At 59.8% G+C, this 122,775-nt stretch overlaps 8 protein-coding genes and 1 long non-coding RNA gene across 20 annotated transcripts; 4 read left to right on the forward strand and 5 right to left on the reverse strand.

The window, feature by feature from the left end:
• The first annotated feature begins 789 nt into the window (after nt 1-789).
• PBK (PDZ binding kinase) lies at nt 790-11,676 on the forward strand. 4 transcript variants are annotated; one of them, XM_087775414.1, is made up of 8 exons: nt 790-861; nt 2,039-2,108; nt 3,922-4,012; nt 4,612-4,754; nt 6,005-6,174; nt 7,037-7,166; nt 8,566-8,733; nt 11,122-11,676. In XM_087775414.1, the coding sequence occupies exons 2-8, from the start codon at nt 2,060-2,062 to the stop codon at nt 11,334-11,336; spliced, it is 966 nt and encodes a 321-aa protein (XP_087631540.1). In that variant the 5' UTR covers nt 790-861; nt 2,039-2,059; the 3' UTR covers nt 11,337-11,676. The 4 variants fall into 4 exon arrangements, with proteins under 4 accessions (XP_087631540.1, XP_087631542.1, XP_087631541.1 ...); XM_087775416.1 differs by lacking the exon at nt 790-861 and adding an exon at nt 911-968; XM_087775415.1 differs by lacking the exon at nt 790-861 and adding an exon at nt 980-1,169.
• Nucleotides 11,677-13,145: 1,469 nt separating this feature from the next.
• Nucleotides 13,146-34,127, reverse strand: ESCO2 (establishment of sister chromatid cohesion N-acetyltransferase 2). 4 transcript variants are annotated; one of them, XM_087776741.1, is made up of 11 exons: nt 34,077-34,127; nt 32,268-32,336; nt 29,710-30,691; nt 27,183-27,270; nt 24,242-24,302; nt 19,117-19,246; nt 17,474-17,605; nt 17,068-17,157; nt 16,468-16,611; nt 15,033-15,214; nt 13,146-13,801 (listed from the first exon to the last, which is right to left on the reverse strand). In XM_087776741.1, the coding sequence occupies exons 2-11, from the start codon at nt 32,318-32,320 to the stop codon at nt 13,663-13,665; spliced, it is 2,001 nt and encodes a 666-aa protein (XP_087632867.1). In that variant the 5' UTR covers nt 32,321-32,336; nt 34,077-34,127; the 3' UTR covers nt 13,146-13,662. The 4 variants fall into 4 exon arrangements, with proteins under 4 accessions (XP_087632867.1, XP_087632868.1, XP_087632869.1 ...); XM_087776742.1 differs by lacking the exon at nt 34,077-34,127 and adding an exon at nt 33,083-33,103; XM_087776743.1 differs by lacking the exon at nt 34,077-34,127 and adding an exon at nt 27,776-27,856 and having other exon boundaries at nt 32,268-32,350.
• On the forward strand, nt 25,448-28,789 carry LOC148053540 (uncharacterized). Of its 2 annotated transcripts, XR_015708799.1 has the most exons (3): nt 25,448-25,717; nt 27,307-27,623; nt 27,816-28,789. It is a non-coding gene; the product is annotated as an uncharacterized LOC148053540 (long non-coding RNA). The 2 variants fall into 2 exon arrangements; XR_015708798.1 differs by having other exon boundaries at nt 27,307-28,789.
• Nucleotides 34,128-34,855: 728 nt separating the features above from the next.
• Nucleotides 34,856-46,384, forward strand: CCDC25 (coiled-coil domain containing 25). Of its 3 annotated transcripts, XM_087776126.1 has the most exons (9): nt 34,856-35,006; nt 38,107-38,154; nt 38,941-38,980; nt 41,274-41,325; nt 41,811-41,886; nt 42,447-42,550; nt 43,663-43,865; nt 44,921-44,966; nt 46,329-46,384. In XM_087776126.1, the coding sequence occupies exons 1-9, from the start codon at nt 34,982-34,984 to the stop codon at nt 46,356-46,358; spliced, it is 624 nt and encodes a 207-aa protein (XP_087632252.1). In that variant the 5' UTR covers nt 34,856-34,981; the 3' UTR covers nt 46,359-46,384. The 3 variants fall into 3 exon arrangements, with proteins under 3 accessions (XP_087632252.1, XP_087632253.1, XP_087632254.1); XM_087776127.1 differs by lacking the exon at nt 38,107-38,154 and having other exon boundaries at nt 34,890-35,006; XM_087776128.1 differs by lacking the exons at nt 34,856-35,006; nt 38,107-38,154; nt 38,941-38,980 and adding an exon at nt 40,677-40,901.
• Nucleotides 46,385-51,045: 4,661 nt separating this feature from the next.
• Nucleotides 51,046-56,548, reverse strand: SCARA3 (scavenger receptor class A member 3). The gene is made up of 6 exons (XM_009467448.2): nt 56,194-56,548; nt 54,974-55,033; nt 54,788-54,907; nt 54,165-54,263; nt 52,719-53,762; nt 51,046-51,785 (listed from the first exon to the last, which is right to left on the reverse strand). Exons 1-6 carry the CDS (start codon nt 56,198-56,200, stop codon nt 51,346-51,348), a joined length of 1,770 nt encoding a protein of 589 aa, XP_009465723.2. The 5' UTR covers nt 56,201-56,548; the 3' UTR covers nt 51,046-51,345.
• Nucleotides 56,549-59,108: 2,560 nt separating this feature from the next.
• Nucleotides 59,109-62,576, reverse strand: LOC148053541 (protein NYNRIN-like). Its single transcript, XM_087776427.1, is given in 2 exon segments — nt 59,109-60,938; nt 60,941-62,576. Coding segments are annotated over 2 exon segments (3,363 nt in total). The 3' UTR covers nt 59,109-59,211.
• A 2,359-nt stretch (nt 62,577-64,935) lies between these two features.
• CLU (clusterin) lies at nt 64,936-70,553 on the forward strand. Of its 2 annotated transcripts, none has more exons than XM_087776435.1 (9): nt 64,936-64,984; nt 66,636-66,747; nt 67,828-67,976; nt 68,120-68,290; nt 68,375-68,792; nt 69,415-69,528; nt 69,650-69,876; nt 70,103-70,284; nt 70,371-70,553. In XM_087776435.1, exons 2-9 carry the CDS (start codon nt 66,663-66,665, stop codon nt 70,375-70,377), a joined length of 1,353 nt encoding a protein of 450 aa, XP_087632561.1. In that variant the 5' UTR covers nt 64,936-64,984; nt 66,636-66,662; the 3' UTR covers nt 70,378-70,553. The 2 variants fall into 2 exon arrangements, with proteins under 2 accessions (XP_087632561.1, XP_087632560.1); XM_087776434.1 differs by lacking the exon at nt 64,936-64,984 and adding an exon at nt 66,305-66,528.
• Nucleotides 70,554-70,953: 400 nt separating this feature from the next.
• Nucleotides 70,954-75,595, reverse strand: SLC35F6 (solute carrier family 35 member F6). Its single transcript, XM_087776436.1, has 6 exons — nt 75,438-75,595; nt 73,594-73,666; nt 73,352-73,523; nt 72,718-72,930; nt 71,880-71,990; nt 70,954-71,733 (listed from the first exon to the last, which is right to left on the reverse strand). Exons 1-6 carry the CDS (start codon nt 75,512-75,514, stop codon nt 71,261-71,263), a joined length of 1,119 nt encoding a protein of 372 aa, XP_087632562.1. The 5' UTR covers nt 75,515-75,595; the 3' UTR covers nt 70,954-71,260.
• A 6,041-nt stretch (nt 75,596-81,636) lies between these two features.
• Nucleotides 81,637-96,944, reverse strand: KCNK3 (potassium two pore domain channel subfamily K member 3). Of its 2 annotated transcripts, XM_087775191.1 has the most exons (3): nt 96,565-96,944; nt 84,152-84,278; nt 81,637-84,055 (listed from the first exon to the last, which is right to left on the reverse strand). In XM_087775191.1, the coding sequence occupies exons 1-3, from the start codon at nt 96,845-96,847 to the stop codon at nt 83,398-83,400; spliced, it is 1,068 nt and encodes a 355-aa protein (XP_087631317.1). In that variant the 5' UTR covers nt 96,848-96,944; the 3' UTR covers nt 81,637-83,397. The 2 variants fall into 2 exon arrangements, with proteins under 2 accessions (XP_087631317.1, XP_087631315.1); XM_087775189.1 differs by having other exon boundaries at nt 81,637-84,278.
• Nucleotides 96,945-122,775: the final 25,831 nt, after the last annotated feature.

The following is a 122,775-nucleotide window of genomic DNA, read 5'->3' on the forward strand; positions in this document are numbered from 1 at the left end:
AGGACCTCCCAAGGACTTGGGGACCCCATGGAGACACCCCAAGGGCTTGGGGACCCCGCTGAACCCCAGAGACCCCCCACCATGGCCTGGGGGCCCCACAGAGCTCCCCCCCCAAGGGGTTGGCAATGCCTCGGAGACCCCCCAAGGGCTTGAGACCCCTCACCCCCAAGACCTCCCAAGGACTTGGGGACCCCATGAAGGCCCCCCCAAGGGCTTGGAAACCCCTTCTGAGACCTCCCAAGGGTTTGGGGACCCTGCTGAACCCCAGAGACCCTCCCCCATGGCCTGGGGGCCCCACAGAGACCCCTCCAAGGGGTTGGCAATGCCATGGAGACACCCCCAAGGGCTTGGGACCCCCCCGATACACCCCCACAAGGGCTTGAGGACCCCATGGAGACCCCCCAAGGGTGTGGGAACCCCACTGACCCCCAGAGGTCCCTCCAAAGGGCATGGGGACCCCACAGAGACCCTTCCCCACAGGCTTGGGCACCCCCCCAGAGACCCCCCCAAGGGTTTGGGGACCCTGCTGCACCCTAGAGACCCCCCGAAGGACTTGGGGACCCCGTGCAGACTCCCCCTAAAAGCCTTGGGGACCCCATGGAGACCCCCCCAAAGGCTTGGGGACCCCGCTGCCCCCTCCAAACCCTCCAGGACCCCTCACAGAGACCCCCAAAAGCCTTGGGGACCCCCTGACGTCCCCCCCAAAGCACTTGCGGGGACCCCAATAGGCCCCGCCCCCCCGCTTGGCCCCGCCCCCCGGCCTGACCCCGCCCTCCGCGTTCCGCGCTCTTTGTCCGCCCGCGGCTGCCGTAGTGGCGGGAGGCGTCGTTCCCGCGCGCAGGATTCAAAGGGCGGCGGCGGGTAACGGTTGCGGGATGGTGTCGGTGTCGGTGTCGGTGTCGGTGTCGGTGTCGGTGTCGGTGTCGGTGTCGGTGTCGGTGTCGGTGTCGGTGTCGGTGTCGGTGTCGGTGTGTGAGGGGGGGAACGGGGTCGTGCTCCTCCTCCGGGCTCGGTTTGTGGTGCTGGGGAGCGGGGGGACCGAGGGGGGCTCCGGCAGCGCCGGCTTCGCCTTCTGCCCTCAGCCCCCCGGCCTGGGGCCTCCCTCCGTCACCCCCTGAGGAGGGGCCCGGGGGGCCTCGGCCCCCCCACTGCGCTCCTCGCCCCCTGAGGTGGGACCTCGCCCTCCTCTCCTGCCCCCCTCCCCATCCTGGGATCCCCGATCGCCCCCAGAGATGGCACCCACCCTCCTCTCCTGCTCCTGCCCCAACCTGGGACCCCCAATAGCCCCCAGAGGCGGCACCCACCCTGCTCTCCTGCCCCTGCCCCAACCTGGGACATCCCTGACCCCCTGAGGTGGGACCTCACCCTCCTCTCCTGCCCCCCTCCCCAGCCTGGGACCCCCCTTGCCCTCAGAGATGGCACCCACCCTCCTCTCCTGCCTCCCCTCAACTTGGGACCCCCTCTCCCCCTCTTCGCCCAGAGCTGGGACCCGCAGTTCCACCCGCGCCGTGGTGCTGAGGGCTGGGAGGATCCCTGTCCTGTTGGGAGCAGCCTGGGGATGCTTCCCCCTGCCACCAGCTCCTTCACTTGGTGCCACATCGCCTGCCAGTTCCCCTAGGGACCGGTCCCGGGCTCTGGCCTGGCTTCAGAGCCACCCCCAGACCTGTTACGGAGTTTGTCCCCCCTCTGCGAGGCGGCCCCGGGGTGATCAGCCCTGCGGGGGACGCAGCGGTGACAAACTGCAGGGTGACCCTGGGGAAGGAGGGAGCCCCGGGAGCTGGGTGTGCGGGAAAGCACACCCCCGCTTCAGCTGTCAGCCTGCTGAGCAGAGCTGGGAGAAGCCAAATTAGCAGTCGGGAACTCCCAACGGGTGTAATTTATGTCATTTATGTCCTTTAACGTACTGTCGTGGTGTCCGTGATGCCCCTGCGTGGGTTAGGGCTCGAGCCCTGCGCAGCTCGTGCTCCCGGGTCCTTCTGAGCGGTTCCCTCTGGATTTTGGGCGGCAGATGGGTAATAAAGTCTCTCCTCTGCTCTAGGGATCAGGACGGTTTGCAGCGATGGAAGCCTTCAAGTCTGAAAACAACCTGGCCCACAAGGAGAAACCTGGTGAGTCGTGTTCGGGCGTGAGCCCTAAATATTTCCAGAGGGAACGGCAGGGAACCCGGACGCTTTGCCCTGGGCCCGGTGCTTTGCTGCGGGGAGGCGATGGGTGTTCAACTGGCCTGTCAGGGTGGGTGAGGCAGCTCAGCCGCTGCCAACTCGCTGGTGGAGCAGCGTAAGAAGCGGAAAAGGCCTTGGTGTTGTGCGGGCAGGGCTCAGCCGTAACAAACATTTGTCTGCCTGGGCTTTAGTGAGGCCTTTGAGACAGTTTCCCACAGCATTCTCCTGGAGAAGCTGGCTGCTCACGGCTTGGATGGGTGCACTCTGCGCTGGGTAAAAACCTGGCTGGCGGCCGGGCCCCGAGAGCGGTGGTGAATGGAGTCAAATCCAGTTGGCGGCCGGTCACCAGTGCTGTTCCCCAGGGCTCAGTGCTGGGGCCGGTCCTGTTCAATATCTTTATCGATGATCTGGAGGAGGGGACCGAGGGCACCCTCAGTCAGTTTGCAGGGGACACCAAGCTGGGCGGGAGCGTTGATCTGCTGGGGGGCAGGGAGGCTCTGCAGAGGGCCCTGGCCAGGCTGGGTCGATGGGCCCAGGCCACTGGGTGAGGGTCAGCAAGGCTCAGGGCCGGGTCCTGCACTGGGGGCACAGCAACCCCAGGCACCGCTGCAGGCGTGGGGAGGAGCGGCTGGGAGCTGCCCGGCGGGAAAGGGCCTGGGGGTGCTGGTCGACAGCCGCTGAACATGAGCCAGCAGTGTGCCCAGGTGGCCAAGGGGGCCAGTGGCATCCTGGCTTGTGTCAGGAATGGTGTGGCCAGCAGGAGCAGGGCAGGGATCGTCCCCCTGTGCTGGGCACTGGGGAGGCCGCCCCTCGAATGCTGTGCTCAGCGCTGGGCCCCTCACCCCAAGGCGGCCATGGAGGGGCTGGAGCGTGGCCAGAGCAGGGCAGCGAGGCTGGGGCAGGGGCTGGAGCCCAAGGCTGGGGAGGAGCGGCTGGGGGAGCTGGGGGGGCTCAGCCTGGAGAAGAGGAGGCTGAGGGGAGCCCTCATCGCTCTCTGCAACTGCCTGAAAGGAGGCTGGAGCCGGGGGGGGGGAGGGTTGGTCTCTTCTCCCCAGGAACAAGCGATGGGACGAGAGGGAACGGCCTCAAGCTGCGCCAGGGCAGGGTTAGGTTGGATATTGGGAAAACTCCTTCCCCCAAAGGGCTGTCAGGCCCTGGCCCAGGCTGCCCGGGGCAGGGACTGAGTCCCCATCCCTGGGGGGATTGAAAAGCCGGGGAGATGTGGTGCTGAGGGACATGGTTTAGTGGTGGGCTTGGCAGTGCTGGGTTAACGGCTGGACTCAATGGTCTCAGAGGTCCTTTCCAACCTTAATGGTTCTATGAAAAACATCTGTGTGTTATCAAGGCCACTTTAATCACAAACCCAAAACCCAGCCCCGTACAAGATGTTTAGAAAATTAACTCTGTCCCAGCCAACCCCAGTACAGTTACTTAGCCTGGAGAGTAGCTAGGATCAAAAAGCTGAGCCTAAGATCCGGCTTGAACATAAAACATTGCACAGGGCTTCATAGGGAGTTGTCCTGGGTGAGAAACCCAACGAGGGTGGTCGTGACAGCTCAGCGGCAGCAGTGTTTTGGTAAGATATCGGGGGGCAGGGGGGTTGGAAAGGAGCTTTTTTCAAATCTGAACTCATTCTGCGCCTGCGGTAGAGTCAGAAATGAGCTTTGTAAGCAGAGCATCAAAGCTCCCTAGTGAGAAGCTGCTGCTTGATCTGCTGCGTGGGGTCATCCACCGGGCTGGGTTTCTCTTTTCTTTTTAGACGAGGGGCCGGTTTCTGTCACCATCCCGGCCTCTCCCTTCATGCAGAAGCTTGGATCCGGCACCGGGGTCAACGTCTACTTGATGAAAAGGTATGTGTGAGAGCGCAGGCGCGACGCCGCGCTCGGGAACGGGGCTTGGCATCTTTTATTTCCTCTAAAATAATATAAGGGATGGGAAGTGATTGAGCTCTGAGCAAGAAAGCGCTGCCGCCACCGACCTTCCGTCGCTGCCCGCACGGAGTCGAGGCAGGGGCGTGGGATTTCCAGCTGTCCCGTGTGTGCGGGAGGTGTTGGTGCTGGGAAGGACCTCAGCGTTTTGGGATAACGTTCCCTGGCCTGGAATTCAGGCATTTGGGGTCCGCCCCTGGCTCTGCTTTGGCCTGCTGGGCGAGGTGCTTCCCTCCCCGAGCCTCAGCTCCTCCGCCTGAAAACGAGAATCGATGCAATCTCCTTTTTTAAACTGCTTGAAAATTCGATGGAGGAGCGCTCTGTATGGGCGAAGCGTTGCTACGCGCCTCTGCGGTGTGCACGTTAGCAAGCTGCAGTTTGGTTTAGCGTTGTTCTTTATTAATTCTACCAAATAAAGGCAGACGCTCTGCGGAACAGCTCCTCGGCGACCTGTGTGAGCTTTAACCGTGGCGCCGCTTACAAACAGAGCGGTTCTGAGACGTGTGACTCTTCCCATGCAGATCTCCCAGAGGTTTGTCTCGCTCCCCTTGGGCTGTGAAGAAAATTGTTTCCAAACAGAAGAGCAGCCAGCAAAGCATCTATCAGGAGAGACTGAACGAAGAAGCCAAAATCTTGAAAAACCTCCAGCACCCAAACATCGTGGGTGAGTTTCCAGCACAGCCTGCGTTGCTTCAATTGCAAATCGAGCTGTTGAAGCCGATTTTGGAGCCAGCTGATGGGACCAGAGGCTGCTGCTGGGCTTTTTTGTGTTCCTCTCGCCCCGATGGCTGTGGGTTCCCGATGTCCCCATCTGGCTCTGGAAGTCTGGAGCCCCTGGAGTGTGATGGGACACACGGCGGGGGGAGGATCGCTGCATGCTTGACCTTCGGAGGCAGGTTGCTGGGCTGCCCGCGCCTTTGGTCAGGCCCACCGTGGGCTTGATTAAATTAATTTAGTCTTGCCCTGCATGATGGGGACTTGGAAGCGCTCCTGGACCGCTGGGGCGGCTGGTTCTGGAGAAACGGCCGCCCGCCCCAGCGCTGCGCCAGCACGCAGCTCTAGCTTAGGGCCTGAGGGAAGGGAGGGACCCCCGTGAGGTTGCAGGGGACGGGCGATACCTTAGCAATAGCTGGGGTGGCTTCTGCCTATGGAATAAGGCTCCGGCTCCCGCCCTGGTGACGCACCTTTGTGAGTGACGATCCAGGCTCTTGGCTCTCTGCTAGGAATATTTTGAGAAGCCGCTTTAGTCTGCGTTTCATTTCTGCTCTTATCTTGTCAAAAATCTCTCCCGCCGGGCAGAACAGCAGCTTTGTTTGACTTTATCCTTTCATTTGTGCCTGAAACTACCTCAGGGCGGTCGCTTGTATTAGAAACGCTGTGTGCGAAGAACTTTGTATCCCTAAAACGGCACATCTTGCTTCTGGCAGGAATTTAAGAGCAAAGACAGCCTCAACATCTCACATTGCAAACATTTCACTGCTTTTTTTTGGAAAAGGTGCTTTAAATCATTAACAGGATAAGTCTTTGGCTATGCTGTTACGCAAGACTTTGCCATTTCTAACCCCACCTGAAGAGCAGTGTTTACAGCTGGGAGTAAAACGTGGAGGAAGAAGGATTACGTGAGCGTTAGTCTTAGCCTTGTGGAATGGCCCTTGTGAGACGAGGGCTTGGCTTTCCCAAAGCTCCTTCTGCTCGGGGCCGCGCAGGTCTCCGCGGGCATTCCCGTGCCTTCACCTCGCCCCGGAAAGCGCGAGCCAGGTCCCCCCCGGGATGTGAATTTGCTTGGGGTTGGTTGCAGCCTCCGGGAGAGCACCTGGGTAGCAGCCCCAAACGCTCGGGTTGCATCGGGCCGGCAAGCACGCGGAAACGCCGGCGCCTGCTTCGGCTCTCGAACAAATCAATCTTTGTTGGCAGGTTACCGTGCGTTCACCGAAGCCAGCGATGGAAGCATGTGTCTGGCCATGGAGTACGGAGGAGAAAAATCTCTCAATAACTTAATTGATCTGAGAAGTGAAAACCGGTTGGGCCCTTTCCCTGCTGCCACGATTTTCAAAGTTGCCTTGCACATGGCGAGGGGGCTGAAGGTATGTTTAACGTTAACCGTAGCTGTTCTGCGTGGAATCGGACACGCTGGTGACGCTGGAAAAATAAAGGAATTTGGGGTGTGAGAAGGCCGTGCTGGCAGCTGGAGAGCAGATGCTGGGACGCTCCGGGGAAGGCCTTGGTGGTATTTTTTTTTACCGGGGTGCTGTACAGACTCGGGTAAAAACTGAGCCCTGAAGCTTGAAGTAATATGAAAAGAGACGCAACAGGGGTTTTGTCACAAATATCCTGCTGCCCTCCCCTGTGGCTACCTGCTGTCCCTCCTTGCTAGCCAGCCAGGAGGCTGGCTGCTGGATCCTTCTCGCTGGTCTTGGCAGCGCAGACGGTTAGCCGATGCCCGCGGCTGCCAGCTGGTGCCGCTTGCGTTCCTCCTCTCGCCGAGCCACGGCAGCCGCCGTGCTAAGGTTGTGTTTAGGGGGGAAAAGCAGGGAAAAGGAGACTCAGCAGGGCTCTGTCTAAACCACAGCACGGCTTCTGAGCCTCCCCCCGCAATGCCGGCTGTCCCGGCCGTGAGTCCTGTGCGATTGCTGCCGAGGAGACGTGACTCTGAGCTCCCGGGATGCCTGCTTGGCCATCAGCTTCGCACCCGCTCGTTGCTGGAGGCGCTTCTCACTGTCTTTCACTTAAAAGGCAACCGTAAGCCTCCAAAACTGGGCTGGGTGGAACACCCTGCCCTGCATTTCGTACGCGGTACAGGTAGGTGGTGACCCATCCTCGAGGTTTTAAGGCTAAATACGTTAAAAGTTGAGAAATTGGTGCTTTTTGTCCGACTCCGATGGCTCCTCCTGCCTCTCCATCACTGTATCTGTAAGCGGGTGTTAACGGCTCCTCTCTGCCTCTTAGTATCTTCACAACGACAAGAAGCTGCTCCACGGAGATATCAAATCTTCAAATGTGGTCATTAAAGGCGATTTTGAAGCCATCAAGATCTGTGACGTGGGAATGTCCCTGCCCCTGGATGAGAACATGACCGGTAAGTCGGGCGGCGGGAAGGGGACCCAAACGCTTGGCGGCTGCCGGGATTTGGCACATTTACCCTCCCGCGGCCTCGGAGGGAAGGACCGGCGAGCGGTTTGCTCCGTGCGGGGGTGAAGGGGATCTCCGGAAGGTCCGGCTTTAATTCCCCAAACCTGTGACATCTCGTACGTTCGCTCCCGCGGGCAGGAGCGCCGCTGTGCGCGGGGCACTGGATCAGGCCCCGCCGGACCACGCCGAGGAGAGATGCTCTCGCCAGAGCGCGAAGTAAACGCATCCTTCTCGTAGGGCGAGAAAGAAGCGCGAGCCAAAGGCAAGCGTTATAAAGCCTGCGTGTAAACGAGAAGCAGATGTCTAATGGCGTCGCGGCTTGGCTGTGAACAGCAGGAATGTGTTTGGGTTAATTACAAGAATGCTTTTCTCCGCCGCTTTACGCAGCGCTCGGGCCTGCGACCGCCTCATAATTTATAAAGCTGCTCTATTACATTTTTATTAGTAGCTGTTCTCTTTTATAAGGAGCGAGAGAGCCGGAGGCAGCGCCCCGGTGTAATCTCCCGGAGAGGAGTGTGGTTAAAGTATCGGTTTCTGGGCCGTTTTAAGAGTCAGAAGTCCTCTCCACCCAGCCCCGATTTTTGGCTTTGCCTCCTCCTGGTCTCGAGACAAGGAGCACCCACCGATGACGAGTGGGTCCCCATCCGCGTGGCAGCCAAGGATTAAAGCGCAACAGCCCGTGAAGCGTTGAGGGATTTTGGCATTCGCTTCTCGTTACGGGCTGGGCTTTGAAGATCAGCCCTGCAAGAGAAAAGTTTCTTGACTTGGGATTCTCGGGAATTTGCTAGGGAGAGCGGGGCGGGAAATGTGGCACCCTCCTCTTGGGAGAGGGATATAACGGACGGAGTCCAAGCTGATCCCTTCAAGTCCCCCGAGGCTAATTAAGATCAAGGAGGCGTTAAATTGAACAAAGTGGCGAGAGCTTGGTTTGGGCTGGAGTAAAGAAACCAGAAGGACAGCGTGGCTGGCAGGAGGCACTGCGTGGCGGAGGCTGACGCAGCCCGGCGAGCAGCGGGGTTGGGTTGGCTTTGTCCCCCGGGAAGGGGAAGGTGCCCTCTGAGCGCTGTCACCCCGGGGGGGCCAAGCTGAGGAAAACGCAGGTAATTCCTCACTTCTTCCTTGCGGGATGTCTTACAGCGGGGTTACAGCTCTGACCTTCGGTTCTTCTCTCTGCTTACACAGTTGTGAAAGAAAAATGGCTTCAGGCCCCCAAAAGATCCTCCCTGCGGCTTTAGCACTCTTGAGCTAGCCACCAGGCGAAATCCTTGCTGTGTGGTGAGCCGTGACGGTGTCTTGCTGTGTCTGCAAGCCGCAGCAGACACCCGAGCTGCGTTGTTTCCTTCCAGTGAGCGAGCCGGACATGTACTACGTGGGCACCGAGCCCTGGAAGCCCAAGGAGGCTCTGCAGGATGACGGCGTGATCACCGACAAGGCCGACATCTTCGCTTTTGGGCTGACTCTCTGGGAGATGATGACCCTCGCCGTGCCCCACATCTACCTGAGCGATACCTTGGGTGACTAAAGTTTCTTTTTATACCTTGCTAGTGAACAACTTCTGCTCCTAGAGATGCTTTCCTCTCTTAGTAGCATTGGTTTTTACAGCCCTGTCGTGCTGGGGAGTTGGCTGCAGCACGGAGGTGCTCAGCACCGCCCTAAGGCCACTCTGCAGCGGGTGCCTGCCAGCGTTTGTGCAGGAGGCTGGGCTGTTTGCAACTTCCTTCGGCTTTTTAACTCTAAATGAGAAGTTGATAAATGATGGTAACTAATCATTGCAAAGCAGAGCTCTTTGTAAGTGCTCCAGCTGTTGGTCTAACAGCTGGAGAGAGCTCGAAATTCGGCTGCTCACCAGATTCCCGTCAGCGCGGTTTAGTAGGGTTGAAAGATGTCCTTGAGGCCGACTGCCGCTCCCCCGAGTGCCCCGCAGCCTGCTCAGCTGTGCCCCTGCTCCATCCCACGCCCGTGCAGCGTAGGAGGAATCTGCCAGGCCGCCAAACACCCGCTCACCTCCGACAAAGCCCAGGGGGAGCAGTTTGAGTTACTTTGCGCACCTCCTGCGTGCCCAAGTGAGGACTTGTCATAGAGTCATAGAATCGTTTAGGTTGGAAAAGACCCTTAAGATCAAGTCCAACCGTTAACCTAGCGCTGCCAAGGCCACCACTAAACCATGTCCCCAAGCACCACATCTCCCCGGCTTTTAAATCCCCCCAGGGATGGGGACTCAGCCCCTGCCCCGGGCAGCCTGGGCCAGGGCCTGACAGCCCTTTGGGGGAAGGAGTTTTCCCTAATACCCAACCCAACCCTGCCCTGGCGCAGCTTGAGGCCGTTCCCTCTCGTCCCATCGCTTGTTCCTGGGGAGAAGAGACCGACCCCCCCGGCTCCAGCCTCCTTTCAGGCCGTTGCAGAGAGCGATGAGGGCTCCCCTCAGCCTCCTCTTCTCCAGGCTGAGCCCCCCCAGCTCCCCCAGCCGCTCCTCCCCAGCCTTGGGCTCCAGCCCCTGCCCCAGCCTCGCTGCCCTGCTCTGGCCACGCTCCAGCCCCTCCATGGCCGCCTTGGGGTGAGGGGCCCAGCGCTGAGCACAGCATTCGAGGGGCGGCCTCACCAGTGCCCAGCGCAGGGGGACGATCCCTGCCCTGCTCCTGCTGGCCACACCATTCCTGACACAAGCCAGGATGCCACTGGCCCTCTTGGCCACCCCCTTGTTGCAGCTACACTGAGCAGACAAGGCAGGGGGGAGAGAATGGGATGGGCAGGGGCTGCTGCAGCTGCTTGTGGGCAGATCCGCACCCTGGAGCGATACAAAGCTAAAAATCCTAGAGGCTCTGCTGGGAAAACTCTTGCTCCAGCCTTCGTACTGGCACAGACCCGCAGGCTGGTTTCTGTTTTCTAACTCGGTTTCCAGGCAGCTGGGGGATTTTTCCTCACTCTCCTGCTCTCAGCATCTCCTGGCTGCAGAGCTTTTTCCCAGCCAGCTCTGCAGGGGTGACTCAGAGTTATTCTGCTGGGAAAAAGGGGTTAGATACAGCTTCACAATAAGCGATTTAAGTCAAAGTAATGATGTATCCCAGGCAGTAATTAGTCCTAACAAAGGAATAGCAAAGCTGACACCAAGGTCACATCCCACCACACCCCCTGCAAGGCTGGACTTGGGGGTGCTGGGGGATGGAAAGCTGGCCACGAGCCGGCAATGTGCGCCGGCGGCCCAGAAAGCCAAGCGTCTCCTGGGCTGCATCCCCCGCAGCGTGGGCAGCGGGGCGAGGGAGGGGATTCTGCCCCTCTGCTCCGCTCTGGGGAGACCCCCTGGAGCCCTGCCTCCAGCTCGGGGGTCCTCAGCACGGGAAGGAGATGGAGCTGTTGGAGCGGGGCCGGAGGAGGCCACCAAAATGGTCAGAGGCTGGAGCAGCCCTGCTGGGGAGAAAGGCTGAGAGAGCTGGGGGGGTTCAGCCTGGAGAGGAGGAGGCTGCGGGCAGAGCTGATTGCGGCCTCTCCGTGCTTAACGGTGGCCTACAAGAAAGGTGGGGACAGGCTTTTTAGCGGGGCCTGCGGCGACAGGACAAGGGGGAATGGTTTTAAACTGAAAGAGGGGAGATTCAGACTGGACAGAAGGAAGAAATTGTTTGTGCTGAGGGTGGTGAGGCACTGGCCCAGGTTGCCCAGAGCGGTGGGAGATGGCCCATCCCTGGACACACTCAAGGCCAGGTTGGATGGGGCTCTGAGCACCCTGGTCTGGGTGAAGATGTCCCTGCCCATGGCAGGGGTGGGACATGGTGGCCTTTGGAGGTCCCTTCCATCCCAAACCATTCCACAATGGATGAGGAGCAGCCGGACAGTAAATTCCCCACAATCCCAGGGAACAGAGCAGTTTCCAGCACCCTTCCCAATGCCTTTTCCACCTTCTTGCCCAGATGACTGCTCAGATGAAGATTCCTTTGAAGACTTTGACGAGGAAGCATATTACGCAGCCCTGGGAACCCGCCCGGCCCTCAACATGGATGAACTGGATTCATCCTACCAGTATGTGATCGATCTCTTCTCTGTCTGCACCAGCGAGGACCCCAAGAAGCGTCCCTCAGCCGCGTGCATCGTGGAAGCCTTGGAGGCGACGATGTCCCAGGAGTAAAAGCATCCGAGCTCCTGCGCTGTCCCCGAGGGGACATCGGACTGGCCCCGAGCTCCACGGCAAGGGTGCAGGAGCTCAGGGATTGAATTTAAAAGAGTTAGAAGCCTTCTGGTTTGTGAAACCTGTTCTGTCTGCTTAAAACCAGAGCCTAAACTTGTTCAGCACTAACCCCTGGTTTGAGGAGGTTGCTCTAGATGGCTTCTAGATCTCTCTCCAAGCCGCATTTAGATCCTAAATAAGCTACAGGCTCTGTGCTGTGCTTTCAGTCGTCATGTTACAGCTGCTTTAAAACCCTTCCTTCCTTATTTGTGTGGAAATAAAAATATTTTTTTGTTCTTTATTTTCAGTGTAAAAGCAGTGCTTTTCCTTTTCCTAAGCACGTGTGTCCCTGCCAGGTATGTACGAGCTTTGGTGAGAGCTCTTGTGGAAAGTATTTGAGTTCCTGAGGTGGCTGGGTAACAGGCGGAGGGAGAGCGGCTGCAAACTCAGGGAGGAGGGCTCCTGCCCCCACAGGGTGTTACACAGACTCCTACCATGGTGACAAAGGCCGCAGGGTTCAGAAAAGGCTGGGGGCTGGGCGCAGAGAGCGGTGGTGAATGGAGTCAAATCCAGTTGGCGGCCGGTCACCAGTGCTGTTCCCCAGGGCTCAGTGCTGGGGCCGGTCCTGTTCAATATCTTTATCGATGATCCGGAGGAGGGGACCGAGGGCACCCTCAGTCAGTTTGCAGGGGACACCAAGCTGGGCGGGAGCGTTGATCTGCTGGGGGGCAGGGAGGCTCTGCAGAGGGCCCTGGCCAGGCTGGGTCGATGGGCCCAGGCACTGGGTGAGGGTCAGCAAGGCTCAGGGCCGGGTCCTGCACTGGGGGCACAGCAACCCCAGGCACCGCTGCAGGCGTGGGGAGGAGCGGCTGGGAGCTGCCCGGCGGGAAAGGGCCTGGGGGTGCTGGTCGACAGCCGCTGAACATGAGCCAGCAGTGTGCCCAGGTGGCCAAGAGGGCCAGTGGCATCCTGGCTTGTGTCAGGAATGGTGTGGCCAGCAGGAGCAGGGCAGGGATGGTCCCCCTGTGCTGGGCACTGGGGAGGCCGCCCCTCGAATGCTGTGCTCAGCGCTGGGCCCCTCACCCCAAGGCGGCCATGGAGGGGCTGGAGCGTGGCCAGAGCAGGGCAGCGAGGCTGGGGCAGGGGCTGGAGCCCAAGGCTGGGGAGGAGCGGCTGGGGGAGCTGGGGGGGCTCAGCCTGGAGAAGAGGAGGCTGAGGGGAGCCCTCATCGCTCTCTGCAACGGCCTGAAAGGAGGCTGGAGCCGGGGGGGTCGGTCTCTTCTCCCCAGGAACAAGCGATGGGACGAGAGGGAACGGCCTCAAGCTGCGCCAGGGCAGGGTTAGGTTGGATATTAGGGAAAACTCCTTCCCCCAAAGGGCTGTCAGGCCCTGGCCCAGGCTGCCCAGGGCAGGGGCTGAGTCCCCATCCCTGGGGGGATTTAAAAGCCGGGGAGATGTGGTGCTGAGGGGACAGGGTTTAGTGGTGGCCTTGGCAGCGCTGGGTTAACGGTTGGACTCGATGATCTTAAGGGTCTTTTCCAACCTTAACGATTCTGTGATTGTGTGAAAAAAGCCAGTCCTTTGGGGATTTATTAAAGAAAACCCTGCTGGGTGGGGAAATTCCTGCCCTCCGCTGGGTGGAGGCAAAGATGTTACAACAAATCCTTGTCCTGCTCCCCCTCGCAACCCCTGCTCCCTTCTCCAAACTCCTCAGAGGAGGAGAGGGTTGGAAGCATTCCCGCATCTCTTCCGCGCACAGGAACAAGCTGGTGCAGCAGCATTTCACGTGTTTTATTGAGCGGGCAGCTCCCGCCAGAGCTTCCCCTGCAGCACAGCACCCCGAGGCACCCAGGCGCTGTGCGAGTCGGTTGTTTTAAGACACCGCATGCTCCATGCAGAAATTTAGCGACTGCTTGTGCTAAAGGCTCCTACCCTGCCTTTTATAGCACACACGCTGCGGAGAACTCAGTTACACACCCACGCACCCGGCAGAGAACAGCCATCTTTATATTAATTAAACCTTTGAAAGAAATTAAGTTACTCGCAATAAAATTCACTTTCAGACGAAACAAACCTACCTGCAGCCCACGCGAGGTTCCGCGGCGCGCACGAAAACACAACGCAACCCTGCGCACAAAGTGACGCCTTCTCCCCGCCACTCGCTCGCAAGGGGAGGAAGAACAAGCGTTCGGCAGGAAAACAGCGTTTAGCCAGCTAACGACGTGTTCGTTTAAACATCGCGGTATTTCAGACGATTTAAACAAACCTCCGCTCGTCGCAAGCCGAATCAGTTGTTATAAATGAAGTTGTAAACGAGGAAGTTGGGGGTCTGGCAGTATCGCGTTGCGAACAGCTTGCCGTCCGGCGTCGGGTCGGAGAAGGCGATTTCGTCGGTGCCGAGGTGGGCGCCGTACATGAAGGTGCTCCTGAAAGAGAGAGGGGAGCTATCGGCGCACTGCGCCCAGCCGGCCGCTTTATCCCACCCCGAAAACACGCCGCGGGGGTGTCCCCCCACCAGCCCGCCTCGGCGAGGAGCCGTCGTTTCTTCTGTCGCTTTGCTTTCAAACCAGAGAAGACGCGAGATGCGTTCGCCCGTTCGGGATTCCGGCGTAATCAGGAACCAGGAGGCATTTTAAAATCAGCAAGAAGGAGAATGTAAGACCAAACAGAGGCAGAACCCCCCCCCGAATACAATTTTAAGTGGAAACCTAGAGGTTTTGGTTAAATATCTTGGAGTGGTTGCTGCCACAGCAGTGCCAGGACTCTGGGTCACCTGGGTCCGGCTGGGTCGCCTGTCTGCTGGATCAGCGCTTGGATTTGGGAATCTTAAAGGTCTTTTCCAACCTAAACGATTCTATGATGATGATTTTATATAGCATAATTACATTATGATTATGGCCTGTGGGGTTGGAAGGCGTCACGGAGGTGGCACATCAAGCACTGAACCACGGGAGGAAGCGGAGATGAACCCTGGTGGATGAATTTTCGGAATACTGAGCTCCAGGTACGACCATGTCTGATTATATAAAAATATATACGTAGGTACTCATAGGCTTTATATGTCTGTATTTGATATAGTCGATATATATAGTTGATACAGTTGATATATATAGTTGATATATATATATATTTGATATATAGCAAGCAGCTACGACACAAAGACACGTGCTACCACGGGCTCATGGACCACCAAGCTCAAGGCAGTCCGTATTAAAGGACAAGGGGAAGTTTTTAAGTCTTCCAGTTTGGTCCGAGCTTAAAAAAAGCTCGGTGTTTCCTGCCTGGAAAAACTGAAGTGCTTGGGCCCATCAACTTGTCCAGTAAAAAAAAATAATATTTTTTCCCAGCAAGCAGTTTCTCATGAAAAATCCCGTCTGTGTAGCTCCGTGTTCCAGTTATACCCAGCAATTAACAGCTCAGCCCACGCTTCTCTCAGATTTTAGTAAAAGTATTATTTAAATATTAGCTATACGTAGAATATCTGTCCACTTGATATCGCTCCGCTATGAAGTGGGGATTTCAGACTTGCTTAATGATACAAATTTATCCCTTAAATTCTTTCTAAACACTTTTTGCTGCGATCGTGGGTTTCCCCCCCGCCAAGGAGAAACCCCAGCTGGGATCCCAGCTCCCCGCTGCCCTCTGGTCGCTCCCTACCTGACCACGTCCACCATCCGACGGGCGATGCCCTTCCTGCGCCTCAGGCCGAACACCCAGATCCTGCTGACACCGCAGACGGCGGGTTCCGGCTCGGTGGAGCAGCGCCAAGCCCGGTGGTGCTGCAGGGCGTCCTGGTCGGGGGATGGAGTGGGTCCCGGCTCAGACAGCACCCGGAAAGCCTGCGGGGATGAGGAGAGGCAGCAGACTGCTCCTTCCCGACAGGACACAGAGCCACGGAGCTTCCCGTGCGCCCAGCCTCGCCGGCTCTCACAGGGCAGACCACCACATAAACCATAGAATCACAGAACTGTTAAAGTTGGAAAAGACCTTTAAGATCATAGAGTCCAACCATTAACCCAGCGCTGCCAAGCCCACCACTAAACCATGTCCCTCAGCACCACATCTCCCCGGCTTTTAAATCTCCCCAGGGATGGGGACTCAGCCCCTGCCCTGGGCAGCCTGGGCCAGGGCCTGACAGCCCTTTGGGGGAAGGAGTTTTCCCTAATATCCAACCTAACCCTGCCCTGGCGCAGCTTGAGGCCGTTCCCTCTCGTCCCATCGCTTGTTCCTGGGGAGAAGAGACCGACCCCCCCGGCTCCAGCCTCCTTTCAGGCCGTTGCAGAGAGCGATGAGGGCTCCCCTCAGCCTCCTCTTCTCCAGGCTGAGCCCCCCCAGCTCCCCCAGCCGCTCCTCCCCAGCCTTGGGCTCCAGCCCCTGCCCCAGCCTCGCTGCCCTGCTCTGGCCACGCTCCAGCCCCTCCATGGCCGCCTTGGGGTGAGGGGCCCAGCGCTGAGCACAGCATTCGAGGGGCGGCCTCCCCAGTGCCCAGCACAGGGGGACCATCCCTGCCCTGCTCCTGCTGGCCACACCGTTCCTGACACAAGCCAGGGTGCCACTGGCCCTCTTGGCCACCTGGGCACACTGCTGGCTCATGTTCAGCGGCTGTCGACCAGCACCCCCAGGCCCTTTCCCGCCGGGCAGCTCCCAGCCGCTCCTCCCCACGCCTGCAGCGGTGCCTGGGGTTGCTGTGCCCCCAGTGCAGGACCCGGCCCTGAGCCTTGCTGACCCTCACCCAGTGCCTGGGCCCATCGACCCAGCCTGGCCAGGGCCCTCTGCAGAGCCTCCCTGCCCCCCAGCAGATCAACGCTCCCACACCAGCTCAGACAGAAGCTCGCTGCAGCCCCAGCCGTGCAAACTCAGCTACCTCCTGCCAGGGACATCTCACCCTGACATAAGCAGAAGCTTACCCTTAATTTCTTTTCTTCTGTTGTTTTTTTTTGGGTGGGTTGGTTGGTTGGTTGTTTTTTATTTCCTTAGTTTTATTTTCCCCCCTCCTGTGCTAAGCCGGGATTTCCAATACACAGGCCTACTCAAACAGCCCAATTCTTAGCCTGCAATTTCACCCCTTCCCCACGCAATTAATAACACATACCTGCTTGATTGATTCAGCCACCAAGCACCCAACAACCATCTTCTCGTTGGACACAAACAAGTATATTTTAGTCTTGGCTGGGCAGCTCAAAGAAACTTGTTTAAATCCCAGTTCATTATCTACAATTTCTCGCACATCTTCTGCCTAAGAAAACAAAATCAGAGAGAGGTGGGGTTAGGAACGAACAGACGCGTTCTCTGGCACGAAAGCTGTCAGGAAGGGGACTCGTTCCCCCAAATTAGCCAGTGCTTCCACACGATCAGGCTCTGACTGTGGAGAGAACATTAAAGAACGGGCTCTCGCTCCTGTCTTCATCCCTCTGCGCCTCTCGCAGAGCGCACCTGCCTCTCAGCCCAGTCCTTGGGAGGGAAAGGGTCGGGTTATGTTGGTCGTTTAAGAGCTCCAGCGCAGGGAGCGGGGTTAGGATGTGTCAGGGCGGGTGCCCACAGCGACCCCGACTGCGGCCGCAGCCCCGCGCAGCTCTCCTGTTCGCCCCGCGCACTGGCAAGCGGCGTACGGTCCCACACTGAGGTCGTTCCGGGAGCTGAGCCAGCGGAAAGCTAATCCACAACATAAACCCCAAAATAAACAAACACGTACCTTCTTGACGGCATATTTCGGGTCATTTGGAAGAATCAGGACAATTTTCCCATCCCAGAACTCTGCCACAACCCGTTCTTTCTTCCAACCCTGCCGCAGAGGGGGGGAAAAAAAACCCAAACAAACAAGTTAGCGGAATAGCAAGAGCGAGGAAGTGATTCAGTGCAGACTCTGGCAGACAAAGCTGTAACCCGAACTGCTTCGGCTTTCAGGAATAAAGTCAAGTCTCATTCATCAAACTGATGAAAGCAGACATTTGCTGGAACGGCCTAACTTAGACTTTAACCTCCCCTCTGGAGGACCAAACATCTGCCTGCGGCCGTCTCGATTTGGTACCTGGATATCGCGCGCCGCTTCCCCCCCACCGTCGTCTTCAGCTGAGCTGTGAGCGCAGCCGTCGCCTTACCACGTATCTGAGGCCCTCGAGGAATCTCTCGTGGTGCTGGATGTGCTGGGCTTCATCCTCCGGGCTAGCGGCCGTGTAGATCATGCCGCAGGACTTGCAAACTATGGCACCAAAATGCTTCTGACCGGCATCCTAGTGAGAAACAGAGCCAGCTAAGCACTCTGAAGCGGTTCAAAACCACGTTCGGTTTAAGGAATGAGGTTGAGAATTACTTCTAGTAATAATCATCAGAGATTCAAGTATGTGTTTTCATTTGAATTTGTGAAGAGGAGGACAAGGTTTTGCTTATTTGTAGAATATTCGGAACTACACAGCATAAATTATCCGGGGAAGGCAATGAACGCGTTATTTGGAACGAGGCTTGAAATGGATCGGCAACATCCTCACCGAGGCAACAGTGTAAAAGAGCACCACAAAAAAACAAAGGAAAACTCCATATCGTCTTTTCATCAGTCACCTAAAAATAACCTAATTTTTATCTCCGTCGGTACACAGGGAGGGGAAGAGAAGGAACCGAACGCCAGTTGTCCAAGCACACAGCAGATCGCTCTCTATGCGGTGAGGGGGAGTGAAGCCTGGCTTCTAAGGGCTCATCTTAATTCCCTGCGCTGGCTGCTCCTGCAGCAGCCCCTTTCCCTTCCCCGCGTCCCAGTCTGGGCTTCCCCTCGTGCCGCAGCACCCACAGCCTGTCCCTCGTGGGCCCGGCTGCGAGAGACGCGGCCGCGCTGGGCCAGGCAGGGCTGGAGCTGCTGGCTCGCCAGCCAGCCGTCTTCAGGGCAGCGATGGTTTTATCCCTTCCACAGGGACCAGCTTCCAAAACACTTAAAAATTTATATCGGTGAGGTCTCAAAGCTGACAGAAATCATCCAAACGACTCAAAAAGGGTGCTAGAAAGGGCAGGTCAGCAGACAAGAACGATCACATAAGCGCTGCTCTCTCAGGAAACAGGCTTGAAAAAGTCTGCATGTCACCAAGCGAGAATAAATGGTTTACTAAAAAATTACTCATCGCTAAGGGCGTATTTTCTGGAACCACGTACGCGTGATGGCTACACAACACGCGAGCCTCAGAAACACCACTTGGCCTCCTCCTGCTCCAAAATTGGTACTCCACGCTGAAGGGCAACGGCAGGAAGGCAGGCGTGGAGCGCCCGGAGAGGCACCCCCTCGTTAGCGGAGCGAGCTCCATGCGGGCTCGGCTCTCGGTCGCACGTTCCTGCTCCCTGGCTGACGTTTGCCGCTGCGGTTGCAGTGCTGTGCTGACTCTGCTCGCGCAGCGGGCCAGGACGCCGTGGGAAAGGAAAATTATCCAGCCAAATTCACTCCTATAGCATCCATACAGGCTCGGCTGAGTTTCCTTTTGGGTTTTTTTTTAACATTACGTTCCATAAATCTCTTTTGAATTCTAAAACATAATAAAGCGCTAGTCCCAGGGAGACCATAACAACCTATTTCCTAGCTACTACCCTGTCCTCATCTAGCGCTAAGCGTGTTAATCTCTGCCTCGTTACGCTCGTTGCAGCGTGGCTGGTTTGAGGTTTACACGTAAGGAAACCTACTTATCGGTTAGCCTCAAGACATATTTCTCGTTTCCTCAGCACCAGGCCACCCCGAGGACCCAGCACGCCCCGAGGGGAACCTTACAATGATCATCTGATCCCGGGAACGCTTGCACAGCTCTTTCGCCTTCTTGCTTTTCTGCGAGGCGTGAGATGTTTTTGCAGGTGGGCTGGACCCAAACGGAGAAGTCAGTTCATCCAGCGTAGCCTGCGTCCTGAAAATCATTTCAGAGAGGTGAAAATTAGGCACCGCAGACAAAAGTGAACATGACGCGTCGCGTAGTGACTCTTATTACAGACCGCCCCAAGCTAGGCCAGGTACAGCAAAGCTTGTGACAGCTGTGGTGGCAGCTCCTCTGGTGGAGGGAGGGAAGGAAGAGCCGCAATTGCATCAGAAGTTAAATAACGCTTGATTAAACACCTCTCCCACTTCCACAGCCATCCCCTTTCCAGGATACTGGAAATTCAGCAGCTCCTTGAACAGTCAAAGGGATACACAACAAACTGAGAAGCAGAGGGCCAGGTCCGTGACGTATGGAAACCGCAGGGGAAGAAATAGGTGCCCAAATCCAGCAGCTCCCTCCCCAAACCGCTGCTCACGTGCATCGAGACATCCAAAACGCTCCCCCGCAGGCTCCGAGTTGCATGGCAGCAAGCTGCTCGGCTCCGGCAATCTCGTACCCGAGGCTAACTGGGATCCACAAAACCCAAAGTCTCCCATAAACAGTGCCCCAGACACGCTCCTAACTCGTTTAATTTGGGCATAAAATCACAGCTATGATCACACGCCTACGCCTGCCCTCCGACGGGCTGAGGAGCCCTGCAGGTTTGTGAAGTCCCCAGCGGATCGGAGGGCGCAGGGAGATGAATGCGGGGAGATGCGGCTACGGATTTGGTTGACAGCCGCCTCAACATGAGCCAGCAGTGTGCCCAGGTGGCCAAGGGGGCCAGTGGCATCCTGGCTTGTGCCAGGACTAGTGTGGCCAGCAGGAGCAGGGAGGTGATAGTGCCCCTGTACTCGGCACTGGTGAGGCCGCACCTCAAGTACCGTGTTTAGTTTTGGGCCCCTCACTACAAGGACATCAAGGTGCTGGAGCATGGCCAGAGAAGGGCAATGGAGTTGGTGAAGGGTCTGGAGCACAAGTCTTATGAGGAGCAGCTGGGGGAGCTGGGGGTGCTCAGCCTGAAGAAGAGAAGGCTGAGGGGAGCCCTCATGGCTCTCTGCAACTGCCTGAAAGGAGGCTGGAGCCGGGGGGGTCGGTCTCTTCTCCCCAGGAACAAGCGATGGGACGAGAGGGAACGGCCTCAAGCTGCGCCAGGGCAGGGTTAGGTTGGATATTAGGGAAAACTCCTTCCCCCAAAGGGCTGTCAGGCCCTGGCCCAGGCTGCCCGGGGCAGGGGCTGAGTCTCCGTCCCTGGAGGTATTTAAAGAACGGATAGATGTGGTGCTCGAGGACATGGTATAGATGGACTTGGCAGTGCTGGGTTAACGGTTGGACTCGATGATCTTCAGGGTCCTTTCCAACCTTGACGATTCTATGATTCTGTGGACGTCTGGGAACAGCAGCGCAGCTGGCAGAGGGAGCACGCACCTCGCCGTGGCACTGTCCTGGTTTCAGCTGGGATAGAGTTAGTTTTCTTCTTAGCAGCTGGTAGAGTGCTGTGTTTTGGATTCAGGATGAGAATAATGTGATAACACACTGACGGTTTGGTTGTTGCTGAGGAGAGCTTACACCAGTCACGGACTTTTCAGCTTCCCCTGCTCTGCCCGGTGCACAAGGAGCTGGGAGGGGGCACAGCCGGGGGGGCCGACCCAGGCTGGCCCAAGGGCTATGCCATACCATAGGGCGTCATGCCCAGTATAGGAACTGGGGGAAGAAGAAGGAAGGGGGGGATGTTCGGAGCGATGGCGTTTGTCTTCCCAAGTCACCGTTACGCGTGATGGAGCCCTGCATTCCTGGGGATGGCTGAGCACCCGCCTGCCCATGGGAAGGAGGGAATGAATTCCTTGCTTTGCTTTGCTTGTGCATGCGGCTTTTGCTTTACCTATTAAACTGTTTTTATCTCAACACATGAGTTTTCTCACTTTTACTCTTCCGATTCTCTCCCCCATCCCACCGGGGGGGAGCGAGCGAGCGGCTGGGTGGTGCATAGTGGCTGGCTGGGGTTAAACCACGACAGGCACCACGCTGCAACCCACCGTACCACAGCTTGGTCCGAGCAGCTGGGGGATCCGTGCCGGACTGCTGGACAGCGCGATACACGGCGAGGACAAGGGTCTGACCCTGCCAGACCCAGCAGCGTCATCCGAAATCATCTTACAAAGCTTCAAGCGTTCCCATTTTGTGAGGAAAGCCGACTAGAGAGCGCACACCACGTCAGCACTGCTCTCCCCTCAAGGGGGAAAAAAAGGAAGAAAGGGAAAAAATCAAACTCCGAGAACCTACAACGCATTTCATCTAGGTTTTGATCAAGGCGTACGAGAACTCGGGACGAGGTTTTGGCCGAGCCCCACCACAGCTTGGTCTCAAGCCCACGCTCCCTCTGCCCCTGGGGTCCCCAGGCCGCTGCCCCACGCAGGGGCTGCTCCACGCAGCGGCTGCTCCGCCACCCCAGGTCCCAGCCCCTCAGGCCAACACCACCCTGAGACCAGGGGATCGGCAGCATCTCGGGGAAAAAAAACCCCGGGTGCTGGGGCTGAGCTCTCCTCTGCCATCTAGCAGGGACAGCTTCCCAAAGAGGGAATATTCGGATCCAGACAGGAGGAATTTTTAAGTTTACAGCATGGGCTTCAGCTCTGGGGAGGCATAGTGTTAGGGGCGTTAAAAATCGCACAGGTTTCCTGACCTACCTTTAGACTTCTGTACGTAAAGTGGCCTTTCTTAAGCAACCTTGGAGCGGGAAATTGTAACCGTTGTGCAGTGAACCTTAACATGGAACTAATTTAGAGAGACACTAAACCATTTTATAGATTTGGATACTACGGAGAATTTCCAAAGCAGAGACTTCATGTAGGAAAAGCTTGTGCTCATCAGCTTCCCAAGAGACGACTGCAAATCCAAGACTGATTTTCAGTTAATCACAAACACCAGGATTTCCACATATTCCAGGGTTCCACTTGCACCACGGAAGGCATTTGAAAAGCCACATGAGGAAGCAAAGCAAATATTGCAATCAGATCTCGCTTTCAACACTTCCGTGGCAGAGGACTACAGTAGCGCAACAAGGCTCGGAAGGTTTATTTTGGCTCTTTTCGGAGCAACTTTAAGTGTTTTTGGGGTTGTTTTTTTTAATGGTCACAACAAACTCAGCTCAGAAGGCTTTTATTGTCAACAAAACGTATCAAGAAGTTGATTCAACATGGGAGAGGGAGTAGTAGCTGTGGTTCTTGCATGGGAAAACAAGTCTTTTCCCACTAGAGGTCTATGAGTACGACAGCAAATTAATTGCAGAAATAAGCTAATCAGAAGCACAGACACCAGGGAGGACAACGACACCTTACGAGTAAAGAGTCCTAGCGCTTGATAAAGTAATTTATCAAGATCGTGCTTTTTACAGAATCAAAAAGCAAGCTTCACATGCTTGCGCCTCATTTCCATCACACCGAATGATCCTTTTCACCCATTTTTATTCCAACTTCTGTCTTGTCTTCGGCACCTCGATCAGCGTGCTGAGCACGCTGCTGCCTGATGCTGCTTATCAAAATTTCTCAGGTTAAAAAAAAAAAAAAAAAAAAGCACGATACAAAACACACCTGACCAGTGCAGTTCCCGATCTTTGCACTTCAGGTGATTTCTGGAGAGGAGACAGATGCTTCTCGGGGCGCTAAGGGTGAAGATGTTGGGCAACGTTAGCCACGGCGCTGTAATATTTACAAAAGCAGATCGCAGGAAGAGTTACTATGGAAAAACAAGGAACCTGATGGGAGAAATGAGTTGGATGCTAAATTTAAAGAGCGCGGGTATCCTGCAACACCAGCCCGAGGTAAAGGAGCCTCCTGAAATCTTGAGCTCCGTACGGCTTTAAGAAGCCAGCGCCTTCCCAAAAAGTGAGTCATTTCAACGGTTTAAAAATTAATACTGTCGGTTTAACTGGTAAAGGAGATGGAGTGTGACAGAGACAGAGAAGCTGGCAGCTCCTGCAAGAGCCACAGACTGGCCTGCGCAGCGCCGCTGACCTGCCCCGTCAGCCTTTCCAGCGTTACTCAACGAGGGGCCCCCAGTTTAACTGGCCCGGCCGAGGCGGATTTTCACACACCGTAGCCGATGTACACAAACATAGCTCAAAAATGTTACTTGCAACACAGAATCGGTTCGAGCACGGCGAGAACGCCCACGCCAGAGGCATCGCCGCCCTATGGGGTGGCAATGGAGGTGTAGTAAACTCATCAACACCTACGTTTGCTGCCTACAGCACAGACTTAAACGTATATACAGACACCCACGCCATTTATTGGGCTCTAGGGAGGGGCAGCAGTGCCTCCCTGCTCGTTGTGTGGCCAGCGGGCAGCGTTACACCGTGCCGCTGCGCTTGCCAAACGGTCCGAGGAAAGACGATTTGTTTTGACAGCTCTGGTATCTCAAAATTACCTCTGGTAACTCCAAATTCACAGTCAGCGCTGTCGAGGGTCGGCGCAGGTCCCTGCCGAGCCCCAGTATGTAAAGACCGAAAGTTACTGCTCCTTAGGGACACTCCAGGTAGACAGAGGACGCACAAAAGCAGTATAAATAAATACAAACCCCTCTACGTGGCTCCACCACCACCAAGGCTGTGCCATTCTTGGCGATGAATATCTCCTGCAACAGCCCGCCTTCTTCTAATGATTTTATCACTTGCAACAGCCAAGAGAAAAACCAGTATTTCCTTTTGAGTTCAAAAAGTAAAGCCCATCAGCTCAATAATATGTCCAAATTCACAAGTAAAACGTACTACAGGCAGTAAGCAAACGTGCATTTCCTTATTCACAGGCTAGAATCCCCCTAAACCAATGCGAATTAAATCGTTCACCTTCTCTTTAAAAAAAAAAACACCGAAACCCACACACAAGCAAACTCAAAACACCCTCAGACTCCCAAACTGCACAAGGATTGGGAGAAAGCCAAGCTGTTGTTTTTAGCACTAGTATAATTTAAAAAAAAAAAGAAAAAAAAAATATTCTGCAGATATGATGCTTCTGATCATTCTGGGCGACTTCGCAAAGATTAACTTACCTTTTCTTGCTGGCAGGGGGTGCACTGAATATGGGGTAGACAACGGCATTTGAAGGAGATGCTGGAAAAGACGAGCAAAGTTACTGTGGTTTAGAATCCTTTTCAGTTGCCGAACACATCGATAGAGAGAAACAGAAATTCAAACACTGATGAGAACTCAAAAATGACATGCAAGGGTGAAACTGAACTCTATAGACAAGTGCTTCTAAGAGTACGGGGTTGACGCTGCAGGATATAAAGGTTACGTCCAGGCGTGGTACCCAGCATTAATCACCTTCAATCCACGTCAGGACACTGATCAGGCTGTCGGGTGCTTTCCCTTCTCACATTGGAATGATGAAGAACTATATAAAGCAGAAATTTCTGCTGCAGTAGGTTAGCGTTTCCTTGGCTATTAATTAAGAGTGTTAATCAAGCAGAGGTCTCTCCGTTTTCCAGTATTTTGGCTAAGGCAGCCCGAACCCACAGCTTCTTCATCCCAGAGAAGCTGGGAAATGACGGGCTCAGCACTGGGTTACAGCACACAAGCTGCAAGTTTTAGGATAACTTCACAAAGGCTTTGGTAAGTAAAACCAAGCAAATTGTTAGTTAGGAATATGTTTTCCCTCTAGTGTAAAAAGTTTAGGTACTAGACTGCTTTATGCTCTCCTATTTTGGCTGCATTCACAAATAGACAGAGACTTTGTAGGAATTCCAGAAACATCGTCAAGCACAGAAGCATAAAAATGGCCCTAACAGCCTCCAAAAACCATAGCGTGAAGATGAACCCGTTGTTTCTAGGGAACAGGACACAATAAAAAAAAGTCTCTTGTTAAAATCAATAGTGGAAAAAGATCGTGAGGAGTCATGAAGACGACACTAATAACCAATAAAAAGCCTACGGCTTCCTAGAAATGCAGGATCTTGGAGGGCCAAGACACTTCTCGGGAGAGGGGCCCCAGCAGGCAAATAACGTTAGGCAATTTTTGGGAACGCGATGGCAACAGCTTTATAAACAGGTGGAAAACACAGTAAGAGGAGTCTTTTATCCAGAGCTGGAGGCGGCAGGAGAAGCGGCTGGCAGCGGGGAGCACGGCACTGCTCGGAACAGGGGAGGCAGAGCGGAGAAAGGGTGACCTTCAAGAAAACAGACTTCCCAAAGTTCCAAAAGCGGATAAATAAGCTCCCACGGGAAGCAAGAGTAAAGGGGAGGGGTGGGGAGAAAGCTCAGGAGTGCTGGTGATTTCTTCGAGAAACAGATTAAGACCAGATGTGCCAGAAAGAAGGGGAGTAGGAGACAAACACGGCTGAAGCATGACTTCTTCTCTCACTGGAAACTCGAGGAATCCCACTGGGAATAGAAATCAGGGGGAAGCAGAGCAGCAACACAAAGGCCTGAAAGCAGAAACGCCAAAGTGCAAAACGAGCTCTACCTGGGAAGGTCCCCGTGCCGGGAAAGCAGCCTGTGACAGCAGGGGGAAAACCCAGGAGCTGCAGGTACCGAAAGAGGGGGAAACGCTAGAACCAGATGACAAAACCTTTACTGCCTTTTTATTTCAGCCATCGATAAAAGAATTAGTTGTGACGAGATCGTTAGCACAATTAAGACACAAAGGAGAGAGGAACTTCCACAGCTGGGGAAAGATGTAAAGAGAACTCTCGGCTAAATTAGGCCTTTTCAGACCAGCAAGGACTGAATTAACCCAGGGCAGCGCAGGCTGAATAGCAAATGCTGCCTATTTTTAAAAGGGAAAAATGGAGAAACCAGGAAATTCAGATAAAATAACATGACCTCAACTTCTGCAAACATACTGGCACATCTTAGTGCATACTTGGAAGATGAGACAGCAGGTAGAGGCCAAGACATTATTTTGCCTTAATAAAATAATATTTAAGCAATATATTTTCTTTTTATTATCACTTGTTATTCCCAAGAAGAAAAATAATAAGTGTCTTAAAATGAATATATAACTTCTGAAAATTCCCTTGCGTTAGTAGGGAAATATCGTCTCTGTAAACCAACCATAAGAAAGGGGGCAAAGTTGACTCAGGGTCAAAAAAAATATCATATTCAAATAATTCTTGTTAAGAATTCACTGCCGAAACAAAAACTATAAAGTGGAGTTTCCTCGGTGACCATCAGGAGCAAACAATAATATATGCTTATAGCTTTGTAGATAACAGCTAGCGCATAGGGGCATTAAGAGTTTAATTTTAAAAGCATTCTTACATTGAAAATGGGCAGAAACAAGTTGAAATAAGGAGCAGGGGAACGGCTACACTTAAACGGGGGCAAAAGAAGAGCTGGCGGTCGAGCCTCTGGGCAGCAGCTGTGTGTAAAACACTCGGGGCAAGGGCTGCCTCCAGCCAAAGGCGTCTCGCAGACACACAGTTTCCTGTGGAAACGTAGGCGATCGCCGCGTGTGAAAGGTATTCATTAATCCCTTCCTGCTAATGAGTGCTGGCAAGGCTCTGGTGCGGTTCGGTTTGGGAGCACCGCACCAGGAAAGACATGGCTCAGTCTGGAGACAAGAAAGAAATGAAAAAGTCAGAGGCCTGAACATCAAGATTGAAAAAGGAAAGCTGAAAGGATCAGGGTAACCGTCCAGGGAGAAGAGAATGGGGAAAAAACACCTAATAATAGGATTCAAATACAGGAATTTCCCAAATCTTACTGGGAACGGGCTATGCAGTAAAGCAAAGAGGAAAGATAGGTTGGCCATCAGGATAAAACCGATTTACACACTGCTTAACGCTAAAACACATTTGTCGGGGGGACAGCAGAATCTCCATCGTTAGCGTCCAGCTTATTAAAACACGGAACGATAGGACAAGATGGGAATTCAGCAGAGTCGATCCTGCTGGGGAAAAGCAGGCAACTAAGGGGTTTTCAAAGTCTCTTCCGCCTCCTTTTCCTACAGCAACAAAAGTCACGGACCAAGCTATGTATAATCCAACTTACCGCGCTTATCCACCATACGCGGAGACTGGCTTGAAGGAATAACGCAATCGTCGGACTCACAGGCTGTCGAACCGATTTCATCAATGTCCTATAAATCAAGACAATTTTTTTTTTTTTTTTTTAGGGCAAAAAGAAAACGCTCCCGGTGATTAAGTTCTCAGACAGCAGCTACGGAATCGCATATAGCTAAGCGACCTTCCCAACGAGCACGAACCGCCGCGATGAAGTGCTACCAGCGGCGGTATTTGCCCATAACAAAACGCAGTTTTAGCAGACGGCCCGTCTCGCCGTTATTGAAGTTACACCTGAATGCCGAATTTGAAAACGTGGCTGAAAACCTTGCACCCCAGCACCAAGGAAAAAAAAAAATCACGTCCTGCGGGTTACTCGCAGCCTCAAGCAGCGTCATCGACATTTCTCCTCTGCCTGCCTTTGACTACGGTAAGACCAAGTTGTTGACAAACAATTATCATATTTTTTGATTCTCAACACCCACTTACGCCCCTGCTTTTGTTTTAGTGCGGGATGTGGGTTTGGGTTTTTTTTTTCTTTTAAGTAAATCTTAACTGTAGAGGTTTGTATCATTTCTTCACCTCCGCATTTCTGGGACTCTGCTCCGTTCTCTGCCTACAGCCGTGCATCTTCACAGCTTTTGGAAGCCTCTCGCAAACATTCTGTCAAAATGAAAGTTTGCCAACCTGATTTTTGCCTTGAGCTCTGCTCTTTTTGCATATGACGGTGTATTATTTGCCATCTCATCAGGAACGCTAGACAGTCACGAGGTAAAGCAACCGGCTGTAGCAGAACCCGAGAGGAGATCAAGGCCAAACTTGGTCTGCGTTCAGTTTGCAGTGACAAAATCACTAAGTTCCCTTTTCAAACGCTACGTGCTTCTGGTTAACCTCTCAGAAACAGTTTGCCAGCATAAAAAGCTGCCATTGCAGCAGGATCCCATGCTTTCAAGTTATTTTTTGGTTTTTGGGTTTTTTTACTGCACGTGCAAGATGAGATCGCACAAGCCAACATTTGTGTTTTATTAACGCTGCGTTGTAAAAACATATTGACAATCAAGTCGGGAATGTGAGCGAGATACTAAACCAGTGCAGGTGAACAAAGGAGGCAATAAACTGTCCTTTATTGAACCGCCACAGGAATATAAAACACATTAGCCCTATAAAAACAGCTTCCCATCTTGTTCACTGCTTCCTTTCAATGCCTAGTATAAAATACTACGGTAGTATGCCACTGGCTTTTCCTAGTTTCCTACATTTTTAGATGCCAGAATGCAACAGCAAAATATGACGTTAAGCCTAACAAAATAGCTCGCGAACCTGTTCCGAATTTGTATTTCACTGCTGCGCTCGTTCCGGTGCCGCCCTTGCCCTTCACACCTAAGCCCCGTGTTAAAAAGCAAAATCCACATCCCAAGCGAAACAATTCTCTGGCAAATCGTAAAATTAAAAGCCAGGGCTGGCAAGCATTAACTGGGTGGCAATAAGCGAGACTCATTGCAAAGTTTAACCATTCCAGCACTGCTAAACATATTTGCACAAGAATTAAATGTATGTTTAAAAAAAAAAACAAATAAAAAACCCAACAAGACAGCACTTTTCTGTCACCAGGAGTATTCACTGCTAAGGCAGCAACAGATAAAAATGGCTTATACGTCTTCAGCGATATACAAAAAGGTTACAGTTCTTCAAACGCAGACCGGCTCAAAAAAACTCATTGTTGGCTTGTTAAAGCATGAGAAGCGGGGGCTTCGTCTCGCTTCCCTGGAGAAGGGAGCCGCAGAACTAGCACACGTAGTCCCTGCTGAGAAAGTAATCGCTAAAAAGCTAACCCCGGACCAGCCCAGCGCCTGCTAGCGCCGCTTGAATTACACCAGCCGGCAACGTCTTGTGACCCAGGTGAAATCTCTAAATAAAGACACTCTAGAAACAATTTTGCTTTCTTTGTCCAATTACTTCACCGGCTGGGGAAAAACAAGAAACTCTTGAGAGGCCCCTCCTTCCCCCAGCTTTGAGCAGTAACGTTTTGAAGACAGAGGCGTTATCTAGGGAGAACGCCCACGGTGCAGGCTCACCGCCTCCCACAAAACTCAGCAAGGTCAGACTCGGCATTTGTTACATTTATTAAAACAGAAGGGGGAAGAAAAAAAAAAAAAAAGGACATTTAAAAACTTCTTTTTCAGCTTTGCCCTTTATCATAAAAAAAGAAAAAAGATAGATGTTGTCTTTTGCAAACGCATCATGCAGAAAGCTTCCCTTTCAGCTGCCGTAAATGGAATATTTCACTGCAACCACGAGGGATGCTGACAAGAATTTCCTGAAAGTTTACCATGGTTTTATGCCTTCATAAGGCAGGAATAAACCTGTGAAAGTCTTCCTCGGCAAAATCCACTAATATATCTAAATAAACACCCTATGTCCGAATAACCGGAGCGTGTGTTACTTGCAGCTTGCTCGGCAAGCTCTGCACGTGTCACCCGAACGCCGGCGCGGGTCCCGGTGACACCTCTACATACCACGTTCTCTGCGTCGCCGTCTCCCGCCGCTGCAGACCTGGAAGCGCAACCACTTTGCTGCGGAGACGTTTTTCCTTCACGTGCCGAATCGCTCTCTCGATTCGCACAGTTTGTAAAGTCCTCCCCGTTTTCGTTTTCCTTCTTCCGAGGCACAGAAATACTCCTCAGTGCACCACCCGCCTCGAGAGCTTTGTTTCTGTCGGCCGAATCGGACTTCGTAGTTGGCGGTGGTCCGGGCTGATCATTTTCTTGCAGAGATTTGGGGAGACCCTGGAGAGACTTAGCATCTACAACTGGTTTTTTAGAGTGCGATTTCTTCCTGGCAGAAAAGAACGCTGCTCCCATCTGGAGTTTCAGGGCCGGTTTAACTGTCATGCTTAGGACTCTGAAGGGTGAATCCATCTTCTTTTTAATCAGGCAGTTCACATTCTCTTTCTCCACACTGGGTTTTCCCGCTGGTAGCTCTCCCTTTGCCTTCTTAAGCGTTTTGGGGACAGTTTTGCCATGCTTGGAGTTGGTTGCGTGCTTGGTTGGCTTCGAGCTTGTATTCCTGCTCACGTTTGTCTTCTCAGTCCCGCTGGCAGCTGGGAGACTTTCATCCCTGTTCCTCTCACCCAAAGAGTGGTTCTCATTCAGTTGCTTCCTCTCAAGAGGAGTAAGGTATCGCTTTTCCTTGCTATAAAAAGACACCGCAGGCACGAGGGGCTTGTACGAGGCAGCGGTCTTCGGGGATAATTTCCCTGAGGACTCGGTCTGCACAGCTGCGGGAACGCTGGCTGCCTGAGGGGGTGAAATATCCAGCCTCCTCGACAGCACCGGCTTCACCGGGCCAGCCTCATTTTCTTTCATCTCATCACTGGAGCTCGAGGACCATTTTATTTGGGAAGCAAACCGATGATTTCTCAATTTCTGGAGCGGAGACAGACCTTCAGCAAAGCCTATCATCGCTTTTTTCACAGGAGTCTCAAAGGCTAAGGATGATCTGTAAAAATAATTACGGAGAAAAACATCACGTATACCATTGAAGCTTTTCAATTACCGTTTTACTTAAATAACACTTAATTTTCACTCAACTTAGTTGCCTGTACTGGTGCATGCCCTGGACCAAATACAAATACCAAAACATAATATACAAAGGGCCTAAGACTCTCGCCATTCTCCACATAATGATGTTTTGAAATAGCAAATCTCTTTTCCTGCCTGAACTTGTTAAAGCACCTGGGAACAAGAGTCATTCTGCTTTCTGGAACGCTGCTGACAGGATCAGCGCTATTCATGATTAAGGAGAAAAAAAAACAAACAAAACAAAACCATGTTTGATTTGTTTCAGGCCAACGCTGTCAACTCAATTTGTGCCTCTGAAAAAGCTTGTGCACCCCCCAGCCCCGAGCGTAAGACTGATAAAGCCAGGGGGGAATCGCACGCTATTTTACAGCGGTTTCTGAAAGGCACGCACTGAAATCTCACTCCGACAGCTATTTCAGAATCTGAAACCTCATCAGTAAATCACTCATAGCTTCTCAGCCTACCACCTGAAAAGAGAGAATACATTTACATGAAGGCCGCGTTCAGCCGGTCCTGGTTGTAACATATTTGGCACCTGACGCGGCGAGGCGTTTCCTCAGCGAGCATTTACACCCTATCTCAGGAATTTGTCCTTCCGAGTCAGAAAGCAAACTTCACTCTTGGTCTCCCCTCACTCCAGAAATATTTTTGTGGGGGAAGGACAGGACAAGCATGAGAAAAATCTGTTTGGCGGGTAGAGTTATGAAAGAACAAGAAACAAGCTATTCTTTTGGATTTAAAGCTCAGCTTTTTTTTTCATGGCCAGTGGCTTATCCTCCACTTTTTTTGGAAGGATTTGGGGGGGAATCTATAATTTTTTTAAGTATACATAACAAAGGAACTATTTTTCTATTAACACTAGAAGACTATTCAGATAATTTGTGCAGACCCCAGTATTTCTATACTGTGTATCAAAGTCTTTCCAAATGGGAGAGACTGAGGCTTTACCACAAAGAAATGCAAACATCGGGGGGGTTATTTCTTCAGTTTCTAAACAATCAGTTTTCCGGTTTCTCCTGGTTTTCCGACTTCCTCGGGGCTAGGTCTGTGCCTGAATGTCATGTACAGGGATATGCACTTGACAGAGGTAACTGCCAAAACAAGATACTTTAATAAAAGAAAAAAAAAAAATAATAATGCCCTAACACAAACTAACGCAACCTACTAACGTGGGCCTGCAAAGTATCTGCTCAGCGTAAGGGCTTTTTCTCATGTCTAATTCTGTGCTACGCTACAGACTGAAGATCGTTCTTAGCTTCGGTTTCCCTGTACGTTAGCTGAAATCTCTCAAGCTGCTCAGTACAACACAAAAATGAGACAAGTCACTGAATAATAAACATGGGCTGATGGTACTGAGTCTCAGAACCACCCTAATTTTTTTTCCACTTTACGTTAAAAGCGCTCAAGGATTTTAAATGTCTATTTTATTCCATGCACAGCAATTAAGGGGGTTTTATTAGGGGAAAAATAAAATCTGTGAAAAGTTAACATACCCATCGGTATGAGTAGAACTACGGCTCCTTTTCCGTGTGGTAACAGCTGCCATGTCTTCACCAGAGCACCTACAAGAATGCATTTTTAATAGCTTGAAATAGATTTCCAGTAAAAAAAACCCACAAAACTAAACAAAAACAACTTAGTAAGGAAAGAAGAGAAGGTGGGGGACTGGAAAGAACACACGGAATGGAAGCAGTTCAGGCATGACAGAGACTAGAGCAACACAGGGCTGTGTTTGAGTTGAGCGTAATCCGTAAAACAAGTGCCCACAGAGGAGATCTTCCAGGTCAAGGCCAATTCTGTCATCACGGACAAACGCATCCTAAAGTCCCTTTTCTAAAACGGAGACAGATGATTCAGAAACGAGTTTTACTTTCCATCTCTCACATTCCTCTGGCAAAGCTTGTTCCAGACCTCACCGACACGGTTCCTAGAAACCTGCCTGCTCCTGCCTATATTCACGGTCAGTTTATTCCCGGGAGGATTTCATATTGGCATTTACCTTCCAGCCAAGGCAGCTCTTTACCCAACAGAATTCTAGTTTCTCTCCCAGCTCCCTTCTTCCCAAATACCATAAACCACGCTTTTTTAGCCTTCATTAACACAGTGGCCATTTAAACCAGTTTAACACTCGACACTGTTTGTTCCATCTCTTCCCATTTGAGATAATTCTGGTACAGTATCTGCTTTTGTGTTATGTGGCGTTTCACAACTGAAACTCCAGAGTAAAGAAATATCCTGTATCCAGGAGACCGAATAATAAATATTCGTAAACTGCTAGGACACCACAAAGAATAGTTTATTCAATAACCTGCCAGCAGGGGGAAGTTCCTCCTAACCTGCCCGCGTTAACTCGTTGCTGGTTTTGGGGAGGCGGTGACTGGTGACAGCCCAGACGTGACAAGCTGTCCTCAAGCCCAGGAACACGAAGGGCGCAAGCGGTGGCAGAGGAGCGAGCCAGGAGCTGCGTAGCTGCAGCAGCAGGCGTTGTACAGCCTCAGCGCAGAGCGGCGCTGGTAGAGGGGAACTTCAAGAGGCAATGCCTTAGAGGCACAGGGCAACAAGAAACAAGCCTGGTACCTGGGGAATAAGATATCAGGTGCAGGTGGAAGGGAGAAGATAAGACAAGGAGAGGCTGTTGGTAGGAGAGCTGAGGTGCAGGTGTGGGGGGAGCAATCCTTACAACTTGCCCCAGGAACCTGAGGGTCCCATAGACAGCTCCCTGCCGGCCCCAGCCACCTGCACTCCTTCCCAAAATGTCCGTAGCCCAGCTCCCAGCCAGCCCCTCACTCCAGAAGCCCCGCACCTCAGTATCACATCAGACCTTAATCCCCCAGGCACCCTGCACCCTGCTGGGGCACCGGCCCTTACCCCAGCACCCTACACCTCCCCCACCCCCCACGACCTAACCAAAGCGCCCCACACCCCCAGAAGCCCCCTCCCCACACCTGACCCGGCACCAGGGCCTGGCCTCACGCTCCCTCCCCCCCCCCCCGCCATCACCCCGGTCCCCCCACCACCACCTGTATCGGTTCGTGGGGCCTGGTGCACCTCAGCACCGCACCAAACGCCCAGTTCGGAGCCCCACAGCCCTCACACCCCATCCCAGCACCAGGCCAGGCCCTGGGCCCAGCGACTCCCCCCTCAGCCCCACACAGGCGCCTCGGAACCGCACCAGGCCGTGACACCCGCACCCCTCCTTCCCCCTAACACAAGCCCTACGCCTCGACACGGCACCAGACCCTCACCCCCTGCCCTCCACAAGCACCTGAGCCCACTCCGAGCCCCCGGTACCGGTCCCTCACCTCAGCGCCGTCTCCACTATCAACACTCCCGCGCCTTCAAACCCGCGCGCCTTCTCCCGCCCGCTCACCCTCCTCCTTTCCATTGGCCGAACGCCGCGTCACTCACACGTCTTTCATCGCCATTGGCCAAACTACGGCGCGCCGCTTTGCACCCGCCCTACCCGTTTTCCAGCCAATCAGATGGCAGAGCTCGCCACGCCCCCAGAGAGACTCCGACTCCCAGCGTGCCTTGCGAGCGCAGAGCCGCCTCCGCGCTGGGGCGGGCGCGCGGGGGCTGATGGGAGTTGTAGTCCTGGACGCGGGGTGTTTCAGCGTAGGGAGAGGCGTTCGCAAGGGTTGAGGGGGCGGGTACGGGGCTGCCCGGCAGCGCTCCTGCTTCTAAACGGGCCGTCAGGGCCCTGCTGTGAAGAGCGTCCTCCATAAACGAGGGTCGCTCGCAACTGAAAAGCAAAACCCCCGCAGCCCGGGAGGCACGAAAATGAGCCGGATGTGGCAGAGAGGATGGCTGCGAAGTATTACCATCGCCCTAAGCCATTTACGCGTATCCAGAAAAAATAAAATTAAAGAAAATTTAGTGTGCCCGGGCCCCCCAGCACCCTGGGCTGGCGGAACTTCGCGCATGCGCACAGGGCGACGCAGCCTCGCCGCAGAACTGCGCATGCGAAAAGCTCCCGGGGGTGGGCGGAGGCGCATGCGCAAAGCTTGTATTGGCGTCACTGCCCGGGCAGTGCGCGCATGCGTACGGGGAGGGGAAGGACGCTGGCGCCGCACTGCGCGTGCGGGGGGGGTGCTGCGTGCGCGTGCGCTCCGCCCCCTTCCGCCGCCGTTGTCGCCGGGCGCCGCTGGAGCGGGAGGGCGGCGGCCGTGTGGAGCCCCGGGCCTGGGCGGGCTGAGCTGCCGCCGCCATGGTGTTTTACTTCACCTCCAACGGTGAGCGGGTGAGGGGAGAGCGGCTGGAGGCCGTAGGGGGCGGGGGGGGGGCCGGGCCGGGCCCCGCCGCTGTGAGGGGAGCGCTGAGCCGCGCCCCTGCCCGGTTCCTCAGTGAGCGGGGCTGGCCGGTAAGGACACGTCCTCCTGCCCCTCCGTGCACCCCCCTTAGCCCTATCCGTGCCTTTCTGCCAGCCCCTGGGCTGGGCTGAGCGTAAAGGACCCGGTTTGGGCAGGAACCGGCTACAGCTTGAAGGCGTTTCAGGGGTTGAGGGGCTCCCCGGGCTGAGGAGCCTCCCCGTAGCGGCTGCCAACGGCCCGCAGTGAACAGCAGTACCGGGGAGCGACTTCTGAAAAACTTTCTGAACCGTGCTGCGGTCAGAAGTTTGAGGGAAGGCGTAGCGCCTAAATTGTCTCATTATTTTTCCTTCAACATAGATAGACGTCTTCTGCTTGCCCACGTGAAAAGGTTAACTGCTTCTGAAGCATCAGAAATCTGTGGTTTGATGCGTCCGAGGTTGATGATAAGGAGGACAGTACAGGAATATTCCTTAGAATCACAGAGTCGTTTAGGTTGGAAAAGACCTTGAAGACCATCAGGTCCAACCGTTAACCCAGCGCTGCCAAGGCCACCACTAAACCATGTCCCTCAGCACCACATCTCCCCAGCTTTTAAATCCCCCCAGGGATGGGGACTCAGCCCCTGCCCCGGGCAGCCTGGGCCAGGGCCTGACAGCCCTTTGGGGGAAGGAGTTTTCCCTAATACCCAACCTAACCCTGCCCTGGCGCAGCTTGAGGCCGTTCCCTCTCGTCCCATTGCTTGTTCCTGGGGAGAAGAGACCGACCCCCCCCCGGCTCCAGCCCCCTTTTTGGTTTGCCCGTGGTCATTTCATCTCCCTGTCGCTTGCTTGTGAAAGTTTCAGTGTGGTTTTTACCCCTTGTCCACTGTATCCACAAGCCAGAGTTTTATAGCATTGTTTTCCTCAGTTCTAGAGATGAAGTTCCTTAACGTGAAGGATTCGAGTGTCTGGCTGCTTGATTTTCCTTGCACTTAACAGTCTTGCGAATGTTTCTTAAGTACATTTGTTCCTGGGATGTGTTTAAAACCTTTTTTTCCTGTGCTGTGGAAAGCCAGGGCCTTTATACACCCACTGAACAGATACTCTGGCTGTGTTGATCGCTTACCCTGACGCTCGGATGAAAACGTTTTCTGCCGATAAGCTGCTAGTGAGAAGTTAGGAGACTTTCCTGGACGTGGGCCTTTTTGGGGAGAAAAGTGCCTGATCGGTGCCTGGCAGACATATGTAGGGTGACTTGGGGGGTGCTAGGAGCAGAGAAGCTGCAGTTAACTCTGCTAACGATGTGAACAATCCCCTTTGGTTTTAAATGATCGTTCTGCAGAGGGTTTTTGACACGGTATAATCAATTTTGCTGCCAGGGAGAGGACTACAGCATTGAGGCTGTTGCAGTTTGCCTACAATGTGTTGTGCTGTTACTGGTATGTCTTAAATCGTATGGGTTGGAAGTCATCTGCTTGGTTATGTTAGCGTGCCCGTGCTCTTTTGGCAGGGTGGGCTTCATTTTCACAGAACCATCACTAATACGGCTTTACTTTTGAGCCTTTAATTTTACGCTTACGGGTCTTTAATTCTACGCTTACGCGGTCACAATGGTCTCACATTCTCTGCGCTCTCCTTCCTATGTGTCCAGGGTGGACTTTTTTTCCAATCTTTAACTCCCGCAGGCGAGTTTTCATATTGTTTCATATTTTTGAATTTCCATTTCTTATTACCTCATTACTAAATTGGAAAGCGTCATCTGGGCTTTGTGCTAGTGATGTTGGATTTCTAATAAAAATACCCTGAGAAAGGACTGGGTCAGTAAGCAGTTTGGGATCCGAGTCATTTCACTGCCAGGGTTGTAGCACGTAAGCGAAGCGCATCTACTATTTTAGCGGCTTTGAAAATATGAGATTAGACACCGCATTTTCCAAGGATGCTTTTGGGAGGCAGATTTGGTCACCTCACATTTGTTTGCTCTCAGTCTTTAATTTGCGCGCTATCGGTGAGCGACTTCAGAAATCCCGCTCTGAATTCTGTTTGTTCTGCAGCGGTGCATGAGAAATCCAAAGCTGTGTCGCTGCAGCGTGCGGGTGCTGTAGGTCCTCGTGAAGAACAGCTGAATTTCAGCGCAGCGCTGAGGCTCGCAGCTATGGCTGCAGCATTTGCTCACTCACATCATCGTTGTTAAAAGCTGTAGAAGCTAGAAACGCGACGAACTGGTAGATAGCGTCGCTGTGAAATTGGGATTTCCCTCTTGCTGCGTACTAGAATGGAGCGTTTGGGGGTTTTTAAGCAGGTTGCTCAGTGGTTTCTCCAACAGGACTTCCCCGACTGTGGCACCCTCTTCCTGCTCTGTGCCCGGCTCCCAGCTGCGCCGGCTTTTGGTCCAGACGCCGAAGGGACGCTCGTTTGGTTCCCCAGAACTGGCAGCGTCTTTACTGCATGACGGAACGAGCCCTAAAGAAGAGAAGGACGTTGTTTTGAGTGCCCCAAAAAGGCACAGATGAGACAAACAAGTCACCAACTGCTGTTTATGCCACCTCAGCCTTTCTGTTGAATTTTCACCCTCCCAGGCTACCTGGGGAAGCTTCACATTGAGCTTCGGGTACTTTGGGGAAGAACGGGCCAGGCAGACGAGCTGCTTTACTCCAGGCCACACAGAGAGTTAATCCCAGACCGTAAATACGATTTCAGCTTTTCTGGCTCGCAGACGTATGCTTAATTGGACAGATTATACAATTACACAGACACAATCGGAACCACCTGGATGTTGAGGGTGTTTTGCCCAGAAGGCTGTTCCTTGCTGGATAATCTTCCGTGGAAAGCAGCGGAAACGTCACTTTCCAAAGTCCTTTGAAGCATTCGGGACAAAATCTGGAAGAAATGCAAAACAATCTTCCTTTGGCCCCCAGGAGGGAAGTGGGATGGGTGGAATGAGCCGTTTTCCTTCTAATTTCTGTGACCGAGACTGCTGTGTTTGTCATTCCTTGCACCGTTTGTCCAAACCCCTTTTAATTTGTTTTCCTCTTTCTATCCCTCAGTTGTTCCTTCCGTTTACACCATTTACATGGGAAAAGATAAGTACGAAAGTAAGTACGTTAATGTAATGATGCCTAACGGATTGGATTTAGATTTGTGGGGATTTAAGGTCATTTTGAAAGGATGCCTTTGTATGTGTTAACTTGAAATACTCTTTGAAAACTTGTCTACCCTCGCAAGTGATTCTGACTTACCCCTCTGAAATCCACTGTGTTACTTTTAGTTAGGATAAATAAATTTTGTAAATCTTCTAGGCAGAGTAACTGCCGTCAAATACAAGTGAAAAGCAAATTAACTGGAAAAAAAAAAAAATCTGTCTAGAGAAAAATACTGGTTTTCGGGTTGTGTCTGATAACTTTTTGCAAATCAGCTTTTCTTTTCCCTTCTCTGTCTGTATTTTTCCCCTCTCCGGTGAGCTTTCGTGCTCCGTAGGTTTCCCGTGCCCATCCTTTCCCTCACAGTGAAGGTTACGGTCCTGCTGCGCCTCCTCTTTCCACGGCAGGAGCTGATGTGAACCCGTGTGTCTCACTCCAAGGGAAAAGCGTTAGCATGGCTGTTTGGAAGACTTGCCCTGAAAGTCTTCCCCCCAGTAGACTGATATTTGAAGAAACATATTTTCACCTAAAAATTTCAAAATTAGGTGGTGGAGGCATTCCTGCCGTACTTGTTTCTGCCCTAGCTGCGAGCAGGCAGCTGCGGCGTTAAAGCCCTTTTCTGTTTTCTGCTCGGTCGCCCTGCAGCGCCTGACCGACGGCGGCGGGTTCCTGCTCTCGTCAGGTAGTTTGATTTGTTGATGAAGTCCTGGGCTTTGCTCACTGATACTTTTATTCCTACAGATGAAGACCTAATAAAGCACGGCTGGCCTGAAGATATCTGGTAGGTACTGAAACTCGCCGTGTTCGTTGTAGGAGCTGGCCCCTTTGGGAAGCTTTTTGGGGTTTATCTGTGCATGGAGCTGCTGGAGTAGCAATAATTCCATACACGGATATTTGTGTTTCTGAATAGAGGTGCTAGCTTGCTGTTGCTCTTGGCCTGCTTGGGAAACGGGCAGAGTTAACCGAGAAGGGCAGCTTGGTGTTTGTAAGAGAGCATCTCCTGAGTCAAGCAAAGAGCGGCAGCTCCTGGGTATCCCCGCGCACGGAGAAGCGAAACCGGCAAAACTAAAAGACCGACAGACAAGGGGAGTGGGGCACAGACGTGTGAAATCACGGAGCACAGTCGGGGCCTGGGGATGGAGCCAGAAGTTTTTTGAGCAACAGTAAATGCTGTGCCTAGAAAATCCTGTCTGTTGTCTCCCGGTGCCTTTTGCTCTGCCTGCGGTTTCTGTCCCGTAAACCGGCCGTCGCTGTCTCAGGAGCTGGAGTTGGTGAGCAGGAGCAGAGGAGTTTGGCATTTTGATTCCCGCCGGGTGAAAGCTGTGTCTGCCCTAAGCAGACCCGCTAGAGCTGCGGCCAGGCGGGCAAAAGGAAGCGCTCTGACTTTCCTGGGTTGGTTTTAGCTCGTAAGATCTCATCAGCAGAGAAATCCAAGAGAAGGGACGTGCCCAATCCTGTCAGCAGCAGTCGGTGGCATCTTTGCCGGCTGGGTTAGTCCATAAATTTTCCAGACCGATAAGGTTTGTGAGACGCGTATGAAGGAGTTCGTTCGCTTTCAGGCGCTATCGCAGCAGACCAGACGTATTGCAGTTGCTGCCCTCTCCTTCGCTCACAGTTTCTGACAAGAATCACTGCGTGGATTGTGCTCCTTCTCCCTCTTCAAGGTGGCCTTTCCCAGGACGAGCTGAGGTGTTGAATAGGCGGTAGCTAACGCGCTCCGGGGAGGACGTTTTGTCAGCAGTCAGCTAACTGGCAAGGGAATATTTTTTTCTTTTCTAGCAGAAGAGATTGTACTTCAGCTGAGTAACACTTTGTTGTAGCAGTATCACATTCATTTTCTGTCTCGTGTTTGTCCTATCGCTACGTAATTTAAGGTATGTCTATACTGTTATTTAGGGGTGACCTCGAGATCTGTCCTCAAATTGCCTGAACCATGAAAGTCGCCTTTCCCCAGCCCTTTTCCTATCTTGTAGCTCACACCGGCATCTTCCACGTTGTTTTTTTCGTATCCTGGTGCCATCCCAACAAAATATCGTAGGTCCCCTTGCAGAGGCCTCCTAGGAACTGTTGTCCTAACAGCGTCTGACACCTTTGAGGCTTAGTTCTGCTTACGAGGGGTCCGGTGGAATTGGGGTCGGGGGCTCAGGAGGTACAAGTGGGAGTTCCTATATTGGTGCTTGAGGGTTTTCTGCCTTGCAGCAGGAAGGACAAAGTCCCGTTATGTTAAAAAGAAAACGGTGTAAAGAAAGGTTGGGAGGTGACACGAGATCAGTTCCTCCCTTCCATCCTTGGAAGTTTGCAGGGTTGGAGTGAGTGTCGATCGGGACAGAGGCTTAAAAAATAGGTGATCATGGTAAAAACGCAGTCAGGTTAGAGAGGGTCTGGAGAAGGGCGGCTGGAGCCATCAAGGAGGTGGACAGCCGTGCTGTAAGGAGGGGCTGGGGCGGAGAGCACTCTTCAGGCTGGCGGGGAGAGGGCTGGGGGGGCCATCGAGGCTTAGGAAATCTTGGAGGCAGTGGATGAAGTGAACGCAGAACTGGTGTTCACCTGCTGTCGGGACCGATACCCACTGAAACCAGTAGATCCAGTGCGCTTCCCAGACGGTGTCGCCTGTTCCTGCTGTTGGAACTCCGTGGCCCATTCTGCTGACCACTGAGGGACTGGGGTTTTTGATTTCGCTCTATGAGCTTCAGATCGGTCACGTAAGTGGTGTAACTAGCCGTGCCTGCTGCAGAGTCCACGAGTTCGCTGTTTCTCTTAAGAATAAATAGAGAGCCCAAAACACGCTTGCGTAGGCTCGTCCTGGGAGTGTTGCCTGCATGTTATATAGCATTTAAAAGCAAAACAGGGAGGGGGAAAGGGGTTTTATTTTTTCAGCGTCCCATGGAGAGGGCTGATGTTTCTGGAAGGATAGGCTCTGACTCCCTTGCCTGCTTTTAAACGTGTGTATCATGAACATTTCTATACTTTCAGTGTCCGTGGAGTGGCTGTTTTGTCACTTGTTAGGAAGTAAATCTTTCAGAACAGATCGCCATCTCATACCCTCTGTTAAATGCGCTTTTTTTATTCTGTAGGTTTCATGTGGATAAACTGTCTTCCGCGCACGTGTACCTTCGGTTACACAAGGTAATCCTGTCACGTGTATATTTTAAAATGTCGATATTCACCTGTGTAAGAACTGCGCGCACCCGTTCTGCAGCGATTCCTGCGCGCGAGGCCGTCTTTGCTCACGTGCAGAGTCTGCAGGGCTCCCTAAGGGTGCAGGTAACCGCCAGTGTGGGGAGGCTGAATTTACAGTCCCCGTTACCAAATAACGTGGGGAGGAGCGGGAAGTTCAACGTGGCCCAACAAAGAACGATTGGTTTCTGGCTTGAACACCAAGCGCGAGTCTGGGAACCTCACTAAAACAGGGAGAATACCTTTGAGAAAAGCAGGGTGCAAATCACTTGTGGTGCTTCAAGCCTCTCCTTACAAATGCCTCGGAAGATTCCAGTCTTGTAAAATGTGTAGAGGTCCTGGGTGGGTTTGCAGAGCATCCCGGCCGTGGCGGATCTTCCCGTGCTCGTCAGCCCCGCGCCGCAAGCCGCTGATGTTGCCTTTCTCTGTCACAGGGGCAGACGGTGGATGACATTCCTAAAGAAGTTTTGATAGACTGTGCCCATCTAGTGAAGGCAAACAGCATTCAAGGTAATACCGCTGCCCGGGAGATCGCTGGGAGCTGCTTGTGGCCAGCGTTTCTGGTCCGCATGAGCGTGTGTTTTTTGGATCAAAACGTTTGTGGCGTTTCTGCTGTGGGGCTTTCTGTTAAGCCCGTGCCTGCAGGCCTTACGGCAAGCAGATGTTGCTTGCAGCTGCTGGGGCTGCCTGCTGTATTTTTGTAAATAGGAATTTTAAATCTCCGAAATTCCCGTTTGTGCCTCCGTATCGCTGTCTGAGCCAAGGAGGCCTCGCAGCCTCTTCTCTAACACCACCTTGGGGCCCCCTTCCATAGTAATCGCTCTTCTGGCAAAGACGGTCTCCATCTGGAGTTCGTTAACACTGCTGCAGCGCTTGTGTTACTGCAGAAAGCGATGTCGTGGTGTTCTTCCGTTTCACTGTAACACTGGAAGGACTTCTCCGTTTTCTTCTTTCTTGCCTCGCTAGCAATGTTTGTGACAAGAATAACTGCCGGTTGCCATGCGCGTGGAAGACTTTAGGACCTCTTTCGGCGGGGAGAGAATTGAAACGTTTCCCTCCTTGCTTCCTAGGTTGCAAGATGAACAACGTCAACGTGGTGTACACGCCGTGGACTAACCTGAAGAAGACTGCGGATATGGATGTGGGGCAGATCGGCTTCCACAGGCAGAAGGATGTAAGTGTTTGCTGCGAGCCAGTGACGGTGGCCTGGGGGCAGACTGTAACGTTTCCGTCTTAGGAGCTGGGTGGATTGTCCTCAGCGTTCCTAAAGCCAGGGAATCAATCATCCTCTCCTGAGGCGTAAGAGAGATCCCAGGGGCGTGTTTGGACTCGCCTGAACACCACCGTGGTTGAGCGTCGGTCCGTAGCAGAGCGTAGCCTGTATGGCGCCTGTTCCCAAACTGCAGCACGGTGTAGCTGACGAGTCTTTGCTGATGCCGAGTGGTGTGACGTGTCAGTCTGCGCTACTCGCTTGAATTTATCTCCGCTGAAATCATCTCTTGACTGCAGCTGAAGGGCCTGTGTATGAGCAGTCGCTTTAGGTCAGCTCGCAGGCAGTAGCGTTGTCACACGTCTGGAAGGGCTCAGGACTTGAACTTGCTGCGCAAAGGAGGGCTGGAGATGTCTGTCGCTGTGTTCGCTTCAGTGTCTCTGCTTGGAGAGCTGTCTCATCCTGCTTCTGCCTCCAAATTTGTTAAATCTGTTAAAAGGCAGAGCTGTGTAGCTTCGGTGTAGGGTCAAGCTGGTGCACTAAGCTATTCCCAAGCCGGGCCTAGTGTCCCCAGACAGTGTTATGCTTAAATTTTGGTGAAGTAGCTTGGCTGCTGGGAGAGAAGGCTCTCTAGAGATGCAGTTCTTTGACTAAAACGGGTCTGTACCTGGGCAAGAAATGCTAAAAACCCTGCAGTCAACAAGCAGCACATGAGCTTCTCTTCCCAAAACCGTCTGCGGAGACCTTCTGCCACCTCTTCAGGAACGGGCAGAGACCGGTTCCCGTCTCTTGGCCTCTTTGTTGAGGCATGTGCCAAGAAACGAAATTAGTAATGCTTTTATGTACTTAGCAATGCTTATGCTTATTAGCTATGTGCTGCTGAGTGTTGGGAGTGGGCCTCTTTTTGCTGTTACACAACCTGCTGAATAGGCCCCGGTGGCAGTGATTTTCCTTAGCATCTGGTTTTGTGGGATTCAGCCATGTGTAAAGTGAAAATAGGGTGTTTTCTTTCCGTTGAGAAAGTGCCAGAATCAAAGTATTTTTTTATAAGGATCACAGTTCTTTGCACTCCAAAGGTGAAAATGCTGACGGTGGAGAAGAAGGTGAATGAGATCCTGAACCGGCTAGAGAAGACAAAAGTGGAGCGCTTCCCAGACCTGGCTGCTGAGAAGGAAGCCCGGGACAGAGAGGAGAGAAATGAGAAAAAAGCCCAGATCCAAGAGATGAAGCGGAAGGAAAAGGAAGAGATGAAGAAGAAGAAGGAGCTGGAAGAACTTAGGTAAGTAATAAATTGTAGTGCCAACTTCTAACTTTCTCCAGTTTTCCTCGGCGCTGGGAGGGAGTCATGGGTCAGTAGTTTCTGTTTAATAGCCAGCCCGGCGTTACACAGCGTTCAGCTGACCTGCTCTGGCACAGCCGTCTGCACGGCCCACTGATTTCCTTTGTCTTTAGAATAAATGCATTTTCCCCGTTTCTCCTAAAAGAAACCTGGACGTTAAACCATTGTTGAAAGAAAGGACCGTGTCTTTTCAAACCCGTCCCCAACTTGGGTGAAATTGGGCAAGGCGCTTGGCTCTCTGTCATTAGGGTGGGAGCAACCGCTTCCAGCTTTGCGCGAGCCTCGGACAGCGCTGAGCCTTCACTAGAGTTCCTCGGCTTCCTCTTGCATCGCTGATGTGAACTAAAACACGTGTGAATCCTCAGTCGCACGCTCCTTTAAGCGCAGAACGAGGCATGGTGTTTCGAAATGTCATAGCGACCTTTCTGGCCGAGCCGCAGCACCTGTGAGCTTGTTCCTTAGGGCTGGATGAATCCGCTGGCTGGCCCCAAAAGCTCGCTTTTAAGCTTTAGTAAGTCGTGTTTATCTGTAAATGACAGTGAAACCTGAATTTGAAAATCTCCGGGATTTTCCGAGTGATTCAAGACACGGAGAGCTCAGAAAAGAGGGCTTAGAGAAGCAGACTCAAGTGAAGAGGAGTCAGCAGCAGGCCCCGTGTGTGCTACGGAGTCAGGGGCCTGCCTGCTTATTTAACCTTGCCCCAGGGCTGCCTCTTGGCCGTCCCCCAACGCAAAGGATTTTCTGCCTCCTGGGACGATCTAGCTGGTAGCTGCTGAACAAAGCTATGGAGAAGCAGCCTGCATAGCGCCTGGCCTTTCTCCGCTTGTTTTAATTAGGCAAAGAGTATGAGATAAGCAAATACTTCTCTAGCTTGCCTGAGTTCAGAAAGGAAAAAAAATGTGTTTTTCTGGTACTCGGTCCTGATTTATCAAAACGCCTCTCTGTTGGGGGGTTTTGACAACATGTCATGCAAGATAATGTCATTTCCCTTCCAGGAGCTACTCGTCGTTAATGAAGGCTGAGAACATGTCTTCCAATCAGGTAAGAGCTGGCCGATGCCCACAGAAACCTTTCCGAGACGGCTGAAATTCAATGCGGGATCGTGACGGTGCAGCTCCCGCATTGCAGTCGGGTTTTGGTGACTCCTGCGTGACGGAGCACGTCTCCGTCCCCCCCCCTTCTCGGTGAAGGACATTGCCACTTTCCTCCGCTTTCGGAGAGCGCTCTGTCGCTTGTGTGTCAGCCGGGTGGAGCCTGTGCTGCTGGAAATGGGCGCAAAGTGTCCCCCGGTCCCCTTCCCACCCTGGCAAAGGAACAGGTAGAGCTTTCATCTCCTTGTTTGGGCACAAGCCGGCTCATGGGCAGAGAAGGTCTCCCAAATGGCGACCGTGACCTGCATATGCCACCTTGTTCCTTCAAGGAAGGGGAAAAACGCACATTTTTAATAAGAAATAAACTGGATGCGTACGGACAACGGTGCGGGGAGGGATGAATGTAGGTGCTGAGGGGCAGAAGAGGAAGCTTGAAGGGATGTGCTTGCAGAGAGCAAGCACGTCAGCCCAGGGACTGGAGCTGTGTAACGTGGCTGCAGTCTGACGGCAGAAAAGGAGCCAAAGCAGCGAGGAGCGCAGGCCCGCGGGAGGGAAAGGAGGCGGCGGATCGCAGGAGGGCTGGGGGCTGAAGTTCAGAAGAGGTCCCGACGTGCGCTGGATGCGCCCGCGCTTTGCCTGAGGTCTGGCGCGTCTGCAGCATCCTCCTCGGTGGGACCTTGGGCAAACCGATCTCGGAGCTCCTCTGAGTGGCCCGCAGTTTAAAATCCACCTTTTGCATCCTACTCCCTGGCCAGCTGTTCAGAGGAATGTGTAGTTTTCAAGAATTGTTGATTTTTCCCCTCTTTGAAACTCGAACTGGGTGGAAGTCTGAGCATCTCCCGATGCGCATAAGCGGGCTGTGCCCGGTTCGTGACGCTTGCCAGGGAGAGGGGCGGTGGAAACGCTGTGCGGGGGGTCTCCTCCTCTCACCGCCTGACCCCACATGATGCCAGCCTGCTTTTCCTTCCCCCGAGTCGCAGAGAAGCTCAGGTTGTGACACAGGGACAGTCCCCGAAGCTGCTGGTGAGAGCCCGCTCTCTGGTTCCTCCCATGTCGCAGCAGACGGGTGGCGGTTTCAGGGAGGTGACACATGGCGGGGACAGCAAAGAGCCACGGCTCTTTCACAGCACAGAGCCTTGCTCGGGGCTCTTCCCGCCCCAGAGCTGCTGTTGTGCGTCTGTTTGGTCTGATTTCATGGTGTTTGTACCGAAAGGGCAGGAAACCAGAAGAAACGGCAATTCTGAAATCCTGCTGAATGCAGGGTTTCACCGGTTTCCCTGTTAATGATCCTGATTTGTCTTTCTTCCCACAGGATGGCAACGATTCAGATGACTTTATGTAAATAAAGTCTCTCTCCTTTCTCAGTCATGAAGTGGTTTGGGATGTCTTAATAGGTCACCATCGCTAAGAATGCCAAAAAAAACCCCAAAAAAGTGAACTCTTGACTCCATTTCTTCAGAACCTGCTTGGTTCTCCCGGCAGCCTGACCAGCGCTGTGCCACGGACAACTTCCGAAGGGAGAAGATCTGTATGTCTGCACATACATCTCTTTTTTTTCAGGGACGTGGGTGGAAGGAAGCAGAATTGACTTTCAGCTCTATAAAGACAATGATATTTATTCTAGGGAAGGGGTTGGTGTAGCTTTTAATCCAACGGGATTTAAAGAAAAGAAAACAAATCGCACTGTCTCACTGCTGTCCTGGCAGCGGAGCGTCTCAGAAACGGTTGCCGTTCGCTCGGCCTCGCTGCTGCGCGAACCAACGCGACGCTGCCCACCGCGTAACTCTTCTCTTCGCGCGGGCGACGGTCGGCAAAGCTGGGGGATCCCTCTGCGAGTGGGGGGGGTGTAAATTTGGACAAGCTCGCAGCTGCTTTGCGGCCCTCCCCGGCCCTTGCTGGCGGTAAATCTGGCGGCTCCTCGTTAAATACAGAGCTACAGACGCTGAAGACGGAGCTCGGCTGTGGGTGCAGCCTACTTGACCACAGGCCGCGGTGTGTGCCTTTAGCACAGCGTGAGAACAGCCCCACGGTCTATTTTCCTTTAAATTACTTTTGATTCCTGGGCTGTTCCTTGGAAACTTTCTCTGGAGAGAGAAGTTGGTGAAGAAGAGTTGAGTTTTGCACAGCGTCTGTGCCTGTCCAGGCCAGGGCTCCTGCCTGAGCGCTCTGTAAGGTTTCACGGATGAGTCTGTATGAAACGGTCACGATAATCCTTGCAGCCCCTGTATATACGTCACGATTAAATTCGTACCATGCTGGTGAAACGTGCTGCTAGCGGGGAATCACCTGGTGTGCTCGTGCCTCGAGAAGGAGCAGGGCTGTGGGGGTCCCCTCGGGCAGCAGAGAGCCCTGCAGAGCGCGGCCGTGCTGAGGGGGGACAGCAAAAATCTACCAAAATCTGATTTTAGGGTGCATCACTGGGTGCTGCAGACTCCCCAGCAGCTTTGTCAGGGTGGGAGCTGGGGGAAGAGCCCCTCTGCCCCTGGCCGTGCTTCTCCCCGGCGCAAAGCGAGGGTGTCTCCTGGTGCGGCGGGGATTTTGGGGGGGGGATAGGCCAAAGGGAAGCCTGAAATCTCCACAGTCTCGTCAGAGAATTGCTGAATTATTACAGGAGAAAAAACCTACCCTGCTACAAGGGCGAGTCCCAATATAACACTTTTAACTATTATCTTAGGTGCTTCCCAGCACCTGCCCCCTTCCCTCTGGGTCCCCGAGGGTTGGGGCTGGGGAGAGCGAGGGGGTCCGGGCTCTCGTCGGCCCCCTGTTCCTTGCTGGGAGGAGGAGGAGGAAGATGGCGGGCTTTGCATCCTCTTGCTGCTCGTGTCCTGCCCCCCTGAACCCAGGGTGATCCAGCTAACGCCACCCCAAACTCTCCCGCGCGTCCCACCTCTGTAGGGACCGGGCGTGCGAGCTGGCCCGGGGCATGGGGGGGTTAAAGCACCCCGGGGCTGACGGGGAAACTGAGGCACGCTGCAGCGACTGGTTTTTCTTCCCCCTCCCAGCTGCTCCTGGCAGAGGCAGGGGAGAAGCCAGGAGCCCGGGAGGTCCCCGCGGGGGGCGAGGAGCTGGGGGGACCCCGCCTCGCCCCACAGACTCGCCGCCGCCGGACCGCCCTCCTCCCCGCCATCAATGGGCCCTTTCACGGGACGCGGGTGTTGGCCGGGGCCGGCGACCCGAACGCCGGTCCTGAGCTGCGCTGCCGTCGGCAACACCCGCGGCCCTGCAGCTGCAAACTGTTGTGCTTGGCTGCGGCGCCTGCCCAGTGTCCTCCGGCGTTTAGCGATGGGCGATGTCCCCTGTGTCCCTGCCCGTGGGCTGTGTGTCCCCAGGCACCCTGTGTATCCATGTCCAAGGGACTGCGTGTCCCCAGCACCCTGTGCATGGCTGCCCGTGGGGCCACGTGTCCCCAGGCACCCTGTGCATCACTGCTCGTGGGCTGTGTGTCCCCAGCACCCTGTCCATCACTGCCATGGGGCCATGTGTCCCCAGGCACCCTGTGCATGGCTGCCCGTGGGGTGCATGTCCCAGGGCACCCTGTGCATCAGTGTCCATGGGGTTGTGTGTCCCCAGCACCCTGTGCATCACTGCCATGGGGCCATATGTCCCCAAGCACCCTGTGCATGGCTGCCCGTGGGGTTACGTGTCCCCAGTTACCCTGTTTATCATTTTCATGGGGCTGCATGTCCCCAGCACCCTGTGCATGGCTGCCTTAGGGCCACTTGTCCCCAGACACCCTGTGCATGGCAGCCCATGGGGTTCTGTGTCCCCAGCACCCAGTGCGTCGCTGCCCATGGGGTTCTGTGTCCCCAGCACCCTGTGTGTCGCTGCCCGTGGGGTTGTGTGTCCCCAGCACCCAGTGCGTCGCTGCCCATGGGGTTTTGTGTCCCCAGCACCCTGTGCGTCGCTGCCCATGGGGTTTTGTGTCCCCAGCACCCTGTGCGTCGCTGCCCATGGGGTTTTGTGTCCCCAGCACCCTGTGCGTCGCTGCCCGTGGGGTTATGTGTCCTTGAGCACCCACTGCATGGCTGCCTGTGGGGCCACATGTCCCCAAGCACCCTGTGCCTCGATATCCATGGGGCTGGGTGTCCCCAGCACCCTGTGCATGGCTGTCCATGGGGTTTTGTGTCCCTGGGAACCTTGTGCATCGCTGCCTTGAGGCCACATGTCCCCAAACACCCAGTGCATGGCTGCCTGGTGGGCCGTGTGTCCCCAGGCACCCTGTGCATCGCTGCCCGTGGGGTTTTGTGTCCCCAGCACCCAGTGTATCGCTGCTTGTGGGGTTTTGTGTCCCCAGGCACCCTGTGCATCACTGTCTGTGGGCTCTGTGTCCCCAGCACCCAGCGTGTGGCTGCCCAGGCCAGGAGGTGCCGGATCCACGCCATCCTTCCACGACACTTTAGGACAACCCGTCGGGAAGGTCCGGGATGGCGAGAGGCCCTGCAGCCCCGACCGCCGCGCTCCCCTGCGTGCCCACCCCACCGGCCAGCAGCCGCCAAGAATAACCCCTGGACGGCGAGCGCTCCCAGCTGCCGTCAGCACTTCCAGCCCGGCCCTTTCCCGCCTCCGCTCCTCGTTTATTTATTAATCCTTTTGCTCCCAGCTCTGAAATCCTATCGCCCACCTCGCCACCGCCCGGAAAGCGCAGCTCTGGCCGGTGCCGGGGGGGGGGAACCCTGCCCTTGCACATTTTTTTGCAGGCCGGGCGGAGGAGGCGGCCCCCCGTCCACAAACGCTGGCACCGCCGCTGCCCAATATTACGCTAAGGCTGCTCCAGATGTGCTCCGGCTTTCCGCCGACGCAGGAGTCTGGGAAGGGGCGAGGAGGTTACAGCGTGCCCGGGTCCTACCTGGTTGGGGGAAACTGAGGCACGGAGCGGTGGTGGCCACGGCCGAGGCTCCGCCACCTCAGGGCTTTCCCCTGGCCCGCGGAGCCCCAGCAGCAGAAACCCGGGGACCCGTCAGCCTGTGCCCCATCGGTGTGACGAGTTGTCGGGTCTCTGCTCCCCCAACCGCCCCCTGCTCAGAGCCCCCCCTGTACCCCTCGCTGCCTCTCCAGCCACGGCAGCTACAAACCGGGGCCGGGGCCGTGTTGGCGCGGGTTAATAACCAGCCCCGGGCTCTTTCGGCGCTGAAAACAGGAAACTGCTTTGCCAACAGCAATAAACTGCGGGGCCGGCCGCATCCCGTGCCCCGGGCAGGGGCACCCGGCGGATGGCGGGGACGGGGACGGCGGGGCTGGCCTGGCTGTCGTCCCCAACGCCAGGATGCTCTTGGCACCACGGCCCCCCCCGCTTTGGTGGGGTCCCCCCACGGCCGGGCCTTGGGGACCCTGGGTTTGGCTGGCGGAGGAGGTGCCACCGTTGCCCTCCGGCCCGCTGGCCCGTCTCGCCGCACAGCCCGGTTTGGGAAACTGAGGCAGGGAGCGGAGCAGCAATGCGCCTTCCCGGCGGTGGTGGGGGGCTCGGCTGCGACCCCCGGGGCGGCGGGGGGGGGGGGGCTGTGGTTTGGGGCGGCGCCCCGTTTCTCACTGGCAAGGGCCCGGGGGGTCCCCGCAGGGGGGAGCGCGGCTGCGGTGAGCCGAGAAGGGGCTCTTGCACGGCACACGGGCACACTTGCACACGCGGGCGTGCAGCGGTGGGCACCCTCTGCAGGCGTGCCTATGTGCGCGGGCCTACGCGTGCACGTGCATCCTCACTCATGCACACACACGCGTGCACGTGCACACCCTTGCACATTCGCACTCGTGCACGCGCACACTCCTGCACATTCGCATTTGTGCATGCGCGCACGCTCATGCGCACGCGTAGCACCTGCGTGCACGCTCCTGCGCCCTGCCTCTGCACACACGCGCACGCTCACGCTCGCTCCCTCATGCACACACGCGTGCAACGCGCTCCCCCCCCCCCCCTTGCACCCCGCCACCAGCGGCAGCTTGGGGGTGGGTGCTCCCCCGACGCACCCCCGTCCCCCCACCCCGCTGTCCCCGATGCGGGAGCCACCTGTCCCCATACAGCTTTATTGTGGCGGGAATACATTGGGAGGGGGGACAGCGCGGGGTTGGGGGGGACGGAGGCGGCGGAGGGCGGGGGAGAGGGCACAAACCAGCTGCACCCCGTCCCGCGGGGACCCCCCACCCCGGGACCGGGAATGGCCGAGCCCATGGCAGCATCCCTGAGAGCCGGGGTCCAGCCCCGGACCCTCGCATGGAGGGGGGAACCCCTCTATCCGCTCCCCCCCGTCCTGCGAGGCTCTGCCTCGCGCCCCCGCTGGGGATGCTCTGGGGGGCTGGCGGTGGGGACCCCCCGGTGCCCTGGCTGGCAGCAGGCTGGGTTACTGTCCTGGGGGGCCCGCGGGGCCCGGCAGCCCCGGGGGGCCTCGCAAACCGGGGTCTCCCTTGGGTCCCATGGGGCCGGCCTGGCCCACGGCCCCGGGGGGCCCGGGGAGCCCCGGTTCGCCCTGCAGGCCGGGGGGTCCCGCTGGCCCCGGCACCCCCACCGGCCCCGGGGGGCCAGGGTCCCCCTTGGGTCCCCCCTGTCCCCGGGAGCCGGACTGCCCGAAGCTGCCCTTGGTACCCTTGAGGCCAGGGAAACCTTTTAAGCCCAGGGGACCCCTTTCACCCTGGGGACCGGGGGGTCCCGGGGGGCCGGGGGGTCCCTGGGGGCCTGGTGAGCCCAGGCTGCCCGCGTCGCCCTTCTCTCCGTGGCTTCCTGGGGGGCCCTTGACGCCCACGTCGCCCTTGAGGCCGCGGGGGCCCGGGAGGCCCGGCACACCTGGGGGGAGAGGAGGGGGTGAATAGGAAGCACGGGGCGGGCAGCACCCCAAAACGGGGAGAGAGGGAGGTGCCCCAGCCCTGCAGAGCTTGCTAAGACCAGGATCAGCTGAGCCTGGCTCCCTCAGCCCTGCAGCCCTCACTAAGACTGGGATCAGCTGAGCCTGGCTCCCCCAGCTCTGCAGAGCTTGCTAAGACCAGGATCAGCTGAGCCTGGCTTCCCCAGGCCTGCAGCCCTTGCTCTGGGCTCCAAGGGCAGTTGGCGCTGCCCGGGGCCATGGTGCCACCACAGGGGTCCCCCTAAAACCAGACGGAGGACATGGCCCAGGCTCGCTAATTAGCGCAGCCCTGTAACAATGCCGATGTGGCGGCCGTATGGCTCCAGGCTGGGTGGTCCACGGCGGAGCGGGAAGCTGCCGGGGTGTCCCTGGGCGCTGTGGAGCCGGTGGTGGAGCCGGGACAGCCCTGCTGCTCCCCTGGGTGGATGGGGATGTCCCCAGGCCACCCAAGCCAGCGGGGGAAGATTTGGGCACCCTCGTCCAGGGGCAGCCATGCCCTCTCTGCCAGGACCAGCAAGAGGGGTGACTGGCACCAGTACGCAAGCCAGCCATGCTGGAAGGATATGGGTCACCTCCCCACTGTCCCTGTCCCCCCACGCAGGGACAGCTCTGCAAGCCGAGTCCACGCAGCTCCATCCCCAGGACTCTTCTGCATCCGTGGGCAAATGTCTGGGTGTCTTTGTGTGCATCCCAACACGGCCTTGGCCTCAGCAATGGTGGTTTGGGTCCTCCCCGGTGCAGGACGCTCCCAAGGAGCCCAGATCCCACCATGCTCAGCCACAGAAGAAACAACCCCCAAAATCGCCCACCCAACGCACCCGGCCCCAACCCACCCCAGGCAGGGCTTAGGCTGTGCCCACCAGGACGCCCCTTACCTCGTAAGACGGTGATGTTTTTCAGCATCTCCCCATGCCGGACGTCCACCACCTTCATCTCCTCCATGATCATGGAGAGGTTGCGGATGTCAAAGTCCAGCCGGGCGCTGAGCAGGCTGTAACGCTCCCGCAGCAGGTCCGTGGTGCCCTGGACCAGGCTGAGGGACTTGTTCAGGTAGTAGAGCTCCTCGGCGTGGGTGTGGAAGCCCAGGGTGCAGGAGAGCCGCACGTCATCCAGGTAGCGCAGCATGCTGTGGACGTGGCTGTCGGTGGCATTGATGTTGGCGAAGATGGTGCTGATCTCGATCTCGTGGGAGGTCATGCGTCCTTCCAGGGTCTCGAAGCGCTCGGCCGTGCGGTTCTGCGTGTACCTGTTGTGGTAGCGCAAGTCATTCATGTTCTCCTCGTGGTCATCCAGGAAGGAGGAGATGTTGTCCAGCTGCAGCTGCAGCCCCATCACCTGCAGCACCAGGTCGTGCATGCTCTCCGAGTTCTGGCCGACCTGCCGAGCCACTGCACCCACGCTGCCTTGGATGCTCTTCACCAGCTCGCTGGTCTTGGAGGAGGTGGCCCGCAGCCCGCCGAAGAGGCGGGTGTAGTTCTGCCACTCGGTGACGATCTTCTGCAGCGTCAGCGTCTCCTCGTCCGTCTTCCTCTGGATGACCTGGATCCACTCGGAGGTTTGCCCCAGGGTGAAGTTCATCTGCTGCATGGCTGCTCGGACATCGTAGCGCTCCTGGGCCAAGCCCTTGAGAGAGTTGTCCAGCTGGGAGGTGACCACCTGCCAGCCCCCAACCTGGGCCAGGAACTGCCCCAAGCTTTCATTGACCTGCCGGATGGAGAAGGAGCAGTTGTCCACCTCGCTGGTGATCTTGTTGCTGGTGGACGAGAGCTGGTCGTGGGTCTGGGAGGTCCGGTCGAGCAAGATTTCTTGAACCAAAAGCATCTTCTGAATCTCCTCCAGCTCGCCCTGCAGCTTGGTGATCTCCTGGCCCAGCTGTCCCGTCTCGTGGCACAGGGAGCAGTTCCCCGAGGTCTTCTCATCTGAACGAAGGGCAGAGGGATCTGTTACCCCACCCCATCCCTCACCGGGCCTGGAGATCCTCCAGATGAGGACCAGAGGGGAGGAAGGAGCCTCCCTCGCCATGGTCCATCCCTGCAGACCCTGGAGATGGGCACCACAAAGCCATGGCTGGGACAGCCTTGATGCCACCAGCCTGCACCAGCTCCTGCCCTCGTCCTTCTCCTGCCACCTCTGTGCAGCAAGTTCCCCCAAAACCCCAGCCCCATCCTCGGGGTCGTACAGTTGTCCCTCCTCAAAACCCTGGGAGATAAGTGGGGTTTTGGCTCTGGGAGAGCCCCAGGACCTGAAAAGTGGAGATGCTTCAGGGACACGTAGTGCCGAAGCCTGGAGAAGACCTCCAGGTCCAGGTGCAAGCCACTCACCCAGCCCCTGGAGGTCCTCCTGAATGGATACGATCTTCTTCTCGTAATAGGTCTGGGTTGAGCTGATGTCATTGGAGATGGAGTCGACTTTCTTGAACACTGCGGAGGAACGGTGGGGGGTCAAGGGAGGTGAGCAGGCGCCGGGACGTGGTCGTCCTCCACACCTTTCCTCCCAGCTTGTTCCCTGGCAAGGAGGGTGGCCAGGGCTTGAAGAGCCAGGCTGGGTGGGTGCTGGCTCCTCAGGATGGGTGTCCCAAGGGGCTTTTGGGTTCGGGGCTTGGCTAAGGGCTACAGAGCATCTCCAGGGGTCCGGCCCCGGGGAGCACGCCGTCCCCCCGCTGAGCCTGAGGCTATTTCTTGCCCGTGGAGATGATGGGGTGGCAACCTCCGGACTCCAGGGTGGTTCCTGAGGTCCCCGTGGGGGTAAAGCCATCCCCAGGCGAGGTGGCATCACGCACAGGGTCCCACCTACATTGCAGGGGCAGGTCAGGGGGAGCTGGATGCTCCTCTCCATGCCTGGGCACTGAAGGTGCTTTGGGGGAGCCCCAGTACCCCCGAGGAGGGCAGGAGGGAAGGCAGGAGGGAAGGCAGGAGCCGGACCTCCCAACCCTGCCCGTGCTCACCCAAGGCAGCCAGGACAGTCACAGCCACGATGAGGAGGATGGAGAAGATGTAGAGGACTTTGACGGCCGTCTGGAGGGAGAGGTTCTTCTGGCACCGGCTGCAGCTGGTTCGTGCCCTGCCTGAGCACAGAGAGGAAAGGATCAGGCCCTGCTGCACCCCCTGCCCACCCCGCAGGACGTCCTTACCGCTCGGTAGGTAGCTGAAGGTCGGCATCTCCTCTTCCTCTCCTCCCACCGGCTCGTCTTCTGAAAGCCAACACAGGAGGGACCTGAGCTGCCAGCACCAGCGGGGCCCTGCCTGCTGCCTGCACCCTCCTGCTCCCCGCCCCGAGGATGCCAGCCGTCCCTGGGGAAGCTTGCCAAGCCTCGCCGTAACCCGGCGTCCCCGGGGAAAAAGCTGGGAAGCCACATGGGAGCTGTCACTGCCACCCTCAGCTGGCCAAAGCCCGGTGGCACCAGCCCGTGGGGACACGTCCCCGCTCAGGGACCAGAAACTTGGGGAAATTTGGTTGAATTTGGCCAAAAAGTGCGTGATGGAGAAGCTGACGGCTCCTGGCTCCCAGCCGCTTCTGGCAAAAACCATGGGAGCAAAGAAAACCCACGTGCTGCCCCAGCCGGACCCCCATCCCGGCGGGGGGCAAGGCGGGGGGCTCCCATGGGGTGGGAATCGCCGTGGGCTGGATCCCACCCGTGGCTCCGGCGCAGGGGATGCGCTCTGGTACCCGACCGCGAAGGCGCCTGGGGCAGGGGGACGGTGCCCTCCCTCCCCGGCTCCCCAGAGCTCCCCGGGAGCTGCGCCGTGCCCGAGAGCCCCCCGCAGCCCCCCGCCGCCCCCGCCACCCCCTGCCCGGGGCCTCCCCGACCTCCTCGCTGGCAGACGGAGGGTTTCCAGCCGGGGGTGCCGCAGGGGGGCTGCAGGCACGGCCGACAAAGTGACCGTGGCACCGGCATCCCCTGCTTTATACCCGCAAAGGCGGGTGGGGGGCAGGAGAGGGGCTGCGGGCGGGGGGGGCTCGTGGGTTGGGGGGCGGCAGCGATTCCCTCTGTCCTCCCTGGCGCGGCCCTTCGCCTTTCGCCTGCCCCAACTTGTGCTTTTCTGCCCCATGGAGTCAACAAGTGATGGACTCTGAGCAAGCGGGGGGAAGCGCTGCCGCTGGACCCCCCCCCCCGCAGCCCCTTTGGTCCCCCACAGGGGTGTGGGGGTCCCTGGGCATCACCGACGCCGGCTCAGCCGTGGGGAGATGCCGCCTGTGGGGAGTGGGGATGCAGTGGGTTTGGGGAGGTGCCGGCTGCCCCCCAGCTCCGCTACCCGCTCCGGCACGGCCGTCCCCTCCTGTCCCCCGTGCCACCGGCCCCGCTCCTGTCCCCAAGGCTCCAACGCCCTCCTCGGGCTGCCCCCCACTCACCTCTCATAGCCCCCGAGCTGGGGGGCGGTGGGTGCAATCCTGCACTGACCCAGGCCTCACCGCCCCGGTTCCCGCATCCGCCCCGGCACGTCTCTTCCCGGTGAGCGTCAGCGAGCGGCCAGCACGGCCGGGATTGCTCCCCGCCGCCGGCCCCTCGCTCCCAAAACTTCCCGAGGAACCTTCAAAAGCAACCACGGTGGTGGAGCATCCCCACGGCCACCCGCTCGCCCATGGCCTCTGCCCACGCGGGATGGGGACGGGTGACGGGTGACGGCAGAGCCCGGCCAGGCTGGATGCCAGCCACCAAAAGGCGAGGCGCTGGGATATGTGCTGGAGAAGAAAGGCTGGTCCTGCGCCCGCCCTCCTTCTCTCCAGCCCTAATGACTAACAAATGTCCGACCAACGCTGTGCCGTGCCGTGCCGGCCTCGCTTTTCGGCATGTGGGGGGGCCTGGGCTCTGGGGAAGGGGTCCTGGTCCAAGGGCAGCGGGGCTTGGGAGTCTGGCTCAGGGAGATGAGGGGCTGGGGGGCAGGATTGGGGGGCTGGGGTTTGGGGACATGCACCTGGGTCGGAGAGATGGGTCTGGGGTCCCAGGTGTGGCCCCTGGATCAGGGACATGGGGAGATGGGTCTGGGGTCCCAGGTATGGCCCCTGGATCTGGGTCAAGGATAGGGGGAGATGAGGAGATGGGTCTGGGGTCCCGGGTATGGCCCCTGGATCAGGGACATGGGGAGATGGGTCTGGGGTCCCGGGTACGGTATCTGGATGAGGGAGATGGGGCGATGGGTCTGGGGTCCTGGGTATGGCCCCTGGCTCTGGGTCAGGGACATGGGGTGCTGTGGTTTGGGGTCTGGGGTCCTGCCTGGGACCCAGGGTGCTGTGGTTTGGCTCCCAGCTTCTGGTTTGAAGCAGCAGTCCCAGTTCAGAGACATGGGACAGGGGGCCTGTGTGGGATGGGGATGTTCGGGGGTTCCTCGCCGAGACCCCCTCCCCACCGAGGCTTTTGTGTCGGGCTGCTGCTGCCCTCTGCCGAGACCCAGCCAGGGGCCCGGGCCAGCCTTCCTCCCCGCACGGCCTCCCTCCTCCTCCTCCAAGGGTCCCTGGGCACCGCCGGGACACAGCAGGGGGTCTCGGCCAGCCAAACCTCCGCCGCCCCTGCAGCAGCCCCCTGCTCGCTCGGGCCCAGGCCTGCCCCTCGCAGCCGGGGGATTTGAGGTGATTTTCTGCAATATCCCCGCAGCAGCGCCTGCCGGCCCCTTCGCACACGGACGGGGCTCCCGGAGATCCCCATCCCGGGTTTGGGGGTCCCGGAGCCTCCCCCTCACTCCCCCTGCCATTTCTGGGAGTATTTTTGGGGTCTCTCTGCTCCACCCCCGGGCTTTCCCCCCCGCATCGTACCGGGGAGAACACGCCAACCCCTATCGCGATAACTTTTCAATCGCCAGAGCCCCGCCAGCGATGCTCTCGCGGTGGTCGTGTCCTCCGACGCCCCAACCCACGGCATCTTTTCGGGGTTCCCAAAGCGGGCTGCCGGAGGATGCTCGCCCGCAACCGGGGGCTTCTTCCCACCATCCTCATCCTCATCGGCCGCAGTTTGCTGCTCTTCCTCAGCCCGTCCAGGCCGTCCCTGATGACTCACGGCTGGTGGAGCCGATCCAGAGGTGTCCAACTCAGCCGATCCCGGCTTCCTTTGGCTGCAGCTCTTTTAACCGCCGCTTCGCTACGGGATTTACCGGCCGGCTAAATGCTGGTGCTAAATCAGCGGCGGGGTTGCTCTCTTGCGTCCGTGCTGACTCAGCATTTGGGCTGCCGGCTCGCCGCAGAAGCACTAAATATACTTCTGCTGGGGTGGCAGATGGGTCCCTGCCATGGCTACCAGCCCCTGGGCTACTTGCCATGCCCTGGATCCAGCCATCGAGAGCAGCTCCTCGTTTGGGGGTCCCCAGGTGAGCCCACAGCTCCCACCTCGCTGCTCCTCTGGCTTCAACCAGCTCAGGGACCAGGGCTTGGGGTTCCCAGGGCTTGTGGTCGCCCTCCGTTGCCTTCATCGCTTGGTTTAATGGTTGGACTCGATGACCTTAAGGACCTTTTCCAACCTAAATGATTCCATGATTTTAAGTAGCCGAAAGGCTTGGAGAGCTATAACCTGAGAGCCATCGGGAGAGATGGAGAAGGATACGGACCCACGGCCCTTTGAAGAGCATCAGGAGATCACCTGGAGGTCACTAACGGGGGCTGAGACTCGGGTGTTGGGCACCGATGGCTCCTCTCTCCTCCTCCACCGCTCCCGAAGGCCTCGGGACGCGATTCCCCGGCGCTGTGGGTGAGCTCCCGGCGGAGAAAAGGCCTTGACGCGGTGCGAGCCCTGCGATAACTATGGCATGCCCCTGCCATCAACGCTGTTCTCAGCCCAAACCCAAACCACAAGCTGCTACGAAGAATTTAACTCCATCCCAGCCAAACCCAGTAGAGAAAGGAAGAAGAAAAGCAAGAAAACTTGTGGGTTGAGATAAAAAAATCATTTAATAAATGAAGAAGTGGAAAAAGAGGTAAAGAAAACAAAGAAAGAAAGTACGTGATGCCAAGGCCATGGCTCACCATCTCCCACCGTCCCGAGGAAAAGCTGGCCCAGCTCCCCCAGGCCTTGCTGGACTGGGAATGGCAACACCATCCCAGTGCTCCCAGCACTGCTGGGGTCACAGCTGGAGAGCCCGGCACCATGCTGGATGCGATGAAAAACAACTCCATCCCGGTCAAAACCAGTATACCCAGCAAGACTTGCACTTGAACACCATAGCAAATGCAAGCATAGCAAGAGGTTGCACATTGCTTAGTCCTGCCTAAAAGCCCCTCAGTCCTGCCTAAAAGCCCCCTGTCCTGCCTAAAAGCCCCCCCGTTCTCCCTAAAAGCTCCCCAGTCCTGCCTAAAAGCCTCCCAGTAAGCCCAGTACACCCGTTTTCTCCCCACACCATGATACACAACACACACAGCCAGCAAAATCACGGAGGAGCCAGGGGGCTACGGCCACGGAACATCCCCCTCCGGGCAACCGCTCAGCAGCGTGGCTTCGGTCCGGCGCTTGTAGCCGGCCCCGTCCTCCTGCAGCCGGCCGAGCCAGGAGAGGACGTTGTCCTGGGGGCACCCCCCCTCCTCGCGCGCCCACCGCATCTCCAACGGGAAGCCAAAAATAATTTGGTAGGGGGTTAGCGCCGCTCCCCGCGCCGACACGGATCTGATCCCCGCCAGGATCAAGGGGAGCGTCTTCGCCCACTCCTTGCCGGCCCCGTGGAGCAGCCGCGGCAGGGCTGCGGTGGCCGGTCCTGCCTGGCTGGGTTGCAGGATGTCCCACCGGAGCTCCACGCCGGATGCCGCCGTCATGGCATCCCGGAGGACGCGCGGCACACGCAGCAAACGGATGGCACGAGGAGTCCCGTACCATGCAAAAACCTCCCTGCAGAGCACCTCGGCCATCTCCTCCACCGTCCTCCCCCACATGGGGAAGGCTTCCACCCACCCCGAAAACTCATCCTCCACCACCAAGAGGGAGCGGAACCCCTCCTCTCTCTCGGGGAGGCCGCCGACGTAGCCCAGCTGGAGCTGCGACCACGGCCCCTCTGCCCGCTGGGGCAGCACCTCGCCTGCTCCGTCCCTGCCCGCAGCGCAGATCAGGCAGCTCTGCACCCAACGGGCCACCTGCCCGCTGTCACCTTCCCAGGCTGCCACCTCCCGCACCCTCGCCAGGGTCCCCTCCACCCCCTCGTGCCACCAGCTGTGACACTGGGCGATGATTTCTTGCTTCTCGTGCTTCGAAGGCTCCCAAATTTGCTGGCTGCCCACGGCCCTGCCAGACATCGCCCTGGCCCTCCCACCCGCTTTCTGGCTCCACTCCCTCTCCTCCGCGTCCTCGCTCCCATCCTCTCCCACGTACTTGATGTGCAGCAGCCCCGGGTTGGCCTGGACCCACTGGAGGATGCTCGGCCATAGATCCTTGCCGGAGCTCACCCACGGTCCCGACTCCCACTCGCCGATCTGGCTTTGCAACCTTTCCACCAAGGACGAGCAGCCGGTGTACAAACAGAGGGGCGAGGAGCTTCGGTGACGGCGCAGGAGCTCGCAGAGAGCCACCAGCAACGCGCCCGGCACCGAGCCGCCGTCGGCCACCCCCAGCAGCCACCGCTCTTCCAGGTTGACCGCAGCAAAGCCAACGGAGTGAAACTTCTCGCTGGCCGTGAACCACACGTTGGCCTTGGGGACGTGGGAGGGCAGCAGCCGTAGGGCGGGAGCGGTGGGGACCGGGGTGCCAGGGGGGTGTCCCCACTCAGGCTGGGGTCCCCTTGCCATCGCTCCCCCGTTCACCAGCAGCAGAGTCCACTGCGCCGGGTGCGGGTGCGTCCCGTGGGACCCCAACGCTTCGCCCCTTAGGAGATACTTCCAAGGGGAATGGGGCATCTGGATAAGGATGGGGGCCGGCCCCATGAGGGTCTTGAACGCCTGCACAGCCCAGACCGCCGCCAGGCACCCCTTCTCCTCCGGCAGGTAGGAGACCTCGTAGTCCTTCAGGATGCGGGAGCTGTGTGCCACCGGGACCAGCTGGCCCCGGTCGTTCTCCTGCAGCAAGGCAGCTCCTACCGCCTCTTTGCTGTTCGTTAACCTGATAACGAAGGGCTGGGATTTATCGGGGAATCGCAGGGTGGGCGCAGCCTGGAGGGCGCGTTTCAAGCGGCTCAGCGCCTGCTCCTGCTCCGGTCCCATTCCCATCCGACCCGCTCCGTGGTCAGGCGGTGGAGCGGCCGGGCCAGCTCCCAGTAGCCGGGGATGTGATCCTGCAAGGAGCCAAAACGCCCGAGCAGGGAGCGGAGGCCGCAGACGCTCCGTGGGCTGGGTGCTCTGCTGAGGGCCTCCAGCTTTCTGGCCGGGATCTCTCGCCCCTCGGCCCCGACTGTCACCCCCAGGTAGTCCACCTTGGGCTGGATGAGCTGCGCCTTCTCAAACTTGGCTTTAAAGCCTGTTTTTTGGATCAGCTCCAGGACTCTCTTCGTTTGGGCTTTGGTTTTCTTCAGGGTTTTCCCGGTGATGAGGATGTCATCGACGTAGGAAAAAACCCAGGGTTTATCTCCTTGGGCCAGCTGGGACAACATCTGAGCCACCCGCCGGTGCCCGATGGCGGTGGTGCTGTAGAAGCCCTGGGGCAGGCGGGTGAAGAGGTATTGCTGGTCCCTGAAGGTGAAGGCAAACCTGGCTCTGGAGCACGCTGCCAAGGGGATGGCGAAGGAGGAGTTCGATAGATCCACCGTCGAGAAATACCTGCTCTTGGGGCTGATGGTTGTGACGAGCGCGGTCCTGTCCAGGTCCACCGGAGCCACCACCCTGGGGGTGGCCCTGTTGACAGCTTTGCAATTCAGCACCAAGCACCACGTCCTCCCGTCGGCCTTTCGGATGGGTTTTAAAGGGCTGTTGGAGGAAGAGAAGCCTTCCACCACCACGCCATCATCCAGCAGGTCCTGCAAGATGCTCGCCACCGCGTCTTCCACGTCTGCTGGAAATGGGGGTTGCCGTTGGGAGGGCACCGGTGCCCCGTTCACCTCCTCCTTCTCAGACACCAGCCCGCAGTCCATCTCGTATCACGCCCAGACGTCCGGGAATTCCTCCCTCCACTGCTCTTTGCTCCTGTCCTCTACCATCATGAAACAGTGGACCAGCGCTGCGGGCCTAGGAAGAGCTGGTGGACCTCCCTGCTCCAGGAGGTCACCGTCAGGGTCCTCCCAGATCTGCTCATTCCCAAACGGCTCCGGCACGGTGGGGAGGTGCTGATCGTCCCCATACACGGTCCCACCGACGGAGATGGGGACGTCGTGGTACACGGCAAGGTCCTGCAGCCGCGGGCGCTGCTGCGCCGTGGTGACGTCCACATGGGTGTCCACCAAAGCACCCACCTCCTCCGAGCTGCCCACCCTGGCTCTCGTCCCCCGCCGCCCCTGCTCCTGCCAGTCGCTCTCCTTCCCCGTCTCCGTAGGGTACGTCTTGGTTTCCGTCCGCAGGATCACCTCCATCAGCCTGGCCGCCAGGTCCCTCGTCGACCTCCCTTCCCACCTCGCCACATCTTCTCCCAGCCGCTCCAGCTTCTCCCACACTTGCCTCCTCCGCTCCTCCCCGGACCTTCCTGCTGCCGATGGAGGCTTAAAGTCCTGCCCGTCTCCTCGAGGGATGGCGGCAGCATCCTTGTCCTCCACCCACAATCCCAGGCTCCGGGGCGAGCCAGAGGTCCTTCCCTCCTCATCCCCACCGCCGCCTGCCTGCACCGGGGGCCGACTTTGACCCATCTCATCCCCGCGGCCACCACCTCTCCTCGGCACGTCTCCAGCCCCTGCTTCGTGCCCGACCATCGGCTCATCCCAAACGTCTTCCCCGAGGTGTGAGACCCCGCTGCGGACTTTGACCGCCGTCACCAAGGCCACCGGCTCTTCCTGCCGGGCTTCCCCGCCTCAGGTGGCTTTTCGGCAGGTCCCCGGCTCCTCTGGCAGCCCCGGCGCTTTCCCCTCCAGCTTGGCGCATCTCTCGGCAGCCTGTACCTGCATCCCGGCGGCTCTCCGCCTCTCCTCGGCTCCTTGGGAAGCCCAGTGCTGTTTGCTCCCAACCTTCAACCGTGGCATGGGCCACAGCAACTGCAGGACCTTGCTCAGACCTTTACCGGGGTGTTGGATCCAGCAGAACTTGGCAAACTCCTCCTCCGGCTTCCCCACCGCCGGCTGCTGGGGGACGGCATCTTCCACCCAGGGCTTGGGACCACTTTCCCGGATAAGCACCCCCAAATCCGCCGCTTGCGAGGCCAGCAGTGGGGGAAGATCCCCTTTCCGTTTGTCCTTCCTGCTCCAGAAACTGGCCATCGCCCCGAAAACCGGGAAGGAAACCGGCTGTCACCCCGCCGGCCCCTCGCCTTCGTCTCCCACCGCCGTGGCACGGGGGGCTTGCGATGGGACGGGGCGATGTCCCCCGCCAAGGGATGTCCGCCTGTGGCAGCAGCAGCAGCGAAAGGGTTACAGGGCTGCTCTGGGCCTGGGGAGGAAGAGGAAGCTGGGGGAGGCAGAGGAAGGCTGGTCAGGCCTCCCTCAGGGGGAGGATTGCAGCAAGGACACAGCCAAAATGGCCCCTGCTGCAGAGATGTCCCCGCTTCCATGTGGGGAGCAGAGCCTGCACCCTCCTCGCCCGTGGCTACTGCTGGCCCGGGCCAGCTCCCACCCGGCCTGGGGCTACCGAGGCGGGGATGGAGGCAGAGGGGAGAGACCCTGACACCAGCCCCGGATGGGCTGGGGAGAGCGTGCACCCCATGGCCTAGGGAGCCCTGCACCCCCCTGCACCCCTGTGCACCCTGTATCCACGGCCTGGGGGGCCTTGCACCCCTGTGCACCCCATGTCCCACCCACAGCCCCGGGGACCCTGCAACCCCATTGCACCCCATGTCCCACCCACAGCCCCGGGGGCCCTGCACCCCTGTGCACCCCTGTGCACCCCGTATCCACGGCCTGGGGGGCCTTGCACCCCTGTGCACCCCATGTCCCACCCACAGCCCCGGGGACCCTGCAACCCCATTGCACCCCGTGTCCCACCCATGGCCCCGGGGCCCCTGCACCCCCATGCACCCCCATGCACCCCCGTGCACCCCGTGTCCCACCCACGGCCCCGGGGACCTTGCACCCCCGTGCACACGCATGTCCTGCGCACAGTCCTGGGGACCTTGCACCCCCGTGCACCCTAATGCACACGCGTGTCCCACACACGGCCCCAGGAGAACACGCACCGACATGTCCCCTGTACAGTCCCAGGCACCCTGCACCCCCACGCACCCCGTGTCCCGCCCACGGCCCCGGGGCCCCTGCACCCCATGTCCCACCCACGGCCCCGGGGATCTTGCACTCCCCTGCACCCCGTGTCCCACCCACGGCCCCGGGGCCCCTGCACCCCCATGCACCCCCGTGCACCCCTATGCACACGCGTGTCCCGCCCACGGCCCCGAGGCCCCCGCACCCGCTCCGCCCCCCCGCGTGTCCCGTACCGGGCGCGGGCGCTGCAGCGCTGCCGGGGGTCCGGTCCCGCGGGGCCCGGGGCCGCTCCTGGCGGGGGGGGGGGGGGGGGGGGGGGCGCAGCCTCCCAGCCCCTGCGCGCAGGCCACGCCCCTTTACTGGGCGCCAACCAGTTGTCCCAGTTCCCAAGGCTGCATTTTTGTACCGGGCTGGGATCACCAGCCGGGAACGTGTTTATCACCCGGGGGGGGCGGGGGGAGGCTGCGGTTTCGGGCCGGGGGGGCCATGGGGGGGCCATGCCTCAGTTTCCCCTATGGCATTGGGGGACGGTGCAGCTTTTGGGGGGGGGGGATTCCCCACGCAGCCCCCCCCGGGCACACGGCCGCGGGTGGGAAGGGGCTGCCCGCAGCACCCAGGGGAGGGGGGGCGGGGGTCCCTGGGGAGGGGGTGGGTTGGGGGGGGCAATGAGGTGCGCAGTGGCCGGCGAGGTGTTACCCCCCCCCCCCCAGATTGCAGCACCCGGATTTGGGTGCCCGCGGAGAGCCCCCCTCCATTTTGGGAGGGCGATGCCCAGGGCACGGCGCCCATCCCCGCGGCCCCGGGGCGCCCGGGGCGGGGGAAGCACCGGCGGGGGGGGGGGGGGGGGGGCCGGGGCCGGGCCCGCCGGTTCCAGAAAGCTCCGGGGCCGGAGCGGGGCGGACCCGCAGCGCCGCGGCCGGATAAATAGGAGCGGGCGGGGGCGGGCGGCCGCGGCGGAGCCGGGCAGCCAGCAGGTAGGGCTGTCCTCCCTTCCCTTCCCTTCCCTTCCCTTCCCTTCCCTTCCCTTCCCTTCCCTTCCCTTCCCTTCCCTTCCCTTCCCTTCCCTTCCCTTCCCTTCCCTTCCCTTCCCTTCCCTTCCCTTCCCTTCCCTTCCCTTCCCTTCCCTTCCCTTCCCTTCCCTTCCCTTCCCTTCCCTTCCCTTCCCTTCCCTTCCCTTCCCTTCCCTTCCCTTCCCTTCCCTTCCCTTCCCTTCCCTTCCCTTCCCTTCCCTTCCCTTCCCTTCCCTTCCCTTCCCTTCCCTTCCCTTCCCTTCCCTTCCCTTCCCTTCCCTTCCCTTCCCTTCCCTTCCCTTCCCTTCCCTTCCCTTCCCTTCCCTTCCCTTCCCTTCCCTTCCCTTCCCTTCCCTTCCCTTCCTTCCCTTCCCTTCCCTTCCCTTCCTTCCCTTCCCTTCCCTTCCCTTCCCTTCCCTTCCCTTCCCTTCCCTTCCCTTCCCTTCCCTTCCCTTCCCTTCCCTTCCCTTCCCTTCCCTTCCCTTCCCTTCCCTTCCCTTCCCTGTAATGAGTTTTTGCCAGTCTCAGCCAGCACTGGAAGCCCCCCCCAAGCCCCCTTCAGGCCAGGGACACAGGGGTCCCCCCGGGGGTGCTCCCTGGGGTGCCCCTGCCCAGGCTGGGGTGCAGTGGGGTGGGGGGAGCTCCCTGCCTGGTGTGGGGGTGCAGGGGTCATGCCTGGGGGTCAGCCGGGGGGGGCCAGGGCCACCCCCGGGTGTGGGGGCCCCGCTGAGGGGCAGAGGTGGGGGCTGCACCCCCGGGGTGCCCCCCTGCGCCTCCGGGCCGTGCTGGAGGAGGTGATGCTCATCCCAGCGGGTGGGAGTTTCCCACAATGCCCTGGGCCGGGCAGGATGGAGCTGGGCTGGGCTGGGGGCGGAATCTGGGGGGCAGCAGTGCGGGGGGGCTGCAGCGGGTGCTGCAATGGGTGCTGCAGCGGGTGCTGCAGTGCCGCGGGGCAGCGGGCCAGTGCCGCCGGGGAGGGCCAAGCCCCACTGCAGCTGGGCCATTGCACAAGATTTTGTTTTGGGGGGGGGGGGGGAGTTGGTAGCCACACTGCAGCTGGGCTATTGCACAACCTGGGGGGGGCCAGCGGGGGCTGCCTGGGCCATGGCACCCTGGGCGGGGGGCCGGGGTCCTGCCGGCAGTGCCTACCCCTGCCCATCCCTGCCTGCAGCAGGCAGGAGCCCCGGCTTTGCCCCGCCCCCCCCCCGCAGCCCCCCCCAGCCCCTCTCCATCTCTCGGGGGGGGCCGGGGGAGGAGAAAAGCGGCGCTGGCTCCCGCAGAGGGGGAAAATCCCAGCTCGGTCACCGGCTTGGCCGCCCGCCGCGCCTGGCCCCGGGCCTGGGGCTTGTTTGTCCCGCAGGCGGAGGGGGGGGACACACGGGGCTCCGCAACCCAGCCCCCCCAGCGGGGGCTTCGAGCGGGACCCCGCTGCCCAGGGCCCCCCTGCAACCCGGGGGGAAGGCGGCGTTAGCTCAACCATCGCTGTGTCCCCCAACGTTGTGCCCAAGGTTTGAGGGGGGGGGGTTGTTCGTCCCCGCTGCTGATTCAGAGCCCCGTGGCCAAGGGGGGGGCGGGGGGCCGGATCCTGCTCTGAGCCCCCGCTCTGCCTGCGCAGGCAGCTGCCTCCGGGACGGACGGGACCATGGCGCTGCTGCTGCTCTCGCTGCTCGGCCTCCTGCTCGCCTGGGAGGGGGGCCAGGCCCTCGTCCCCCCCAGCGAGCTCAAGCGTGAGTGGGGGGCTGCGGGTGCTGTGGAGTGGGTGGGCAGGGGGCCTGGCAGCAGCGTGCCCGGGGCAGGGCTGGGGGGGGGGGGGGGGTGCAGGGCACAGCTTTTTTTTGGGGGGAGGGGGGTTCCCTGGGGGCTGGGGGAGCAAACGGGATGGTTGTGGGGTGGGGGGAGCGCTGTGCCCACGGGGATGGGGTGGGATGGGGTGGGATCCTCGGGTGGCAGGGGCGGGAGGGGGCCCAGCCCCGTCCCGGGGGGCTGGACGGAGGGGGCCCGGCATTGTCCCAGGGGGCTGGAGGGGGCACGGCATTGTCCCAGGGGGGCTGGAGGGGGCACAGCATCATCCCGGGGGCTGGAGGGGGCACGGCATCGTCCCGGGGGGCTGGAGGGGGCACAGCATCATCCTGGGGGGCTGGAGGGGGCACGGCATCGTCCTGGGGGGCTGGATGGAGGGGGCACGGCATCGTCGTGGGGGGCTGGAGGGGGCACGGCATCGTCCTGGGGGGCTGGATGGAGGGGGCACGGCATCGTCCTGGGGGGCTGGAGGGGGCACGGCGTCGTCCCGGGGGGAGTGGATGGAGGGGGCACGGCATCGTCCTGGGGCGGGGGGTGGATGCAGGGGGCACGGCATCGTCCTGGGGGGGGTGGATGGAGGGGGCATGGCATCATCCCAGGGGGGCTGGAGGGGGCATGGCATCATCCCGGGGGGGCTGGGAACCCAGGGATGGGGCTGGATGCTTTCGGGGGCGGGCAAGGAAGACCCTGCCCCCAGAGATCCCCCTGGGCCAGGCGGGCGAGGGCCGGTGGCGATGGCCGGTGGCGATGGCCGGACGGGAACGGCGCAGCCCACGGCCGCCCCGGTGCGAGGCCATTCCCAGATACTGGGGGTGGCGGGCAGGGAGATGCGGCCCCAGCCCGGGCCGGATTTTGGGTCACTTTTCTTGAGTTCTGTGAACGGGAATCGGGCCGTTGGCGAGCAAACGGGGACTCCGCACCCGCAAATATTTGCGTGCCCTGGCGGGGCTCCCACCGCCGCCTTGGGAGCGGCCGGCCGAGGGATGCCCTTCCTCCCCCCGCTCCAGAGATGTCGGCAGCCGGCAGCAAATACATCGACACGGAGGTGGAAAACGCCATCAACGGGGTGAAGCAGATGAAGACCCTCATGGACAAAACCAGTAAGGACCACCAAGCCATCCTGCACACGCTGGAGGAGACCAAGAGGAGGAAGGAGGTGAGTGAGGATGAGGAGGGTGGTCGCTCCGACCCTGGTACCCGGATACCCCCGCTGCCGGCCTGGGCGCATCCGAAGGATGCCGTGCCCGGGATCCCGGGAGCAGGGGGACGCCCTGGGGGCTGGACGCGGGTGCCTTGCAGGAGGCGGTGCAGCTGGCCCGGGAGAAGGAGCAGCAGCTGGCGGCGAAGCAGGAGGTGTGCAACGAGACGATGCTGGCGCTCTGGGAAGAATGCAAGCCCTGCCTCAAGCACACCTGCATGCGCTTCTACTCCCGCACGTGCCACAGCGGCTCGGGGCTGGTGGGACGGCAGGTGAGCGGTCCCGCAGCACCCGGTGATGCTGAGCGGGGTGCGGAGGGGGAAATTTTGGCCTGATCCTGCTCCCCTGCCCGGCAGCTAGAGGAATTCCTCAACCATTCCTCGCCCTTCTCCATCTGGGTGAACGGCGAGCGCATCGACTCGCTGCTGGAGCGGGACCAGCGGCAGGAACGGCAGTTCGAGGACCTGGAAGAACGTTTTGGGTTGTTGGAGGATGGGGTGGATGACATCTTCCAAGACAGCACCCAAGTCTACGGCCGCATGTATCCCTTCTTCCGAGCACCCTTCGGCGGTTTCCGCGAGGCTTTCCGCCCTCCCGTCCAGCACGTCCGCTTGCCCCCGCGCAGCGAGAGGCTTTCCCGGGAGCTGCATCCCTTTTTCCACCATCCCCACCACGGTTTCCACCGCCTCTTCCAACCGTTCTTCGAGATGACCCAGCGGATGCTGGAAGAGGCGCAGGGCGGCTGGGAGCACGCGCTGGGTGGCTTTGCCCCAGGTAGGGTGCTCGCCACGGGCTGGGTGTCGTGGGCTTCCCAATTTGCCTGGAAGCAGGAGATTTACAGCCAGGCTTCCCGGCATTCCCCCCCCCCCCCCCCCCGCTTCTTATGAGGGGGTGAGTAACCTTGAGGATGAGCTCAACCCTACTACGAGACATCGGAGAATCCCCGCGGGAGCCTGGGAATCACAAGCGCCACTGTTTGCAGAGCTGGGCTGGGTTTTTGGGTTTTTGCCCCCTGCCTAAATCTTGGCTGCTGGAGCCTCCGCCATCCCGGGAAGGTGTTTGTTTTGGGCGGGCAGAGCCGGTTGCAGCCCGGCCGCCGACGTCGTCACCGTCTGCCACCGGTGCCGTCACCGTCTGCCACCGCCGCCCTGGCTCAGGCGGCTGGGAAAAGGGCGATTTCGAAACGGAGGTTGGCAGGGAGCGCTTTGCTTTGGAAAAAACAGCCGGGGGGGTCAAAATTCCCTGGAAAAAGCATTTTTATGTCCCCTCAGGGCACCCTGGGGCATTGGCCGTGCCGGCCCCGCAGCTCTGCCCCGGGGCTGGGGGGTCTGTGGTGCTCCCCCCCCTGCACCCCATGGTGTTTTGGGGTGCTGAGGCTGGGCCGGGCTCTCCACAGAATACCGTAACTTCAGCGACGAGCGCATGGTGTGCCGGGAGATCCGGCGTAACTCGGCCGGCTGCCTGCGGATGCGGGACGAGTGCGAGAAGTGCCGGGAGATCCTCTCCGTGGGTGAGCCGGGACGGGGATCATCCCCGGGGAGGGCGGGAGGGGTGAGACGTGGTGGGGCGAAGGCACTGGGGCTGCGGGTGAGCCCTGGCCCCCCCTGATGCCCCCCAAATCCCCCCCCAAGACTGCTGGCAGACGGACCCTGCCCAGAGCCAGCTGCGGGAGCAGTTGGAGGACGCGCTGCGCCTGGCCGAACGCTTCACCCGCCGCTACGACGACCTCCTCCGCGCCTTCCAAGCCGAGATGCTCAACACCACCAGCCTCCTGGACCAGCTCAACCGTCAGTTCGGTTGGGTCTCGCGGTTGGCCAACCTCACCCAAGGCAATGACGGCTTTCTCCAGGTCACCACGGTGAGTCCCGCCGGCGCCGCGGCCGGAGGGCTCGAGTCCCCCGCCGCCGTCCCCCCGCCACGGCAGGGCCGGCAGCCACGGAAAGTGGGTCAGGGGGAGAAAGAGGCGATTGTGCGCCCAACGGCGAGCCTCTCGGCACAATAGCTGGCCGCGGGGCCGGGTGCCAGGGCGAGGGGCCGGCGTGGGGGCTCACCCAGCTCTCCTGGCTTTGTCCCCCCATCTCCAGGTCCTTTCCAAGGCTCCCAACCTCGAGGACCCCTCGGCTCCCCCCGATACGCAGGTGACGGTGCAGCTCTTCGATTCGGAGCCGCTGTCCCTCACCGTGCCGGGGGACATCTCCTGGGATGACCCCCGCTTCATGGAGATAGTGGCCGAGCAGGCGCTTCAGCACTACAAGCAAAATGCCATGTGAGTCCGGGACCCCCCATCCCCACGGCAGGAACTGGGGGGGGGTCCATGCCGTAGCTCACCCCTTCCCATCCTTCCTCCGGCAGAGAGTAGCTGGGCGATGCTCCGTGCCGCCGCCGCCGCAGCCCCGATGCCGCACCAAGCCCCGTGCCAAGGGGGCAACCGCCGCTGCTCTCCCGTTGTGTCCCCCCCCCGCCGCCGCCCCGCTGCCGGGGTCCCACCGCGGACCCCCAAAAAAACCCAGAAAATAAAGGTAGAGTCGAACACCCCGCCTGCGCTCGCCTCCGCCTCTTTGGGACACACAAATAAACGTCGCAAAAAGCAGCCGCGCGCGCCCGGGGGTGAGCAGCGGGCATTGCGAAATTGGAGGGGGAAGCCAAGGGGGCGGCCAGGATCTGCCCCCCCCAAAACCTGGGCTGGCAGGAGCCCCCCCACAAGGATGCCAGGGCTCTCTGCCTTCTCCCCCACCCTGTGGGAAAGATGTCTGGGTCCTCTCCTTCCCCTGGGGACACCCAGGATCGCGTCCTGCATGGCCCCGGGGATGGGGGGGACTCAGCACCCCACCTCCTGTGGGCACACCGGTGCCCGCCGGGGGCCAGACCCCGTCCCCCAGCCCCGCTGAGCCCCCAGGACCCCGCCGCGGCCGGCGCAGCCACCCGGGGAGCGAGCCGCGGGCAGAGTCACTTTATTGGGGGGGAAACCCCAGGTTGGGGAGCAGCGGGGCCAGCCCCAGCCCCACCACAGCCCCTTGGGAACAGGGGCAGAGGCTCCCATCTCCCGCCAGCAGCCGGTGGGGAAGGGCAGGCACGGCCTCGCCATCCCCTCCCGCGGCCCCGGCGGCGAGGCAGGGGAGAGGTTTCTCCCGCAAAGAGCAGCGGGCACCAGTGTCGCCACCGCCACGCCGATCCCCTCCCGAGGAGGGGAGATCGGCCGGGGAAATGAACCCCGGGGGGGGCCGAGCGGGACACGGCGCGGCTCAGCTCTCGCCGTTGATGGCCGCGCTCTCCCCGCGCAGCAAGCCCTCCCGTTCGGCCGCCGCGCCGGCCTCCTCCATGCGCCAGGGCAAGCGGGCGAGCAGGGGCCGGTGCAGGCCGTTGTAAAGAGCGGCACCCAGCAGCAGCACCCCAAAACCTAAGATCTCCAAGCCGTGGAAGGTCTCCCAGCCCACGGCCAGGCTGACGGCCCAGATGACGAGGGTGCGGAGGCTGTCCAGCACCATGCGGGTGGTGGCACTGATCTCCTTGGTGACGCTGATGCCGGCGAAGTTGAAGAAGGCGATGCTGCTGATGTTCCCCAGCAGGGCCAAGGCGATGAGGGGCTGGTGGCCGATCTGGCAAAAGGCGTCGAGGGCGTCTTCCAGCGTCCGTCGAGGGTTCCCGCTGAAGCTGCCCGCCGGGATGTAGTACATGGGCACCAGCAGCAGGGCCAGGATGACGAAGCCGAAAAAACCTGGGTGCGAGCGGGTGTCAGTGGGTGCCCGTTCCCCGCCCCAGCTAACCCTGACCCCCCCAGCGGCACCCCTTTTGCAGCCCTCCCCAGGCTGGGTTTGCAGGATCCGGCCCCCCTCAGCGCCCTCAGCCGATGTCGTGACAGACCTTCGGTGCCGACGGCCCGCAGCGGGTGGACGTCGTGCTTGTAGACAAACTTTTCCTCCAGCACCATCTGGATGGCGACGATCACCTGCGCCATGACGATGAGCAAGTCGCCTGCGGGGGGGAGAAGGCGGGGGACAGAGAAGGGGGGAAAAGGGGGGGGGAAAAGGGGGGAGAGAAGGGGGAGGGAGAAGGGGGGAAAAGGGGGGAGGGAGAAGGGGGAAAAAGGGGGGAGGGAGAAGGGGGGAAAGGGGGGGAGAAGGGGGTGAAAGGAGGGGGGAGAAGGGGGTGAAAGGAGAGGGGGAGAAGGGGGTGAAAGGAGAGGGGGAGAAGGGGGTGAAAGGAGGGGGGAGAAGGGGGTGAAAGGAGGGGGGAGAAGGGGGTGAAAGGAGGGGGGAGAAGGGGGTGAAAGGAGGGGGGAAGGGGGAAAGGAAAAGGGGGGAGGGAGAAGGGGGGAAAAGGGGGGAGGAAGAAGGGGGAAAGGGAGGGAGAGAAGGGGGGAAAAGGGAGGGAGAGAAGGGAGGGAGAAGGGGGGAAAGGGAGGGGGGAGAAGGGGGGAGAGGAGGGGGAAAAAAAGGGGGGGAAGGAGGAAAAGGGGGGAGAGAGAAATGGAAAAGGGGGGAGAGAAAAATGGAAAAGGGGGGAGAGAAAAATGGAAAAGGGGGGGAGAAAAGGGGGTGAAAGGAGGGGGAAAAGGGGAGAGAGGAGGGGGAAAAGGGGGGAGAAGGGAGAGGCTGAGCCCCCATCTCCCTGCCCCCCGGACGGGCAGCCCGGCGAGCCCCGCGCGCACCCTGCCGGGGGTTATCTCCCCGCCGCCGCTGCCCCGACGGCCACCGCCTACCTGTTATCACCTCGCTGAGCTTGTGTTTCTGGTCGTGGGAGCTGTGCAGGTCAGCCAGCCCCACCACCACCAGCCCCACGATGGTGACCAGGATGCCCAGCCACTGGCTCAGCTCCAGTTTGCGGCCCAGGAAAGCCACGGAGAGGAGCCCAGTGAAGATGATGACGGATCCACGCAGCATCTGGAAACTGGAGGCGCTGGTCATGTTCAGGGCTGCGTGAGGAGAGACGGACCCGTGAGTCGTGGACGCTGCCGGAGCTGGCTAACGCCACCGCCCCTCTGCTTAACTGTCTGCTGCAGTAATTAAGAGCAGATCGGTGATTAATAGGAGGAAGGAGCAGTGACACTGCCCCCCCCGACTCCTACTTGGCTCGTACCAAGACGCAGCCCCACGTCCCTGCTCCACGGGAACCCTGCACCCTGCGAGGAACAGGGCTGAGCCCTGCCACAACTCGCCGCACGGGTGGGAAGCGTTTGCTCAGACCCCTCTAACCGCCTTCGGGGTCATCCTCCCCCAAAACCGAATGCACCGTGGAATCCTGCAGCCCGACAGCCGAGTCTGGCCCCAGGGACAGCCAGGTCCCCGCGGGGCACGGGGGGGGACGGAGGCGGCATCCCCGTCCCCAGCACTTACCCACGTACATGATGCTGGTCCCAGTCATGTCGCAGAGGGCGGGGGGAAGGAAGAGCAGCGGGCTGAAGGGCTGCGACGGGGCCATGCTGGGCTCCGGCCTCCGCTGATCCCTCCACACCAGCAGGTAAAACACCCCCAGGCAGGAAAATTCACCCAGGAACATGCCCACGGCCTGTGAGAGAGGCGGGTGAGGGGGGTGGCCCTGCTGGCGCGGCCCGTCCTGCCCCGGCCCGGGGGCTCACCTGCAGGAACGGGTGCTGGAAGCCGTGCTCCTCCGTCCCGCCACAGCCGGCTGCGCTGAAGTTATCGGCCCACCTACGAGGCAGAGGAGAGGGCGACGGTTAGGCTGCGGGGAGCTGGAGAACGCCCCGAGAGCCAGCCCAGGGCTGTCCTTTGGGCTACCAGGGCTGTCCTCTGGGCCACCAGCCCCGCGAGGTGACAGCTCTGGGGACAGGACATCTGTAGGGAAGGAGACGATGCCGTGGCCGCCCCGACCTGCCGGCAGCTCCTGGCCTGGCTCCCAGCCCTGAGTGACAGGCAGGGAAACGGACACCGCCGTGTCGCACAGCCCCGTGATCCGGTGTCCCCGCGCCCATCGCTGCCGGCACGCGTGGCCGGAGCCAGCCGGGGAGCACCGTCTCCTGCCGGGGAGACCGGGACAGCATCATGGGGGGGTCACCCCAACCCCCTCCCTCCTCCCTATGTCACCGGCCTGGAAGACCTGGGGGCTAAGGGACACGGAGCCCATAAAGGACGCCGGATCGCAGGCTGGGGGGGCAGCACCCGCCGCTCACACCCCCAGCCACAGTTTTGGGGCACAACCCCCCTCTTTTGGGTATTCCAAGCAGTACGGAGGGCAACGCTGGATAAACGCAGGCCGTGGCACAGGTCCCCACGGCCCGTTTCGGCGTGGATCTCCCCTCTTCGGGGACCATCCGCATCGGGAGGGGACCCCAGCCCCTCGGTGGCCGGCTGCCGGCCCCCAGGACACCCTCCAGCCGCTTTTTGCTGAGGCTGAGCGGCCGCAGACCTGCTGAGCTCGGGGAAACGGGGCACGAGCGGCGGCCAGGGCAATCCCCAGCCTGGCCCTCGCCGCTCGGCCAGGGGCTTTTCAGCCAGGCCAGCAAGATTTTGGCGTGAGTCAGCCCCGGCTGACGCACCGCAGCCCCTCCGCCACGCTCCGGCTCAGGTCTGTGTTTCGCAAGAGGCTTTGCCGGGCCGCACGCGGGGTCTCGTGAGCTGGGTGAGAGCTCAGTGCCATCTCCCAGCTCTGCTTTGCCCTGTGGGGATTCTGTGCCTCAGTTTCCCCCATCTGGGGACCTCCATCTGCTGCAGCACCAGGGCTGGCCCATGCGTCTGCCTGGCAGCACCGGGCCAAGCCGGCCTGGCAGGTCTGCCCTGCCCGGGCAGCCCTTGGAAACACCATCCTCATCCTCGCTGCGAAGGCCAGGAGCACCCCAGGGTGCTCTCCGTGGGAAGGGGGCTCGATCCAGCCCCTGCCTGGCTTCTGGGGTGAGCTGGGGCGCAGAAGCGGCCGCAGGGTGCCTGATTTTTGGGGGGGCTCCTCCCCAGCACCCATAAGAAGGCTGGGGACCCCCTGCTCCCCTGGCCATGCAGCCCCCCCTTCCTCCCCATCACCAGGACCTGCGCCCCCCCCCAAGCAGGAGCAGCCCCAGTCCCTATGGGGACCCCCCCAGAGCAACAGCAGCCCCCCCAAAACCGGGGAGGGGGGCAGCGGGCAGGGCCTTGGGCTCTGCCAATGCAGCCCGGACCCGGGCCCGGCCCGGGACAGCCGTCCCCGAGGCCACACGGGGGGACCCGAAGCCCACGCCGGGGGGTGACACGTTGGGGGGGGGGACCCCAGCCCTGGGGTGGGAGGAGGGGACCGGGGGCCTGAAGAGCGGGCTCCAACCCCGCCAGGCCCGGGCCTGGGGGGGGGGGCAGGCCGCCCTGAGGCCCAGGAAGGCCCCGAGCAGGACAGCGGGCCCGGGCCCAGGGCGGAGCGGGGGGGCCGGGGGTTGCTCCCGGAGCCCAGCCCCGGGGGTGCGGGTCCCCCAACCCCGCTCCAGCCGCCGGGAGGACTCACTTGGCCGCCAGGGTGTTGATGGAGCCGGTGAGCAGCATGAGGGCGGCCAGGCCCAGCTGGTACCGGGACCAGGCCATGGCCCCGCCGCCGCCGCCGCCTCCCGCCCTGCACCGGGGCCGCCGCCGCCGCCGCGCCCGCTCCCGCAAGGCCACGCCCCCTCCCCGAGACCACGCCCCCCGGCGAGCCCCGCTCCGCCCCCATTGGCCCCGCCAGCCCCTCTAACCACGCCCACAAACCAGCACGCCCCGCCCTACGGCGCCTAATATATATATGCAAGACACGCCCCTCCGTGCATAACCACGCCCGTATAGATGCATGGCCCCGCCCTCCCCGCCGCGCCGCGCTCCCGGGTCCTAGCTCCCGGGCGCGACCCCGGTGCCGCCGTCCCCGCTCTCCCCACGCCGTGGCTCCGTGGGTCCCGCCGCGGTCGCCGTGCCGGCGGCATCCCGGTGCCCCGGTCCCTACACCGCGGTCAGCCGGTGCTCCGTTCCCAGGCTGGGTTTGCAGTGCTGCGATCCCCGTGGGCGGTGTGCCCGTGTCCCCCCCGCCCCGTGTCACGCGTGTCCCCGCAGCGGCGGTGCCGGCAGATGGCGCCGGCGGTGCAGGGTTGGGATCCCCGCAGCCCCCGGGGATCGGGCCCCGCCGCCCTTCCCGGGCCAGGCAGGACCGACGGACCCCCCACCCCGCCGGGGCCACCTTCCCCGGCTGCCCTGCCCGGGATAACCCTGCCCGGACCAACCGTGCCTGGACTAACCCTGCCTGGACTAACCCTGCCTGGACTAAACCCTGTCCTGCCTGGGCTAACCCTGCCCGGACTAACCCTGCCCAGGCTAACCTTGCCCGGGCTAACCCTGCCCGGGATAACTGTGCCAGGGCTAACCCTGCCTGGGATAACCCTGCCCGGGCTAACCCTGCCCGGACTAACCCTGCCTGGGATAACCCTGCCCGGGCTAACCTTGCCTGGGCTAACCCTGTCCAGGCTAACCCTGCCCGGGCTAACCCTGCTCAGGTTAACCCTGCCTGGACTAAACCCTTCCCTGCCCAGGATAACCCTGCCCGGCCTAATCATGCCCTACCTGGACTAACCCTGCCCAGACTAACCCTGCCCTGCCTGGGCTAACCCTGCCTGGACTGAACCCTGCCCTGCCTAGGCTAAACTCTGCCTAGGCTAAACCTGCCTAGGCTAAACCTGCCTGCCCTGCCCGTGCTAACCCTGCCTGGGCTAACCCTGCCCTGCCTGGGCTCCCCCTGAGCGGGGCTGGGTGCGGGTGCCATCCCTGGGGCACCCCAGGGGCTCAGGGCCCTGGCTCACGGCCGCAGCTCCAGGGCAGCCCCCCCAGCCCCCCCCAGCCCCCCTTCAGCCCCCCCCAGCCCCCCCCAGCTCCGGTTCTTGGGGGGCCAGTTCCCCCCTCAGCCCCATTCGGGGCCAGCCCTGGCCCCCGGGGTCTCACCACCCACCCGTGATGGGTGCCGGGGGGGCCCCTCCACACCTGGCAGCGGCCTCCGCTGCCGTCCCCCCCCGGGCCTCCCCGCCAGCCGGAGATAAATTGTTTTTCCATCCGACGACGTCAGCCCCGGCGGCCGTGACCTGTGGGAGGCAGCGGGGGGAGAAAAACCCACTCCAAGGGCCTTGGCCAAGGCTGCCTGCGCCGGCGGGAGTTAACCCTTCCCGTGGCTGGGGGGGCCTCGGGCGGGCAGGGCATCGCCTCCTGCCCGCGCTGCCCCCCGGGGATGCTGCGGGAGGGGAGCGAAACGCAGCCCTGGGGAGGGATGGGATGGGATGGGATGGGATGGGATGGGATGGGATGGGATGGGATGGGATGGGGACCGAGACGCATCCCTGGGGAGGGATGGGATGGGGAGCGAAATGCATCCCTGGGGAGGGATGGGATGGGGACTGAGACGCATCCCTGGGGAGGGATGGGGAGTGAAACGCATCCCTGGGGAGGGATGTGGTGGGATGGGGACCGAGATGCATCCCTGGGGAGGGATGGGATGGGATGGGGAGCAAAACGCATCTCTGGGGAGGGATGGGATGGGGACTGAAATGCATCCCTGGGGAGGGATGTGGTGGGATGGGTACCAAAATGCCTGGGGAGGGATGTGGCAGGGAGCGAGCACTGGCTCTGGTGGCTTTGGGGTGGGGGGCTCCTCCTGAAACAGGGCCAGGGCGGAGCAGCTCCCCCAAACCCCGTGGGACTGGGACACCCAGGAGCTGCTGGCACCCACTCCCGTTCGGGCTGTGGAGCTGCCTCCGGGACCCCCGGTGACCCCCCCAGCATCCCAAGCGCATCCTGATCCCCCCCGGCGGGGACCCCTTGGCAGCCACTGGGCCTCATCCGACAGGAAAGGGCGATGGAAGCAGGATGCGGCCGCCTCCTCCCGGCCTCGCTGACTTCTCCTTCTTTGGTGCCACCGAACGCGTGGCCATTTCTCATCACCCCTCGCTCCAGCCAGCAAGACAACCCCCCCCCCGCCCCCCTGTCCCCCCCGTCCCCCCCGTCCCTCTCCGCAGCCTTCGCCCATGAAAATACCAGATGATACGATGGCGGTGGGCGGGGGGCACAGCGGGGAAGGCAGCCTCCCGCCGCGGGCGGCTTGTGCCCGGAGGAGCCCGACCACGTGTCCACACGGGCGACGGGCACCGTGCCACTCGCCGGTGTCACCCGTGGGGACGCTATGGGCTGGGCCAGCTGGGCTGGATGGGGAGGATGGGGATGGTCCCCCGTGGACCCCCGTGCTGGTCCCCTCCTCTAGCCCTGGGCTGGGTGAGCGTCCCAAGGACACGCGGTGGCAGAGCCGCCGACTTCCAACCCGCACATACGTGCCCACCCGGTGTCCCTGGGGTCCCGGGGGGACGAGGTGGGACATTAGGGACACTCGGCACCCCAGGCCGCTCCGCAGCCGGCGACCAGGAGGAGTGGGGACGGGCTGGCGGGGGGACGGTGGCATCTCCTGCCCACACGCCTGCATCCCTGCAGGTCAGTGCACGTACACCCCTAATCACCTGCAGAGACGCTCCCCGGCCCCATGTAATTAATTAACGAGGGCCGTCCCCTCATTAACAGAGCGCTTAATTCTTCCATCTCCTGGGCTCCTCTTCCATTTCCCTGGGCTCGGGGCCGCCAGCCGGAGCGTTCCCATCCCTCTCCGGGGGGAGTTTGGTTTCCCCCCACCTTCAAACACGCACTTTGCCCCCCGGGGCTGCGGGCAGATGTGGGCAGATGTGGGCAGGGACACCGCTGCCTGCCTCCACCTTGCCTTCATCACCTGCCTGCCTCCACCTTGCTTTCATCACCTGCCTGCCTCCACCTTGCTTTCATCACCTGCCTGCCTCCACCTTGTCTTCATCACCGTCTCGAAAGCAGCTGCCCCAGCTCTGGGGAAACCCGCACCCAGCCCCAATGCCGGCCGAGGAACAGGGTGCCTCTTCTTGGGGGCTCCCCCAGTTTTGGGGAGGCAGCCCCGGTGCTGCTCCGGTGAGTTCAGGAAGGGAGTGACGTCACCCCATCGCCCCGGAGTGACATCATGCCACAGAGGGTGACGCGATGCTGCCCACGGAGATGCCACCAGCTGCAGCGGGTTCCCTCCCACCACCCCCGGGTCACCCCAGTGCCCCCATCACCAGCTCAGCGTCCCCAAGCCGGTGCCGCTGTTAAAAACATAATGCTAACAAAAAGGCTTTTTTTAAAAAAATTAAACCCCTATTTATCAAAACGGCTTTAGAAACCAGAGCAGCGCGCGTTTTCATTTCTTCTTCTTCTGTGTTCCCCCATGAAAAACCCCATTTTCCCCGTTCTCTACCTGCTTCCCACCCCCTACCTGGCCCCTTTTTGGCCTTCGCTCCCCACCCCTTCTCCTCCTCTTCCTCGTGGCTTGGAGGAGGCAGCAGGATGAGTCCCGGCCGCCCGGGGCTGAGCTTCCCCCGCGGCCCTGAGCAAGCGGCCGTGTTGCCTAATACCGGGGAGGAATTTTAAGTCGCTCCAGCGGACTGTAAATATTTGGGCTACGGCTGACAAGGAAAATTTAAATGCTTCGAGAGGGAAAAAATTCATCCAGGCTCGGGCTCCTCTGTAGGGGAGACCTCTCAGCCCCTGCCATGGGGGTGTCCCGGCTCCCACCCATCCCCTGCCCGCAGCAGGGTCCTGCCTGCAGCCCTGGCTTGGCCGGAGAGGACCGGCCCCTGTGGGTCCCCACGGCTCCCCTGGGGATGCCCCCTTTTCCCAAAGCGGATGGTGGGGCTGGGGGACCCGCTGGAGCTGGCCGAGCCTTTTCTCCTGTGACTGGGCACCACTGGGAGAGCCTGGCTCCATCCTCTTCCCCCATCAGGTATTTGTAGGCATGGTGAGACCCTCCTCTGCTCCCCAGCTCGCTCAGCCTTTCCTCCTCGAAGAGATGCTCCAGTCCACCATCTTCATGGCCCTTCACTGGACTCTCTCCAGTATATCCACGTCTCTCGTGGACTGGGGAGCCCAGCACTTGGACCCCGGTGTGGCCTCCCGCTGTGGAGGATCCCCTCCCTCGACCTGCTGGCAATGCTTTGAAGCTCAGGATGCCCTCAGCCTCCTTCGCAGCAAGGACACGTTGCTGGCTCATGGTCAACCTGGCATCCACCAGCACCCCCAGGTCCTTGTCTGCGAAGGTGCTTTCCAGTTGGGTGGCCATCGCTCCATGGGGTTGTTCCTCCCCAGCAGCAGGACTTTGCACTTCTCCTTGAACGTCATGAGGTTCCCCTCTGATTGCTTCTCCATCCTCTCCGGGTCCCTCTGGATGGCAGCAGGACCCTCTGGCATTTCCCAGGCTTGTCACCAGCAGCCTCCCAGCAGGTCCACCCCAGCCCACCAGTGACTTTAGAAAATATAGAATCATGGAATCGTTTAGGTTGGAAAAGACCTTGAAGATCATCAAGCCCAACCGTTAACCCAGCACTGCCAAGCCCACAGCTAAACCATGTCCCCAAGCACCACATCTGCTTTGTCCCCGGCTGCCCCGGCGCCAGGGGGTTGTGCACACCCCGGGCAGGTCGGCGGCTGGGTGCCGAAGGCTGGGAGCCTGGAGGACCAGTTCCACCCTGGGAATGGTCATACTGGATCAGACCAAAGCTCCAGCTAAGCCCAGCATGGTGACTTCCCCATGGGAAGCACTGGAGGCAGAGGAGGATGGAGGGATGCCTCCACCCCCTCCAGCCGCATCCCAGGGGCGGGAGGGAAGGGATCGCAGCGGGACGCAGCGCTGGGGAAGCACCCAGTCCCCCGACGCTCCCGCGTCCCCACGGGTGCCCCCTCGGGCAGGGCAAAAGCTGCTGCTGGGAAGAGCCGCTCTCTCCATCGGCTGCTGCCAAGCCAGATCTGCTCTTCGCAGGCTTAGCGTTGTTAGATCAGCTCTCGCCTGGGTTTGGAGGGAGCGGGTTTTATGCCCTTAAAGGCAGGAGAGCAGCCCAGAGCTCTGCTGGGGGCCGCAACCACGGAGATGGCATGTCCCCATCCCTCCTGGTGCCATCAGCCAGGCCCAAATCCCCTTGGAGGTTCAGAGCCAGATGCCTGACACCATCTGAGGTACCCCCGGCTCTCCTCTTTGTGCGCCTCCTGTCCGTGCCTCAGTTTCCCCACGCAGCCCAAGAGAGGGGGGGGCTCAGCCTTGTCCCCCCTGGGTCACGCAGCAGAACGCAACTGCTCGCAATCGTTGGAGGCTTCTTGGCCGTCGTATGGAGCAGAGGGAGGTCTCCAGCTTGCGCCGGGGAGCAAAGGCTGCAGAGATGCTGCTACGGGCAAGAGCAGGAGGGATACAGCTCTGCTGGGTCTGGGGGGGCTCCCATGGGAGAAGCCGCTGCGGGGTCCCCTCCCGCCTTGCGTCAGTGGGTGACGGTGGGATGGAGGAGATCGGGAGCCCCAAGGGGCTCTGCCCTCCCCAGCACCCCCAGACCCTTCTCCCACCGAGCCCACCCAAGGGTGCCGTGGCCCCGGCAGAGCTCAAAGCTGAGCCTCTCCTTTCCTCCTCTCCTCTCCCTCATCCGTGGGAAAAGTCAGGAGAGAGGCAACCAGAGGCTTATCCCAAGGAAATTCTCACAATTCCTGATCCTCGCAGAGCAAAGGCGACGGGGCACGGAGCCGCGACGCGGGGAGGTCCCAGGGGACCGGGACCCTCTGCTCCCAGCCCCTCATCCTCACCCAGCGCCGGAGGGAAGGAGCCGAAGCTGTGCTGAGCTTTGAACCAGCTTTTATTTCTCTCTCTCTAAGGAAAGTAACTCAGCGGTACAAATATACTTTGGCATGAGAACCAGAGAAACCTTGCCGGGGGGAGCATGGTTCCCCGCGGGTGCCCTAGGATGAGAAAGATGCAGAGAGCAAAAAGAAATTCCCCGGAGTCATCAACAACTTCCCCCCCCCTCAAGACTCCTTTCCGATAGATATTTATAGATTTCTATAGATATGATGATAGCGTCATTTATAATAAATATCCTCTCTGGTATCTAACAGTATGTACAGGTCGTCAAGTATTAGAAATACATTGGGTTTTTTTTTTTTCGGTTAAAAGGTGAGAAAAGAAACAGGCGGGCTGGGTGCCTCGGCTGTCCCCAAAGCCCCCCGGCACCCCCGGGCTCAAAGAGGGGCCAGCGCATGTCACGGTGTCCCCCAGTGTCCCCGCCGGTGGGGGGACAGCCCGTGCTTTGGGTGCTGGCAGGGGGGAGCGCGGTCCTGGGGGCGATGGGGGTGCTCGGCTGGGGGCTGCCCCATGGATGGAAGGGGCCAAGGAAAGAAGTTTTTGTCCCCCTCTTGCTGTGCCGGGGTGGCCGTGCCGGAGGTGACCCCCGGGATGTCCCGGCTCTCAGGCGGGGGAAGCCCTGGGAGCATCCCCTGCTCTGGGCTCAAGGTGTTGGGGTGAGACGGGGTGCGGGTCGAAAGGGGACTGGTACAACCCGGGGATGTGAAGGAGAAGGGTGAAAAAGTCTTATGATGCCCCGGGTTGTCCCCCAGAAAAGCTCCCCGAGGGCAATGGCTCCGGCCCCAGAGCTGCTGCAGGGGAGGATGGAGACGGGGGTCCCAGGGGCCTGTCCTGCCTCCCGGGGATGGCTTCAGGCTTCCCGCTGCCTCGCCACCGGGAAAATCCTGGGGACGCCCAGGCTTGCCCATCTAAAACAGGTTAAAATAAACCCATAAAGCTCTGGGAGGGCTGCCCACCCGGTCGCAGGCTGCCCACCCGGTTGCGGCAGGCGTTTTCGGCAGCCTACGTGACTGACGGCTTGTTTTCTCGGCCGCAGGGGCAGGCTGATGTGCGCAGCAATCGAAAAAGCTCCGTCTAAGCCCCTCTTAGCCTGATTTGCCCGCTGATGCGTGCTCGCCTTCGCCGCGGCATCCCTCGCCGCCCAGGGAGCTGCCTTGCCCCAGGGTGGCCCGGTGGCTGGAGGAGGCAGAGGATGGAGGGGACGGGACCCCGCTGCTGCCTGCGGTCGGTGCCGGGAGCCCCATGTCCTCCACGACGCCTCCGGTGCATGCGCGGTCACGCGTCCGGCTCACGGCCGTGCTGTGGCACGCGGCCTCGCACGCTCGGGTTGCCATGGGGCTGCTATGGGGCCGCCATGGGGTTGCCACGGAGGTCCCCAGCCGCTTGCCCAGAGGTATCACAGCGGGAGGTGCAGGTGTACCCCCCCATTAGGTTAAAACACTCTCCAGCTCTTCAAGTTTCACATTTTTGAGGAGTGGTTTTGCAAAATAAAATAAAATAAAATTAATTTAAATTAAAATAAAATAAAACCAGCAGCTCCTTTCTTCCCGCTTTGGAGAGGACGGGGGCAGCCTCGCCGCTGCTCCCGCATCCCTCCCGAGTCCCGGCAGAAGAGCACGGCCCCCGCGGGGGTCCCAGCCCGCTGCCTCCCCCTCCGCAGCCAGTCCCTGGACCACGAAAGGTCCCCGGCTGCGGGGCCGAGGGGGGTCCGGGGGGCTCAGGTGGGGATGGAGAGGGGCTACACAGAGCTGCGGCGTTTCATGAGCCCCTGGAAAGCCGCCAGGCTGTGGAGACCGGTGGAGACGGAGCTGATGGCCGACCGGCGGGTGTTGCAGAAGCATCTGTTGGAGGGGGTCTCCGGACAGCGGCCGGGCGAGGAGTGGCTCTGCTCCACGCAGGTGTCCGAGGTGGAGAGGTCCCTGGGGATGATCATAGGGATGGAGTACTGCAGCTTCTCCCGGCTCTTGTACCACAGGCACGAGCACATGGATTGGAAGTGGAGAACCTCGGCGTAGACGTTCCGAAAGCCGCCACCGCCGCTGCCCGCCGCCACCGGCACAGCCGAGGCAGTGTCTGTGGTGTGGATGCTGCTGGCTTGGCCGTTGCGGGTGAGCAGCGCCCGATGTTCGGCATCCCGCTTCTCGTCCTCGGCGTTCATGGTCATGAAACGTAGCACCACCAGGTTGAGGAAAGCCCCGATGACCGTCAGCCCCGTCAGGATGTAGACGAAGCTGAAGGCCACATACTGCGGCTTGTTCTGGAGGGCTTCGTCCTTCTGCAGGGCCACGTAGTCCCCAAAGCCGATGGTAGTGAGGGTGATGAAGCAGTAGTAGTAGGCGTGGAAGAAGCTCCAGTGCTCGTAGTAGGAGAAGGCGGCTGCCCCGATGCAGAGGGTGCTGATGCAGGAGAAGAACCCAATGGTGACCATGTTGGCCATGGAGACCTCCGCCCGCCTCATGCCAAGGCACTTCTTGATGCGGTGGAGGAGGTACCTGACGAAGGTGTTGATCCTCTCGCCCAAGCTCTGGAACATGACGAGGGTGAGGGGGATCCCCAGCAGGGCATAGACCATGCAGAAGACCTTCCCCCCGTCCGTGCTGGGGGCCGCATGGCCGTAACCTGGGGAGCGAAGCCACAGAGCGGGATCAGCTTGGTGGTCCGAGGCGGGTGCAGGGTGTGCAGAGCCTCAAACCCCTTCCCAGTTGCTGGTGGTGGCCCCCAGGCACAAGGAGTGACCACGGATGGTTGGGTGGGCTGGGGGGATAACGGGGGTCTCCAAATGAAAATGAAGGGGAGGGGGCTGGAGAAGGGGGAAAGCCCTAGGTTTGTGGGGAAAGGAGCTGGGGGGCTGGCAGGGGGTGACGGACGAGGTGTTGCACCCCCGGGCTGGGGTGGGGGCAGCTGGGGGATGCTTGGATGGACCCTGGCTGGGGTGGGGGGACGATCCCCAGCCTTGGGGTTTTGGAAATCGGAGATCGCCCTTCCCTGCAACACCCAGCCCAGGCTGGCCCATCTCAGAGTGGCCAGCTGGAGAGGCGCAGGAGACGGGAAAAACAGGGATTTTTAAGGACTCCGGAGACAAGGGCGGCTGGCTCCTCTGTCACCCCGGCCCCGCGTCCCCATGTCCCTGTGCCCCACTGCCCGCCACCAGCGGCTGCCACAGGAGCCGGGGGAGCATCTGCGCCCAGCCCCGGGGGGCCATCGGGGTTTCAACTAATCTCCTGCCTGCGTGAACCCTGGTTCAGGACTTATCCCGCCTCTGCGCTGGCAGAGGAGTCGTCCCTAGCGGAGCCCGGGCAGAGGTGGCTGAGCCTGCGGGAGGGTGAGCTGAGCAGGGCCCCTGCGCTGCCGGAGGTGCCCTCACTGCCGGGCACTGGCTGCTGCCCTTCTCCTGTCCCTTTTCCATCCATCCATCCATCCATCCACCCATCCATCCATCCACCCATCCACCCATCCACCCACCCAGCCACCCATCCATCCACCCACCCACTCACCCATGCATCCTTTCCTTTCCCTTCGTTTCTCCTTTTCCTTCTCTCTTTCCCTTTTCTTTTTTCCTTTCCCTCTCCGTTTCCCTTCCTTTCTCTTTCCCTTTCTTTCTCTTTTTCCCCCTTTCCCTTTCCGTTTCCGTTTCCGTTTCCGTTTCCGTTTCCCTTTCCCTTTCCCTTTCCCTTTCCCTTTCCCTTTCCCTTTCCCTCTCTTTCCCTTTCCCTCTCTTTCCCTTTCTCCTTCCCTCTCCCTTTCCCTTACTTTCTCTTTTTTCCTTTCCCTTTCCTTTCTCTTTTCCCCTTTTCCTTTTCCTTTTGCTTTCCTTTTCTCTTTCCCTCTCCCTCTCCCTCTCCCTCTCCCTCTCCCTCTCCCTCTCCCTCTCCCTCTCTCTCCCTCTCCCTTTCCCTTTCTTTTTTCCCTTTCCCTTTCCTTTTCCCTCTCCCTCTCCCTTTCCTTTTCCCTATCCCTTCCCCTTCCCTTTCCCCTTTCCCTTTTTCCCCCTCCCCAGCACCGCACACCATGGACGAGCACAAGGGCTTCACCTCCACTGCCCAGAGCCAGCGGGCAGGGGCTGGGGTGCAGGCTGCCCTCGGCCAACGGCCAGCGGGCAGGCAGGAGCAGGCAGGAGCAGGCAGGAGCAGCTCACCGACCCCTCAGACCCCGGGGGGCTCAAAAACGCTTCCCTCGGCCTCTGAGCGTGTTTGGGACCGGGCTGGGGGTGCCGGCACACGCACACCCGCCGCAGCACCCGCCTCTCCAAGGCCTGTCCTAGCAATGGAACCAGGCCCAGCACCCATGGCCACATAACGCCGCAGCAGCCCCCGAGCCCGTGGGAACGGCGGCGCGGAGCTTGCCCTGCCCCGGCTCTGTTTAATCCTGGCTGGATGGAGGAAGGCGGCATCCCTCACCGTCACCTCGCCGCCGGCCTCGGGAGGCCGAGGATTAAGGCGGGCCGGAACGAGGCGAAAACAAGGATCGTCAGATCTCTGTCCAAGTCGCCTCCAAGGAGCTGGCGTGACCTCTCCCAGCTGCCAGCGCCGCTGGCTTGGGGTGCGGATGCAGGAGATGAAGAGCATCACTGGAGAGCATCACCGGAGAGCATCACCGGAGAGCATCACCGGAGAGCATTGCCAGAGTGCATCACCGGAAAGCATCACCAGAGAGCATTGCCAGAGTGCATCACCGGAGAGCATTGCCAGAGTGCATCACCGGAGAGCGTCACCGGAGAGCATCACTGGAGGGCATCACCGGAGAGTATTGCTGGAGAGCATTGCCAGAGAGCATTGCCAGAGTGCATCACCGGAGAGTGTCATCAGAGAGCGTCACCAGAGAGCACCACCGGAGAGCATCACCAGAGAGCATCACTGGAGAGCATCATGTCACTGGAGAGCATCACCGGAGAGCATCACCGGAGAGTGTCACCGGAGAGCGTCACCAGAGAGCACCACCGGAGAGCATCACCAGAGAGCATCACCGGAGAGCATCATGTCACTGGAGAGCATCACCAGAGAGCATCACCGGAGAGCATCATGTCACTGGAGAGCATCACCGGAGAGCATCACCGGAGAGCATCATGTCACTGGAGAGCATCACCGGAGAGTGTCACCAGAGAGCATCACCAGAGAGCATCACCGGAGAGCATCGTGTCACTGGAGAGCATTGCTGGAGAGCATCCCTGCTCTCACCCATGCCGGCTGCCACCCTACCCCTTGCCTCACCGATGGAAAAGGGGGCCGCTGCTTGCTGGCCCCTCCCCAGCGGCAGAGGGGACACCCAGGCAATGCCACGCAAGCCGGGTGGCCGCCGGGTCCCACAGCAGAGCCAGATGCTGCACTTCAAACCGGGGTCACATCCCGCTGCCCTCGGGGCAGGCGCCGAGCCCTCGCCCTGCCTGTCTGCCTGCTCCTGCCCTTCATCTGCCAGACACCCCTGGCTCCCTCCCGACATGCCAAATCTCCCCATTCCTCACGCATCGGCCGGTCAAGGACGGCATTTTAGGATGCAAGCCCTGAGCGCTGCCCGCAGGCCCCGTCCCTGCCAACAGCCTCGCTGAGCATCCCGCTGCCTGCTCCTGCCTGCCCCGCACCGCCGCAGCCTCCACAGCTATATTTAGCCCCGTTTCCCCGGGGAAGGGAGTTTATGAGCTCTTGCGGCACGTCCAAGCGTCCGTCAATCTGCCAGCTCCCCCTTCCCCGGCTTTAGCGGGCGCTGCCTGATGGCCGGCACGTCTGAGGACGGAGGGAAGGTCGCTGGGATATGAAATCCGGCTGGTGGGGAGAGGGAGACCCCGGGAAGGCGGCAGAGAGGGTGAAACCCCCCGAACCCTTCTTCCACCTGCGGTTTCATCCGCCGCAGGAAGGAAAGGCGTCGGAAAGGAAGGCTTGGCTGCTGGGATGCTGCAAAGTCCGGGCAGCTGCCAGGTTCAACGGCGGCTCTGTTTGCCCCGCCGCACCGGCGTGCCCGACTTTGTGGCACATCCTGGCCTGGCGAGGCTCCCGGGCCCAGGCGGCGAGGCTCCCTGCCGTGCTCCTGCCCTCCCTGCAGAAGGGGCTCAGCATCCCCGCTCCTCTCCATCTCCTGCCTCCCTCCTGCAGCCCCCCCAAACCTCCCCGCCGGGTGGGTGCTCCCCAAAGGGGGGTCCCAGGAGGGATGCTGCCGAGGGAGAGCAGAGTCAGGGTGCTGCAAGCAGGCAGGGAGCACGGCGCGTGTCCCCAGGGAGAAAATATGACATGTCCCTGAGGAACGCGGCCGGCGCGTCTCCTTTTTAGGGCCGCGGAGGAGCAGGGGTGGATCTGGCCGCGGCTCCGGGGAGCAGGTGCAGGTCTTGGCTGGCCCCTGGCCTGGAGCAAATCCCGGGCTGTCGGGAGCGATGGATGGCGGGGATTAGCGGGGCAGCTGCCGGGGACGGGAGGAGGGGGGGAACTTTGCAGAGCGGAGGTGTTACAAAGCTGGAGGGTGCAAAGGGCTGGGAAGGCAGGGAGAGGGTCCCTGGGAGGTGGCACTGGGTGCTGAAGGGGTATGGGAGGGGGCTGAGCCCTCCAGGGAGGGGGTGCAGGGAGGCAGGGGGTGCAGAGAGCCAGGGCAGGGGGTGCAGGGAGCCGGGGCAGGGAATGGAGGGAGGCAGGGGGTAGGGGGTGCAGGGAGCCGGGGCAGGGGATGGAGGGAGGCAGGGGGTGCAGGGAGCTGGGGCAGGGGGTGCAGGGAGGCAGGGGGTGCAGGGAGGCAGGGCAGGGGATGGAGGGAGGCAGGGGGTGCAGGGAGCTGGGGCAGGGGGTGCAGGGAGGCAGGGGGTGAAGGGAGGCAGGGCAGGGGGTGCAGGGAGCCGGGGCAGGGGGTGCAGGGGGGCAGGGCAGGGGGTGCAGGGAGGCAGGGGGTGCAGGGAGGCAGGGGGTGCAGGGAGGCAGGGCAGGGGGTGCAGGGAGGCAGGGGGTGCAGGGAGGCAGGGCAGGGGGTGCAGGGAGGCAGGGGGTGCAGGGAGGCAGGGCAGGGGGTGCAGGGAGGCAGGAGGTGCAGGGAGGCGAGGCAGGAGGTGCAGGGAGGCAGGGGGTGCAGGGAGGCAGGGCAGGGGATGGGGATTCCCAGCTGACACCAGGGGCTGGGCACTGGGCTGTGGTATCGGGGCTATGAAGCAGTCAGGAAACCAGCTCCCTGCTTTACAAAATCGCTGCAGGAAAGCAGGCGCTGGCAGTGAGCGAGGGCTGGTGGCCACCACCCATGCATCCACGCATCCATCCATTCATCCACGCATCCATGCATCCATCCATCCGCCCATGCATCCACACATCCATCCATTCATCCACGCGTCCACGCATCCATCCATGCATCCATCCATCCACCCATGCATCCACACATCCATGCATCCATGCATCCATCCACCCACCCATGCATCCACACATCCATGCATCCATGCATCCATCCATCCATGCATCCACCCACCCATCGTGCTGGGGAGGGGGAGCTGTTTCTGGGGGGTGGGAGGCACCCTGGGGCCGCAGACCCCCCCAGGCCACCACCCCCCGAGTGGGGTGACGGGGATGGAGGTGGGAGCCAGCCCCCGCGCTCCCCTTGCCCCCCGAGAACACAGCAGTGGGGTAACCCCCCGGTGCCCCCTCCCGTCCTCTGCAGCAGCACCCGCGCCCCTGCCACCCCCCTGCTCCCCGCATCGCCCCGACCCCTTCCCCCCAGATTTACCCTAGGCGTTTGGGGTATCACCCCCCAAAGGGGCTCGGCGCCACCCCCTCTCCTTGCCCTCCTGCCCGGGGAGGGGGCAGAGCGGGAGGGTTTGGGGGTGCAGCCGGTGCCCGGCCCCCCCAGGCGCTGCTGCGAGCAGGCGGGGGCCGGACCCTGCCGTCGCGGGGGGGTCAGGATGGTGTCATGGAAAATCCCGGTGCCGGCCAAGCGCCCTGTTTGCGCCAAAACTGGCAATTTTTCCCTCGATCCTGGGGCTCCGCCAGGCCCCTTCCCGGCCCCCTCCGACCCTCCCCACTCCATCCCTCCCCTCCTCCTGCAAAAGGGGGGTGCAGCCGGCCCCCCCCCCCCACCCTTAGGGGCCCTGCAACAGGAGTGGGGTGCTCTCTGCGCTGGCGGGCACGGCGGGACACCCCGGGGATGGGCACGGCGGGACACCCCGGGGATGGGCACGGCGGGACACCCTGGGGATGGGCACGGCGGGGTACCCCGGGGATGGGCACGGTGGGACACCCCGGGGATGGGCACGGCAGGATGCTGGCACACACCCCGACCCAGGTGGCTGGTCCTGCTGTTTTGGGGGGGGGGAGCACCCCATAACCCCGCGGGACAGCACAGACCTGCGGCTGGAGACCTCCCCACAGCTCTGGGGGCGGCTGCAATCGTGAGCAGAGCTGCTTTCCACGCCGGCAGAGGGGAAAAGGGGCCTCCAGGGAGGAGAAAAAGTCATTTAAGGCCTTTAGGACCGATTTCTGCCGGCTCTGCCTGCTCACGCCGCTGGGCAGAGGGACCCCGGCACCGGCAGCGACACCCCCCACCCCGCGCAGCACCCCGGGGTCACCGCCCGCCCTTGCAGGAGGCCCCGAGACCCCCGAGGGGTGACGAAGACCCCAGCATCCTGCAGGACTTGGAGCCCAAAGGACCCCTCCACGCCGCCCTGGCTCCATCTGCAAAGGCAGCCCCCTGCTCCCCCCGATCCGAGCGGGATGGGGATGCGGAGCGAGCTCAGGCATCGGCTCCCCAGGGAGCTACGGCCTGAGCCGTCACCCTGCCGCCTCCCTGATGCGCTAAAGCTCCCGAGCCCTTGATGGCTCTGGCTGCAAAGCGCCTTACACCAGGGACGCTTCCTTCCCCGCCGCCCTTCCCGCAGCCAAATCCCGCTCGCGTTCCCCCGGGAGGCAGGTGGGTGCCATGGGCTGCTCCTCCTTCACAGAAAAAGGGGTTATTCTCCGCTATTTTTTGGCTCGGGCCTTCGCGGAGCAGAGCCGAAGGCTGGCGGAGTGGGGCTGCCCCATCACTCAGCCCTGGACCATTCCCGGTCCCTTCGCCCAGGGTCTCTCCTTGGAAAAGCAGGATGCGGCTCCTTCCTCCTGGTGCTTTGCTTCATTTGGGTAGTGGCAAGGTGTGGAGGGGTGTGCACCAGCGCCCCACACCGTGCACCAGCACCGTGCACCAGCGCCCAGCACTGTGCAACAGTGCCCAGCACTGTGCAACAGCAACATGCACCAGCACCCAGCACTGTGCAACAGCACCCAGCACCAGCACCCAGGACTGTGCAACAGCGCACAGCACCGTGCACCAGCACTGTGCAACAGCGCCCAGCACTGTTCACCTGTGCCCAGCACCATGCAACAGCGCTCAGCACTGTGCAACAGCACCGTGCACCAGTGCCCAGTACTGTGCACTAGCACCCAACACTGCAGACCAGCACCATGCACCAGTCCCCAGCACTGCGCAACAGCACCGTGCACCGGCACCCAGCACCCAGCACTGTGCACCAGCACCATGCACCAGCACTGTGCAAGGAGGCCAGCACCGGGCACCAGCACCGGGCACCAGCACCCAGCACTGTGCAACAGCACCGATGATCTTAAAGGTCTTTTCCAAGCTAAACGATTCCATGATTCCATGCGCCAGCGTCCAGCACCGTGCACCACCACGCACCAGCACCCAGCATGGTGCACCAACACTCAGCACTGCGCACCGGCACCACGCGCTGTGTACCAGCAACATGCACCAGCGCACAACACCTTGCACCAGCACCATGAACCAGTGCCCAGCACCAGCATCCAGTACCGTTTACCAGTGCCCAGCACTGTGCACCAGCACCCAGCACCACGCACCAGCACTGTGCGCTAGCACCTACCATTGCACCCAACACCATGCACAGATGCCCAGCGCCGTGCACTGAGCACCTAGCACCGTGCACCAGCACCATGTGCAGTGCCATTCACTGTACACCAGTGTCCAGCACCGTGCACCGGCGCCCAGCACCACTTGCAGCACCCGTGGGGCCCTTCTTCCCCACGGCCTCTCTCTGCTCCACTCTTGCTCCTTCAATTAACCGTCCCGGCCGTGATTTATCCAAGGTGGCGGTGCCTGCTATAAATCCTGCGCCGCAGTCACTTCAGCCTGAGAGCTGCCTGATAAATATTTAAGCCGGCTCATAAATCACACGCCGGCAGAGCGGGGCTCTCCCGCGGCTCCGGCTCAGGTCCGGCCTCTTGGCACCAGACCTGGCAGCACCGAGTCCAAGCGAGCAGCCCTGGGGCTTGGCACTGGGAAAAGAAAAACCCCCAAACCCAAAGAAATTGGGTGTTTTTTTTTTGGCCCGGTCCTGGGCGATGAACCCCCCTCGCCTCGGAGCATCTCTGCCCCGGCGCGCGGTGTTTATGCCTTGCTCTGAGTCAGGCTTTGCTGGCGAGTTTAATGAGGCATCAGCTGGGCGAGGCGGGGCGGGGGGGCAGGGGGGAGCGGGTATGAATTGCTGTTATCGCGCCGGGATGGAGAGGAGCGGGAATTTATAGCCTGGGGGGAGGGGAAGGGGGAGCGGGAGGGGGGGAAGGGATGCTCGCGGAGGGGCCAAGCCCCTGGTGCGGAGGGTCCCTGGGCTGAATCCCGCGGGAGAGGACACGTGTGATACCTCCCCACCCCGCCGCGCCACAGGTTTGCTGGAGCCTCCCCGGGAAGAGGCTCTGCCACCTTGGTGAAGGTGCTGAGCCCCGGTCGGGCAGCAGGCTGCTGCTGCCACCCCTAAAACACCCATCGCTGCTGGGAAGGGCTCGGGGACGGCTCCGGTCTCGGTGCACACATGCCGTCTCCCTATTCCCCCTCTTCGTGCTCATTCCCTGCTATGAGATCAGTGGCAGAGGTGCATATGCCCTCATTAGGTTTCAGAGTGAGCACCCCAACCAGCATGCCTTATGCCTGACTGGAGAGCGAAGGAAAGCGGTCCTGACCTCCCAGCGCTGCTTTCTGCTGACTCCTGCGGCTCAGCAGCACAGCTGGGGCACTCAGACAAAGCCCAGCAGCGGCTGAGGACCCGCCGGGCTGGACGGGGCCGCTCTCCTGGGGGAGGCCCTGCGCATCCCCGGGGGGACGGAAGGGGTGAGACGCTGCCTGTCTCTCCCCGCTGCCTGGGCATCACCTCCCGTGGGGGTCTGGGCTGAGGGGAGAGGAATCCCAGCCCTGGGAAAGCGGAGTTTTTCCCTCCAGCACGTTAACTCTGAAACCTAATGAGGGCACATGCACCTTAATCACCTAATTTCCACTGCTATCCTTTTTAGCAGGCAGGGCTAGCACAGGATGGGAACAGAAATGTCCAGAGGGGCAAGAGGGAGCGGGTGCCCCATCCCTGGCTGCAGCATCCTCGGCTCCTGTGCCTTCCCTGAGACGTTTCCCAGTGCTGCATCCCCCAAGGCCAGGGAATCGAGGGTCCTTCCCCTCCCACCGGTGCCGGTGCCGGTACCAGGAGGGTTGTGCCGGTACCGCTGGCACCAGAGGTGGCTGGGGGTGCATGTGCCGGGGTGTCCCCAGGTCCGTCCTCTTTTATCACCGCAGGCGTGAGCGGGGAAGGGCTTCCCGCCGGGAGAGACACTACGGATGCGATGGATTGGGGACAGGCATGTTGCCACCGGAGGAGGCAGCCCAGGGATGGGGGTGACGGGGTGACCGATGGGGAGACCACCTGCACAAGAGGGGCAGTGGGGACCCGGTCTCACCCCGGGGTCTCCTGGCCCGGGCAGGGTCCCTGCTGCCTTGATAAACAAGTGGGAAGGGAGGAGGGCTGTGACAGATGGTGACACCGCGGTGGCATTCGCCACCTGCCCCGGCCTACATGGCCGCTGGCCTCTCCGCACACAGCAACGTGGGGGGGGGACGCTTTTTTTGGGAGCGATCCAGCGAGAGCCATCACAGCCGGCCCCGGAGCATGGAGGCCCCCGGCACGGGGACAGCGACCGAGGTGGCAGGGGACGCGTCCGGGGACCCCGGGGCTGGCTCTGCTCCCTCCCTGCCCGCCCTACAGCTCCCCTTGCCCCCGGCCTCGCAGAGAGGAGGGCAGCAGGTGACAGCAAACCTAAATATCCAGGTCCCCGGTCCCCCTCCACGGTGCTTTGGGGGTCCCCGGGCGCTGGGGCGGCTCTTTGGGGGGGCTGCACCCCGCTAGCAGGGTGCAGGGCTCAGGGCAAGCTTCGGCGCAGCACTGGGAGGGCGGCTCGGTACTGGAAAAAATCCCATTTCATGGGAAGAATGGAATTTTCTTTCCCCTCTTGTGGCTTTTGATGATTTTGCTCTCTTTGCTGGTGCACGCTGGCCCCAGTCAGCAGCACCCGAGCTCCATTGCGACAGGCCAGCGAAAACGCCTGCCTTCGAAATCATCAGATTTTGATAAAAACAACATTGCTTTACGTATTTATGGCCGTGCCCCTTCCCCCTACACCCCTTTGGACACCGCGGAGAGGCTGACGCTGCCGGCAGAGAAGGGCTTGACGCCTGCGGAGCAGTAAAACCTGGTTTGGGGACATTCCCTCTGCATTCCCCTCCCGCTCTGCCGCGGCTGGCCACACATTTTTCGGGGCCGGGTGTCATCACCCCAACCCCAGAAGGGACCCTGACATCAAGCCCAAAATGAGATTTTCAGGTTTGAACCCCGCAGCTGGCAGGATGCTTTGCTGGGGTGTAACGCCTGCGTCGGGGCTCAGCCACGCTCGCCCAGCCCTGCTCCGTCCCTCCGGGGCTGCAGGCAGCTGCGGGCAGGGCAGGGGAGCCGGGTGCCCGGGGAAGACAGGGCAGGGACCCCCACGCCTGCCCGCAGCCCGCCGCCGACCCACGGCCTCTCGGGACCGTGCGCACCGGGCCGGCTTTGTCTCCCTCCTCCGTCACTGCAGCATCCTTTGTGTGGGCTGGCGAGACGCCGCTCGCTCCCGCTCGCCTCCCGCTCGCTCGGCTCCCCAGCCCCCCGCGCACCCCCTTGCCCGCTCCTCCTCCCTCGCATGTCAAACATAAGCTGCTTGTCTTCACTTCCAAAGCCTTTCCCAGCTGCTCCCGCCAGCCGGGAGAGCCCAGACCCTGCCTGCGCTCGGCCCGTGGCCGCTCCGACACCCGCGTCTCAGCCCTGGGAACCAACAACCACCCCAACACCCGTAGCTCAGCCCCGGGAACCAACAACCACCCCAGCACCCGTAGCTCAGCCCCAAGAGCCAACAATCACCCCAACGCTCATAGCTCAGCCCAACAACCACCCCAACACCCATATGTCAGCTCTGAGAGCCAACAACCACCTCAACACCCATAGCTCAGCCCTGGGAACCAACAACCACCCCAACACCCATATCTCAACCCTGGGAACCAACAGCCACTCCAACACCCGTAGCTCAGCACCGAGAGCCGACAGCCACCCCAACACCTGTAGCTCAGCCCCAGGAACCAACAGCCACCCCAATGCCTGTAGCTCAGCCCAACAGCCACTCCAACACCCATATCAGCCCAACAACCACCCCAACACCCGTAGCTCAGCCCTGGGAACCAACAGCCACCCCAACACCCATAGCTCAGCCTCAGGAACCAACAACCACCCCAACACCTGTAGCTCAGCCCAACAGCCACTCCAACACCTGTATCAGCCCAACAGCCACCCCAACACCCACGTCACAGGCCTGTGCCCCACCAGCCCTCCCACCCCTTCCGCTCCCGCCTGCGTCTCCCCGGGGCCGTGGCACCCGTGGGGCCACCGGCCGGGGCCAGGCCAGCCGCGTGCCGCCCCGGTCCAGCCGCCCCCAGGACGCCCCCAGGACGGGGCAGTTTGGGGACCAGGGGACGCTGGGGCAGGGGGACCACCCTGAGCAGCGGGGTGCAGCGCCGACACCCCCCTTTAGGACACAGTCCCCCGTGCTGGGGGTCCCGCCGTGCTGGGAAGGGCAGGAGACGGGGGCTGCAGGGGAACCCCGGCCCCAGGGGACCTTCCTCTTCCTCCTCCTCCTCCTCCTCCTCCTCCTCCTCCTCCTCCTCCTCTCCTCCCCTCCCGGGAAGGGGTCAGCCGAGGAAAGCGCCTGCCCCAGCTCAGACCCCCCCGAGCTGCAGAGGGGGTGGGAGTGGGGGTGAGGAGCCCCGGGTCCTTGCGGGGGGTCCCCAAGGCTGGGGGCTGTGATGGTGGGGAGCCCAGGGGCTGCGAGGGGGTCCCTCGAGGGTAGGGAGACCAGAAGCCACGGGGATGGGCGGCTCGGCGGTCCCCGAGGACGGGGAGCCCCGGGGCAGGAGGGGGCCTCGACGCGTCGGGGATGGGCACGATTGGGGAGGGGCCAGTGGCCCCGATACTACGGGGATGGGCGCGGGGGGGGGGTCCGGGTCGCCCCGGTAGCACGGGGATGGGCGGGGGGTGGTGGGGACACAGGGTGACAGTTCCCCGGTGGCGGAGGAGCCGGGAGAGCCGGGAGAGCCCCGATACCACGGGGATGGGCGCGCGGGTGGGGGGGGGCTGTGTGTCAGGGTGGCGGAGGAGCCGGGGGAGCGGGTGGCCCCGATACCACGGGGACGGGCGGCGGTCGGTCGGGGTGGCAGTTTCCCGGTGGCAGAGGAACCGGGCAAGCCGGTGGCCCCGATACCACGGGGATGGGCGGGGAGGGGGTTCCCGGTGGCGGAGGAGCCGGGGGAGCCCCGATACCACGGGGATGGGCGGGGAGGGGGTTCCCAGTGGCGGAGGAGCCGGGGGAGCGGGTGGCCCCGGTACCACGGGGATGGGCAGGGAGGGGGTTCCCGGTGGCGGAGGAGCCGGAGGAGCCCCGATACCACGGGGATGGGCGGGGAGGGGGTTCCCAGTGGCGGAGGAGCCGGGGGAGCGGGTGGCCCCGATACCACGGGGATGGGCGCGTCGGGGACGGAGGGTACCCCGTAGCCGGCAGGCGGAGAGGGGCGGGGGGTTGGGGTGTCTCCGGGCGGGTGTAACCGGTACCTATGGTAGTGATGACGGTGATGGCGAAATAGAAAGAACCGGCGAATTTCCACTGGACGCCGGCCTTGTGCGGCTTCAGCTTGAGCACGACCCACTCGAGTTCGCGGTAGCTCTCGGCGCTGAGGTTGTATTTGCTCTTCAGCTCCTGGCTCTTCGCCTCCAGCCGCCGCCTCTCCGCCGTCTCCTCCTCCGACTCCAGCGCGTCGAAGACGGCGGCCCCCACCAGCAGGTAGGTGAAGGTGCACATGATGAGCGCCAGCGTCCGCACGTTCTGCCGCTTCATGGTGCGGCGGCGGCGGCGGGCGGCGGCGGGGCCGTCTGGGGCATGGCGGCGGCGGCGGCGGCGGCGGCGGCGGTGGCGGTGGTGGAGGCGGTGGAGGCGGCGGAGGGCCCGGCGCGGCGAGGAGCGGAGCGGCGGGGGTGGAGGGGAGGGGGGGCGGGGGAGGGGGCGGGGCTGGGCGGCAGCGCCCGACCCCCCCCCCCCCCCCCCCCCCCCCCCCCCGCCGGGAGAGGGACCCGCACCCCCACCCATGGGGATCGGGACCTGCACCCCCCGCGGCCGGGATCGGGACCCGCACCGGGAGAGGGACCCGCACCCCCACCCATCGGGATCGGGATTCGCAGCGGGATCGGGACCCGCACCCCCACCCGCACTCATCGGGAGTGGGACCCGCACCCCCCCCGGCCGGGATCGGGACCCGCACCGGGAGAGGGACCCGCACCCCCGCCCGCACCCACCGGGATCGGGACCCGCGTCGGGAGCGGGACCCGCACCCCCACCCGCACCCACCGGGATCGGGACCCGCACCCCCACCCATCGGGATAGCGATCAGCACTGGGATCGGGACCCGCACCCCTCCCGCCGGGAGTGGGACCCTCACTGGGAGCGGGATTCGCACCCCGACCCGCACCCACTGGGATTGGGACCCGCACCCCCACCCACCGGGAGCGGGACCCGCACTGGGATTGGGACCCGCACCCCCACCCGCACCCACCGGGATCAGGACCTGCACCCGCCCCGGCACCCGCCCCGGGATCGGGACCCGCACCCCTCCCGCCGGGATCAGGACCCGCACTGGGATCAGGAGCGGGAGGTCCCGTGGCAGGGCACGCAGACGGGCACGGCCCCTGCTCACACTCAGGCACACGCAGGCGCACCCGTGTGCCCCCTTGGCCACGCTTGCACACACACACACTCACGTGCATGCACACATGTGCACACTCACGCACACACATACACACCCATGCGTGTGCACATCTGAGTGCACACATATGCACACTCACACTCATGCACACACGTACGCACCCATGCGTGTGCACATCTGGGTGCACACATGTGCACACTCACACTCGTGCGCACCCCCCCCCGTGTGCCCCCTTGGCCACGCTTGCACGCACACGCGCTCATGTGCATATGCCCGTGTGGGTGCACACGTACACACACGCTCACGCACACACAGACACACCCATGCGTGTGCACACACACACTCACGTGCACCCGTGTGCACCCCCTCGCCCACACCTGCACACACGCGCTCCTACGCGTGTGCAGGCATACATACGCACCCGCGGGCACACGCAGCCCTTGCCCGCGCTTGCACACCCACTCACACACACGCATACACGCACACACGCGCACACTTGCATGGATTTACACACCCGTGCCCGCACACCCTCCCACGTCGCACCGCAGCCCTGCAGCCCCTCCAGCCTTGCTTCCGCGGGTGCACGCGCACCCCGCCTCCGCCTCGCGTCTCGCACGCGGACGGCTGCACGGTTGCACGCGCGTGCACACCCCGCGTGGCCCGGCGGAGCTCTTGGGCCGCCGCGCTGCTGCACTTTGGCATCGACGTTGCAGCCTCTCCTCTCGCCGAGGGCCACCCAGGGCCACCCCGCACCCGTGGGGCTCTCACCCCACCCAGCGCCCGCAAAAGCATCCGTGTGCGGGGAAGGGCCGGATCCTGACACACTCCGTGCAGGGGACGGAGGCTGAAGCGCCCAAACCAGCGGGGGCCTTGCTGCCGGGGTGTTGCCTGGCACCCACGTGGGCACCATTCCCTGCTCCGTCCCAGGCACCTGCGGTGCAAATCCTGGCCGACCTGTGGGAGCAAGGCCCCAACAGCCCTGGGTGGAAGCGGGAGGGGATCCAGCCAGCTGGGAAAGGAAACGCTCTTGGTTTGCCCGCGTGGCCCTGGGACGCGTTTCGTCAGCCGCTGACACCCGACACGAGGAACAATTGCGCTTTGCACATGTGCTGGCACCTCAAGCGAGCAGCGACATGTGTCAGCGCCGCAGGACGCCCGGGTCACTGCCGGTCCCCGGGGGGGGACCACAGCATCGCTGCAGGGACCCCAGCACCCTGCCCCCCGCGTCCTGCCCCCGGCTCTGCCCCGACGGCTCGGCCGTGGCAGCGTCTCCGCTGCCTCCCAGCTCCTCATCATGTCCCAGCGCAGGAGAGGGGGGGACAAATCCTGCCCCGACGGGGCTTGCAGGGCTCGCGAGGACGGGAATTATTTAATGCCGCGGCCTCCGCTGCTCCGATGCAGGGCACGGGGAGGGAGGATGCTCACAGTCACACTAAATGACCTCTCAGCATCGGCTTCCCAGGGGACCTTCCCCGGTGCCAGGAGGTGACAGTTGCCCTCCTGGGCTCCCAGCCGTGCTCTTGTCCCCCCCAGGAACGTTTCGGTTTGGTTTTCGAGTGGTGCAGCTGAGAAGGGGCAGGGGAGGAGGGAGGGGGACCCAGCCAAGCCGTGCTTGCTTGGCCGAGGCACCCTGAGCCCACCCAGAAGACGGCTTGCATCTACTTTACACCCAGCAAAAGCAAACGGAGGAAAAACCAAAGATTTTTCCAGGAGGTGAAGTGTGGAAAAAGCTGAAATAATAATCACACAGGAGGCAGAGCCGGGATTTCTTTGCCGCCTGCACCGCGCTTCCCAGAACCGCGGTTCCTTCCAGCGTCCGTGCCCTTAACCAACGGCTGTGCCGAAGGCAGCGTGGTTCCTCAGCCAGAAAAAGCAAAATGACTTTTTGGGGAAAGTTTGCTTTCAGGTTTGGGAGGATTTATAGAATCGAGACCCCGGGCACAGAGCGGCTCAGCGCTGTGGGGGCAGGCAGTGGGGACGGGCCGGTGTCACTGTGCCCCCCGGGACGGGGAAGGCCTCCGCCAGGCTCTGGCCATCGGCCTCGCCCCGCTGCCAGCCTGCGGGAGGGCGATGGCTGGGCCCCTGCGTCCAGCGGGGACCACGTCACCCTCGCAGTTCTCTTTGCAGCTGGAAGTTAGAGCTGGAGCCATAACTTGGGGGAGCTTTGCCCAGGCCTGTGCACCAGCGCTGCGGCTGGGAGGGTGCTGTGGCTCATGGGGTGCTGCGGCTCACGGGGTGTTGTGGCTTATGGGGTGTTGCGGCTTATGGGGTGTTGCGGCTTACGGGGTGTTGCAGCTCATGGGGTGCTGCAGCTCACGGGGTGCTGCAGCTCATGAGATTCTGTGGCTCACAGGGTGCTGCAGCTTATGGGGTGTTGCGGCTCACAGGGTGCTGTGGCTCATGGGGTGTTGCAGCTCACAGGGTGCTGCGGCTCACGGGGTGCTGTGGCTCATGGGGTGTTGCAGCTCACAGGGTGCTGCAGCTCACGCATCCTGCGGCTCACGGGGTCCTGCAGCTTGTGGGGTGCTGCGGCTCACAGGGTGCCGTGGCTGGCAGGGTGCTGCTGCTTCCCCGGCACAAGCTCTGCTCTTCGCCAGCCGGAGCCGCGAGGCGTGAGCAAACAGAATGCAACACAAGCTGTCACCGGCAGCTGCCGCATCGCCCACCACCGCAGCCCCGGGCCGGCTGGGGAAGAGGCAGAGGTGACCTCTCCTTCTGGAGAGCATCTGGCAGCTCTTTGCTCCCTGAAATGCTCCCTGCTCCCTCCCGAGCCCCCGAGATGAGCCCCAGGAGCATCCCTGCTCATCGCTTCCAGCTGCCGGCAGCTTCTCTCCTGCTCTGGGACCCCTGTAGACATGGGAAGCAGCGGTACTGAGCTCTGCTGCCGCATTCCCAGGCTGGGGAGCCCAGCCAGCTGCCCTCTTGCAGAAGACGCACAGGAGGCACGGGCAGGGCAGACGGCAGATGGGGTTCGAGCCCACTGCCAAGCGCAGGCAGGGAGTTGAAGCACCTTCCTGCTGCCAGATCCGGGACGGGAGGTCCTGCGTGGGTGAGGGCTGGCTCTGAAAGGGACTGAGCTCTCTGCTTCCAGAGAAAATGGAAAAGCAGAGCATCCCGATGAGAGGAGAGAGGTGCTGGATCCTTTCCCAGGTCACTGGAGTCCCCCCCAGCCACTCCAGGTACCACTGAGAGGAAGAGGATGGTGCTAAAAGGGGCCTGAGGAAGGGAAGCAGAGACAGGCCCTGCCTGGCTCCCTCTGCCCGGAGCGAGGACAAGCAGGGTGTGAGCAGGTATCTCCATCTCTGGCATCAGAGCGGTGAGGGCTCGTGCGATGGGCCCTTGGATTGCCCTGACAGCCGCTCCTCCATCCTTCCATCCTGCTCCTTCATCCCTGCATCCTGCTCTTCCAACCCTGCTCCTCCATCCCAGCACCCTGCCACTCCATCTCTGCATCCATGCTGCTCCATCCCAGCACCCTGATCCTCCATCCCAGCACCCTGCTCCTCTGTCCTGGCTCCCTGCTCCTCTGTCCCAGCTCCCTGCTCCTCCATCCCAGCACCCTGCTCCTCTGTCCCAGCACCCTGCTCCTCTGTCCTGGCTCCCTGCTCCTCTGTCCCAGCTCCCTGCTCCTCCATCCCAGCACCCTGATCCTCTGTCCCTGCATCCTGCTCTTCCAACCCTGCTCCTCCATGCCAGCATCCTGCTCCTCCATTCCTGCTCCTCCATTCCTGCTCCTCCATCCCTTCTCCTCCATCCCAGCACCCTGCTCCTCCATCCCTTCTCCTCCATCCCAGCACCCTGTTCCTCCATCCCTGCATCCAGCTCCTCCGTGCCAGCATCCTGCTCCTCCATGCCAGCATCCTGCTCCTCCATCCCTGCTCCTCCATGCCAGCATCCTGCTCCTCCATCCCAGCACCCTGCTCCTCCATCCCTTCTCCTCCATCCCAGCACCCTGCTCCTCCATCCCTTCTCCTCCATCCCAGCACCCTGCTCCTCCATCCCTGCATCCTGCTCCTCCATGCCAGCATCCTGCTCCTCCATCCCTGCCCCTCCATCCCTGCTCCTCCCCCCCAGCACCCTTCTCCTTCCCCCAGCACCCTGCCGGCTTTGCAGCACCTCCCTCTCCCCATCCCTGCCCTCGCAGCCCGGCTGCCTGGCTCTGACTCATGCCCTCCGCAGCGCGGAGACTCTCAAACTCCGGCCACTTCTGCCTCTTGAAAGCCACAAATGCATCCAGGCTCCAGCAAGGCCATTTACTCCCTCTCTGCTGCCGTCGCAGCTGCCAAAAATAAAATAAAATAAAATAAAAAAGAAACCGAAAAGACCTCCTAAAAAGCAAACTGTGCTGTCTCTCTTCCGGCTGCGCTGCCGAGTGATTCCCAAAAGGCTTTTTATTTTGTCTTCACGGGATCCTAATGCATTTCTGTCCCGACAGCCAGACACCGGGTCCCGCGGGGAAGGGGTGGGCTGCCGAGGCTCCTCCGGGCAGCACCCTCCTCCTTGCCCGTGGCCAGGGTCCGTGCCCAGCCGTCCCTGCCACCGCCCTTGGCCGTGGGGAAATTTGCTTTACACCACCGCTCTGAGAGGTGTTTTGGGGGGCTGGGAGGGGAAGGCGCTCAGGTTTCCCATCCTCACGTCTCAGGAGGAAAGCAGAGCAATGCTTCTGGGACCAGCTCCCACCCCATCCCGGGAGACGGACCGGGGATTCGGGACAGGAGCTCTGCAAGCGGGACTGAGGGAAACAGGTTTATTTTGGGGACGGTGCAGTGGAAAGGACATCCGGGGAGGTGGCTGCTCGGCCTGGGTCTCCCAGGGCACCCTCTCCCCGCAGGTCCCCCCTTCTTGTTCTCCCAGGGCAGGGGACTGGGGGCACCGGCAGCCCCTGCACCCCCGGGTGTCCTGCGTGGGGACTGGCACGGGTGGGACAGGTCACACTGGGCAGCCCGGGTACCTCCCTGCCTTTCCAGAGACCCTCCCATGGGCCACCTTCCCCTGCAAGCCAGAGGCTGGGCGGGCTGGCGGAGCTACAGCCTTGGGGGGGGATGGGATGTGTTGGGATGGGATGTGTTGGGATGGGATGGGATGAGTTGGGATGGATGGGATGTGTTGGGATGGGATGAGGTGGGATAGGATGAGGTGGGATAGGATGTGCTGGGATGGGATGAGTTGGGATGGATGGGATGAGGTGGGATGAGTTGGGATAGGATTTGTTGGGATGGGATGAGTTGGGATGGGATGTGTTGGGATGAGGTGGGATAGGATGTATTGAGATGGGATGGGATGGGATGGGATGAGTGGGGATAGGATGTGTTGGGATGGGATGGGATGAGTTGGGATGGGATGGGAGGGTTTTTCCAGGCAGAGCAATAACCAAGGGTCCTCTGAGACCCCAGGGCAGAGGGATGGTCCCTTGTACATCTCCCATCAGCAGCGCAGAAATGAACTCGGGAAATGATGGCATGATGGGAGCAGTGGAGCCAGGCCCTGGCACCAGGCTGGTCCTGCTCTCTGAGTGCTGAGGCTGCCGGATCCTGTGGTCTGCCCCAGCCTGCCCCTCCTGCACAGCCCAAGCCTAAGCCAGACCTTGGCTCTGCCTTTCTTGGGTTTCCTTTGCTTGCTTTCTTGGGTGCTTTGACCACTGACATGACCCAGGAGTATCCCGCACGGGACATCAGGCTCTGAAGCTAGATGGGACCACTGGATCCAGGCTCCTACACCTCACGCAGCGCATTCTGCGTTATTCCCCGAGGTGAAAGGCTGTACAGCCCTGCTCCATCATCTGCAGAGCTTCTGCTGCTCTCTTTTTGCCTGCTCCTGCTGCTGGGGCTCACACGGAGGTCCCAAGAGCTGTGGTTGCACCATGCTCCGTGTTGTAGGACCGGGTGCGTTTGCTAACAAAATACAGAGCTTGGATATCTTCATAGGGCTGCTGAGCTGGAAGATTTCCATGATACATCTCTGTTGTTCATGCAGAAAGCAGTCACACCACAAGAACAAGACGCGAAGTCCTCTTGGTGCTTCCTAACCCGCTTTGTGCTGGGGCTGGAGCTTTTCCCGTACTGGCGATCCCAGGCTCTCCAGGTGCACCTGGAAGGGGCTCGGAGAGGAGAAGCCGAGCCAGGGCTTGACTGCAGGGTTCGCAGCTCCTGGGGCATTGCCCCCCTGCCTGCTCAGCCCCCTCCTCCTGCCCCGGTCACTCTCGACCCAAACCAGCCCAGGTCTGGTGGGTGGTGCAGGCTACGGGAAGGGGTCCTGCAAGGAGGACACCCAAAACAAGGACCTGAACTTGGTCTCCTCCTCTCACCCCATCCCTGTGCCGCTGGGTTTGGCTCTTCCTGGCTTTGCCCTTCCTCCAGCCCGGCAGCACCAGCTCCATGAAGTGGGAACTTCCCATGCACCAGCTCATTATTTTGGCAGGTTGTTTGCCAGGGAAAGTCCCTGAGCAGCCCATCATCCCCGGGTTTTGGAGAGGGGCTTGATAGACCCCGGGGGGCTGCTCCAGGCTCCCTGCAATCATTGGGTGCTGCAGGCACGGGTGGCCCCAGGCTGGAAAGTGGCCGTGCAAATCTTTGACTGCATTCCAGCTGGGCAGCACGGTGGGGACGGTGGGGTGCCCCGCGCCCCGGGGCGGCAGCATGCGCCGGCAGCGCGCACCCCTCCCAGCCTGGCTGGCATTGCTGCTCCCTAATGCATCATTGGCCTCTCCAGCCAGCTCGATTTAGCTCTGGTAAATGGCTTGGTTTCCTGATCTGATTTTTTCTGACGTGAAGCCATTCCTGCCCTGCGAGCTGCTCTCCCCGCCGCGGCGGCTGGATGGATGCGGTCCCCAAGGACCTGACACTTGTCTGCGGAGGTGAGGGGGGAGCCAGCCACCTTCTCCTCCGCCCCAGCAAATCCATAAAGGCAGCCAATGTGCAGCGCAGGACACGAGGACCCCCCCGACCCCCAAAACACCCCCTCCCCACACCCCCAAACCAGACCCAGCCTGGCAAGAGCCGCGTGATCCCTTAAAAACCCAATGAAAACACCAAAATGGTTGTTTGTGCCATCTGGAGCAAAAGAAAATGGAATTTTAATTAAAAACTCATGAGCTAGATGCTATAAATACATCGTCTTGCTGTAAGTTATTCACCCATCAGGAACACGGAGGTCTGATCCCGGGCTCAGCGAGAGGAGCAGGGTTGTTTTTTTTTTATTTCTGGGGTTATTTTTTTTTTTTTCCCTCCTTGCTTTTCCGATTCAGCCCAGCTGCTCCCCAAGCCCTGGCGAGCAGCAGCACCCGAGCACCCAGTGCACGGCGGTTTTGGGGAGCCCTGGCCGAGCTCAGAGCTCTCTGCCCACAGGGCTGGAGGCCGGCAGAGCTTGCCAGCCCTTGGGCCACCGCCAGCAGATCTCAGCATCAGCGGAGGAAAGCATCACTCTGGGTAATTTGGGGCCTGGATTTCTTCTTTCCAAGCACTGGGAATTACACACGGTTTAAACCAGCAGCTACCTTGGGGAAGCAGCAAAGTTTCGGTAACAGCCCCCAAACTGCCAGGCGTGCTGCTCCCCCAAATCAGCCACCTGCATCTGCCACGAGGAGACTCGGACTCCCCGGTGCCTGCAGCTGCCTCGGCTGAAGAGGGAACCTGTTAACCCTGAAGCCTAATGATGGACATCTAGAAGTAACAGGAAAGGAAACACTTCCTGACAGCAGCACTGGGTGGGATGAAAAATTCATCTGGCCCAGGATCTTGTCGTCGTTCATGGAGAACAGGGACAGCCCCAGATCGGGACAGGAGCAGAAGAGCCCTACCCGTCTCTGGACACTTCCAGCGTCAGGAGTTTACGGATGTCCCAAAGCACGCGCCAAAATACCCATGTCGTGGTGGAAATCCTGGGAAAATGGTTTAATCCCAGATGTTCTTCAGACCCAGGGTTTTGTCTAGGTCCTTCTCAGGGTCTCACGCTGGGAATTAGCTGGTTCCCAGTGGCGCGGCAGGGAGGCCAGTCCTGCTCCCAGTCCTGTGAAACGCAGGTAACTCCCTGCCACGCAAACAGGCTCTGCCTTGGGATCCCTGGGAAGGTGGAGACCATCGCCAGGGAAGCGTTGACCTCCTCTAGCACAGACGAAACCTCGGAGGGAAGAGGGACGGGAATGAGCAGTGGGTCTATCAGGAGAGATCTCAAATCCTCCATATTCACACAGCAAATCTTCTCCCAAAAAAGAGCCCCGGGTCCCTGCTAGGAATTTCTTTGCAGGATGCTGCCAGACCCCATCGCTGCCCGCTCCTGGGTAGGTCCTGTGCCAAAGCACATGGGATTGGAGCCCTCCCCAAGCTGTTTCCCAGGGAAGAGCGAGCAGAGCTGGCCTGGATGAAACGCAAAGCTCTGCTTGCAGGGTGTTACGGGGCAAATCCACCCCACGGAACCCTGCTCCAGCCCAGCAATGCTGGTCTGGCTTCTGCAGCGATGCTTTTATGGGCAGAGGGTCTTGGCAAGGCTGCTCCATCCCACCCTGGGGTAAGGTGACCACATGGGTGAGGAGGACGGAGATGCAATAAACTTTTTTTTTTTAATACTTTGACAGGCAAAACTTTTTCCTGGCACAAGCTTGCATGCTTCAGCGTTCATTTATGAGCCCTGCTGATAAATCATGGAGCTGCTCTGCTCACCCCAGCCCTCCGGGCACCGTGGACCTTCCCAGCCCAGGTTCTGCAGGAACATCTGGACAGATGTTGTCTTCTGGATCCAGCGGTGCCGGGAAGAGCGGGACCTGCTTGCAGCTGCTTAGATCTTCCCTTCTCCAGGAGCTTATTGCCCTCTTGGAGAGCTCCCAAGCCCACGTCCATCAGAAGGAGCTCGGCGGTGGTTCAGCACGTCCCCTGCACGGTGTTTAAAGCGGGATGAGATGAAGCACCCTCCCAGATGCTGATTGCTCGCTCCAGACGATGGAGGGAGACAAGTTGCTGGACTTCAAATAGATGTAAAACATTCAGCTGGGTACGGAAACGACAAGACTATTGTTATTTAAGTAGATCAAGCAAACCTAAATTATTCAGCTTAGAATGGGGTGAGGGAGGACGCGTCAGAGCTGAGCTGGAGCTTTTTCACGTCCCGTGCTCTGGCAGGGCCGGCGAGCAGAGGAATTCTCTTTCGCGAGTGCTTTTTTAAGAGCACACACTCTGACGGGCCGAGACACAAGATCAAACCCAGGGAAAACTGGAAGCCACCAGAAAACTTTCTCAGCCGTATGTTGTGATTCATTTGAAGCACATACTTTCGCTGTCAGAAAAAGACAGAACCAAGAATGCTAATAAACCAAAAGCAATGTAAATATAGAGCAATGCAGTCAAAACAACGAAAACCCAGCATTTGTTCTGTTTTTAAGTGACACACAAAGGCAACAACCCTGCACTCAGAAACGGGCCAAGGGAGAGCTTTGCAAGCGGCCGATAACCCCGGCGTAGGGGTGGCTTGTTTTCACCTTCGTGGCATCACAGGCTGCGTGGAAGCAGGCTTCCCAGCCCAAACCACCGCTTTTCAGGACCAAAACACCCTATCTGCATTCCTCAGTCGGAAAACCCAAGCCCGGTATCTCGCCGTGCCTCGTGCACAGCCAGAAAAGGAGGCGGGAGGACTGACACAGCTTGGGTTACCTCTTGCAGACCAGCATCCCTCAGGGATGCTTCTTGTTTCCCATCACCGGGATCTGGGAGAAGCTGGTGTCCAGCGTGCGGCTGCCCGTGCCCGTGCACACCCCACGTGCCTGCACCGTGGTCCCTGCGCACGCAGCTAACGAGGGCACGGGGTCCGGACCCCCTCGTGCAGTGCATAACAAGCGTAGCCAGAACGGCATCATTTCTGCTCATGAAACAAGCGGTGGCACGTCCCAGGCGCCCGGCTGAAGCTGCCCTGCGCACTGCAGCAGCCCACACAACCTGCCCGGGGTGGGACGGCGCCGGGCGCGTCGCGGGGTGGGTGAGCATGTGGCATTGCCTGGGTCTGGCGGTGGTTGCACCCTGCTGTAGGGTAACCCCCAGAGCTTGGCTCCAGAGGGGCTGCCGTCCCCTGTGCCTGCTCGGGGCAGGGGCAGCCGCCGTGCCCCCTCAGCCCAGCATCACTCCAGGGCTACACATGCACTCCAGAGTAGCATCTTCTCCCTCCCCAGGACCTCTAACATAGCAGCAGTACCCCAAAATGGGTGGGATTCAGCAAGGTAGAGCAACCTTGGGGTGTTCTGGGGTCTGCCCTTGTGCCTGCAAGTCCCGCTGCCTCCCCGCTGCCTCCCCACGCCAGGAAGATTTCTCCAGGGCCGTGGCAGGCTTACGTAAAGCACAGCAAGCTGCAATAACAACAGGGCTGTTTCGCTGGCTGAGGTCGAGCCGAGCTGCAAGATGCTGCCAACGTCCCGTTCCCCTGCCAAGCACAGAGTGCACAGGCATTCGGCACCTGCTGGGAGCCCGGCTCAGCCGAGGAGTCGCTGCTGGCACCCGCCCGGCGCTTTGGGACAGAATTCTGCGCTTTGGGAAAAGTCCTGGGTTATGTATGAGAAGGATATAAGCAGTGAATGGTCACGCTGTGCCAGACCCCAGCAGCGCCCGCGGTGCTGGCTCTGACCAGGACTGCTGCGGGATGCCCAGGGATGGACCCAGCCTAAGGAGAGTGCGAGGAAGCACGCGGAGGAAGGCTGGCTCAGATGGGCCGGAGAGGTTGTTTTGCTAAAAGAAGGACAGTGAAGGCGCACGGGACCCCTCCTGCATCCCAGGCTGGCATTTGCTGGTCATTGGTGGCTGGAAAGACGTGAGGAGCCCTCCTTTGCTATCCTGAGACCCTACAAACTCCTACCACCAATAAGCCAAGTGAGCCCACCTCTAGCTGCTTCCTGGCCACAGCGTGGAAGAAGAGCATCATCCTGGGCACGCTGCTGCTCCCTTATGAGGCTGAGGGCAACGAGGGGACAAGGAGAGAAGAGACAAGATGGAGAGCTGGCATATGGGGCAGTGCCATGAAAATGGGATGACACTGGTTGCTCTTTACAGCCAAGCCCATCCCATCTACAGGGGAGCATAGTGATAGGACAAGGGGTAACGGCTTTAAACTGAAAGAGGGGAGATTTAGATTAGATATAAGGAAGAAATTCTTCACCATGAGGGTGGTGAGGCACTGGCACAGGCTGCCCAGAGAAGCTGTGGATGCCCCATCCCTGGCAGTGTTCAAGGCCAGGTTGGATGGGGCTTTGAGCACCCTGGTCTGGTGGAAGGTGTCCCTGCCCATGGCAGGGGGGTTGGAACCAGATGATCTTGAAGGTCCCTTCCAACCCAACCCATTCTGTGATTCTATGACCCCAATTATCTCTGGGGGAGCGGATATCCCACCAGCAGGGTCTCTTTGGCCTCCCAGGAGATACTGGGGATAGCAGCTGTAAGAGCAAAGCCCACCCTGACCCACCATCGCTGGGGAAGTGCTGAGGAGGAGGCTGCAGCCTCTTCCTCTAAAACCCAGCAGTCAAATGCATTGTGCTGCTTGGGGAACTGAGCATTTTAATCCTATTTCTCAAATCATTTTGTTTGTTGTCACGACAACCTGGGATTTCAGCTCCCTTCCCAGAGTTTTCCCAACTGAGCCCTCTCCCTGGTGGGCTGGCTCCGGCCCCAGATGACTTTTATAAGGGACTCTCTGGAGGAAAGCTCATGGGATGGGTGGCGCCAGGGCTGGGATGGGTGCTGCCAGGGCTGGGAAGGGCCCTGGTGATGGAGATGAAACTTTCTGCTCATGGGAGCATCCGAGCGCTGGATGTCCTGCAGAGAAGAGGGAAATCCCAGGAAGAAAGGGAGTGCAATGGGCCCTGGAGAGCCCTTGTGAAGGAGGAAAGCCTAAGTGGTGGCTTCACAGGGCAGAAGTCCTCTTCTCCTTCCCCACAGGTGCCCAAGGATGTCCCCTGGGGAGGCAGCCGGCCCAGGGGCTGAGCTGAAATCATCCTTTCCTCAAGGCTGGAGCGAGGGCCACCGCTCTGGGACCATTGCTTGGGCTCCCTTTTGGGTTTTCCTAAAAGGACTCTTTTTCCTGAGAGCTGCGCATGCCCGGGCTGCCAGAGGGCACAGGATCTCTCGGTCTCTGGAGCTGCACGTGATGCGGGCAACTGTGGGGAGCAGGACCTTGGAGCGAAACAGGGAAGAAACATCATGGGAGACATCATCTGGACACCAGCCTCTCCAGTCCTGCAGCCAACAAGCATCATCTCTTCTAGGATCAGCCATTCCTTGGCCATGGTTTGCCCTTTGGGACCACCATGTCCCCACAGCTGCTGGGAAGGATGAAAGGATGGAGCTGCTCTACTAAAATCCCCCTTTTTGCATCCAGCTTCGGAAGCCATGTCCCAGGACCACGGCCACAGGCAGAGCAGGATCCGGCCCCTTCCCGTGTCCTGCTCAGTAGTCCAGATGGCTCATCCGCGGGATGCTGTGACCCAGATCACGTCCCTTCTGCCACCCCAGCTACGTGAGAGCCCTTGCTGGGAACACAGCGGCTTCTGGCCACCGTGGTTCGTGCCATCCGGCGCTGGCATCAGCCGACACCGGGTATTTAACTGCGTGCGGGTATGAAGGGCAAAGCCCCAATTCATCTCCCTTCGAATTGGTCTGAAACTAGGCATCGGTCCATGCAGTTGGCAGCGGTTCATCCTCACTCAGGCAGCCAAGGATTGCACTAAAAAGCCTGGGAAAGAGCAGAGAGAAGGGGGCGGTTGTTGGGCTGGGAAGAGAGGGACCCCTTGCCTCTTGCAGGCGCTGAGGGAAAGTGATGCAGAAGCTGGGTATCTCCAGCCAAAAACCGGGCAGGGTTCCTGGGGCACCCAGGACACTTCTGGCATTTGTATTCTGAGCAGCAAAAGGGTAAGAAGTGACACAGGTGAGTCATGGGCATGGGCGTCCAGGGAAATATGGAATTGAAATCTATTATCGACTTGTCTTGCTGAGGTCTCAGGCTGGGAGCCACAGTCTGCCAAGAGGAAATATAAACATTTGGGTTTTTTCCTTTAAAAAAGGAGGAAAAAATGAAGAAGAAAGGGATTATTCAAGGATGCAGCATGAATCATAGGGTACAACTGGAGGTTGCTTTCCAGGAGGCCAGAGGAGCAAAGCACCGAGTTAAAATGCAAACCACAATGCCTGGCAAAATGGGATGAGAGATGCGCTCATCTCTGCGGCTTTGCTGCGGGTCCGCAGGCCGTGTAGCTCTGAGCGAGGCCAAGGTGAGCTGGAGGTGGCACGGGCTCAGCAGTGCCCACTCGGGGATGTCTCAAGAGGACCTGCTTTTCAAAGAGTCTTTTTGCTCTTTCTACTGTCTGGATTTGAGCACCTGAAGATGAAGGCCGTTGTAGTTTCCCAAAATATCCTGCCTGTGTCTGAGCTGGGAGCTGGAGAACTCAAGGGAACACGTTCAGACCAAAAAGTAGGTATTTATACCCCTGCTACCAGGTTGTGATCCAGATGCCCGTGGGTCGCTGTCTAGTGCCATTCGTGATGCCCTCAGGTCCCAGCTGCTAGCCCAGAAAGCCACAGATCTCCCATGAATAGTTTGCCATCTCAGCCAGCCCATGGGGGTGTCTTGGGCACCCTCTCAGGTCCCCTGGGTATCTCAGGTGGGTCTGGCCACCTGTGTTTGGGCAACTGACTTGACTCAGTAACGTCATGGGAGGTTGTTCGCACTCTCCTTCTGCTCAAAGGGCATTTCCAAAGAGCAGCTCATCTTAGTTCATCAAGGCACAACAAGTTTATCTCATTGCACCTAGGAATTCCTGCTTTTCTCCAGGGACTTGCAATGGGTGAGAGGGTGAGCAGCTTCAGTGGAGATATGTGAAGCTTGGTGTGGAGGCTACCATGCTGAGGAGTGGTCAAGCTCAAGACATGACTTGTGGGCCTGGACTTTCTCAGGAAATACATTTATGAGGAGCACCAGGCACTGGGATGGGTCCATTGGGTCCATCTGGGTGGGACCTCTTCAAGCAAACCCAACCCAGAGGCGGTGTTGAGGTCAGGAGGACAGTCCCTTCTACGAGGGCTGCGTCTGCAAGTTCACTCAGTCGCTGGGTGCTGGTGTAACTGGTTAGTGGACCTATACGTCATGCTGAGAAGATCAGGTTGGGTCTTCAGGAGGTAGTGGAGCACACTGTAACACCACCGGTGGTCACCAGACTGTGTAAGGTGATGGGGGTAGCCCAGGCGATGGCTGCAAAAGAGTGACCCAAGCAACCACCCAAGGCCAGAGCTGGTGCCACACACCCTTGAGCAAGGAGGGAGCAGGCAGGGGCCAGGGAGCATGGCTCAGTCCCCGCTCAGCTGAACTTTTGTTGGCTTGTGAGCTGCTGTTGGGTCTCAACACACCAATGGGGGCTTGGGTCTCTGCTTCCAAGGGGGCTAAGTGGTCTGTGGTGTCAGAGAGGATGCAAAATGGGGATCTCCTGCCCCCAGGCAAAACCTTCTGCTTGTCCTGAACACTCCTTGACACATCCTTGGTAACCTGTTCTTGAAAATCAACCTTCACTGACCTCAGATGGTCCAGACCAGCAGTCTGCTCTTCTTTCTAGAAAGATTTTCCTTAACTTTCCCCTCCCTTGCTGCATTTCCTACTCCCTTCCTATTCACAGACACATTTTTTGCATTTGAAAACCAGGGTCAGGTCTGCCTGGCACCGCCTCTTCTCTACACTACAGCAATTCCCATTCCTCCTGCTTGCTGTTGCAGGTCATATTTTCTGGACCACTGGAAGCAATGAGAGCAAAGGCACCGGTGAACTGGTGTGGGATCTCAGAGCATCTGCACTGGCCCTGACAGTGAACGCAGGGGAATAAAAGACACGAAGACGACCGAGCTCTCAGCTGTCGCACCAAGAGTTGTTTGAAGCAAGAACAGAAAAGCATCGGGGAGCAGAGAGAGGCATGAAAGCCACAAGCACCTGATATGACAGCAGAGGAATGAAATCAGAGAAAATCCAATTTCCACCGGAGAGCAAAAATAAACTCTGACAAGCGAGGGGAGGAAGGGAACAGCGCGTTCCCAAAACCATCACTTCCCTGGGCAATGCGCACAACCCAACCCGACAGGCACCGGTGCGCAACCCGCAGCCCCGGGGTCACGGTCCCCAGAGACGATGGGGACCCTGAGCCATCCCCTGCAGAGCCAGTGCGGGCAGACGCATGCTTCCCAGGGCTGTGGTCCCAGCCCGGCTCGTTACCCGGGGTTGTGCACGGCGCCCGTGGTTACAAACCCTTCTGAGACCAGCAGAGAGGAGCCCAGAGGGGCTGGGGATGGGCTGCGCCAGCACTAACGAGCCCTGATGGGCTCAGGCTCCATCCCAGCCTCGTGACGGCGGTGAGGAACTCGGTGGGGACCAGGGCAGCTTTTGCACATCAGCCAAAATCAGGGTGTTGGCAGCAGGGATGGAGCGGGACGCTGTTTGGCTGCGTGGGGACTTCCCGGCTGCCTGGCCAAGACCCTTCCAGCCGGTCCTTGGGGGTCCCCCCTTTGCAGAGCCAGTGCAGACAGACGTACAGGTGAATCTCTGCTAGGGGATGAGCCTGGCGAGGCTCAAGAGGCAGATGCCGGGCTCTGCCCTACCACCGGTCTCACCATCTCTCCTTCCCCTTGCTAACGCTGCTTTATCAAGGCGCTTCTCCGATGGGAAAAGGACCGTGGGTCCATAGCTCATCTTGGAGGGACGTGCTGGGGGTGTTGTAACCAGCCCTGAGACAGCACTGGGAGGCCAAAAGGGAGCGGGTTGCACGGAGCTGGTCGGCTCAGGAATAACAGGGTTATAGCACCGGCGGCAGGATGCTTCCCCAGGCAGTATGTGGGAGATGGGGGGACCGCTCGTGGCCGATCTCCTGCCCGCTCTCCCCGAGTATTTCATTACCGGCTTTTCTAATCCACATTTTCTTAGCACGCCCACAAAACTTACCTTCTAATTTTGTGTTTTCCTCTCTAATTACATAAATAACTGCACAAAGGCGGCTCCCAGCAGGTAGCGAGCATCCCGCCCCTGAGCAAGCAAGGCTGCCGTGGGTTTCTCGCTGCTGGCGATGCAGCCTTGATCCTCTGTGGACTCACCTACCGCGAGAGGTGCCCATCTCCCTCGGGAGAGTTTTGGTGTCTGGGGACCAGGGAACCAGCTTTCTTGAAAACAAGCTATTTCCCCTCAGAGCCTGGAGCTTTCATCTCCCTTTATGTTCATCCTTGCAGAGGAAATACCTGTTCTTGCAGGTGGTGCATCTCATGGATCCATGTGAGTGTCTGCGGTGGGTCCAGGGCAGGGAGAGAGGTCTTGGGGGGGCTTGGGGCTGCAGACGAGGAAGGGACCAAGCGACAGCAACGTCTGTGAGAGCTTTGTGCTCCTTTTCTTTGGCTTCGGGGTCCTGCAGACATATGATGCTTTGAAGAGATTTTACTTCTTGTTATCTTTTTCAGAGCAGGTTTCTGCTTCACAGAAAACCTTGCAAATTAACATGGAAAAGCCATATCCTGGCTAATCTCCTGCTGGATCTGGCCAGCCTTGCCCCACTGAGGCTGCAGGAGACCTTTCCACCCTCTTGGCCTCGCTCCGTCCCCTCCACCCCGACTCCCAGGGCAGGTGTGGACCCCACAGGGTCCCCACATGGGCAGGAGGTCCCCTCCCCAGCTGCGGGGGACTCTGCCCCCAGCGCCGGCCGCTGCCACAGCGGCTTCCTCATCTCTTCCCAAAAACTGCATCCTCCGTCTGCTCCACCACCCATGCCCCTTACGCCTTGTGCCACGAGCTGCCCTTGCCATGTGCTGCCCGACACAGCCCTGCCTGCACTGCTGCCGGCTCCCGAGCCCTGTGGATTGTCGCTCTCTTTGCCGTGCATCCAGCAGATGAGCTCTAGTAGGGATGAGAAGACAGGCACGGCACCCCCATCTTCCAGCTGCCCCCCATGACTCCTCCAGAACCACTTTTGGGGCTCAGGCGCCACATTTGAAGGATGGAAGCCGCATCTGGCCAGCCTTGGATGCTCAGGACCAGGCCGTGCTTTGGCTGGCAAGAAGGAGCATTCCCACCAGGATGATGCCCAACATTGACCTTCCCAGTCGGATGCTGATCAAAGCCCAGACCCCCTCACCTCCCTCCTCTGATACAGGCTGATAATGCTGGTAATGCATCAGTGGGCTTGAACTCCAGCTTAACTGCCTTCCCTTTCTTTCTTTCTTTATTGTTTTGATGAAAAGGGATCTGAAGAACAAACTCCAAACTGCTATTTTAAGGGGAACAACCTAATGCACAAAAAAGCCCACGTTTCTGCCAAAATGGCATCGCGACGCGGCAGTGTGCTTGGCTTCTCCTGAAACCGAGCCCCATGCCCAATTTAGGCGAAACTATTTGCCATCAGAGGCAGATACTGCAGGGTTTTCCCAGACCCATCTCCTCGGATGGTCACCGTTGCAGGACACGATGGCTCTTGCCTTGTGCCCCGTGCCTGCGGGGCAGGGAGGAGAGGTTCGCCGCCAGGCTGGTGGTCCTTGCTGCATCCCACCTGGATGGATGGGGTAGACGGCAGCTCGGTATGGGTCGAGGTGGTGCTTTTTGTGGGGAGGGGACCAGCTTCTGGCATGCAGGGACATGGCGCTGGCCCCTCTGTGACAGCCCAGCACCATGCAGACGCAGGCAAGGCGGACACAGGGGTCTGCTCTCCTTCACCTTGAGAGCAAAACAGCTGACGGGGGCCATCAAATATTGATGCTTTCCATTTACGAGGCCCTCAGAGCCGGGTTGTGGTCAACGGAGGGGCAAATTGATGCTCTTCATCTCTTCCAGAGTTGTGCAGACGATCGATGACAGCGCTGGGAACAGAAATGGGAACCTCCCTGATGCCCTTGTCCCCGTCCCATCGGCTGTGAGCCGGGGATGACATTAGTCCTTGTTCTTGCAGATGGCCAGCCACCTCGCCTGGTGAAACCTGTGATTTTCTGCGCCCTCTCCAGCACGTCCCAGCTTGCCATCATGCTTTCCAGGCACCTGGGGAGAAGCAAAGCCAGCAGCCCCAAGCTGCAGAGACCGGCTCCTCCTCTGCAGCAGCACACAACCCCTGCAGATGGTTTTCCATCGGGGATGAAGGACCTGGGGAACGGCAGCATCGAGAGCACAGGCTCAGCAGGAGATGCTGCAGGATACCTGGGACATTTGCCGCTGAGGGATGGCGCAGGGCCGGGCAGGACTCTCCTGGCAGAGGAGGGGGTTCGTTACAGGCAGGCTTGGCCATTTTCAGGGGATGGAGAGGGTTTGGCCAGGGTAACGGTTTCCTTTCACTTGCACTGGGTTTTTTAATCTCTTCCTAGCACCTGCTCAGGGCTGCTGTTGAAGGCGGAATCCCAATTTTGTGTCTTTAAGCTCTCTGCAGGAAGGGCACATGGGGAAAGCTTGCATCGGCTCTCGGTCCCAAGGAGCTCTCAGCACTCTGCGTGAGGGTCCCCGGGCTGGGTGCCTGCAAGCCCAGCACCCTTGTTGGGGTTACGCCATGTGTGAAGGACACCTGAAGGTCCTCCTGGAGCAGGGTCCTCTCCTGAACATTTTCCAGTGTCCCCTGCCACTGTCAGTGCAGGCCCTGATGTCCCAGCTGGCCCCACGGCACACGGTGCACATGGGGACGCATCCAGCCCTGAGCCCACACCTCCCTGCCCCACTGTCCCCAGAAGGGACGAGCATGGTGCACGCACCCCGGGCAATGCCACCACAAGCCTGCAGAGCAAAGCTGCTAAAAATACCCTCCACGCCTCGGAGCGGTGACAGCTAAAGCCTCCTCCCCCTGATTTACAACATCTCCAGCTGCAGCGTTGGCTCCGGGATGTGAGCGGACATCCCACCATCAGACACAAGCCCACAATAAGCTTTCAGAGAAGGCTGGAGGGGACACGGGACGGGAAGCAGATGACAGGGACATGGCAAGCCTGGACACGAGCTGCCTTGGAGCCAGATGTCCTCGGGGGACACTGGTTTGGGCTTGGGAGGGGGAAGAGGTTCCCCACAGCCCTGCACCCTGTGTGTGCACAGCTGGCTGGGGAGCAGCACCCAGAAATTTGGCCTCTGTTAGCCAAGAGCAACTTGATCCCAAATTTTGCAGCAGCATGGCCAGTCCTCCCCATCCAGTGCTGCCAGCACTGCGACATTGGCAGTGTTTGCAGCCGAAGTCCTGACCTCTTTGGGGCACCTACCCCTGCCAGATCCCTTGGGTTGGAGCCCTGCGCCCCTCAGCACCCCGAGCCCTTCCCCAGCCCTTCCTGCAAAGAAGGGGGAGGCCAGGATGCCCCCAAGTGTGGAGCTCGGACAGGTCCCTCCATCTGAGACGGCTCATCCTCTGTGGCAGCTTCTGGGGCCCCATGTTTTGGGGAAGGCACAGTCAGCAAGGGGAGCATAGGGGTACAAAGGAGCCCTGAGACCCAGGTCCTTCCCTGCCCAAACCTCCCAATCCCAAAAGTCCAAGGGGAGGAGATTGGGGATCCTCCTCCTGCTCTTCCCCTTCCCCAGTATCCAAAAAGGTGAGAAGCAGCCCTAGGAATCAAATCCACATCTTTAATCCCACCAGCAACATAGAATCATGGAATCGTTTAGGTTGGAAAAGACCCTTAAGATCATCGAGTCCAACCGTTAACCCAGCGCTGCCAAGCCCACCACTAAACCATGTCCCTCAGCACCACTTCTACCCGGCTTTCAAATCCCTCCAGGGATGGGGACTCCACCACGTGGGCTTTTTCCCTTTCGGCAGCCGGGAAATATCGGAGCACCACGGCAGAGCATCCCTCGCTGCTTGGTGTGCTGGAGGTAGGAGGACGTAGCATGCTGCTCCTCCCTTCCCAAATCCCCCAGCTGCTTCCCAGTGGGAGCCCAGGGCCCTCGGCTACTGCTGGTCTCCTCGAGTGGGGAAGGGGGCAGCGGGAGGAGTGATGAGTGCCCACAAATGCTTGAATGGTCTGGAGAGGGTCGGGCGAGCCCAGCTCATCCTCACTTACAGAAATGGTAAATTCAACCTGGAATTACCCCGTTTGAATAACTGGCTTCCCCTGCAAGGAGTGGGCAGACTGGAAGATCCCCAGACCCACAGGCATTAGTCAGAGGGCTTCGCTGTGTGGGAGGCGATGCTGTCATCCCCAGCCCGTGCAATCCCAAGTGACTCCATTCAGAAATCACCGATGATGCAAAAAAGAAAAAAAAAAAAAGGAAAAGCATCTGAAATAGAGGAAATGCCAGAATCCCGGTTGCCTGGACAACAAATTTGGACCCCCTTGTCCGCACGCCTGATGACTCAATCCTTAATAACGCGACCAAGGATCGGTTTTGCCTGCAGGAGCCCCAGCTCACCCGAGGAGCAGGAGCAGTCACAGCCCATGTGTGAGCAGGCACAGCCCATGTCTTGCCTCCTCCGGGCTCCTCGATGATGTCTCCCCATTTAAGGCCAAGCACAGGCTTTTGCCCGATAACCAAAGCCGGGATTGGGGCTGCCCACCTGCTGGGGACACCGGGGACGTGGGACCAGAGGCTCCGACTCCTGCAAGGATGCCCAGGGAAGGGAACCAGGAGGCAACAGCAGTCACAAGGCTGCATCACCCACGTCTTGGAGAGGTTTGGTCTTTTCCTCTGGTTTTCAGCACCACGAGAAAGTCACCAGCAAGATCCACTTGTGACTTTCATTTAAAATCCCGTCATGTCATGCTTTTTTATTATTTTTTTTTTCTTTTACACTTGCCATCTGCCAGCATCCGTTCTCCCCAAACCCTGCTCCCACGGAGGGTTTGGTTTGGGGAATAAAAATGCTGGGCAGGGAATAAACAATTCATTGGGCACAGCTACCGAATGCGGCATCCAAAGCCTGTGGCGTGGTAGGTATTAAACAGCCCCGCTGCGGCACAGAGCCCAAATAACGCTGCTGGCCCCGGCTTTGGCATCTGCCAGGGCTGGGAGCACAATGTACCTGGTGCCTCTGCTGATGCATCACAGCATGCCCAGCCTCTTCGTCCTAAAGATTAGGATTCCTGGCACGGAAAATGAGAGGGAGACTTGGGCTTGAAATAAGAAAAGCTGGCGGGGTTGGGATAGTGATGGATGGGAGCTTTAGTGGGGGCCGGGAGGGAGGCAGAGCTGGTGGCATGAAGGATGCAGCCCTCCAGGGACTGTGGTGGCCCGGCCAAGGTATCCTCAGCCGAACCGCTCCGCTCCAGCCACGGCCAAGTCCCCATCTCCTCGGCGGGGACCCAGGGACGGTGTCGGAGGCTCAGCTGGAGCACGGAGGGGAGGAGGCAAGGCAGGGTGGGTTCGGAGGGGCTGGCAACCCTGCCAGACTGTCCCAGTGTGACCTCCAGCAGCAGGGCAGAGCCGAGCAGGAGCTGGCAGGGACAATGCCACAGCCCTGCTTGTCTCTACTGAGATCATCGCTCTGGTTCTCCTCCCCCTTTGCAGCAAGAAGCTTGTTACAGAGAGGACCGTCCCAGAAAGGATGCTCTTGCCAGGGGCTGGTAGCCCTGCCAGCTGGCATCGTGGGGCAGGGGCAGCTGGGAAGGGCAGCACGGGGCTGGGGACAGGGGAAGGTACCTGCTCTGAGAGGCAAAACAGGTCATTGCTGTCTCCCGTCCTCACCGGAGACGGCACGTAAGAGCTCACAGCCCTCAGGGATGGATGGTGACGCACCCAGATGAGGACCAGGCCAGGGACTGCATTTGCGATGCTCGCCCAGGTCCAGCCTCCTGCATGGGCAGCTCTGGGCTTCATCCTGCTGCCCTCACACCCTCCTCTGCCTCCTCTGTGGCCACACCAGGAGCAGGCTGGGGCTGGCCAGGACAAAAGCTGCATCCCTGGCACATCCCTGCGCAGGCAGAGAGCAGGAGCAGGGGCTGGGGGTGAGACCGGGAGGTTCCCCCAGCAGCAGAAGGGGCTGGGGTCAGGTGAGGGTGTAGCCCACAGCAGGGTGGGGGGTACCGCCCGAATTTCAGAGCCATGTGCAATTTGAGAGCAATTTGGTGCTGGATGCTGGGGATGGAGCGGGGCTGGGGACCTGAATCCTCACCCAAAGGAAGGTGAGATGTGGGAAGGGGGCTGCTGGGGCATCCTAGGTAGCCCCTGTCCTGCCCCGCTGGTGGCTGAGCCCACCATGGGGTCGTCCTGAGAGCTGGACATACAGACCATCAAAGCTGCCTCATCGCTGTTCTCCCAAGGCTCCAGGGAGAACAGGGATGGTTCAGCTGGACTTATCGACCAGGTCTGACCTCAGGGGGCTTCAGCTGGACTTATCTCCTGGGTCTGACCTCAGGGGGCTTCAGGCAGCTGGGTTTCCCCTCCAGCCTTTCAGTTTTCCTTCCAGCACTTTTGCAGTAACGTGTGTCGAGAGCAAAGTGGAGAGCTTAGAGAAGTTCCCCCCTTTCACGCCGCTCCCCTGGCCGCCCTGCTCCTCTTGCAGGAGACACCCAGACCACGGCCGCCCACCTGAATCACAGGCTCGTTTTAGCTCGGCTTGGGTGCCAGAGCTTTGTAAAGGAAAGAGTAAGGATTATTTAGGGGGAAACCATCCCTGGCAGGACTGGCTGCTGCTGTGTGTCTGTGACTCACTTTTCAGGAATCTGCCCCACATGGAAGGACCGTCCTGTCCCGGTTACTTTACCAGAACAGAAGCGGCCCCTGGCCTGTCTGCAGGTCAGGACTGTAAAAACAGGCTTTAGTCTGGGCCGGAGATGGGAAGGGATGGATGCACCCGCTGCCCTGGGGCGGGGGGGATGCTGCCAGCAGAGCCGTGGCCATGAGGGGTTGGGGCAGCGATGCCGGGCACCCCAGCTCCTGGCAGGGATGGCCACAACAGCCAAAGGTGCTAGTCCAGCTGAGAGCGGCCAGACCCCACTGCGGGATGAGCTGACTCCCCTGCATGATCAGGCAGGGGAGCAGGAGGAACCAGGGGGAGGGCAGGGATGCTGCAGCCCTCCGGCAGCTACGTGGCTATGAAAACCTGATTTTTTGCTCATTCCTTGAGAAATTTTTCCCTGGGCAGCCCCAAAAAGAAGGGCTGGAGCACAGGGGTGTGCTCAAAGCTTTTGTTTTTAGCATCTAAGTGATCCTGTGTCAGGCTTATCCAGCTGCTGCCGCTTGTCTTGCTGGCTGCGGGGGACAAAGAGGGTCATGGCCACCGAAAGAGGACACCGATGGCCGCCGTGTGCCCCTGGCCGGGGATGAGCTGGCAGGATCCCTGCCGGGGAATAAACATCTCTGCAGGCAGCCCTGGCACAGGCATGCTGCCCCGCGGGACACGGATGCTCCCATCGTCCTGGCCCTGGGTGTGTCACCCCAGGGGGGCTTCCAGGGCTGGGGTTTGTACTTGTTTGTCCTTTGGGGACAGGAGATGGGTTAGAACTGTGTTTTGGTCAAGGGAAAACCTGCTCTGCCAGCCTCCCCTGCATGCAAACACCCTGCCTGGATCTTCATGAGGTACCCAGGGCTTCCAGGGCTGACTCAGGGCCAATAAATCCCCAGGACCTGAGCTGAGTCCCCAAGGAGGCACTTGGATTCCTCATCATTGCACTCTCCCTAAACTATCTCTTTTTCCTGTTACCTGGGTTATCTTTATCCTATTGCCCCAGTAATGGCAATTTGGCGTTGTAAAGCACTTGGCTTTCTGCACCGCGCAAGGAATGATGCTCTTCTGGAAGAGAAAGAACAGAATAAGATAGAATAGAATAGAACAGAATAAGATAGAACAGAACAGAACAGAACAGAACAGGACAGAATAGAATAGAATAGAATAGAATAGAATAGAATAGAATAGAATAGAATAGAATAGAATAGAATAGAATAGAATAGAAATTTCAGCTGGAAGGGACCTACCAGGATCATCTAGTCCCACTGCCTGACCACTCCAGGGCTGACCAAAAGTTAGAGCATGTTGTTAAGGGCATTGTCCAAATGCCTTCTAAGCACTGACAGGCTTGGGGCATCGACCACCTCTGCAGGAAGCCTCTTCCAGGGTTTGACCACCCTCTCGGTAAAGAAATGCTTCCTCATGTCCCATCTAAACCTCCCCTGGCGCAGCTTGAACCATTTGCCAAAGGAAACGATCCGTCTTTCCAAACAAGACCGTGGCACGCACCGGCATTTATCCTTGTAATGCTTAAATTTGTATGTCTGCACACGGCCGGTCCCTCTGGCTGTGCATTATCTTACTGACCCTATTTAGTAGGATCGTGCTTCCTCATTTATCATCAAGAGCCGGTGCCGGCTGTGCCGGAGCCGCGGGCCGTACGAGCGGCTGAGCGGAGCAGTAAGCCATGTTTCTGCCCGTGCAAGGTGGTTCAGCCGCCCGCGGAGGCTGGGCAATGCCATCCGTCGGCCACAGCAGCCCAGCCTCCCTCCTAATAACCTCCTCCAGCCCTTCAGACTAGATCCGAGGTAGCAGCCTTCCTAAGGGAAACTGGGATATTCATTATAAAAAAAAAAAAAGACCTGATAGCCACCTCCCTGCTCATCATCTTAGCGGTAACAGCCAGATGATGGGTAAATAAAGGGAAGAGAGTAACAGTTCTTGTCCTCCTTGGTTGATTTCTGCAATAGAAAAGTCTTGTTCTTGAAGCTCAGAGCAGGGTTTGGACCATCTTTGACCCCCTCCACTGCTGCCCAGAGCTGCCTGTGCAGTGGAGAAGGCAGGGAGAGGTGGTAAGGAAGGTCCAGGGAGAAAGCATCTTCCAGAGACCTCGACCCAAAAAAGACCCAGTGGGTCAGCTCATCCCTGCCCAGAGGAGAGCAGAGGCAGAAGACAGGGTGCCCTGGGAGATGGGATGCTGCACCGCCTGTGTCTCACGTGGCACAGGGTTCCTGCATCCCTCCCCTGGTCCCTCCCGTACCCCTCTCTCCTTCCTGCGGCCAGTTTTAAGAACAATATCCCAGGTTGTTTTTCCCCTCTGCCCAAGAGAAAGCCATGGAGCCACACACAGGTGTGAGAACCGGCCACGCGTGTCCTGGCTGCATCTGAGCATCCCTGGCACCAGGCTCAGCAAGGATGCAAGGGCTGGGGTTTAAGCATCTGCTGGCAAGCCAAGGGCTGGGAGCGACT

This window comes from Nipponia nippon, unplaced genomic scaffold (genome assembly GCF_047370975.1).
Source record: "Nipponia nippon isolate SJK-2023a ecotype South Korea unplaced genomic scaffold, ASM4737097v1 scaffold_4, whole genome shotgun sequence".
Classification (NCBI taxonomy): Eukaryota; Metazoa; Chordata; class Aves; order Pelecaniformes; family Threskiornithidae; genus Nipponia; species Nipponia nippon.

Bases quoted from the DNA above. Each gene is read 5' to 3' on its own strand.
- PBK (XM_087775414.1), top strand. From the start codon at position 2,060: ATGGAAGCCTTCAAGTCTGAAAACAACCTGGCCCACAAGGAGAAACCT. The intron at 2,109-3,921 runs GTGAGTCGTGTT...TTTTCTTTTTAG, and splicing joins GGCCCACAAGGAGAAACCTG to ACGAGGGGCCGGTTTCTGTC. The intron at 4,013-4,611 runs GTATGTGTGAGA...CTTCCCATGCAG, and splicing joins AACGTCTACTTGATGAAAAG to ATCTCCCAGAGGTTTGTCTC.
- ESCO2 (XM_087776743.1), bottom strand. From the start codon at position 32,350: ATGCATTCTTGTAGGTGCTCTGGTGAAGACATGGCAGCTGTTACCACA. The intron at 27,857-29,709 runs GTATGTAGAGGT...TCATTTTGACAG, and splicing joins ACGGCGACGCAGAGAACGTG to AATGTTTGCGAGAGGCTTCC. The intron at 13,802-15,032 runs GTAGGGAGCGAC...TCTCTCTTTCAG, and splicing joins CGGATGGTGGACGTGGTCAG to GAGCACCTTCATGTACGGCG.
- CCDC25 (XM_087776126.1), top strand. From the start codon at position 34,982: ATGGTGTTTTACTTCACCTCCAACG. The intron at 38,155-38,940 runs GTAAGTACGTTA...TTATTCCTACAG, and splicing joins GGGAAAAGATAAGTACGAAA to ATGAAGACCTAATAAAGCAC. The intron at 41,326-41,810 runs GTAATCCTGTCA...TCTCTGTCACAG, and splicing joins TGTACCTTCGGTTACACAAG to GGGCAGACGGTGGATGACAT.
- SCARA3 (XM_009467448.2), bottom strand. The intron at 53,763-54,164 runs GTGAGTGGCTTG...CCCTTCGTTCAG, and splicing joins GGAGGACCTCCAGGGGCTGG to ATGAGAAGACCTCGGGGAAC. The intron at 51,786-52,718 runs GTAAGGGGCGTC...CTCTCCCCCCAG, and splicing joins AAACATCACCGTCTTACGAG to GTGTGCCGGGCCTCCCGGGC.
- CLU (XM_087776435.1), top strand. From the start codon at position 66,663: ATGGCGCTGCTGCTGCTCTCGCTGCTCGGCCTCCTGCTCGCCTGGGAG. The intron at 68,793-69,414 runs GTAGGGTGCTCG...GGCTCTCCACAG, and splicing joins GCTGGGTGGCTTTGCCCCAG to AATACCGTAACTTCAGCGAC. The intron at 69,529-69,649 runs GTGAGCCGGGAC...TCCCCCCCCAAG, and splicing joins CCGGGAGATCCTCTCCGTGG to ACTGCTGGCAGACGGACCCT.
- SLC35F6 (XM_087776436.1), bottom strand. From the start codon at position 75,514: ATGGCCTGGTCCCGGTACCAGCTGGGCCTGGCCGCCCTCATGCTGCTC. The intron at 73,667-75,437 runs GTGAGTCCTCCC...TCTGCCTCGTAG, and splicing joins ATCAACACCCTGGCGGCCAA to GTGGGCCGATAACTTCAGCG. The intron at 71,734-71,879 runs GTCTGTCACGAC...GCTCGCACCCAG, and splicing joins GCGGGCCGTCGGCACCGAAG to GTTTTTTCGGCTTCGTCATC.
- KCNK3 (XM_087775189.1), bottom strand. From the start codon at position 96,847: ATGAAGCGGCAGAACGTGCGGACGCTGGCGCTCATCATGTGCACCTTC. The intron at 84,279-96,564 runs GTACCGGTTACA...TTCGCTCCCCAG, and splicing joins CACCGTCATCACTACCATAG to GTTACGGCCATGCGGCCCCC.